Here is a 144,179-nt window from a genome sequence, read left to right as displayed (position 1 = left end):
GTTCTACAACACAACCCAATTCCCTCTCATTAATTGTATATGTCCTGCTCCTCTTTGTCATATCAAAATGCAATGCCTCGCGTATATCCAAATTGAACTCCATCCGCCATTTTTCAGTCCACTGACTCATTTGGTCAAGACCCAGAGTGAAAGAAAATCACTGTCTCTAACCACACTCACTGTGTTACTGTCCAATGTTACTGTCTACTGTTTGGTACTGAAAGTAAACTGCAAAGCCATTAACGTATCATTGCTTAATCCATTCTTCATTCCAGCCCTACCTGCCCCATTAGATATCTCCATTGCAAAAACAGAAATGGAGAGGAATTTCAGAACTGTACTTTCAATGTTTGCACTGAACATATGAAACTTTACGCTATCATATAAACCTATGCACAAAAGAATTATGTAAACAAAAGCAAAACCATTGTACTTTTTACACAGTTTCCACTAGTCATGCAATATGAAAAGGAGGAGAGAGAGAGAGAAACCTACTTTTCAGGATCAGGATTGTCAACTTTAGCCTGCTCCCAAATTATTGGATCAACACCTGCAATGGAAAATGGTACCAATAACTGTAACATTCACTCTGAGAATTTCTTTATGATCGACATTTTGTCAGAACAGATAAGTGAGTAATAGCTTTTTTCCTGGCAACATATTATTGTGAAGCACTTCAGATAGCTTTATTTAAATCAACATTCCACATGCTTCGCAATTGCAGAATGTGATTTTCTGATGTATAACTGAATTAAATACACATGTTAGGGCAACAGAGTGGCTCGGTGGCACTGCTATCTCATTGCACAGGGCCAAGGTTTGATTCCAGCCTCGGGTGACTGTCTGTATGCATAGTCTCCCAATGTCTGCTAAGGGTTTCTGCCAGGTGCTCCAGTTTCCTCCCAAAATCCAAAGATATGCAGGTTAGGTGGACTGGCTATGGGAAAATGCCCATTTTGTCTAGGGAGGTGCAAGCTTGGTGGATTAGAAATGGAAGGTTACAGGGATAGGGTGGTGTGGACTCAAATCAGCCAATGGGCCTGATTCCACAGTGTAGGGATTCTATGATTCTACATGAAAATAGAAGTTCAGACAAAAAAAAAATCAAATTTTTTAACTTGGAAATAAAACCCAGCAGGAAAGATCAAAGAACTTGCATACACCTACATTCTTCGGTAACTCTGAATTTTCAAAGTTAAAATTAGCTTTTGCCTCAGACCTCTGTGGGTGGTGTTCATGCTGCTCCCATGGTCTAAGAAGATGCTTTCTTTTCCTGCCCAATCCACTCCAGGACTTGGGCACAAACGAATCAAAGCTGACACTCCACTGCTGCACTGAGGGAGCTGCTGCCTTTCAGGTGTACATTAAACCAAGGATCTGTCTGTCTGTTTGGGTGGATGTTAACGATTCCATGGCATTACTTCTTATAAAGGGCAAGAGAGTTAAACTTAACCTGGACAATATCTATCCCTTGATTAGCATCACAAAAGATTACCCGGTCATGATCAGAATGCTGTTTACAGGACGTTGCTGCACAGAAATTGTCTGCTGTTTCCTACAACAGCATTAACACTTCAAATATACGTCACTGGCTGTAAAGTACTTTGAGATGCATGGTGGTCAGGTAGAACACCAGATAAATGCCAGTCTTTAATAAAGTTCACCATGAGATTGAATTTGATAGAGTTGGCCCTTTGTGGCAAGGTGGGGATGAGTCTTAGACTTGACAGGTTTATCCTGTACAGTGTGGTTCGAATCCAATTTTCACATGCAGAAGCTGCATTATCTAATACAGACAAAATACTGCAGAGACTGGAAATCTGAAACAAACAGAGAATGATGGAGAACCTGAGCAGTTCTGGCAGCATCTGCAGAAACAGAAAAAACATTAACGTCTGGAGTCCAATATGACTCTTCTTCAGAACTGATGATGCTGTTGCCAGACAGGAGTTTCCTCGAGAATTCTCTGTATTTGAGCCACATTATCTGTTCATTTCTATAAACAGGTAGAGTAACGGCTTTATATTTCACTACATACCAGCAGGAGGATTCTGTAGAAGTTGCTTCATCTGAGCTGGAGACAGTTCTGTCCTGGGCAATGTGACAATCACTCCTAACTGCATCAGATGACTCTTTACGGTAGCTTGCTCCAGCGAGCTGTAGAGGTTTGTCACTGAAACTCTTCTGGAATTCCCGTTTGGAAAACGTTCAACGACATAGATCACCATTTCTGTTCTGAAAATAAAAAAAAAATCTTTATAACCAAGATGCAATCTAGAGACAGAAGTAAAGCTCCAAATTCAAATCACAACTCAGCAGCTCGCAGAAACTGATTTTTAAAGAAAATCTTTATTTAAAAAGAGGCAGCACTGCGGCTCAGTGGTTAGCACTGCTGCCTCACAGCACCAGGGACAGGCTTAAATCCAGACTCAGGCGACTGTCTGTGTGGAATTTGCACATTCTCCTTAAAAAAAAAAGATCGGATGGTCATTAGTCACTAATGGAAGGAAACCTGCATCCTTACCTGGTCTGTCCTACATGTGACTCCAGGTCTATAACAATGCAGTTGACTCAGTCGTCCTTTGACTAGGTGCAGCAAGCCACTCAGTTACTTCAAACTGCTAAACAGTCTCAAAGGAATTAAACTGACAGACCACCAGGCATCAGAAACAATAATGACGTACTCAGCACTGTTGAGGCTGCAAAGTTCTCCCGATGAACATTCAAAGACAAGTGCTAACGTTGGAAGAGCTGACACAAAGTAGTCAAGAAAACAGCCCATTGATTGTAAAGTACAATTGCATGAGCATAATTATGTCCCAGACAACACCATCATCATCTCGAGGGGTAACTTCCTGTCCCAACAGCACAACAGGCCCAGCAGAGGTAATAGCATAGTGGCATTCAGTGAGTTTTCCAACCTGTGAAGTCTCATGTTATTGGGTCAAACAAAAGTAAGAAAATCTCCTGCTGATTAGCACATTACAGAGACTTGGCTGAAAGAGGGACAGCTGAATGCCCTCATGAGCAAAACCAATGTGGTTTACAAAATCCTATGCAAGGACTGCACAAAACACTACATAGGACAAACAGGAAGACAGCTAACAACCCGCATCCATGAACACCAACTGGCCACGAAACGACACGACCAGCTATCCCTAGTAGCCATACACTCAGATGACAAACAACATGAATTCGATTGGGACAACACCACCATTGTAGGACAGGCCAAACAGAGAACAGCCAGGGAATTCCTAGAAGCATGGCACTCATCCACGAATTCGATCAACAGACACATCAACATAGACCCTATATACCGACCACTGCAGTGGACAGCAACTGGCAACCGGAAGCAGCAGATTCAAACCAGTATAAATGCCGGAGGAATCAGCACAGAAGCGCTTCACAGGAGGCTCCCAAGCACTGAAGATGTCACCTAGAAAGGGGACGAAACGTTTGCAAGAAAAACTCCCAGCTCTGCGAACAGAACTACAACAATGCTTGTTTCATTGGAAGGGGCACGGAGTATAATGATAGGTAAGTTGTGCTGCAGCATAAAAGAACTTTACTTAGGCCACACTTGGAACACTGCATACAGTTCTGGTCACCACACTATCAGAAGGATGCTGATGCTTTGGACAAGGTACAGAAAAGGTTTACCAGGATGCTGCCTGGTATGGGGGATTTTAGCTATGAAGAAAGTCTGGACAGATTGGGTTCATTTTCACTGGAATGGAGGTTGAGGGGCTACCTAATCCAAGTTTAAAAGATTGTGAATGGCATGGACAGTGTGGAAAGTATGAGGCTTTTTCCCCAGGGTGGAGGGGTCAATTACAAGGGGACAGAGTTTCAAGGTTTGAGGTGGGAAGTCTAAAAGAGATGTGTGAGGCAAGTTCTCTCTCAAAGAGTGAGAAGGGCCTGTAACACATTGCCAAAGGAGGTGGTAGAAGCAGACACTAGCAGCATTCAAGCAGCAGCTGGATGAGTACATGAATAGAAAGGGAATAGAATATGGATCCTGTAAGTGAAGACAGTTTTAGCATGGAAGGGCAAAGAGGGCCGAAGGGCCTGTTCATGTGCTGTATTGTTCTTGTTCTTTTAAAGAGCCAATGACTTCAGCTGATGAATCATGCTCCTCCATATTGAACATCAACAGAGGGTGCACTGAACATGACGAGAGATCAGAACGTGCTCAGCTGGGGAATCTTCAAATGTCCACCATCAAGAGTGGATTGGCTTGGCAGCAAGACTACTGGCAAAGCTGGTAGAGCCCAAAAGCTGCTAGATTGAGTAAGGGAAACAAAAGATTAAAAAAGAAACAGCTTGATCTCAGTCTCCAGCAGTCTGCCTGCTGCAGAAGCATCTGTCCATGACAGTAAGAGTGCCCATTGGAGTACCTTCCATCAGGTTGGGAGACATTATTACCTAGCTGACTGCAATAGACATAGAACAGATCTAGGAACTCTGGATAGGGCATCCATGAGGTGCTGGGCCATCAGGAGCAGCAAAAGTTACACACCAACACCGTCTCTCCCTCACTGAGGTTGGACTGAGACCGAGCGGCAGACCGACTGTCAGACAATGAAAATTTTCAACAAGGAAAGAATCTGAACACTGGCTGTTATATCCTAAGATATTTCCATCACTGAATTTCCCATAATCAACATGCTGGAGATTACCATTGTTCAGGAACAGAATTGGAGTAGCCACCTTAATAGAGTGGGTACAAAAGCAGGTCAGACGTTGAAAATCTGAAGCAGGTAACTACCTGACCCCTCCATGTCTGTCCAATATGTACAAAGCACAGATCAAAAGTATGATCAGACAGTGCAGCGATAACACCACAAAAGAAAAAGCTCATCATCCAGGGCAAAGCAGTCCATGTGATTGGCAACACATCCACAAATATACACACTCTTCAAATGGTGCACACTTGCAGCATCTACAAGATGACTGGAGAAATTCACCTTAGACAGTACCTTCCAAATCCACAACCATTACCATCTAGAAGGACAAGAGCAATTGCTATCTGCCAATTCCCCTTCAAGACACTTATCATTCTGACTTGAAACTCTCACTGTTTCTTAGCTGTCGTTGGATCAAAATCCTGAAGCTGCCTCCCTAATGGCATGTGGGTCTACCTGCAACATATAAACAGCAACGGTTCAAGGCGGCAGCTCACCAACTGCCTTTTCAAAGCATAAATGGTTGGCCATCCATCCAAACCTAGCTTTCATTGTTCATATATGGGATAAAGTCAAAGTTTAAGCGTCAATCTTTGGAAAATTACAGATTAGTTATATCATGTCTGTTCATATTATTTTTAGAGTGAATAGCAATAAACTTTAAAATATTTTGACCTGGTTTGGTAATATACATAAATAACACAATGATGATCTAAAACTGAATGCACTGTTTTAAAAGCCTGAAGAAGCTTGCATAGACCAAAGACTCAAGCTCGCTTGCTGATTTGATTATATTTTCTTTATTCATTAATTAAACCTAACTATCAAGTTCTAGAAATATTTTAGTTAGTTATATTATTTTTTTATTTCAGCAAGTTCAAATTCAGCCTGGACTGATCGGAAAAAGTCTTATTTCTGATGATTGTAAAAAATTTATATGAAACACACCCTATAAGAAATTAATTTGGATAATTACAAGTTAAACTCCTAATAGTTATACATATTAAAACACAATGAACAGTAGATAACGAGGGTGGCTTCAAGAAAAGTTAGGTAAGAAGTGGGAAAATTTCACTGATGTAGTAAGCAAGGATGCTTCTAAAATAACACTAAAGAGCAATTAACCTCGCACTGCTCTCCAGATACTGCCTGACCTGCTGAGCGTTTCCAACATTTCCTGGCTTAGTTTCAGATATCTAAAAACTTTTTTGATTCTGCTTCTTTTAAAAAGGAATTGTTGGAAGGTGAAGAGACAGATCACCTCGCCACTAGCTGTACGCCAGCTGGCATAGGACAGTTCAATATTGAAAACGAACAACATATTATTGTCATTAACACTGTCCCTTCATTATAAACAAAGAAAAATGTAACATAATCAACTCGCGTACTTACTGGTCATCAGGCAGTGCTCGGATTCCTTCAACATTCACCATGATTTGTGGCAACCCTCCGAGAATTTTGTGCAAAGATTCTACGATCAATTGTTGCTGGTTTCGAATGTCTGCCTCTTTTTTGTTAAAAGCCAAAGCTACTAGACCATCCTCATCCTTATTACTGGGTATGCAGCTGAAACCAACAGTCTGTGACAAGATGCAAAACATTAATTAATCACTTTCACAGGTCTTCAACATGGGAGGGAGTCCTAGACTCTAGGAACGTAACAAGGCTACAACAACAACAACACAGCCAGAGAAACTGGTAACGTCAGCTGTGCACAAAGAAACAAACAAACAATGTCAAAATGCTGCAAAATTCACATGAAGAAAAGGGTTATTTCAGTATCACATTGCCGCTGATGTGCCAGATTATAAAAGTGCACTTTCAGATCAAATATAAGCTCCAAGCACCTTGCATGGGACAATACAAGCTGGCTGTTCCAATAACAACCGGGTCAAAAAGTGTTCTGGTCCCTTCACAGATTGGGTTAAAATCGGGGCTGCTGTTGAACCCTGGTTTTGAAGCCAATCAGAAACTTTAAAAAAAAATGTGGTGTGAAGTTAGATATGGAACAACAAAAATAAACAGAAGAAAATTTTAAAACTATTTTTTGGAATATGTAAACAGGAATTTAAGCACATTAAATATTTAAATGTTAACTAACTTTAGTACACTGTTGGAAAGTATTTCCTTTATTTTCTGCTACTCAAGTTAACGAAGGCAATCACTTGGGGCTTCTCAGATGAGCATTAATTAAACCATTTGAGCCTAAGAACATAAGGAATAGGAGGAGTTGGCCATCTGACCTGCCTGGCCTGCTCTGCCATTCAAAATAATAACGGCTGATCTTTTTGTGTATTCAGTGCCACTTAACCACCTGCTCATCGTAACCATTAATTCCTTTACTATTAAAAAATCTGCCTTTGCCTTAAAAACATTTAATGAGGACACTTCAACTGTTTCACTGGGCAGGGAATTCCACAGATTCACAACCCTTTGGGTGGAGAAGCTCCTCCTCAACTCAGTCCTGAACCTGCTCCCCCTTGTTTGAAGGCTGTGCCTCCTAGCTCTAGTTTCATCCTCCAGTGGAAACAACCCTCCTGCTTCTATCATATATGTTCCCTTCTTAATTTGATATGTTTCTATAAGATCCCCCTTCACATCTAAATTCCAGTATAGTCCCAGTCCACCCAATCTCTCTTCATAAGGCAACCCTCTCAACTCCAGAACCAACCTAATGAACATCCTCTGCATCCCCTCTAGTGCCATTACACCCTTTCTCAAGTAAATAGACCAAATCTGTACACAGTACTCCAGGTGTGGCCTCAGCAGCATCCTGTACAACTGCAATGCAACCTCCTTTTTTAAATTGTATCCTTCCACCAATGAAGGACAATATTCCATTTGCCATCTTAATTACCTGTTGCACCTGCAAGCCAACGCTCTGATTCACACACAAGGAACAGAGGTCCCTCTGCACGCTGTAGTTTTTCACCATTTAAGTAACAGCCCATTTTGCTCTTGTTATTCCTACCAAAATGGACAATCTCACCTCTACCAATATTGTACTCCATTCGCCAGATCCTTGCCCAATTATTTAATCTATATATATCCGTCTGCAGAATTTTAGTGTCTGCTACACACTTCGCTGTACCACTCATTTTTGTGTCATCTGCAACCTGACACACTACATTTGGTCTCCAACTCTAAATCATTTATATAAATTGTAAACATTTGTGGTCCCAATACCTGAGGCACACAACTAGCCACTGATTGCCAACCAGAAAAAACATTTATCCCCACACCCTGGTTAGCTAACAGAAAGCAATCTTGTAGCTATTCGCAGTGAGAGGAGCCATGTTGGTTTGCTATCTGTGTTAGCAATGCCTGTGGCCACCACAGGCAAAAACAGTTCTACCAGAGATCAACAATTAACTCATTAACAAAGCACACAACCTCCAAATCATACTATCGTTGAAATAACTGATCATCATCAATTTCAGGAGTGCAGTCAGCTGTAAATGTGCAATATATATCTTCATACACATCAATAATGTCACCATCTAATTGTAAACAACTTTCTATTCATCAGTGAATTGAGTGAAATCATTTAATGAATCGGATGTACCACAAGCTTTTCTTTGATGGGTAGATGAATAGGAAAGATTTGGAGGGATATGGGCCGGGTGCTGGCAGGTGGGATTGGTATGGGTTGGCATATCTGGTCGTCATGGATGGGTTGGACCAAAGGATCTGTTTCCATGCTGTACATCTCTATGACTATGTTTGGGATCACACACAGTTCACGCCTACCAGCCGCTGCATCAGGAATCTATGGAGGTTCTTACTCTGTTCCTTTCCTTTCTTAAATCTGACATTTGGATCAAAACGTTTGAAGTTGCTTCTACTTAAACATTCACCTTAAACCGACAGAAAGGGTTTTCTTGAGTGAACTCGACAGGAGCCAGATTATTATGGAAGTAACCTTTCCCAGTTCCCCAGAATGCCTGTAGCTGGTTCCACTTTGCCAATATAGCATCGCGCTCGTCCCCCAGTAGAGTTGGTGCAGAAAGTGCGCTTGCTGTGTTGATCAGTTGAGCTGACTGTGTGGGAGGCTGTATCGCCTGTCCAAGAAGTCCTCCAGCTTTAAAAGTAAAAGAGAAATCAAACAAAACTCCGAGCTGGTTTTACATATTTACTATTCACTGCTGAAACCGTATTTGAGTTTGATTTTACAAGTGTCTGAAAGCTAAAAAACCTACTTTGTCCCTTTGCCTTCCTGTGAACTTACCTTGCTGCTGTTGCTGAGTACCAAAGCCACCAAACCCTCCAAATGTGGAACCAGCTGCTAAGCCGGTTGTCAGACCTGTGCCAGTACCCGTGCTAAAACCACCAAACCCAAAGCCTTTATTCGGCGTGTTCTGGAATAGGCCTGAAAAACAAAGAAAACAACATGGCGTTACAAAAGCCAAAACAAAAAATGCAACACAGGCTCTCTTAGGATTGCCAATTTGTTAGTTTAGTTCAGGTTACTCGTCGGGGAAGTTTTTATTTAGGTGTAGTGTAAAAAAGAAAGTTTGAACAATTGCGAAGGATTTCTTACAAACCATACACATTTACGTGAAACAAAACAAAAGCTTGTTTACACAGCAGTTTATCATTGCTTCAGGATGTCTCAAAGTACATTCCAACCACTGGATACTTTTGAAGGGCAGACAATGCCATTGGGGAAAATCACCAACAGAGTGAAATCTGTGCATTACCAAGGTATCAGCCTGGATTTAACATCTCCTTTAAAAGACAGCACACAATGTGCTCAAGGCTGTAGTGGGACTGTAATCATCAGTTGGAGTGCCATTAATTGAGCCAAGCGGATAAGTGTGTTTTGTGCACGCGCGTGCCTGCACATAAATGAGATGTCATGAGCAATGTTCAGATCAACTCAGTGATGAATGACGTCTGTTTTATTCTATTCAAGGTCCCCCGCATAAATCTCTACTCGTTTTATTTTGCAGTCACAGCTTCCGACTACATCATAGAGGGATAGAACTGAGTGAAGGAAATACAGAGCTTCAACAATTTAAAGAATTGAACAAATGCTGAGACAACCACAAACATCAGTAAAATTTGACGATATAGATCAGCTCAAATCTGTCAGAGATATTGAGTTTGAAGCTTTTTCCCCTTAGAGACTTCAGTAATAATGTAAGGAATTATTTTCTCCTTTCCTATTAATTTCTCTCTTTGAAATGGCAAATTGTGATTGGTTATATATTTCACATCTGCCCTCTGTTACCTCACCCAATTCTCCATGAGTTGTGCTGGACAGGCTCTTTGACCAAGAGAGTTCTTACATTTCTTTTCACATGAAGTTCTAGAAAGAGGAAAAAACAAAGAACAAAGAAAGTTTACAGCCCAGGAACAGGCCCTTTGGCCTTCCAAGCCTGAGCCGATCCAAATCCACTGTCTAAACTGTCGCCCAGTTCTTAAGCACCTGTATCCCTCTGCTCCCTATCTACACATGCATCTGTCCAGATGTACCTTAAAAGAATCTACCGTGCCTGCCTCTACCGCCTCTGCTGGCAACGCATTCCAGGCACCAACCACTCTGTGTAAAGTACTTGCCACGTGTATCCCCCTTAAAAACTTTTCACCTCTCACCTTGAAGCGTAACCTCTCTTTATTGGATCCCTCACCCTGGGAAAAAACTTCTCTATCCACCCTGTCTATACCCTTCATGATTTTGTAGACCTCAAATCAGGTCCCCCCTCAAATTCCTTTTTTTCCCTAATGAAAACAATCCTGACCTACTCAACCCCTTCACAGAAAACACCTTCCATACCAGGCAACATTCTCAAACCTTCTCTGCACCTTCTCCACAGCGTCCACAAAGTCTTGCACAATTTTAACATTACCTGCAAGCATACTATCCACCTGTGCAACCACCTTCAGTACACAAAAGGACCTGAACTCCCAGATATCTCTGCTCATCAACCTTTCCTAAGGGTCTTCCATTTACAGTACAGTTCACTCTAGAATTAGACTTCCCAAAATGCATCATCTCACATTTACCTGGATTGAACTCCATCTGCCACTTCTCTGACCCACTCTCCAATCTATCTATATTCCCCTGTATATCTTTAACAGTCCCCTATGCTTTCTGCTACTCCACCAATCTTCATGTCATCTGCCTCAGCACTGATCCCAGTGGAACACCATTGGTCACCTTTCTCCATTTTGAGAGACTCCCTTCAACTATTACTTTCTACCTCCTGTTGCAGAAGTAGTTCTTTATCCACCTAGCTAGAACACCCTGCACACCATGTGACTTCACTTTCTCCATTAGTTTACCACGTGGAACCTTAAACACCTTACTAAAGTCCATGTATATGATGTGTACAGCCCTTCCTTCATCTATCAACTTGGTCACTTCCTCAAAAGAACTCTATTAAATTGGTAAGGCACGATCTACCCCACAGAAAACCCATCACTGATAAGCCCATTCTTTTCCAAATATAAATAGATTTTATCCCTCAGTACCTTTTCCTGCAACTTTCCCACCATTGACATCAGGCTCACTAGTCTGTAGCTACCCTGGAATATCCCTACTACCCTTCTTGTACAGGGGGACAACATGAGCAGTCCTCTGACACCTCACGTGGGTTGAAATGAAAGGTAACCTGTGGCAAATTGGCCAACTCTCATACTTGGATCCCAGAGTTAATTGCGACATATCCCTCTGAAACCCCATTAGCTATCACACTGACAGGTTACTCAACTCTCATGATATAAGCTGGATGTGGGACATGCCTCAAAGCCACACCAAGTAGTGTATTTAGATGAAAAGTAACCTGGACACCACATCATAGGATTCAAAGACAGATTGTTCACAGGCAAAGTTTTACTGTCACCTGCTGGCACATTGACAGATGGCAGAGACTGTAAAAGTTCCTGGGTGACCTCCCTGCCATCCTCGCCTCAGTTAAGGCCCTTCGATGGTCAATAATCAACCAATTAAAGAGAGGATCTGTTGAAAGCACATGACCAGTAAGCAGCGCACAGTCAGGAAGGAGAGATCACACAGAGTGGGACACAGCCCAAGTTACTATATAGATTGTGGAATCCGGAAGCAGTCTGGGAATTCGGGCAGAGCGAAGAAGTGCTTTTGCTTGCTTTTTTGGTTCATAATTTGCAAGGTATTCTTACGCAATAAACTTAAGCCCAGGATCTAGGACCCAGTGCAAAAGGAAGAGTGACAAAGGAAAACCACAAGTGCATTGGTTAGTAATAGTTACTAATTTGACTATCATAGATTACTTTCAGAATGAAGGTAAATAGAAGAAATATTTACAGGTTAAAAACTAAAAGACCAGGAGGAAATCTTTAAAAATCAAGAGTGAAGTAAATAAAATAGTGTTGCAGGACCAAGTGATGTGTTGTACCTGCATGATTGCCCATAGTGTTAGGTAAGGGGTAAATGTAGGGGTATGGGTGGGTTGCGCTTCGGCGGGTCGGTGTGGACTTGTTGGGCCGAAGGGCCTGTTTCCACACGTAAGTAATCTAAGATGTGGGAGCTAGTGGAATCCACTGTCGTTCAGAGTGACCACATCTGCAGCAAGTGTTGGTTCCTTGAGGAACTCTGGCTCAGAGTTAATGAGCTAGAGTCTCAGCTTTGAACGCTGCAGCACATCAGGAAGGAAGGAGGAGAGTTACCTGGATGATTTGCTCCAGGAGACATCACACTCCTTAGATTAACTACCTTAAATTTGATCAGTGGTCAGGGACAGGTAGGTGTGACTACGACCGAGGCAGGCAGAGGGATCCAGGAGGTAGTGCTGAAGGTGCCTCAGCCCCTGAGCGTGTCTAACAGGTTAGAGACTCTTGCTCCCAGTGTGGATGACAGCAGGGGAAGTAGGGAGGATGAGCAAACTGACCATAGCACCGTGGTACAGGAACCATTCAAGAGGAGGGGAGAAAAAGAGAAATGCAGTTATAAATCAGGGATAATACAGTCAGGGGAAATAGACACTGCTTTCTGTGGCCAGGATCAAGAGTCCTGAAGGCTGTGTTGCTTGCCTGGTGCCTTGGTTCAAGATCAGCTGGATCTTTCCCCTCCCACTTGAAAGTTCCTCTGCAGCCCAAAGATCCAGTTGTCACAGTCCACTAGGTACCAGTGATATAGATAGAAAAGAAGAAAGAGGTTCTGCGGAGGGTAAATGAGAGCCAAGGGCTAAATTAAACTGCAGAACCAAAAAAGGTAATAGGGGATCACTACCTGGGCCAGGAGCAAATTGGCAAAAAGGGTCAACAAAGATTAGAGAGAGGTAAACATGTGGCTCTAAGATTGGTGTGGGGAAAATGGGTTTGAATTCATGGGACATTGCCCATGAGTACTGGGGAAAGGAGGGAGCTGTTCCAATGGAACTGGCTCCACCTAAATCAAAATAGAGGGGCCTTTTGGGGAGGCAGGGAGTTGAACTGCATGGAAAATTACCCAGCAAGTTTACAGGGAGGGGAGAGGTCTCAGCAAAGGCTATTAAAAAAGCTTCCAGGATAAGTTGTAGAACAGAGAGCCTGGAAAGACTCACATCTAACTTCAGAAGGATAACAGCAGATAATGAGACAACTACGAATAGGGGCAATCAACACAGGACTGCACTTAAATATGCGCAGTATACAAAGATAAATGAGCTTGTAGTGCAGATTGAAATTGGCAGGTACCATGTTGTGGGTATCTCAGAGACATAGCTGCAAGGGGATCAGCGCTGGGAAATGACATATCCAAGGATGCACGTCCAACTGAAAACAGGCAGATGAACAGAGGGGAGCAGTGTTACCTTGTCAGTAAGAAATGAAATTAAATCAAGAGCAATAAGTGACATAAGCATGGGTAGAGTTGAGGAACCACAAAGAAAAAAAAAGACCTTGACAGGAGTTCCATACAGGCTTCCAAGCAGTAGTCAGGATGTGGGAAAGAAAATAAAGCAGGAGAGAGAAAAGGCATGTAGGAAAGGCACTATTACAATAACCACGGGGGATTTAAATATGCAGGTGGACTGGAAACATCAGGTTAGCAGCAGACCCGAAGAAAAGGAATATGTGGAATGTCTACAAAATGGCTTTTTTGGAAGCAATTAGTGGTAGAGCCCACAAGGAACAGACAATTCTGGATTTGGTGATGTTATATGTCAACAATCTGTACAAAGGAATGAGGGCATTGTTGCTAAGTTTGCAAATAACAAAGATAGTTGGAGGGGGAGGTAGTTCTGAGGAAAGGGTGGGGAGGCTGCAGAAGGACTTGGGCAGGCTAGGAGAGTGGGCAAAGAGGTGACAGATGGAATACAGCATAGGAAAGTGGGAGGTTATGCACTTTGGAAGGAAGAATACAGATGTAGACTATTTTCTAAAGGTGGAAAGGCTTCAGATATCTGAAGCACAAAATGGACTGAGGAATCCTAGCTCAGGATTCTCTTAAGGCTAAAATACAGGCAGATAGAAAATCTAATGAAATGTTAACATTCATCAAGGGCTCAAATACAAGAGCTGAGGTGTACTGCTGAGGCTTTAAAAGGCTCTGATCAGACCTCATCTGGAATATTTTGAGCAGTTTTGGACCCTGCATTTAAAGAAAGACTGTGCTAATGTTGGAAGGGGCCCAGAGGAGGTTTACAAAAACAGTCCCAGTGATGAAGGGCTAATAATAAGGAAAGTTTGAGGACTCTGGGTTTGTACTTGATGGCATTCAGAAGAATGGAAAAACCTCATTGAAACTTACAGAGTACTGAGGCCCGCAGAGAGTGGATGTGGAGAAGATGTTTCCACTAATAAGAATGCAGAGGACACAGCTTCAGAATGAAGGAATAACTCTTTAGAACAGAGCAGGAAGAGGAATTTCTTGAGCCAGAATCTATGGAACTCTCAGACTTGCTCTCTACACATTCTGCTGCATTGTGTGTATTTAACACATAGGATAGACAGTAGGAGAAAGTGAGGACTACAGATGCTGGAGATCAGAGCTGAAAATGTGTTGCTGGAAAAGCGCAGCAGGTCAGGCAGCATTCAAGGAGCAGGAGAATCGACGTTTCGGTTCCTGAAGAAGGGCTTATGCCCGAAACGTCGATTCTCCTGCTCCTTGAATGCTGCGCTTTTCCAGCAACACATTTTTCAGCTCATAGGATAGATAGTTCCTTGATTAGTAAGGGGTTCAAGGGCCACGGGGAGTAAACAGGAAAATGGAGTTGAGAAACATATCAGTCGAGATTGAATTGTGGAACAGACCCAGTTGGTGGACTGGCTTAGTTCTGCTCATATATCTTATGGTCAATAATGGGCTGCCATCACACCCTCAATTTCTAGGTTGCCGAGAGTAGTTCAGGGGTGGTGGAGAAAACCTGACAGGTCACCTTACTCAAATAGCTCCTTTCCACTTCATGTGCCCTTCCCACCCCTCTCCTTCCTCCCTGCCAGAGATCAGTACGCAACAAGTGTGTGCTCTCCAATGAAACCCTGGCTCCTCCACCTACAGCTGCCATCCCCAGTTCCCTTGGGCATCACCTCCACTGGAATTTTACAAAAGGCGATTACTTTTCTGGTCTTGGACTCAAGGAAACTGCTGAGTGGTCAGGGCCAGGACACTCAGCTGGAACTAAAAGCCATCAGCCAAATCACGGCAACAATCAGCCCGAATATTTAGAGAACTGCAATCCCTCTGGCACCACCCCTCACCCTCTGTCGAATTGCCTGCTGATATTCAATTAATGCTGATGCACAAACAATGACAAATCTGCCATGTTCGCCAAAGGCAGACCCTAGCCGTAAAACCATATTCCATCAAAACGTTAGCACCGCTGGAGGGGTCTGACTGCAAATTAATGATGTAATACATCGTACATTGTGGAAGTTTGCAGGAGATTCAATTGTCGGCGCATATGTATCAAAGCAAAAGGTGCATGATACTGCTAAGCGAGTGTTAGCATGGCAGAAGACCCTCCTTTTCAGGAGAGTTATCAAGGGATGCTTTCACTTAAAAGTTTGTGGATATTTTAGTCAACAAAACTTTTACTCTCCTTCTCAATTCTATGGTGTGCCACTAAAACAAAAAACCTCGAACAAACAGATTTTATAAACAGTATTATATTTCAAGCTTCACAATCTTCTCAGTGAAAAAGCAAGCTCAGCAAAACATGTTCAAACCATGAGCAGCAGCAGCAGCAATGGAACCAGTACATTCAGCTGGGACCAAAACAATCTAAGTTGTACAGAGAATCCCGAGTATAACTAGGATTTACGCAGACTCCTTCAGAGCCTTTCTCTGAAAATCCAAAAGGATTAATAGTCAACAAATCGAAATTTTCAAAGCATCTTGAGAGTTTGGTCCATCTATTCTGCATCTTCCCTGGCATTTTATTTTGCAGCATGCACTGTAAACTTAGCTGGAGTACCACCGGTAATTGAATTGCTGCTGTTTCAAATAAGATATCTACTGGTCCTTTATTTTGTTGCAAAGTCCATCAACAAGCAAACAATATGTAAGGAGGCTTTTTGCCTCAATGGCTTGATGCTTACAATGCAAAGCCACATTGCTTATGGATAGAGTCATTGTGCGAGGGGGAAGCAGTGGCATAGCAGTAATATCACCAGATGAGTAATCCAGAACCACAGGCCAATGTTATGGGGCATGGGTTCAAATCCAACTAGATACACAGTCAGAGTCATAGAGATGTACAGCACCCTTCGGTCCAACTCATCCATGCTGACCAGATATCCCAACCCAATCTAGTCCCACCTGTCAGCACCCGGCCCATATCCCTCCAAACGATTCCTATTTGTATATCCATCCGGATGCCTTTTAAATGTTGTAAGTGTACCAGTTTCCACCACATCCTCTGGCAGCTCACTTCATACACATACCACCCTCTGCATTACAAGGTTGCCCCTCAAGTCTCTTTTATATCTTTCCCCTCTCACCCTAAACCTATGCCCTCTAGTTCTGGACTCCTCCCACCCCAGGAAAGAGACTGTTTATTTATCCTATCCATGCCCCTCGTGATTTTATAAACTTCTGTAAGGTCACCCCACAGCCTCTGACGCTCCAGGGAAAATAGCCCCAGCCTGTTCAGCTTCTCCCTGTAGCTCAAATCCTCCAACCCTTGCAAGATCCTTGTAAATCTTTTCTGAACCCTTTCAAGTTTCACATCCTTCTGATAGGAAGGAGACCAGAATCACACTCAATATTCCAACAGTGGCCTAACCAATGTCATGCACCGCTGCAACATGACCTCCCAACTCCTGTACTCAATACTCCTGACCAATTAAAAGCATACCAAAAGCCTTCTTCACTATCCGGTCTACCTGCGACTCCACTTTCAAGGAGCTATGAACCTGCACTCCAAGGTCTCTTTGTTCAGCAACACTCCCTAGGACCTTACCATTAAGCGCATATGTCCTGCTAAGATTTTGCTTTCCTAAAATGCAGCACCTCAGATTTATCTAAATTAAACTCCATCTGCCACTGCTCAGCCCATTGGCCCATCTTGTCAAGATCCTGCTGTAATCTGAGGTAAGCTTCTTCACTGTCCACGACACCTCCAATTTTGGTGTCATCTGCTAACTTACCAACTATACCTTTTATGCTCATATCCAAATCATTGGTTATAAATAACAAAAAGCAGTGGAATCAGCTTGTGGCACTCCACTGGCCACAGGCCTCCAGTCTGAAAAACACCCATCCACCACCACCCTCTGTCTTCTACCTTCGCACCAGTTCTGCATCCAAATGGCCAGTTCTCCCTGTATTTCGTTAGATCTAACCTTACTAACCAGTCTCCCATGGGGAACCTTGTCAAACACCCTACCGAAGTCCATATAGACCACGTCCACCACTCTGCCCTCAACAATCCTCCTTGTTACTTCTTCAAAAAACTCAATCAAGTCTGCGAGACATGACCTCCCATGCTCAAAGCCATGTTGAATATCCCTAATCAGTCCTTGCCTTTTCAAATATGTGTAAATCCTGTCCCTCTGGATTCCTTCCAACAACTTGCCCACCACAGCTGCCAGGCTCACCGGTCTATAGTTCCCTGGCTTGTCCTTGCCACCCCTCTTAAACAGTGGCACCATGTGCACCAACATCCAGTCTTCCAGCACCTTACCAGTGACCATCAATGATACAAATATCTCAGCAAGGGGCCCAGATGTTGAAATTTTAATTCAAAACTAATAAGAAAACTTTTAAAAGCCTAACCTAAAGGTTAGCATTGTCGATTGTTGCAAAAATCCATTTGATTCATTGATGCCCTTTAGGGAAGGAATTCTGCGATCCTTACCTCATCCGGCTTTATGTGACTCCAGACCCACAGCTATGGGGTTGATTCCCCTCAATAAGAGGTGGTGGACGATGAATACTGGCCGAGCCAGCAATGCTCACATTCTAAATGAACAAACTGTTTTTTTAAAAAAAAAGTTCTTTGTTCCCTTGAACATCACCAGAATACCTTCCTCAAAAAAAAAGCACAGAATAAAATGTTGTGTTTTGCTAAAATAAAGTTTAATTGTTTATCTCTCTGGCAAGCGATTACCATTTTCTTTTTACCTGTTACCCCTGTATTGGCAGGTGTTGCTGAGAAATTGAAAGCAGGAGCAGCTGTCGTGGTTGTGCCAAACCCTCCAAAACCACCTATGTGGACATTTAAGAAAAATCAGAATTCAACAAAAAGTAAACTAATTCATTTCATACCTTTGCATTTGTGACCCACCATTATTTCAATACACCAAAGTATTCAGTTAGAAGATTTCCAGATTTAGTGAGCAACTTCTAACCATATAGCTTTAATAAAATGCCAATCCTTTCCTACCCATAAATGCATAATCACACTGTAGGGTGGCAGGTTATTTGACTACAATCAGGAAATGACTGTAGTTGTGTGAATTATACCATAATCTTATTGCATCACTGCAATGCAAGACTAGAAATACATTAGTTACTATCTTGCACACAGTCTTCAGAATGTTTCACAGCAGTTTTATATCAAATTGCACTGGTGAAGCAGCATTGTCAGACTTCCAATCTTCTTGGAGCTGTTAATTTATTCCATCATATTAAATCACAACTTTAGAAAACAAAGATCTCTTCACTAAAACCTTTTCCCTTCCTTTTAACCAGGAGCCTATAGCTATCAATATTTCTTATGCATTCATCTTCAATAGATTTTCCTCCTTCAAAATTAAACAAATCTCCAACATTCAGAGCTTTCTTAAAAAAAACTGGAAGACGGAACTTGAAAACTATCCAGAAGTGACGGAATGTGCTATCAAGTACCTCAGATTTTTTTTCCTGTCTGGGCATTTTACTTGTGATGCACAAAAAAAAATTTCATTGCACAGAGTTCAGTCCAACTAATTTCACCACTTGCATTTTACGTTTAAGACAGGAATTCAGAAAATCTCTTTCAACGTTTCATGACAAATAGTTTCGTTGGTGTTCTGATAGTAAGATGACCTCCTTTCAGCCATTGTCAGCAAGCTATTGAATATTTAACTACTTTCAAATGGATTATCAAAAGACCTTGGTCAACAGAACCTACGAAACTGACCATTCTGATGAAAAGACCTTTGACCTGAAACTGTTTCTGTTCCTCAACTGATGCAACCTGATTGATATATTGATTATTTCCAAAATTGTGTTTTTTTAAAGTTTCCTTGCAGGTTTCCAGAAACCACTGACATTTTTGGTTATTAAAACATCTGGATTCATTAGCTATATTACACAAAGAAATAGATTACAATAAAACAATTTACACACGCTTGCCAAAAGATCATAAAACACTCAGTATGATTGGATATTAGGAAAAGGCTAGTAAAAAACTATTCCTTGCCTGGTTTAAGTGTTGCAAAAACAGATAACCATAGAAATAATGACCAGGTAGTTGAGAAAACATTTTATCAGAAATTCTACAGGTTAAATCAAACACATTGCGATTTAAAAAAAAACATCTGGCCAGTAGAAGGATCTCAGTTTCCATCATCCCTGCCAGGATAATAAAGGCGACTTTTATATTTTAAATATAAAGCATGTTAAATATGGAAATGATGGGTCACAAATACTTACTAACCATTTGCAAACATACATCATTCTAGCTAGAAAGATTAACACACTAATGCTCCTTGTTAAGTGTATGAGTGCAAGATAGGAGAAATGGATCATTTCAAGGCTCATCAGATGACAACTTTAATGCAAGATAACAGAAATGTCATCACTGCTCCCGCAAAAACATAATTAGAAGAGAGAATGGCATTCTTGTAAAAAAAATAGTACTGGGACTCCCCCAAATCGCCATGCAAACATGGGGAGAATGAGAAGGGAAATTCATTCCATACTATGTGATGGAAATGAACCAAAAGCTTGTGGTGTTACATTTTATAAAAGTCATCTCAGAACTTGAAAAAGGTGAAATTTCGAGCATAACATAATGGCTCAAGACTGGGAAACTAAATTGATTATATGCAACTAGGCCAGACTCTTAAAAAAAAAATTACACACCTCATTGTCCTTCAAATGTGTTACATTTTGAATGGAGCCAATTCATCACAGGTTCAGAAAACTAAAGCACACAATAGAGAGAACAAAACAAAAAAAGGAACAGGAGATAGATACTGGCCTTGCAACAAGGTTTAACAAAACTTAAAAAATAAATTCCTTCCTCTCTTCTCGGATCAATTAACATTTAAAATAAATGGTTAATTCCTCCATTAATGGCTTAGGAATGAATTTCAATCAGAACATTCAATGCCCATATCCAAAAGAATAATTTCAAATGATCCTGACTTCAACATGGAACTATCATAACATTGCTGCAGTAACAAAAGGACTACAGGTTCGTCCATTCCAGATTAACTACTGATTGTAATTTCCAGCAAAAATATATGTTTACAGCTTTTAAAACATTGACTCATACAGATACAGGAGCAAGTGTATATGTCTAGCCTCAATTACAACTTTGCTTCAGTATTAGTTCTCCATGCATAACCCTGATCAGCAGACCCTCAAAAGCTCAGGTGTTGCATTTTGATCCTTTGCCCTAATAAAAAGTCTCAATCAAATGTCTCAGTCTTTGAATATCCTCAAACAGTTAAAAGGGAATGCCAACCAGAATTTTACATGTATGTTTGGAAACAAAAATAAAGTTTAATATGTAAGTCATAGTGAATAGCCTTTTGATGGAGTGGCTCATGCTGTACAATGATTTAAAATAAAAAAAAACATTGTTGACAATTGATCACAAACACAAATGAACCGAATCAGATCCAGCTAGGAAGCATTTTTTTTTTAAATTCAGGGTATTCCTCCTTAAACTAAGCAATAAACATTCTCTTCCCCCATGGTAACATTCATATTTCTTCAGAAATATGACAATGTTTAAAAATAGATTTCACATACAGGTTCCTACTTCTTAAGAAAAGAAATTTCACAAATTCACATTTATTGTAAAAGGAGACATGTTACCAAAACACCAAATAATATTCAGTTTCTAAACTCAAAATTTAAAAAGCTAACAAGAAACTGGTCAATGCCATGTATTGAGAACACATCTGACAACCCATTTCATGCTGAATGTAAGGCAGACTCATTGGTATAGAGACAGGATAGCAGTTTATGCCTGATCAGCAAAGGACCTATACCCAAAATTTACAACATTTGCACTTTTTCTTCCACTTTTTTTTAAAAAAAGCTACATGGTAACACTGTTCATGATTCAGATGTGGTGAAAGTGAGGACTGCAGATGCTGGAGATTAGAGTAGAGTAGAGTGTGGTACTGGAAAAGCACAGGTCAGGCAGCATCCAAGGAGCAGGAGAGTCGACATTTCGGGAAAAAGCCCTTCATCAGGAAGGGCTTTTACCTGAAACGTTGACTCTCCTGCTCCTCGGATGCTGCCTGACCTACTGTGCTTTTCCAGCAACACAGTCTCAACATGATTCAGATGTGCCTGCCTCTAAAACTAATTGACTACTTATATTTCACTCCTGCTTTTTTTTTTAAAAACTTCATACAGTTGCGTGGGAACCACAAGCATGTCTTTTGTCCCATCTCAAGCAATGACACTATACTCCAAGAACTGAGTTTTTCTTCTGCAAATGATGAGCAAGGAGAAACTGTGCCTTTGAACAAAAACGACAACAGTAGCGCTCTCCAGGACGTTATTCCAAATACTGGCACTTCAGAATTAAGTACACAAATAATCAGGAACAGTGAAACCAAACAATGGGAGAAGAGATTTTTAAAAAACAAATAAAAGGAAGTGGTCACTCAAATAAACATGCAAAAAGGTAGCTAACAAAAAATAACTTTCCAAATAGATATGCTGGATATGTTTCTTGTACTGTCACCACTCCAACTCAGAGTTTGAATAATGACCAAGTCACTTCTGGATATTGGAATTTTCTAGATTGTAGACAGGGGAGAGAAAACCTGACCACAGATGAATGACTGAAATACTCCACTGATAAAAAAAACTTTTACTGGAGACATAAAAGTGATAAAACATTTGTAAAATAATAATAAAAATGACCTCACTTAAGCAAACCCTGTATCATTCAGGTTCCAGTTCTAAAGCACCGTTCAAAAATCATATCAATGGCAACAGAAAAAGTTAGCGTGCAATGCTTTGGGACAAGCATACTAACACTCTACCAACTGATTTGAAAGATGCGGAGGTACTGGGGTCAGACTAGGGTGGACAAGGTCAGAAGTCATGACACCAGGTTATTGCCTAACAAGTTTATATGAAATCACAAGCTTTCGAAATGCTTCTCATTCATCAGGCGTCTTCATCATGACCTAATGGAGCAGTGTCCCAAAAGCTTGTGATTTCAAATAAACACGTTAGACTATAACCTGGTGTTGTGCGACGTCTGACACAGATTTGAATAGGCATGGTTATGCTTACTTGATTAACTGTGACAGTCGGGTAAGCTTCTACTCAAAATATTTCAGTACGTTTGCTGGGAACAATGAAGGAGTAATGGAGCTTTTCTGAATCACATGGTCTCTTCACCAGGTAGTTCCTGAATTTTCACAAACCTTATGTGTTCCAAAATCGACATCTTTAATTTCCATGTTAAATGGTAGTAAAATAAAGTTCCTCCTGATGGTGGTGATGTTGAGCCAGTGTACAGGGCTTCACATCAGCAGAAATATACGTGCAGTTTTGTCAAAGTAAAAAAAAAATTCAAGTAGTCAAAGTTTTCCACAGTATTATAAATGAACAGTGCAGAAAAGTGCATTCTGTTTATGGTCTGGAAGCTGTACATCCATGAAAGGGAGTGCTTTGAAGGTGAACCATGAATATTTACAAAGAAAGTCAAAATTCTCCTATAGAAGAGAAGCACCATAATTGCTGGGGTTCCATAATTCCTAAGGCAGACTTGGACTTTGACAATGTTTTTGGAAAATGCCCAAACCAGGTTTATGGAGAATAGAATATGGGAAGCCAACTAAGAGTGGATTGGAATAGTCAAGCCCAACAGCAAGAAAGGAAGGCGTGGAGGAGAGTTGTAGCAGCAGACGAGTTGAGGTGAAGCTAAGTTACTGGAGGTGGAAACAGACACAGTCTCAGCGATGTGTTTACAAGCTCAGTCTGGATTAACATAACACAGTCGAGAGCGTGGTGCTAGAAAAGCACGGCAGGTCAGACAGCATCCGAGGAGCAGGAGAATCGATGTGTCAGACATAAGCCCTTCATCAACATAACACAGACTGTTCAGTCTCGGACAGTGACCAAGGAGAGGGACAGAGACAGAGATGACAGTTAGACAGCGGTATTTGGAGCAAAGATTATAGATAATGGTTTCAGAATTCTCAAGTCACAATTGAAAAAAGGTCCGCTAAGCCAGTGCCAGAAGTCAAATAAGCAGTCGAAGAGTTTGGTGCTGGAAAAGCACAGCCGGTCAGGCAGCATCCGAGCAGCAGGAGAGTCAATGTTTCGAATACAACCTCTTCATGAGCTGGTGCTCAAAAATGTCGACTCTCCTGTTGCTCGGATGCTGCCTGACCGGCTGTGCTTTTCCAGCGCCACACTCTTCGACTCTGATCTACAGCATCTGCAGTCCTCACTTTCTCCTAGTCAAATAAGCAGTGACAATGTTAATTTTTATTTTCAATTTTCTTCCCTACCATCCCATTGGCATGGACTGTCAATGGAATTGAGCTCAAGAGGTAATAACAACTTTCTATCAGATGGCTGTTCCTCATATGATTATTACAATGTTAGACATTCTATTGCTCCGGATATCATCCTTTTTAAGAAGTGCAGATTATGAGAAATCAAGTCTGAAAACCATTGAAAATCCTTTTTCCCTCAATCAATATATTGAGATCACTGCCTGTATTCGCCTATTTATGATTCTTCCACCAACTACAACAAACACTAAACTTCATTCTCTCCCATCGAAGACAATTCATCAAATGTTAAGCCTGGGGCTTTTTAGAACTGCAAAACTAATCGAAATGCTGATTGGAAAAAACTCTGCTTTCAAATTTCAATTTCAACATAATGAAACATCCATCTATATCAGTGAAAATTTCAGATGAATTATTAAGCCAGTTGGTTATAAAAGTTACCAACAACTGACACATTCAAGCAGCAGTAAAGACTGAAAATGACAAGGAACAACATGCGACCACTACGCCAGTCAAGCTGATGCTTTTAAAGTTAAAATCCAGCAAAGATACAAAACTGATTGCAAGAAGGATTTAATTTGCAGGGCTGATAAAGAACAAACAATTTGGCAAATTGTTTTGAAACACAGATTATATCCAATACAAAGCAGGGTCGGCTTCCCGAATATATGACACAAGTTCTCCAAGTCAATTAGGAAACCAATTTGGAGCACAATACAATCCTGGAGAATTCTATGATCATCTTATGTTAAGCAAACTCTCATTACATGCTCGAATGGAGCTATCTCCCATGTGCAGGGAACAATGCACAATCCATGCAGTAGAACAGCCACATCTTTTAAGACAGGTGTGGATTGCAGAAAATAAGCTGACCTAATTACAGTATGCTCCCCTCAAACAACATTAATCATTTTACAAAACAAACAGACTAATTTAATGTTTAATAATCAAATCCATTGGGTTTTTAAGAAATATTTGCCCTATTTCATTTATAAAGACAAAGGGACAGAAACTTACCTTAAGTGGCTATTTGGAGTTCTAATAAATAGGTTATTAAGTACACATTAACACTACAAAGCTACTCGCTGTCCAACTAAGTCCATCCGTTTTACTGAATACATCACAAAGTTAAATTGCTGCTTATAACTAAATCTTTACGTTACATTTCACAAAACATTAGTATAACACTAGAATGGATACAACAACAAAGAAACGTTAGCATTGATACATGGTACCTCCTGGGGTGCTAGGACATGCATTCACACCCACAATCTACCAGTCTTGACCATGATGTTAAAGGGACCAGTAAACAAAAAGCACCTCCTCAAATAGAAGGACAGAAAGACTATGTCTGGGCCATGATCTCACACTTCAATGTCTAGTGTGAAAGCTTCACTTGAAGTGGCTGGTAACTTGGTTTCACAGAAGTGACCATACAAACTTATAAAAGGAGTTTGGAATATAATTATTAACATTGGGCACAATTCAAATCCTTGCTCTTTAACAGTTCTGTGGAAAAGCAGAGACTAAAGCACTTAAAGCAGAGATTAGGAGGAGGAGAGAATAACCAAATGATTTTCTGAAAAGTAGAGGAGGAAGAAATCTTTTCTATTACCAAAAGCATCAATAGTCAGAAGATAACTGGCAAATAAATCCAGTGGAAAAGAAAAGTTTGGGCGGCACGGTGGCACAGTGGTTAGCACTGCTGCCTCACAGCGCCAGAGGCCCAGGTTCAATTCCCATCCTCAGGCGACTGACTGTGTGGAGTTTGTACGTTCTCCCCGTGTCTGCGTGGGTTTCCTCCAGGTGCTCTGGTTTCCTCCCACAAGTCCAAAGATGTGCGGGTCAGGTGAATTGGCCATGCTAAATTGCCCGTAGTGTTAGGTAAGGGGTAAATGTAGGGGTATGGGTGGGTTGCACTTTGGCGGGTCGGTGTGGACTTGTTGGGCCGAAGGGCCTGTTTCCACACTGTAAGTAATCTAATCTAAAATGAAGCTTTTCTCCCCCCCTGAGTTCTGGTTGAGTTGGAACATACTGTATGAAAAAGTGCAGGAAGCAGATTCAACTGTAACTCAAAACAAAATCAAATACACACTTGCAATGTAATAAGCTGAATAGTGAGATTAAAGCGATGGTTCTTTCAAAGAACTGGCTTAAATAGGATGGGCCAAATACTCTTCCTTCCATTGTTAAATGCATAGTGCTTCCTTAAGTAGGGACAGCAAATTAACTGTATTATTCCAAACTGTTTCCATTATTTCAGGACTGATACTAACTACACAAAACCAGATACAAAGTGTATAAAGTCCAAGCTGCTGTAACCACGGTTTCAATACTGAAGGAAAGTACTACCTACAGCAATCAGAGATAACTGTTGAATGAAAACTGAAAAGGACCCAATGAAGAACTGCAGAATGTTTATTACTACAGTGCAGGGTTTCCAAATTTATGTACAGTATGTAACACTGAGCTACTCAGCTGTGGATCTGTTCGCTCATAGGCAACCATTGAAGATGTCAAACGTTGGTGAAACCAAAACTTAGATGAAATGAGGCATTGAAATGAATGAGTGTATTGAAAATAATCTGCCACTTTGCTTGCAGCGGCAGGAAACTACCTGTGCCAGCCAAGCCACCACTACCAAAACCAAAAGCTGTGGTTGTAGCTGCACCAAAACTTCCGATATTTAAGCCAATTGCAGTGTTAGCGTTTAGTCCGAAACCCCCAAAATTAAAGCTACTGGCTGTAGCAGCTCCAAGCCCACCAAAACCTGCAGAAAAGGAAGCACCGTAAAACCAATGCAAAAAATGGTTAGTTTAAAGCAAACAGCATTTTATTATGGTCCCAAAACAAACACCGTCAAATTTAGATTTCCCTAAAAGCTCATAGGAACATTTTTAGATTGGATTAAAATGGAAAACAGAAAGGACTCATTAAACAAATACAAACTAGCAATGCACACAGCTGCAGAATATAAAGTAACAAATTAAGAATACTCAATAATGAGGTAAATATTTAGTTCTGAAGTATTCAAGTGTTCGATTTGGACCATTAAAATAGTAAAGGGCCAAATCATTGACCTCAGAGTTTCCTGAAGTGGATGCTCAGGGGTCAGTGCAATATTCCATCAGAAAGACAACACCCTCCAGTTCAACCCCATTTTGGAGCAGACTCCGAGTCATGGAGATGTACAGCACGGATACAGATCCTTCAGTCCAACTTGTCCATGCTGACCAGATACCCTAACCTAATCTAGTCTCATTTGCTAGCACTTTGCCCATATCCCTCTAAACCCTTCCCATTCATATACCCATCCAGATGCCTTTTAAATGTTGCAACTGTACCAGCCTCCACCACTTCCACTAGCAGCTCATTCCATACACTCACCACCCTCTGGGTGAAAACATTGCTCCTTAGATCCCTTTTAAATCTTTCCCCTCACCCTGAACCTATGCCCTCTAGTTCTGGACTCCCTCACCCCACTGAAAAGACCTCGACTATTTACCCTATCCATACCCCTCATGATTTTCTAAACCTCTATAAGGTCACCCCTCAGCCTCCGACACTCCAGGGAAAGCAGACCTGGCCTATCCAGTCTCTTCCTGGAACAGCTCAATCCCTCCAACCCAGACAACATCCTTTTAAATCTTTTATGAACCCTTTCAAGTTTCAGAACATTCTTTCTAAAAAGGGAGACAGAATTGCACACAATATCCCAAAAGTGGTCTAACCAACGTCCTGGATGTAACATTGGAACTTCTGACTTAAACAGGAGGGTGCTACCACTGAACTAAAAGTTGGAACCACCTCAACACAAGTACCAATTGCAGGAATTGCTTTTGACATATGCTAACACAAGCCATTATCATGATTACTACACAAACATGCTCAATTTTGATCACAGGACAGAAAGAAATTGTATTTTGTTCCAGGACAAAAAAAAACTGTTTTACTTTAAAAAAAAGTTAATTCATTAGATCACGATGTTTTAAAGTAACCACAATAATTGTGACTGTAGTTAGGAGCTGAAATACGGCTCTAGTTTCCATTCATAAATATACATGGGGCAAGATTCCCTCTCGTTTTGACTTGATATAAAATAAAAGGAACTCAAATTTCATGAAAAAAAAATCAATGACCACTCCTTTTCCTCCAATCCTTCATAGCCTCTTTCTCTGCTATATTTGATCCATTGTAGTTTATTGAATAACAGGGGAAAGGATGCCAAAGTCATTCATATTCCCTACATCAAAAGAAATGTTTAATTCCTTTTTTGGGATACATTTATCAAAATAATGCTCATGCAAAGGTCCAAACAGAATAATGATGTTAAAATTATTGAAAACTACCCCTACTTAACAAGCCATTGAGAAAACTACACAATCTATTCACTGTATTAGTGCCCAAAACAGGTGATTTCAATAGTGTAGACCTTTTGGAGCAGTTGAGGGCAATCTTTCAAGGGGTAACGATAAACTAGAGACAGCATTACATAACTGCTACAAGGCGGAGCAACTTGGGAACCTTCACACTGCTAGCTGTTCAGTCTTTTGTTGAATATCAAGAAGTAAAATTGACATATTATTTTGAACACAAAACAAATACAGGGCACATCACAAGGTAGTGAAGAAGGAAAAATATGCCAACACAGAACGAAGTATGAAAAGCATTGGTAAAAAGCTTAGTTTTAAGACAAAACAGCTGCAGAGGCAAATCTGCTTAAGCATGATAATGGGGATTAGGGTGGGTGTCTAGGCAGCCAAAGACACAGATGGGGAAGAGAGGGTTTAAAGTGTGAAAGGAAGGGGCAGTGGCACAAAGGTATTCATTTCAGCACACCAACAGCAATTTTCAAATCGGAAACATTTAGGAATCAGAAGTCAACGTGAACATCACTGTGTCAAAGGGAGAGAAAGAACAAAAGTAAACTTTTCAACATCTGGTCCTTATTTCACTATTTAATTAGACAAATGGCTCTCTGTATTTCAAATCCATTTTTCCTATGTTTCAGTTTAGACACTAACACAAGAAAAATCTAGATCTCAATCTGAACAGCTTCAATTAATCCAGCATCTACAATCTTTATCAAGGATGAATGGCAAATTCCAAACACTTTCTATGAACAAGGGCTTCCCAATTTCATGCCTGAAAGGTTCAGCTGTAATAGGATTATAATTCCCCCACCAGAGATAACAATACAGAAATAATACATAGGACCTAAAGAATTTGTCTGTAAACTTAATTACTACATCATGTTTCACTTTATTTACTAACGAACAAAATCTGGAATGGATACACTATCTAATAACTGGTATTATTAATGAATACCAAGCTTCACTGATTGAGGTTGTATCTTTAATATGGGGATCATTTTCACAGATACACGTGACCACCAAGCTCACGGAATTGTGGGTAATGAAGGTCAAGATAGCTTTCAGTAACTATCTAGCAAAAAGAAAATACTGGCATTTCAAGGTGCAATATTTGCAAAAACTTATTTCACAGATAATTTGTTGATCAACGTTACCACACCTGTTGATGCTCCAAAAGGAAATCCTGCTGTTTGCCCACTTGTGGTGGTCGTGGTCCCAAATGTGCCAAAACCTGAAGAAATATATCACAGCTTACAAAATAGTATTTTAGAAGGCACTCATTTTATTAAATTTTAAACTCTAAAGATATTGGCTAATGAAAGGTGCTACTCAAAAGATTAACTTAATATTCTATTTACAAGTCCTCAACAACCTGTTCTTCAAGTCTGGCATTCTGGGAAGGGAAAGCACATCTAGTGGTAATAATTTTTTCAACGTTCTTATTTTTTGGAAAAAAAAAGAACGCGGTAGGTCATGGGAAAATGTGGATAGTATCGTTCAAATACCAATTGAACCTGAAAACAAACAAGTTCTGAAGAGTCACTGGACCTGAAACATTTGCTCTGCTTTCTCTCTACAGATGTTGCCACACTTGCTGAGCTTTTCCAGCAATTTCTGGGTTTTTTTTATTTCCAGCATCCACATTTCTTTTGTTTCTTTTTCTGGAAAAAGGTAGTATTGACTGCGATTTCTGAATTCCTAGGCTGTAATATGGTTTGTTGGAATGAACATTACTGGAGGATAATCGTTCAGTGGTACAAGTGTTGGAGTTTTGCTCAAACAGTCAATTTGCTGGAATTAACATTTCAACAAAGCTCAGTCATTATGTTATTAAGTGTATCCTCCAACCAATCAGCACTTATGGTGTAATGATGGTGTTCCTACCTCTAGGCCAGAAAAGACAGGTTCAAGTCTCACCTGCCTCACAGATAACGTCATAACATTTTTGATCAACTTGGTCAAAGGTATCTGAAAAGATTGTTTTCCCTTTATTTTGGTATTTATTGTGAATGACCCTGGTGAATGTAAGATGAAAGAAATTTGATAAAATGTATTTTTCTTCAGTAATTCACTTTCAGGGAACTTCTTGACCAATTAAAAACCAGTCTCCCCTCTATCCTGTTACCAACTGTACTGGTGACATCATTAGAACAGGCCAGTGAGGATGGGCATTCACCTCAACACTGACAAGAAATTTCAAAATTCTAATGGTTCCTATTTAACACTCCACAAAACATAGTTCCCTTGAATAAGGAGGGGTCTTCTCTCAAGACAATCCCTCCCTTTCAAACGTTAAAAATAAAAGTGCATGCTTGTGTGCAAGTAATGCATAACAAACAACAGAAAAAGGAAAGTGACATTCTTGGAGTAAGATACCGGTCATCTCACCTGTATAAGCAATATAGTGCAAGTAAATACCTAGAAAGGTTGTTAATATTAAAGACTGTATGGCACTATTCAAACAACAGTGGCATTCTCCCTAGTCTCCTAACCAATACACACCCAAAATCAAATAATTCAGTATTGCATGGCTGTTGTGGGACTCTACTATGCAAATCAACTGACATATCTCCTACAAAATAAAAGTTCTTGCATCGGCAGGAAGAATCAGAATCCCTGCAATATGGAAACAGGTCCTTTGGTCCAACAAGTCCACACTGACCCTCTGAAGAGTATCCCACCCAGACCCATTCCCCTACATTTACCCCTGACTAATGCAGCTAACCTGCACTATAGGCAATATAGCATGGCCAATTCACCTAAACTGCACATCTTTCGAATGCGGGAAAAAACCAGAGCACCCAGAGGAAACCCACATAGACACGGGCAGAATGTCTGTGTGGAGTTCGCACACAGTCGCCAGAGGCTAGAATCAAACCAGAATCCCTGGAGGTTATGAAGAAGCAGTGCTAACCACTGAGCCACCATGCCACCCAGTGTTTTGGTATATCACAAACCTGTGCTGTGTGCTATATAATACAAGTCTTCCTTTCTTTATCACAGAAGCAAGAAATTTTAAATTGAATTAAATGAATGACTTCTATTTACAAATAAGTTCCGATTATTGAACAATTTATTAAAGTTTTGGTGGCCAGACATCCAATTAGATGCCAGAATTAAATGATGGTAATTGGTTTTGTCAGATTTATATCTCACTTCTTTCAGCTACAGCTTCAAGGTGCTGGAAGTTTCTTATTGAATCAGTTGTTTGGCTTTGTTAAATAGTAGAGTACTTTTGGTTACATGTTCCATTTTCTGATGCTAATTTACTGAACTCTATTTCACAGGTTGTCATTATGAGATGGAAAGTCATAAGATCAGAATTGCCTAGTTCAATAAGCAATATACTAACACATCGGAGATTTGAGAGAAAGTTCGTAGCTCCAGATGTAAGCTTGCTCATTCAGCTGGTAGATTTGTTCTCACTATTTCATCACCATGTTAGATAACATCGTCAGTGAGCCTCCGGTGAAGCATCAGTGTTCTGTCCTGCTTACTATTTGTCTGGTTCGCTTTGTTGTGGCAGGTGATACCATTTCCGGTTCTGTTTGAGAGTTGGCATTAGGAGTCCAAAAACAGTATATTAATTGAGTTCCGGTTTGAATGCCAGGCCTCCAGGAATTCCCATGCTTGGTTTTGTTTAGCCTGTCCCATGATGGACGTGTTGTCCCAGTCGAACTGGTGTCCCTCTTTGTCTGGGTGTATGGTATCACTGAATTGTTAAATCAGTGATGGGCAACATGGTTTTGTGCAGGGAAAGTCATGTCTTACAAACCTAATAGAATTTTTTGAAGACGTGACCAAATTGTTTGGTGGGGGGGGGGGGCTGCATGTATTTGGACATTGGGACCGGTTCTGGGGGAGGAGGGACGATTACAAATTGGATGGTCTACTGGAACCAATATCCTTGGGGGTGCTTTTGCTAATGCTGTTGGGGAGGGCTTAAAACTAATATTGCAGGGGATGGGATAGGTGGTTAGTGGACAGTAAGGAGGTAGTAGCTAAAGCCTGGAAGGAACGAGATAATGAAGTCAGCGTGGCACAGGAGAGGAGTAGGCAGGAAGCAGATTATGAATGCAAAGGGACTGGTGGCCTGAGGTGCATTTGTTTAAACGCAAGAAGCATCGTACAGAAGGCAGATGAACTTAAGGCTTGGATTAGTACCTGGGAAGTAAGATGTTATTGCCATTACTGAAACTTGCTTGAGGGTACGGCATGATTGGCAACTAAATATCCCAGGATATTGATGCTTCAGGCAGGACAGAGGGAGGTTTAAGAGGTGGAGGCGCTGCTTTACTGGTCAGACAGGATATCACAGCTGTGCTGAAGGAGGGCACAAGCAATGAGGCTGTATGGGCAGAGCTAAGAACTAGGAAGGGTGCTGTCCTACATGCCTCCCAAAAGCAGAGGGGAGATAGTGGTACAAATATGTAAACATGTAGGAGCAACAGGGCGGTGGTGACAGGAGATTTTAATCCTACCAACATTGACTGGGATTCTCTTAGTGTTAGAGGTCTAGATGGAGCAGAATTTAAGGAGAATCTGGGAGGGCTTTCTAGAGCAGCATGCAAATAGTCCAACTCGGGAAGGGGCCATATTGTACCTAGTTTTGGGAAACGAGCCCGGCCCAGGTGGTTGAAGTTTTAGGAGGGGATTACTTTGGAAATAGTGATCACAATTCCATAAATTTTAGGATACCTCATGGACAAAAATCAAGTAATCCTAAAGGAAGGGTGCTAAATTTGGGCTAGGCCAACTATAACAAAACTCGGCAGAAGCTGGGGAATGTAGAATGGGAGCAGCTGTTTGTAGGTAAATCCACATTTTTTTTATGTGGGAGGTCTTTAAAGACAGGTTGATTAGAGTTCAGGAGAGACACATTCCTGTGAAAATGGGTGATACAAATGGCAAGATGAGGGAACCATGGGTGACAGGTGAGATTGTGAGACTGGCTAAGAGGAAAAAGGAAGAGTTCATAAGGTCTAGGTGACCGAAGACAGATGAAGCTTTGGAACAATATCGGGAATGTTGGACCAATCTGAAATGAGGAATTAATAGGGCTAAAAGGGGCCACAAGATATCTTTAGCAAACAGGGTTAAGGAAAATCCCAAAGCCTTTTACTTGTATATAGGGACCAAGAGGATAACTAGAGAAAGGGTTGGCCCACTCAAGGACAAAAGAGGAAAGTTACATTTGGAGTCAGAGAAAATGGGCGAGATTCTTAATGAGCACTTTGCATTGGTATTCACCGAGGAGAGGAACATGTCAGATGTTGAGGTTAAGGATAGATATTTGATTACTCTCGGTCACGTCTGCATAAGGAGGAAAGTTTGGGTATTCCAAAAGGCATTAAGGTGGACAAGTCCCCAGGTCCGGATGGGATCTATGCCAGGTTACTGAGGGAAGCGAGAGGAAATAGCTGGGGCTTTAACAGAAATCTTTGCAGCATCCTTGGACACACATGAGGTCCCAGAGGACTGAAGAATTGCTAATGTTGTCCCCTTATTTAAGAAGGTTAGCAGGACAATCCAGGTAATTATAGACTAGTCAACCTGACATCAGTGGTAGGGAAGTTGCTGGAGAAAATACTGAGGATAGGACCTATTCCCATCTGGAACAAAATGGGCTTATCAGTAAAAGGCAACATGGCTTTGTGCAGAGAAGGTCATGTCTTACAAACCTAATAGAATTCTTTGAAGAGCTAACCAAGCTGATTGATAAGGGAAGGGCTGTAGATGTCATACACGTGGACTTGAGTAAGGTGTTTGGTAAGGTTCCCCATGGTAGGCTGATGGAGAAGGTGAAGTTGCATGAAGTCCAGGATGTACTAGCTGGATGGATAGAGAACTGGCTAGGTAATAGGAAAGAGTAGGGGAAGAGAGTTTCTCAAAATGGAGACCTGTGTCCAGGGGTGTTCCACAGGTATCTGTGTTGGGACCACTGTTGACTGAGATATACATAAATGAGATGGAGGAAAGTACAGGTGGCCTGATTAGCAAGTTTGCAGATGACACTACGATTGGTGGAGTAGCAGCCAGTGAAGGGACTATCAGAGAATATAGATAGATTGGAGAGTTGGCAGAGAAATGGCGATGGAGTTCAATCTAGGCAACTGCAAGGAGATGTACTTTGGAAGATCCAATTCAACAGCGAACTATACAGTAAATGGAAAGGTCCTGGGGAAAATTGACATAAAGAGATCAGAGTGTTCAGGTCCATTGTTCCCGGAAGGTAGCAACGCAGGTCAGCAGAGTGCTTTGGATGGGGTATTGAGTACAAGAGTTGGCAGGTCATATTACAGTTGTAAGATTTTGGTTCTGCCACACTTAGAATACTGTGCACAGTTCTGTTGCCACTTTACCAAAAGGATGTGGATGCTTTGCAGAGGTACAGAGGAGGTTCACTAGGATGTTGCCTGGTATGGAGGGCACTAGCTATGAGGAGAGGTTGAGTAGATTAGGATTATTTTCATTAGAAAGACAGAGGTTGAGGGGGACCTGATTGAGGTCTACAAAATCATGAGAGGTATAGACAGGGTGGATAGCAAGAAGTTTTTCCCCAGACTGGGGGGCTCAGTTACTAAGGGTCACGAGTTCAAGGTGAGAAGGGAAAAGTTTCAGGCTGATTTGCGTGGAAAGTTCTTTACACAGAGGGTGGTGGGTCCCTGGAACCCATTGCCAGCGGAGGCGGTCAAGGCGGGCACAATAGCATCATTTAAGATGTATCTAAACAGTTACAGGAATGGGCAGGGAGCCAAGGGATACAGACCCTGAGTAAATAGGCGGCAGGTTTAGATAGAGGAACTGGATCGGCGCAGGCTTGGAGGGCCACAGGGCCTGTTCCCATGCTGTAAATTTTCTTTGTTCTTCCAAATCTACCAGCTCAACAAGCAAACTTACAACCCAATACTAACATACCCTCGAATATTACTTTGCAATAATGCAAACCTCTCTTAATCAGACCTTTCTTATTATCACACTTGTAGGACATGCTTTTGCATTGAATTCAGGCTTTTAGCTTATGCTTGCTTAGACATGGTTTCCTGATGTAGACACTGTCATTCAGATGGTTGAACAGACACACTTTTACTTGCACTGTTCGTGCAGATGCCTGAGCCCCTTGAAGGGATACCTTACTTAGGAAGCTCTCTAAACACGAGTTTCCATATAAAAAGAATTAAAAGCCTGTGGACAGCTGAAAGTTTAAATGAACGTTTGCAGTTATTTCGCTGCTGACCGCATATCCTGTGTCCATACCTCCAAGCATTTTACTTATAACAAACTGATTTATATCAACAACAAAATAAAAAAAATCAATTACATCAGTCCGGCACAAGTGCTTGATCAAGGTTGCCTAGTTTGAGAATTTGTCCAAGTTCAAGGTTAGAAGGTTTGCTGGTTTCCAAATTAAACACTAATTGTCTAAACCCACTAACCTTAAAAATTAGGAAACTATTTAGAACTGGAACTCAACATACATTCTGTGGAAATGGAGAATGATTTAAACACAAACATAATTTATTTTTAATAAAAGGGATTAAATTGTGACTTTTCCAAAACAATGTTCCAGATGCTACTGCAGCAGGACAAGTAATAGCTCTGACTATTACAATGATGTTTTAAATTTCTTTGCATTGTAATTTGCTAAACATAAGTGTTGATAACATGCAGTGAGGGAAATTGGTCACCAGAAATCAGGAAAGCATTGTATATATTAGCAAATGTAAGAATTTTTTAAAGAGTTTTTTTGGCTTTTAAAAGTCAAATTCAGAGGGACTTGAGTGAAACTGTACAAGGAACCTAAGTTAGTAAACAATTTGGAAAGTAAATGACATGTTGGTTTAACTTAAAAGGAGACCAGAACACAAGAACGAGGCAATCTCAATCTAAAAGGCACACCGTGAGGATTGTGCATTGTTTCGGTCTCCTTATGGAAGGATATTCTTGCATACAAAGTCTTATAAAATATAATCGCTCCTCCCTAATTGTCATTGAGAAGGTGGTGGTGGCTGCCTCCTAGGAGAGGTTAAATAGACTGGGGCTGTTTCCCCTGGAGCGGAGGTAGAGGGGTGACCTTTGAGGTTTATAAAATAGTGAGGGGCATGGATAGCGTAAATAGACAAGTTCTTATCCCCAGGGTAGGGGAGTTCCAAACTAGACAGAATAGGTTAAAAGATGAGGGGACAAATTTGAAAGGGACCTAAATGGCAACTTTTTCACCCATAGGTTGGTGTGTGTATGGAATGAGGTTCACTTCCAATTACAACATTTAAAAAGGCACCTGGATGGGTAGATGAATAGGAAAGGTTTAGAGGGATATAGGCCAAATGCTGGCAATTGGGACTAGGTTAAGAAAAGGATATCTGGTCGGCATGGATGAGTTGGACCAAAGGGTCCGTTTCTGTGCTGTGTATCTCTATGGCTCCAACACTATGGCCTGCTGTAAGAAAGGGAGTTATAGGACTTTGCTACAGCAACATTCTGGATGGCATGTGGCTTCAAGAAAGAGTATTTGCAGCATCTTCTGCCCTGCTGGGTGGTAGAAGTCACCATCCAAGTCACAAATGTTTGCTGCACATCGTGGAGATGGTACACACTGTCGTCACTGCTTATCGCTGGTGAACAGTGAATGCTGAAGCTGGTGGATGGAGTGCTACATAGGCAGGCTGCTACTTCTTTGATGGTGTCAAATTTCTTGAGTGTTGGAGCTGCATTTATTCAGGCAAGTGAGGAGCATCCCATTTCACTCCTGACTTGTGGAAAGTTGACAAGCTTTTGAGGACAAGGAGGAAAGATAGTCGCTGCTAAAACCCAAGCCCACAAGCTGATGTTAAAGCCGCAGCATTAATATGATAGTGGAGTTCAGCTCCTGGGCGACAACAACTCCAGGATGTCACTAGTTGGATTTTCATCAATGACAGATGGTTAGCTTCTTCCTGGTTAAAGATAGTCATTGCCTAATGGCTGTGTGTCATGGATGGAACTGGCCTTGATCAGCCAAGAATTGCTACACCAAGGACACCGACTAGTTCAGTCTCTATGAAATGGTGCTGAACAATGTGTAGTCATCAATAGCATCCTCAATTCCATCCTTATGATGGAGACAAGGAGACTGATGAAGCAGCTGAAGAAAGTTAGGTCAATGAAACTACCCTGACAAACTCTGAGCCAAGAAGCTCAGGTTCAAGTCCCAGCTGGTGGTATTCAATACCATCTCTGAACAGGCTGATCAGAGATAGTTACTCTGATGAATTTCAGCAGCGATAACCTGGGACTGAAATGATATTCCTCCAATAGCAGATATTGCTTTGAGCCAGGTGTGACTTCAATCAATCAATCGAGAGTTTCTCCCCTAATGTCCAAGGACTTCCAGGTTGTGAACCTCCTTTAATACGAATCCTAGTCAAATGCTAACAAACACAGATTGCTGGGGTTCTGTGAACTTTCTTCAGAACTCCAAAATGCTGGCTTTGCTTTTGTCTCCACAGATGCTGTCAAACCTGCTGCACTTCTCCACATTTACTTTCATGTTCCTTTTTTGTTGCTCTCACTACCTCTTGTATCTAGTTTTGCTCGCTGTCATTTCTTTGTGTCCCCTGAACTGTTTCATTTGCTGCAAAAGTTACTGAACCCAATACAAAGAGAGCTGAAAGGATAAGGTCACTGACACCCATTATACCCTTACCCAAGCTCATGAGATCAATATGCCACATCAGGCTTGATAAATTCCACTATGTTAGCAGTTTTCACTGTTCAAACAAAAGTATTCAACAGAAATTTATGGAAAAACAGGGATGTAAACATTAAATAGAATTCATTGCACTATAACTGTTTAATTTTTAAACGGGGTACTGACAGTGATCGTTCTCACCATTCAAATAACATTGAGGATGCCCAGCCAAGTTAATGTTTAATAGTCCAATGGAAAAAACCTAAAAGCCTGCTAAAAGGTTAATTTCATATTATAAAGAGGTTTATCAAATTACCAAAAAAAAACAAAAACAGAAAAGGCACTTCATAGGCACTTAGTTCATCATATACAAAACACCAATTAGTCAAAGCTAAATGGGTCTGGGTGGGTTGCTCTTCGGAAGGTCAGTGTGGGCCTGTTCCCCACAAGTAGAGAATTTAATCTAAACTAAAAAAAGCTAATGGAAGAAGAGTATTGCAAATGCATTCCTCAATACAATAAAATCAGAGCGTTTCCCCAAGTTATATTTCCCAAGTGGAACGTCAGTACAAGGGATAATTTCTGTACTTGGCCTACCCTTGAAAAGCAGGAGTGTACAGAAATATTTGCATTACCTCCAAATCCTGAAGCAGCTGTTGTGGTGGTGGTTCCGAAACCAAAAGTGGGCTGTGCCGTGGTTTTGGCACCAAAAGAACCAAAAGAAAATCCAGTGGTTCCTAAAAAGAACAGATTTATCACTAAGGATGGCACAGGTTTTCATTGTTGTGCATTTTAATTGTTGTTTATGGGTGTGTGTCACCAGAGACTTGGTAATACTGGAGATTTGATCATAATGGATTAAATAAATACTCACTCATCACACAACGGATGGCATGGAGTATTTTTTTCACCCATGTGATCCAAATTACGTAGAACATAGACTGTTGGAGCAAATGACTTTCTAATTGTCCTCAAGGTGAAAAGCAAAAACCTTTTCATTTCAAACCCAATCTTGATCACGTGGTATCAAATTGCTGGCCCCCTGTTAACAGGTGTAAGAAGAGCTTCACCAACAGAATTAAATAAAATTCTCTTTCAGATGTTATGAATTCCCAGCAGATTGTGCATTTGATTTAAACTCAACACGTGGTTCAAGACCAGGCCTCCGGAACAGGCTTGTACACATCTATCAAGCTCTGAGCAGAGGGTACTCCTTCTTCACAACATTGCTGCTGCAAGCTGAAAATTGATCTTTTGAATGAGCTCGTCACTTAGGAACAGGAGGCGGCCATTGGGCCCCTCAGACTCTCTGCCATTCATGAAGTTAATGATTGCTCCATATTTGTGCATCTCTACAAGAACCTTTCATCCCCTTGCTTGGCAAGAATCTTCCTACCTCTGGATTAAAAATATTCAGGGACTCTGCCTCCTATGCTCTTGGAGGGAAATTTTCTCAATATTTACGACTGAGAAAAAAATTCTTCTCATCTCTCCCTTAACTAGGTGACGTTTCTTTTAAGAACAGTGCACCCTATTTCTGGATTCGTGCCATCAAAGAAAATACCTATTTCATGTCCGCCCTGTCAAGATCCCTCAGCATCCTTGTATCAGGAGGCAGTCACACTTATGATGTGGGGGGATGGGGGGGTCGCCTGATTTGATCAGTGTTCAAGGTCAAGAGTGTATGACTCCAGGTAAGGAGAACTGGAGGGAAAATATGTCTCATACCCAAGATTCCTTCATCTTGTCTGGGTGAAAACAGGGCTGCGTGGTGGAGGATGAAGCCATTTAAATGAGAGGAGAAGAAAGGAACATAATGGCAGTTTGTGACACTATACTGAGGGAAGTTGAAAATGTTCTCTACAATAAAAAACAACGCAAGTCCAAATGGTTGTGCTGTCTGCCCAGCGGAAAAAGTTGAAGTCATTTGCTCAGGACTGGAGAGATACCGGCAGTGCAATATCTTCATGAAGGGAGAAATCACGCCTGACAAATTTACTAGAATTTGTTGAGGTAATAAGATAGAAAAATTGGAAACAGTGGATGTAACATTTGGATTTTCAGAAGGCATTTGATGAAGTACTACATGTTAGACTGCTTAAGATAAGGGCCCATGCTGTTGAAGGTAATATGTTTTTTTTTAAAGCATACTTAGAGGATTAGCTAACAAATAGAAGATAGAATTGAGGGGCTGTTGTGGTGCAGTGGTAGAGACCCTTGCTCTGAGCCAGGATGGCAGGTTCAAGACCTACTTCTGAACAGGTTGATTAGAAAATACCTAGAAGGGAAGATATGGGATTTGGGGTCATTTTCAAGATGGCAATTTGGAACTAGTGGAGTGCCACAAGGATCAGGCTGGGACCACAGTTATTTCCAATAATATTAATGACATGGATGTGAAAAGTTAAGATAGGTGGAATGGCAAATGCCGAGGATGACTGCACAAAGTTTATGGACAAGCACAAAGCAGCAAAATTCTGCAGTTTGAACAGTGCAGGAAAGTGTCAGGTACACTTTGATACTGTGGCAGGAAAAGTGGTGAAGCTGAATATTATTTAAATAGAGAAAGATAGCAGAATAATACAGAACAGAAGGATCTGGGAGACCTCACTCATGAATCACAAAAATGCTAGTATCCAAGTTCAGCGACTAATAGGAAAAACCAATGGAATGTTGACTAATGCAAAGGGAACGTAGCATAAAAGAAGGAAAGTTATGCTGAAACTGCACAAAGCACTGGTCAGAGCACAGCTGGAATACTGTGAACAGTTGTGGCCCCTTTATCTTAGGAAAGATATACTAGTACTGTAGGCAGTCCAGACAAGGTTCATTATGCTGAGTCCCTCCATAACTGGTATATCTATTGAGAGGTTGAGTAAGTTGGAATTTAGAAAAATGGCAGGTGACCTTAGGAAACCCGACAGGGTTGATGCGGAAAGATGCTTTCCACTTGTGTGTGAGTGTCAGACCAGAGGGCATAATCTCAGAAGGAGGGGTCACTTATTTCTGACAGATGTGGAGGAATTTCTTCTCAAAATGAATCTGTAGAATTCTTTACCACAGAGTTGGGTCATTAAACACATTCAAGGCAGAGATAGAAAGATTTCCAACTAGTAAGGGAATCTAAGGTTAGTGGGAAGTGGGATTTAGCATTATCAGATCAGCCATGATCTCACAATGGCAGAGCGGTCCCAATGGGCTGAATGACCTACCTCAGCTCTTACACCTTATTCTCACAACAGAGGAAGACTCCAGTCATCCTGATCCATGTAGGTATCAGAAAAGAAGGAGGTTCTTGTATGAAGAATTAAAAATTGGATCCTGAAAGGATTTCTGCCAAATACTTGAACCATGTGCTAATTGAGTCGGGGTAAATAAGATTAGGTATTTTTAAAACACCCTGCCCAGGAATTTTATTATACATCTCTGAATCAGGTGGGACTTGAACCAGAGGTAGGGACACCAGAGATGAATGCATGACTCAAAGATTGGTATGGGAGAATTTGGTCACAGTTTAGGGAACATTGATGCCAGTAACATGGAAAGCAGGATCTATACTGTCAGGACAGTCTCCACCTGAACCATGCTAGGACTGGCTTTCTTACAAGTCGCATATCTAGGGAAGTAGACAGGCTTTTAAGTTAAATATTGGGGTCAAAGAATCAAACCTGGGAAGGTGTGATAAATCAACTAGTACAACCAAGGCAAAAAGAAAGTAAGATGAGTAATTATAAACATACTGTGGGAGGAAGGGACAGAGACTATAATCCCAGGGTAAACCACAAAAATATGGTCAGAAGTTAGTGTCTTTAACCTTTTATTATTTCTGTATCTGAAAATATGTGGCTTTTGAAACAAATTAGGATGTATTGAGAATGGAAAAGAAATGAATAAGTACGACTCAGGAGTCACTGCAAAGGCACAGTTACAGGACGACAGATTGCAATCTGAATCTTGAAGGATTCATCACATTTAGGAAGGACACAGTACTAGCAAAAGGCGGAGTTTTACAAATGTTAATTAATGATAATAGCACATAGAAGGGGATGTACGCTGCCTCGTGCTCCCACGAGGAGGTTGAACAGTTCATCAACTTTACTAACACCTTCCATCCCGACCTCAAATTCACCTGGACTGTCTCAGACTCCTCCCTCCCCTTCCTAGACCTTTCCATTTCTATCTCGGGCGACCGACTCAACAGACATCTATTATAAACCGACTGACTCCCACAGCTACCTGGACTACACCTCCTCCCACCCTGCCCCCTGTAAAAACGCCATCCCATATTCCCAATTCCTTCGTCTCCGCCGCATCTGCTCCCAGGAGGACCAATTCCAACACCGCACAGCCCAGATGGCCTCCTTCTTCAAGGACCGCAGATTCCCCCCAGACGTGATCGACGATGCCCTCCACCGCATCTCCTCCACTTCCCGCTCCTCCGCCCTTGAGCCCCGCTCCTCCAACCGCCACCAAGACAGAACCCCACTGGTTCTCACCTACCACCCCACCAACCTCCGCATACAACGTATCATCCGCCGCCATTTCCGCCACCTCCAAACGGACCCCACCACCAAGGATATATTTCCCTCCCCTCCCCTATCAGCGTTCCGCAAGGACCACTCCCTTCGTGACTCCCTCGTCAGATCCACACCCCCCACCAACCCAACCTCCACCCCCGGCACCTTCCCCTGCAACCGCAGGAAATGTAAAACTTGCGCCCACACCTCCACACTCACTTCCCTCCAAGGCCCCAAGGGATCCTTCCATATCCACCACAAGTTCACCTGTACCTCCACACACATCATCTATTGCATCCGCTGCACCCGATGTGGCCTCCTCTATATTGGTGAGACAGGCCGCTTACTTGCGGAACGCTTCAGAGAACACCTCCGGGCCGCCCGAACCAACCAACCCAATCACCCCATGGCTCAACACTTTAACTCTCCCTCCCACTCCACCGAGGACATGCAGGTCCTTGGACTCCTCCACCGGCAGAACACAACTACACGACGGCTGGAGGAGGAGCGCCTCATCTTCCACTTGGGAATCCTCCAACCACAAGGGATGAATTCAGATTTCTCCAGTTTCCTCATTTCCCCTCCCCCCACCTTGTCTCAGTCGGTTCCCTCAACTCAGCACCGCCCTCCTAACCTGCAATCCTCTTCCTGACCTCTCCGCCCCCACCCCACTCCGGCCTATCACCCTCACCTTGACCTCCTTCCACCTATCCCACCTCCATCGCCCCTCCCCCTAGTCCCTCCTCCCTACCTTTTATCTTAGCCTGCTTGGCTCTCTCTCTCTTATTCCTGATGAAGGGCTTATGCTCGAAACATCGAATTCTCTATTCCTGGGATGCTGCCTGGCCTGCTGTGCTTTGACCAGCAACACATTTGCAGCATAGAAGGGGATGACCTAACTTTATGATATTAGGATGTAGAAACATTTGGGTAGAGATTGAAGTTAATAAAAGCAAAAGATCACCTTTGGGAGACATACATAGGCCTCCTAATAGAAACCAAACAGTAGCTTAGAGCACAAAGGAATAATGTGATATATAGAGCAGCAAGAGGACCACAATGGCAGTTGCTACTTAGAATGTTTAAGCCCAGAATTTCAGCTCATTACCCACTTGGAATTCTGAACCCCCAATTAGGGAAACTCTGCTCTAGCAAATACAAGCAGCATCCCAGAAAAAAGTGACAAATCAGGAAATTAAAGTGAAGAAGAAACTCAAGAAAATTACAATTACCGAGGAGGCACAGAGTAAATTTCTGGAGCTGTGGTTTGACAAAGGCCCTACTACTAAGGATTTGACCCCAGAGTCTCAAAAGAAATGGCTGGTGATGTGGTGGTTTCTGAAATCCTTCCGATTCAGGGAAATTCCTGTCAGAGAGTATGACAGCAAATGTTTAACTCTTTCATTCCAGAAGGAAACGAGAGAGAAAGCAGAAAACTATAGGCCATTTAGCTTGACATCGGTCATAGAGGAAATGTTAGAAGATAACATTAAAAAGGTACAGCAGAGCACTTATAAAAATTAAGGTAAGGCAAGGGGTTTACAGTAAAGGAACCCCAAGGGGGAAGTGGCCATAACAGAACAAACTGACCCTGCAGATTGAGAAGGAGAAGCTGGAAAGATTTAGTTGGTATTACAATTGAGTAAAAGGTAACTACAATTGAGGGAGGAGCTGGCCAGATTTAATTGGAAGGGGAGCCTGACAGGGAAGATAGTGCAGCAATAATGGCAAGATTTCTGGGAGTAATTCAGGAAGTGTAGTGAAGGCAGGCTCAATTAAGGCATTTAAGATGGCATTAGATTAATAAAGTAGGAACATTGTGCTGGGTCACAGCCAAATGACAGGAGATTGGCACTAACTCTCATGCTCAGACAGTTGGTGGAGATATAATCAGCCCAGTGGCCCTCCTCTGCCCCATAACGATGTATCTTCAAACTAATAAATTGCTGGGCCAGATGAAATGCGTCTAGGCTGCTCAGAAAAGCAAGGGAGTAAATGAGGTTCTGACAACAATTTGCCAACTCTGTCTGGTGACAGCTGTGCTGGCAAACTGGGGCCAAACATTGTAACGGTGTTTAGAGAAAAAAAAAGGAGGATAAGTTGGAATGAGAAACAACAGTTTTGAAGTTTGGCAAGTTATTGGCCTGTTTGTTTCCAACACTAATTTTCATTTTGAAAAGGTGAATAATCAAGGACAGTCAACATGGATTTACTAAGAGAAGATAATGACGGTCTAAACTGCTTGAATTTTTTTGATAATGTAACGAGGATAGTAGATGAGGCAAGTACATTTGGATTTAGTCTGTTTGTATTTCAGGAAAGCACTTGACAAGGTCCCACATGGTAAATTTGTCAGGTAATTAAGTGTCAACAGTTACCATGGCACAGTGGTAACATCCCTACCTGAGTCGAGTCACCCAGGTTCAACCTCCCACCAGCTCTGCAAATGTGTCATAACATTTCTAATAGGTTGATGAGGAAAGGTCTCCAAGGGAAAGTGGCAAGTTGGATCCAAGTGACAGGCAGCAATGCTAATGAAGACATAATTAACTGAAAGGATGTTTCAAATAGGATTTGTCAGGTGTCAGGTCTGGGTTCCTTCCTGTTCAAAGGATAAATCACTGATACAGAATTAAAGGTACAAGTCATGTAGTTGATAATGAGGACAGACACTGTAGTCTGCATGGAGACTCAAGACTGGGCTGTAGTGCCAGTGCCACTGCATCACCTCTGAACCAGAAGATCTGGGTTTGGGCCATGCCCCAGAGGTGTGTCACAGTTCAGAAATGCTGAGAACTGACAATGCTGATGGGCAGAAAAAGTGGCAACTTTAATTCAACCTGGTGATGTTCAAGGTATGTAATTTTGGAAGACAAACAACATGAGTAGTTGGACACCGAGAAATGTACAGGATTACAGATATACAGACATCTATTGATATTAGTTTGCTGTAGGTCTGCAGTTGACCAATATAACTTCAGTAAGAAAACCCCCATTTGGTCACTGGAGCTTCCTCCACCATTTAATAGAATCATGGTTGAGCTAATTATAACCTTAAATCCTCATTCTCATAAACTTTCACCACCTTAACAAGAATTTACTCATCCGTCTTAAAAATATTCAAAGACAAGAGCCAATGAGCAAAAAATGGCAGATGGGGTTCAGTCTGGATAAATGCGAGGTATTGCATTTTGGTGCAACAACAAGGGTAGGGCTTATACAATTATTGGTTGGACCGTGGGTGGTGTTGTAGAACAGAGGGACCGGGGGGGGGCGGGGAAACAGGTACATAATTACTTGAACTTTGCATCACATATAGACAGTGTGGTTAAAAAGGCATTTAGCACACTTGCCTTTATTGCTTAGTCCTTAGACTATAAGTATTGGGAAGCAGGTTGAGGTTGTACAGGACACTGGTGAAACCTCTTCTAGAATACACTGTATATAGTTCCGGTCACCCAATTAGAGGAAGGATATTATTAAGCTGGAGGGGATGCAGAAGAGATGTACCAGGATGTTGTGGATATGGATGGTTTGGGTTATAAACAAAGGCTGAACAAGCTGGGACTTTTTCACTGGAGTATAGGAGGTTGAGAAGCGACCTTTTAGAAGTTTATAAAATAATAAGGGGTATAGGTAGAGTTACTGGTTGTTCTCTTTTCCCTACGATGGGAGATTTCAAGACATGGGGACATATTTTTTAAGTGAGAGCAAAAAGAGATTTTAAGAAGACATGGGGGTAAAGCTTTTTTCCCCCCACAGAGAGTGGTTTGCTTCTGGAATGGACTTCCTGAGGAAGTGGTGGATGCAGATACAATTACATTGTTTAAAAGACATTTGGTTAAGTACATGAATAGGGAAGGGTCAGAGGGATATGGGCCAGGAGCAGGCAGGTGGAACCAGTTTAGTTTGCGATTATGCTCAGCGTGGACTCGTTGGACTGAAGGGTCTGTTTCCATACCATACGTTTACAGAAAGTGTTCCGAAACTTTACAATCCTCAGGGAATTATCTTGTCGTCACTTTTTTAAAAAAAAGATTGACTCCTTATTTTTAAACAGTGAACCCTAGTTCTTGCTTTCCCTGTAAAAGAAAACACTGTCTCCACATATACAGTGTCGAGACTTCTTGTCTATTACAGTATGAGTCTGTAAACCATCTCTCAAATGCTTTTAACATGTTTACATCCTTCTATAAATATGGAAACTAATTTTGGCCACAGAACTCCAGATGTGGTTTTTCAGTGGCCTGTATAACTGAAGCATAATTTCCCTACTTTCTTTATTCAACTCCTCTCGTAATAATCATTAACGTTCTATTAGTTATCAAACATAATAGAATATCCTTTATGGACGTGCTGGTCCTGCCTTTTGCGATTCTTACATTAGAACACCCAAATAAAACCATAGGCGCAGAGATTAGGCCATTCAGGTCATCAGGTTTGCTCCACCATTCAATCAGGACTGATAAGCTTCTCAACCCCATTCTCCCACCTTCTCCCGTTACCTTTGATAACTGTAGTAATTATCCTCAATGACCTGGCCTCCACAGCCTTCTGTGGCAGTGAATTCCATAAATTCACTGCTCTTTGATTGAAGATGTTTCCCCTTATCTCCCTACAAATGGTCTTCCCTTTACTCTAAGGCCGTGCCCTCAGGTCCTGGTCTTTCCTCCCAACGGAAAGATCTTCCCAACATCCACTCTGTCCAGGCCATTCGGTATTCGAAGTTTCAAATAGATTCCCCCCTCATCTTTCCAAACTCCATCGAGTGTAGACCCAGAGTCCTCAGACGTTTCTCATATGTTAAGCTTTTCATTCCTGGGATCATTCTCGTGAAGATCCTCTGAAGATGCTCCAGGCCCAGTACATCCTTCCTGAGATAAGGTGCCCAAAACTACACACAATATTCCAAATGTGGTCTGACCAGAGTCTTATCGATCCTCAGAAGTACATTCCTGCTTTTATATTCAAATCTGCACAAATGAAATGCCAACATTGCATTTGCCTTCCTAACTACTGACTCAAACTGCAAGGTTACCTTGAGAGAATCATGGCCTGAAACTCCCAAGTCTCTTTGCACTTCAGATTTCTGAATTTTCTCCCCACTTAGAAAATTGTCCATGCCTCTATTCTTCCTACCAAAGTGCATAACCTCTCTGCATCTCAGTGCTCCACTTTCACCATTTTCATAACACGCTTCTTTCATCTTTCTGCCAAAATGGACAATTTCACATTTTTCCAAATTATACTCCATTTGCCACATCTTTGTCCACTCACTCAATCTATAACATTTTCACCTCCTTATGTCCTATTCACAACTTAACATCCTACTTATCAGCATCATAAGCAAATCTGTCAATGTTCTGTTCCTTTATCCAGATCATTTATTTAAATTGCAAACAGTTGAGGTCCCAGCAATGATGCTTGCAGCACACCACTTATTACATTTTGTCAACCTGAAAAACAGCCATTTCCACACCACCCTCCCCCACCTAAAGGTAACCAGCGTACTGTATCCTGTGAGCAAGCCAATTGTCTGTCCAAGCCCATATACTCCCCCCCCCCCCCCCACCACAATAAGCTTTCTCTTATAATCCTTTACATGGCACTCTATCATGTGCTTTCTGGAAATCAAAGTACAGAACATCCCCTTTATTCAGAACACGTTACCACTTCAGGGAACTTCAGATTAGTCAAACATAATTTTCTCTTCCCGTAACAATCTGCATGATTACCAAAAGACAGGAGCAGCTTTATACCATTCGGATCAAGTCTGCCCTGCCATTCAAATCAGGGCTTACATATTTTTCAACCCCATTCTCCTGCCTTCTTCCCATAAGCCTTGATCCCCTTAAGATCAGAACCTCTCGGTCTTAAATACATTCAATTATTTGGCTGCCAAAGCCTTCTCCAGCACTCAGTTCCACAGATTAACCATTCTCCAGCTGACAAAATTCCTCTTAATCTCAGTAATAAAGGGTAATCCTTTCACTGAGGCCATGCTGTCAGGTCTAGTCTCTTCTGTCAAGTGGAAACATCTTCTCCATGTTCACCTTGTCCAGGTCTCTCAGTACCCTTAAAAAGTTTTAAATCAGATCTCTCTCACCCTTCAAAACCCCATCAAGTACAGGCCTAGAGTCCTCAACTGCTCCTCAAATGATAAGCCTTTCTTCCCTAGATCATTCTTTTAAACCTCCTCTAGAACCCCTCCAACTCCAGCACATCCTTCCTTAGGATATAATTAAGAATCACAACACCAGGTTAGAGTCCAACAGGTTTACTTGGAGTCCAGCTTCTTCATCAGATGGTGACAGCGCTCCAAAAGCTAGTGCCTCCAATTCAACCTTTTGGGCTATAACCTGGTGTTGTGCGATTTTTAGCTTTGTACACCCCAACCCAACACCAACACCTCCAATGTGAATAATTTGTGGTCCCAGCACTGACCCCTGCACAGCTCCACTAGTCACCAACTGTCATCCTGAAAAAGACCCTTTATCCTCACTCTCTGACAGTCAGCTAATCTTTGATCCAAGTCTGTACCTTGTTCCTAACACCATGGGTTCATACCTTATTCAAGAACGATAGGGCTTGTTAAAGGGTTTCCAAACATATGACATCCACTGGCTCTCTTTTGTATAACTTATCAAACTTGTTCACGAAAATAGTCGCAGGAATGAAAAGCTTAACATGTAAGAAATGTTTGAGGACCCTGGGTCTGTACTCAAAGACATTTAGAAGGATGAGAGGGGATCGAGATGAAACTTACAGAATCTTGACTGGCCTGAACAGAGTGGATGTTAGGAAGCGGTTTCCACTGGTAGAAGAGACTAGGACCTGAAGACACAGACTTAGATAAAGGGAAAATGAGGAGAAATTTCTTCAGCCGGAGAGAAGTGAATCTATGTAATTCACTGAAAGGTTGCAGAGTCCAGGTCATTGAGTATATTCAAGACTGAAAATGTGTTGCTGGAAAAGCGCAGCAGGTCAGGCAGCATCCAAGGAACAGGAAATTCGACGTTTCGGGCATAAGCCCTTCATCAGGAATGAGGAAAGTGTGTCCAGCAGGCTAAGATAAAAGGTAGGGAGGAGGGACTTAGGGGAGGGGCGATGGAGATGCGATAGGTGGAAGGAGGCCAAGGTGAGGGTGATAGGCCGGAGTGGGGTGGGGGCGGAGAGGTCAGGAAGAAGATTGCAGGTAAGAAAGGCGGTGCTGAGTTCGAGGGAATCGACTGAGACAAGGTGGGGGGAGGGGAAATGAGGAAACTGGAGAAATCTGAGTTCATCCCTTGTGGTTGGAGGGTTCCCAAGCCGAAGATGAGGCGATCTTCCTCCAACCGTCATGTTATGATGTTCTGGCGATGGAAGAGTCCAAGGATCTGCATGTCCTTGGTGGAGTGGGAGGAGGAGTTGAAGTGTTGAGCCATGGGGTGGTTAGGTTGGTTGGTCCGGGTGTCCCAGAGGTGTTCTCTGAAGCGTTCCGCAAGTAGGCGGCCTGTCTCCCCAATATAGAGGAGGCCACATCGGGTGCAGTGGATGCAATAGATGATGTGTGTGGAGGCGCAGGTGAATTTGTGGCGGATATGAAAGGATCCCTTGGGGCCTTGGAGAGAAGTAAGGGAGGAGGTGTGGGCGCAAGTTTTGCATTTCTTGCAGTTGCAGGGGAAGATGCCGGGAGTGGAGGTTGGGTTGGTGGGGGTGTGTGGACCTGACGAGGGAGTCACGGAGGGAGTGGTCTTTTCGGAACGCTGATAGGGGAGGGGAGGGAAATATATCCCTGGTGGTGGGGTCCATTTGGAGGTGACGGAAATGACGGCGGATGATACGCTGTATACGGAGGTTGGTGGGGTGGTAGGCAAGAACCAGTGGGGTTCTGTCTTGGTGGCAGTTGGAGGAGCGGGGCTCAAGGGCGGAGGAGCGGGAAGTGGAGGAGATGTGGTGGAGGGCATCGTCGATCACGTCTGGGGGGGAGTCTGCGGTCCTTGAAGAAGGAGGCCATCTGGGCTGTAAGGTATTGGAACCGGTCCTCCTGGGCGCAGATGCGGCGGAGACGAAGGAATTGGGAATATTCAAGACGGAGATAGATCAGCTCTTGAGTATCAAGGAGATCAAGGATTATGGGGAGAACGCAGGAGAATGGGGATGAGAAACTTATAAGCCATGATTGAATGGGAGAGCAGACTTGATAGGTTGAATGATCTAATTTCTGCTCCTGTGTCTTATTACCACCACAAAAGAATTGTAATAGATTTGTCAGACATTATCTTCCCCCAATCCACCCCCCCCCGTAGATTTAGCACCATTTATTTTTCATCTACATTTAACTTACATATATCCCCTCAAACTTCTCCACATTGAAATTCATTCTCCATGCATCCAGTGACTCTACAGATTTATCAATGTCCTTTTGAAGTTGCCATATTGTTTGTACTCAGTTTCAATACATCCCCAAGTTTTCTATCAGCTGCAAATTTGAAATTATCCCTCATGCACCTAGATCTAGATTAGATTAGATTACTTACAGTGTGGAAACAGGCCCTTCGGCCCAACAAGTCCACACCGACTTGCCAAAGCGCAACCCACTACATTTACCCCTTTTACCAAACACTACGGTTCGTATTTAGCATGGCCAATTCACCTATCCTCCACATCTTTGGACTGTAGGAGGAAACCAGAGCACCCGGAGGAAACCCATACAGACACGGGGAGAATGTGCAAACTCCACACAGTCAGTCGCCTGAGTCGGGAATTGAACCCGGGTTCTAGCGCTGTGAGGCAGCAGTGCTAACCACTGTGCCGCCTACAAATCTAGATCATTTCTATGTCTCAAAGCAAGTGTCCTAATACCAACCACAACAAAACTTCTTTCAACTTGAAAATTACTCAATTCAATTTTACACTCATTGCAAAACTCCTACCTACAGCTGAAGAAGCATGTTAAATTTATTGATCAGATGCACCCCTCCATCTGCTAAACTCTAGAAAATACAAGCTGAAAATGCACAGCAGGTCAGGCAGCATCCAAGGAACAGGAGAATCATTCCTGAAGGGCTCATGCCCGAAACATCGATTCTCCTGTTCCTTGGATGCTGCCTGACCTGCTGCGCTTTTCCAGCAACACACTTTCAGCTCTGATCTCCAGCATCTGCAGACCTCACTTTCTCCTCTAGAAAGTGCATGCCAACCTTTCAGCTGCCTGTCCTCAAATTCACGCGGTGACTTTGCCAGGCATGGTCTGCATACTCCTCCCGAGATGGGGAGGTTGGGAGCCTGACCTCCCTTTGCAGCCCTGTTAACCAATGTCCTGTACCGTGTACAGTGTGCTCTCCTCCCCCACCCACCCACTCCACTCCTCCTCCGGTCAGGCTGCAGCCCTCACGCGGTGCCATTGTTCCCAGATCCGGGCCACATTCGAAATCCCCGGCAACTCCGCGCGCCGCCGGGACAGGCGGCCCGAGGACAACACTTGAGGCGGGCAACCACTTGCTGCGGCTTAAACCCAAATGTGATGTCCGCCCCCTCCGGCTCGCAAACTCACCGGAGCTCCCACCGCCCAAACTGAACGCCATAGTGCAGAGCAGCGCGCCGCTCCCTCACGGCATTCTGAGCCGGGTGGAGTGCAAACATCCCCATTTAAACGTTCCGCCGGTCATGTTGCACCCGGAACTTTTTGATCAGGTCACTAAAGTTGTTGTTGAATCATTTCGTTTTGCTGGTGGGATTCGAAAGGGCTGCAGTGAATCAGCAAGCGAGAACCTTGCATCCGCACAGCCCATTGCTTCCTCCTACATTACTGAGTGGGAGATATTGTCACAAAGAAGTCTGGCGTGAGGCGTTTGTATACCTACATCAAGCTTCAGGAGAAACCCATACAGATTTACACTTCCATTGGAAGCAATGGACAGTTATTTCTAAATATATCAAAGTCTTTTGATTTTTATTTACAGGATGGTGAAAGAATAAAAATGCAACCTTCAGCAACTAATCAATTCAGATCACAGTCACGTAAACCTGGCATCACTGTTTCAACAACTGCTGCAACCAACAGGGTACCCCCCCCCCCCCTTCATTGTTCAGTACTTCCCAGGGGCTGAAAAATTACACCATGCTCTTTGTGATCTGCAACACATTATCAATGAGGATGAGCACCTCGCCAAGACCTTCCCCACACCTCCACTACTTGCCTTTAAACAACCGCCAAACCTCAAACAGATCGTTGTTCGTAGCAAACTGCCCGGCTTTCAGGACAACTCCGTACATACCTGTCACGGTGGACACTATAAGACGTGTCAGATTGTGGACATAGATACCACTATTATGTGTGGGAACACCTCCCACCTTGTACATGGCAGGTACTCTTGTGATTCAGCCAACGTTGTCTATCTTATACATTGCAGGCAAGGATGCCCGGAAGCATGGTACATTGGGGAAACCGAGCAAAGGCTATGACAACGGATGAATGGGCACCGCACAACAATCAACTGACAAGAGGGTTCCCTCCCAGTTGGGAACACTTCAGTGAGTAAAAAATGAGGTCTGCAGATGCTGGAGATCACAGCTGCAAATGTGTTGCTGGTCAAAGCACAGCAGGTTAGGCAGCATCTCAGGAATAGAGTGGTCCAGGACATTCAGCCTCAGACCTTCGGGTGACCATCCTCCAAGGTGGACTTCGGGACAGGCAACAGAGAAAAGTGGCAAAGCAGAGGCTAATAGCTAAGTTTGGTACCCAGAGGGAGGGCTTCAACCGGGACCTTGGGTTCATATCACATTACAGGTGATCACAATTGCACTACACACACACACACACACACACACACACATACACACGGACACAGGTACACACAGACGCGCACACAGACACCCACACACACCCTTATAGACACACACACTCCCACACACACTTCCTCACGGACTGAAGACACTCTGCACTCACTACACACACACACACACACTTTCTCACATTCACAACCCCCACCCCAGACAGACACACACACACACACACACACACACACAGACAAAGACCCACATGCACAGATATATTTTGTGGGGTGAATTTGTACTTGCAGAGTTACATTGCACTCTGCTCAAAAACTGCATATATTCATGTAGAACTCTGAGCTCAAAAACTGCATGAATTTATGTAAAACTCTGTATTCTCAAAAGTCTCGTTGAAGATTTGTAGCTCGGGTGTCCGTTGTTGTGGTTCTGTTCGCCGAGCTGGAAGTTTTTGCTGCAAACGTTTCGTTCCCTGGCTAGGGAACATCATCAGTGCTATTGGAGCCTCCTGTGAAGCGCTGCTTTGATGTTTCTTCCGGTATTTATAGTGGTTTGTTCTTGCCGCTTCTGGGTGTCAGTTTCAGCTGTAGTAGTTTATATGTGGGGTCCAGGTCGATGTGTCTGTTGATGGATGTTCTTGCCGCTTCCGGGTGTCCGTTTCAGCTGTAGTGGTTTGTATATGGGGTCCAGGTCCATGTGTCTGTTAATGGAGTTTGTGGATGAATGCCATGCCTCTAGGAATTCCCTGGCTGTTCTCTGTCTGGCTTGTCCTATGATGGTAGTATTTTCCCAGTCAAATTCATGTTCCTGGTTGTCTGAGTGTATGGCTACTAGGGATAGCTGGTCGTGTCGTTTTGTGGCTAGCTGATGTTCATGGATGCGGATTGTTAGCTGTCTTCCTGTTTGTCCTAAATAGTGTTTTGTGCAGTCCTTGCATGGTATTTTGTAAACTACGTTAGTTTGGCTCGTGCTGGCTATTGGGTCCTTTGTTCTAGTGAGTTGTTGTCTGAGTGTGGAAGTTGGCTTGTGTGCTGTTATGATTCCTAAGGGTCGCAGTAGTCTGGCTGTCAGTTCTGAGACGCTCCTGACGTATGGTAGTGTTGCTAGTCCTTTTGGTTGTGGCATGTCCTCGTTCCGTGGTCTATCTCTTAGGCATCTGGTGATAAAGTTGCGTGGGTATCCGTTTTTGGCGAATACCTTGTATAGGTGTTCCTCTTCCTCTTTTCGCAGTTCTGGTGTACTACAGTGTGTTGTGGCTGTTTTGAATAGTGTCCTGATGCAGCTTCGTTTGTGTGTGTTGGGGTGGTTACTTTCATAGTTTAGGACTTGGTCTGTGTTTGTTGGTTTCCTGTGTACCCTTGTGGTGAATTCTCCGTTGGGTGCTCTCTCTACTAACACGTCTAGGAATGGGAGTTGGTTATCCTTTTCCTCTTCTCTCGTGAATCGTATTCCTGTGAGTGTGGCGTTGATGATTCGGTGTGTTTTTTTTCTATTTCTGTGTTTTTGATGATTACAAAGGTGTCATCGACGTATCTGATCCAGAGTTTGGGTTGGATTTGTGGTAGGGCTGTATGTTCTAACCTTTGCATAACTGCCTCTGCTATGAGTCCCGAGATTGGTGATCCCATGGGTGTTCCGTTGATTTGTTCGTATATCTGATTGTTGAATGTAAAGTGTGTGGTGAGGCACAGGTCTAGTAGTTTAAAGTATGCCATCCTTGTTGATGGGTTCGGCCTCCTGTGTTCTGTTATGTATGTCCAGTAGGTTGGCTATTGTTTCTCTGGCTAGGGTTTTGTCAATCGATGTGAACAGTGCCGTCACGTCGAATGATACCATGGTTTCTTCTTTGTCTATGTGTGTATTCCTGATGATGTCCAAGAATTCCTGTGTTGATTGTATGGAGTGTTTGGATCCGCTGACTAGGTGGTACTACCAGGGACACCAGCATACAAACTGGCCAAAGAACTACAACCAAAACTGAAACACCTAGTCAGCGGATCCAAACACTCCATACAATCAACACAGGAATTCTTGGACATCATCAGGAATACACACATAGACAAAGAAGAAACCATGGTATCATTCGACGTGACGGCACTGTTCACATCGATTGACAAAACCCTAGCCAGAGAAACAATAGCCAACCTACTGGACATACATAACAGAACACAGGAGGCCGAACCCATCAACAAGGATGGCATACTTAAACTACTAGACCTGTGCCTCACCACACACTTTACATTCAACAATCAGATATACGAACAAATCAACGGAACACCAATGGGATCACCAATCTCGGGACTCATAGCAGAGGCAGTTATGCAAAGGTTAGAACATACAGCCCTACCACAAATCCAACCCAAACTCTGGATCAGATACGTCGATGACACCTTTGTAATCATCAAAAACACAGAAATAGAAAAAAAACACACCGAATCATCAACGCCACACTCACAGGAATACGATTCACGAGAGAAGAGGAAAAGGATAACCAACTCCCATTCCTAGACGTGTTAGTAGAGAGAACACCGAACAGAGAATTCACCACAAGGGTACACAGGAAACCAACACACACAGACCAAGTCCTAAACTATGAAAGTAACCACCCCAACACACACAAACGAAGCTGCATCAGGACACTATTCAAAACAGCCACAACACACTGCAGTACACCAGAACTGCGAAAAGAGGAAGAGGAACACCTATACAAGGTATTCGCCAAAAACGGATACCCACGCAACTTTATCACCAGATGCCTAAGAGATAGACCACGGAACGAGGACATGCCACAACCAAAAGGACTAGCAACACTACCATACGTCAGGAGCGTCTCAGAACTGACAGCCAGACTACTGCGACCCTTAGGAATCATAACAGCACACAAGCCAACTTCCACACTCAGACAACAACTCACTAGAACAAAGGACCCAATAGCCAGCACGAGCCAAACTAACGTAGTTTACAAAATACCATGCAAGGACTGCACAAAACACTATTTAGGACAAACAGGAAGACAGCTAACAATCCGCATCCATGAACATCAGCTAGCCACAAAACGACACGACCAGCTATCCCTAGTAGCCATACACTCAGACAACCAGGAACATGAATTTGACTGGGAAAATACTACCATCATAGGACAAGCCAGACAGAGAACAGCCAGGGAATTCCTAGAGGCATGGCATTCATCCACAAACTCCATTAACAGACACATGGACCTGGACCCCATATACAAACCACTACAGCTGAAACGGACACCTGGAAGCGGCAAGAACATCCATCAACAGACACATCGACCTGGACCCCACATACAAACTACTACAGCTGAAACTGACACCCGGAAGCGGCAAGAACAAACCACTATAAATACCGGAAGAAACATCAAAGCAGCGCTTCACAGGAGGCTCCAATAGCACTGATGATGTTCCCTAGCCAGGGAACGAAACGTTTGCAGCAAAAACTTCCAGCTCGGCGAACAGAACCATCTGTATTCTCACTTTTTAGATTAGAATCAATCTAAACATCAGGTCATAGACAGAGAACACAGGGGGCTAACACTTTCAACATATTGTCTAGCTATCACCATTGTTAACAGCTAACCCGAGAATGCAACTTTTAAAAAAAAGTTTTGTGATTTACACATGAAAGTGAAACTATCACTGTATTCTAACAGATGAAAGGCTTAACAGACAATCAGTTTTTCAATGTATAATTTCAGTTACATCACACTGCAAATTTTTGCTATAAATTCTGTGTTACGATCGAGCCCTCTACTATCACCTGATGAAGGAACGTTGCTCCGAAAGCTAGTGTGCTTCCAATTAAACTTGTTGGACTATAACCTGGTGTTGTGTGATTTTTAACTTGGTTTCAACAAACGCTGCCTCACAGCACCAGGGTCCCAGGTTCGATTCCAGCCTCAGGCAACTGGCAGTGTGGAGTTTGCACATTCTCCCTGTGTCTGCGTGGGTTTCCTCCGGGTGCTCCGGTTTCCTCTCACAGTCCAAAGATGTGCAAGTTGGGTGAATTGGTCGTGCTAAATTGCCCAGTGTTCAGGGATGTGTAGGTTGGGTGCAGTAGTCAGAGGAATGTAGATGAAAAGGATCGAGGAATGGGTCCGGCTAGGTTACTCCTCGGAGGGTCAGTTTGGACGTTGGGCCAAATGGCCAGTTTCCACACTGTAGGGATTCTAGGATTCCGTCCAACTCATGGCAAGCATCTTCTGAAATATCACCGCGTTGTTTACAAACATGAAGTGGAGAAGCAAGTGTGGACAAAGTCAAGAATCACACAACACCAGGTTATAGTCCAACAGGTTTATTTGGAAGCTCTAGTTTTCGTAGCACTGCTCCTTCATTTAGTAGCCAATGAAGGAGCAGGCTTACGAAAGCTAGTGCTTCCAAATAAACTTGCTGAACTATCGTGGCGTTGTCTGATTTTTAACTTGGTTACAAATTAAATTTTGTAAACGAAGTCCTAGTTAATTGGAATTTTAAGGTTTGTAGAGTTACTCATGATGAAGCTGTAAGATTCTTGTTTAGAATCATAATCAGTCTCACGTTGTAGTTGTGACCATTTTCAAGAAGGGAAATACAATTGATTGCAGGAACTACAGAGGGATCTCCCATCTGTCTGACACAGTCAAGGTATGTCAAAAATCCTCTTTGAACACCTCTTCCCAAGGTTTGAAAAGCTCCTAGCAGAGTCCATCCATCAAGAGACAAGGTGGACATGATCTTCGGGGCAAGGCAAGACCAGGCTAATTGCAAAGATACATAGCTTTCTTAAACCTCACAATGGCCTTTTGACTCTGCCAAGCAGGACAGACTGATGAATGTGCTCCACAAGTTTTGTTGCCTGCCGAAATTCATCACCATCATCCACTTCCGCAGGACAACACCCAAGCTGTGAACCTGACCAATGGATCCAACAATGCGTATGCAACTGAGGCCAAGGAAGGCAGTGTTATCACACCAATGTTTTTCTCCATCTTCCTTACCACAATACTTCTCCACATCTTCATGAAACTTTCGACAGGAGTAGAACAAATGTATAGGCCAAAACAGGAAAACTGTTCAACCTATATCATCTTCAATTCAGAACCAACCCTAGCTCAACCTCTGCCATCAAGCTGCAGAATACTTGAATGTGTGCAAGAACCATTGATGTATTCATAAGTGTTATGAAGATGTAGGTGTGTACTGTACCTTTGAGAGAGAGAGGAAACTAGCAAGAACTGACTGAAAGCGTAGAGTGTGCTCAACAATTTAGAAATGTAACATTTGGTTGAAGAAAATAGCTGGAGTTGCATTGGTATGGAACAGAAACAACTTCAAATTTGGCCAGTTTAAATTATGCCCCAGATACCAAAATCCAATCGAATTTGAATTTTACTGTGTGGGATGACATCAAACCAATGAAATTCTCCGATGTTTTGGGGTAGAAAATCGGACATTTTGAACAGTTAGGGGGAAGAACTGCAAAATGCACCAACAAAAACAGACTACTAGCCAAATAGCTCTGTGAAATGTTCCTGTCCATAAGAAAGTTGTGTAGCAGAAGACCAAAGAAAAGATGATCCAGGAAAATCTAAAAAGGGAGAATCAATGGCTGGTTTTGAAATGTGATTATGTTTTGTAACTCTTAATTGGGGTTTTTATTTTTATTGGACCAGTATTGTGGAGTGGGAGGTAAAAGATAGGTTTAAGAGAAAGGAGTTGTAAATGGCGGTTTTAATGTTCTCTGTTGAACTTAAAGAATAAAATTGTTAATTTTTACTTTAAATAGTGACATCTGGGATAGTTTTTTGCCTCTCGAAATTTAAAGGATGATGGTGCAAGGGGAGCTTCTCTGTGTGATGGGTTTAAATGAGCAGGTGGGTGTACCTTGTGTCGTAATATTGAGGCATATAGGAAAATGGAGCTTAGGCTAAATATCTTTAAGATAAAGCTCCACACAACACTGCCCCTGGCCCTTGACCTCCCCCCCACCCAAGAATGACTATCTCACTGCTCTTGTAGAGACTATGTCCTGTCTTCACATTAAGAATAATCTGCACCATGTTGTGTGGCACTATCACCGTGCTAGGCAGACTAGGCAGATTTAGCAATGCAAGACTGGGCATCAATGAGGTGCTGTGGGTCATCAACAGTAACAGCATTGTACTCCCAATACAATCTGCAACCTCATGGCCTGATATAGGCCCCATTCCACCATTACCATCAAGCCAGGGATCAACCCTGGTTCAGTGAAGAGTGCAGGAGGGCATGCCAGGAACAGCATGAGGCATTCCTAAAAATTAGGTGTCAATCTGGTGAAGGACTACTTGTGTGCCAAACAACCTAAGCAGCAAGTGAGCTAAGCGTGGAAGCAATCAACGGGTCAGATCCAAGCTCTACAGTCCTGCAACATCCAGTTGTGAATGTTGGTGGAGAATTAAGTAACTCACTGGAGGAGGAGGCTGCACAAGTATCCCAATCTCAATAATGGAATAGTCCAGCAAACCTGTGCAAAAGATAAGGCTGAAGTATTCGCAGCAATCTTCAGCCAGAAATGTCGAGTGGATGATCCATCTCGGCCTCTTCCGGTATTCCCCAGCATCACAGATACCAATCTTCAGCCAATTTAGTTCAGTCAGTGTGAACTCAAGAAATGGTTGGAAACACTGAAAACTGCACAGGCTGTGGACCCGAACGATGTTCTAGCAATACTGCTGAAAACTTATTCGCTAGAACTTGCCACTCCCCTAGCCAAGCTCCTCTATTAAGTTACAACAATTGCATCTATCCAATGTGGACAATTGCTCAGTTGTGTCTTGCATGTAAAAAGCAAGACAAATCCATTTAACGTGGCCTATTACTGCCTCATCAATCTACTCTCAATCATCAGTAAAGTGATGGAAGGTGTCATCAATCGAGCTATCAGCACGTGGTTCTGATCTCATTACAGCTTCGGTTCAGTCATGGACAAAAAGCTGAATACCAGAGGTGAGGTTAGAGTGACAGCCTTTGACATCAAATTGGCACTCAATTGAGTGTGGCATCAAGGAGCCTTATCAAACTAGAATGAGTGAGTATTAGAGGGGCAAACTCTGTAATGTTTGGAGTCACACCTGACACATAGGAAGATGGTTTAGTTGTTGGAAGTCAGTCATGTCAGCTCCAGGATATCTTTGCAGGAGTTTATCAGATAGTATCCTAAGCTCAACCATCTTCGGCTGCTTCATCAATGACCTTCCGTCCATTATAAGGTCTGAAGTGGGGATGTTTGCAGATGATTGCACAATGTTCATCTCATCAGATATTGAAGCAGTCAAGGTTCAAATATATCAAATATGGATCATATCCAAGCTTGGGCTGATGAGTCAAAGAGTGTGGTGCTGGAAAAGCACATCCAGTCAGGCAGCATCAGAGGCATCAGGAAGCTTGCAAATGCTAAGCTATGACCAGCACCAATAAAAAACAATCTAATCACCACAGCTTGAAATTCAAAGATATTACCATCACTGAATCCCCTACTATCCATTGACCAGAAACCCATCTGGCCTCGCCACATAAACATAGTGACCACAAGAGCAGTTCAGAGCCTAGGAGTATGCTGGTTAGTAATTCATCTCGTGAATCCCTTCTCCATTATCTACAAGTCAGAAGTCTGTTGGAATATTCTCCACCAACAACACTCAGTCGCAGCAGGTTGTACTATCTAAAGATGCATTATCCCCAGCATTCCGTAGGAATCTCACATCTAAGATAGAACAATTTGGAGCGGTAGCATCCAATTAGGAGCATAAATTACATTTGGAGCATCTTCAACAGGGCTAGATGAAGAACAAGTAAAAAACAATGGAAAATGTGTGAAAACTCAAGCGTCCCACCCAGCCAGTTCAGCAAACGCAATGTACCCTAATTGGAACCATGTTTGAAGATCCTGTATTAAACTGTTTAGACACCTCAGTACTCACATGACTGGAAAATAAGTAAATCAAGGGACTGCCTAAGAGGAAACAGACATTTTCAAAATGGGTTCCTGTGGCCCAACAATGAAAGAGAATACATTTTTTTTTGTTTTTAAATGTAATTTGCACTTTTGAGGAAATAATGAGATGCCCTTTGACAGACATTCTATGAAATAGACTGGATGGGTCAAACCAGAACACTGTTTGCTTACCCACTTAAGGTAAACTTGTATTTCAAGCTCTGTTTGGCTGTCACTGTCAGTTTGGCTTGGTGATAGTCCTCTGTCCTATAAATCAGAAATCTACAGATTCAAGCCTATTCCAGTTTTTAAACAAAATCTTTAGTGCCGTAAATACCTGTTAGCTCCCCTTCAAGCCATTCACCATTCTGACTTGGAAAAAGATCGTGTTTGTTCTGTTCCACTGGGTCAAAATCCTGGAACTTCCTCCCTAATGACGTTTTGGCCAAATGGGTTACAGCAGTTTGAGAAGACAGTGTCCTGTCATCTTCACTTAGGGCTGAACATAATTTAACAAAAATAGTAGTGAGGGACTGTCCTTCTATTAGAGGTGCTTTCCTTTACCCAGAGCTTGAGATGAGGGCTCTCTCCACTCATGTCAAAGTGGAAGTTTCCATTTGAAGAAACTCACCCCCAATAATTTAATTGGTCATTCGTTTAATTTGCTGTATGTCTGATTTGGCGGCTGAACTTGTGTAAAATCAATTGAGGATGAGTTAATTTCCGTGAGGTGAAAGGGACTGGCCTCAGAGCTATTATCAAAGATTGGAGAAGAACACAGCAATGCTTGTTTTTTTTTTGAAGAAATGTTTCAGGCACAGGTAAAGCAGACAAGAAAGGCATCCAGAACCATAGATGGGGAATAGGCAGATTGGAACTAGGAAACAGAACCGGTGCTGGTACAATGGGCCGAATGGCCTGCCCTGTTACTATTCTGTGCAATCTCGGGTCACATAGTCCTGGGAGAGTGCAGGTGCCGCTCCGTCTTTCAAACTCGAGCTCTTCGAGTAACATGCCTGAACCAGAATCCAGAATAAGGTCTTTTCCCGGACAAAGTTAAAAATCACACAACACCAGGCTATAGTCCAACAGGTTTAATTGGAAGCACACTCGCTTTTGGAGCGACGCTCCTTCATCAGGTGGTAGTGGAGGGCTCGATCCTAGCACACACAGAATTTATAGCAAAAATTTAGTGTGATGAAACTGAAATTATAGATTGAAAAAAATGTGTTGCCCTTTGCACAGCTCCTGTTCACGGAGAGCCTGCCTTCCTTCGTGCCGATCAGGTGACAGGATAATAAACAATAAATAGTTGAGCAGTTCAGATCCCTGACAACTTGCACTGGGAGTAGGAGACAGCATGAAGGCTCAGCTGAACAAAGTGCTTGCAGTCACAGGGATGTTCCTATTAATTTCCAGCATGACGGTAAGGAACTACTTTTAAAATAAAGTACGACTCGCTTCATTTCATTTCAACCCTTTAAAACAACAGGCGGGAAAATGAGCACCCATTCGACCGAGTAGGATGGCAAACTGTAGTTCAACAAGGGTTTACGTCCGGTCAGATAGGAAGCCTCGAACTGCGTCCCAGAAAGTTGCACTTGCAGTTCGACGGAATATCTGATCATGGAGATCAGAGTCAAAGACTGTGGCGCTGGAAAAGTATAGCAGGTCTAAGGAGCCTGATCAAGAAGTTTGCAGATGACAAGACGCTTGGTAGTGTAACAGTGAGGAGGAAAACTATAGACTACAGGATGGATGTAGAGGGTGCTGGTCTGGTGCCACATGGAATTTAATTCTGGAAAATGAGACGTGATGCACTTTGGGAGGATGAACAAGGGCAAGGGAGTACACTATGAATGGTATGACCCTAGGAAATGCAGACGATCAGAGGGTCCAGGTTTACATATCCACAAATCTCGGAAGGCAACCGAACAAATAAAACAATAAGATGGTATATTGGAAATTAACCTTTCATCAGGCAAGGTATTGAATACAGAGTTTTAAAAAAAACTATAATGGCACTGTACAGAAACACTGGGTGATCCAGCTGTGTGCAGCTCTGGTCACTACCTATAAGGATGTAGTTGTGCTAATAAAGAGTGCAGAGGAGATTTATCAAGTGGTGCCTCAGCTGGAGTGTTTCACCTATGAAGACAAACTGTAAAGGGCTGAGGTTATTTAACTTAGAGCAGAGAAAGTCGAGTGTGGGTGTTGGGGCTGCTTGAGGTGAACAGAATTGGGGGGGGGGAAGAAACTTTTCTTCCCTTGAAGTAGAGAGATCAATAAACAGGGACATGGACTTAAGGTAAAAGGACAGGATGTTTAGAGGGGATTTAAGGAGAATTCTTTTCACTCAAAGGGTGGTGCAAATTGGAAACCCCCCTGCCTGAAAGTGTAGATAAGGAACCAATCACAACACTTAAGTATTGAGATTACTAAGCATGGCGTAGCAGGAAAGCATTGAATGTTCCAGCAGCCCAAAAGGTTGAAACATCACAGTAGGAATGAAGTTAAGGCTATAGTCTTCCCTGTGTTTGACCATAGTGTCATAGAGCTATACAGCATGCAAACAGACCCTTTGGTCCAACTTATCTATGCTGATGTGATATCCTACATAAATCTAGTGCCATTTATCAGCATTTGGCCTATTTCCCTTTGAACCCTTCCTTTTCCTATACATATCAGATGCCTTTTAAATATGGTAATTGTACCAGCCTCCGCCACTTCCCCGGTTAGAAATAAAAAAAAACAGCTGATGGTGGAATCCATGGTAGCCAAGCAAGAGGCTGGAAGAACACAGCAAGCCACGTAGCAGGAGGTAGAGGGGTCCTGAAGAAGGGTTACACATGAAACATTGACCTCTCCACTTCCTAACACTGCATGAAAGTGTTGGGCAAGCAGAAGGCTGAAAGAACACAGCAAGCCAGGCAGAGGGTGGTGAGTGTATGGAATGAGCTGCCAGAGGAAAAGTTGCCCTTTAGGTCTTTTTAAAAAATCTTTCCTCTTCACTTCAAACCTTTAGGTTTGGACTCAACTTACCTCAGAGAAAAATACCTTGGCTATTCTCCCTCATGATTTTACAAAACTCTAAAGGTCATCCCTCAGTCTCTGATGCTCCAGAGAAAATAGTCCCAACCTCTCCCTATAGCTCAAACCACCCAATCCTGGCAACATCCTTGTAAATCATTTCTGAACCCTTGCAAGTTTCAGAGGAATAAGTTTCCAGAAATTGATAAAAGCAAATAGTTAGATCAGAGTTACTGGATGTCTGGGCTTGACATGAACATGTACAATTAAGCATGTAGGTTTGCTTGCTGAGCTGGAAGGTTCATTTTCAGATGTTTCATCACCATACTAGGTAACCTCTTCAGTGAGCCTCCGGATGAAGCACTGCTGATGATTCCTGCTTTCTATTTATGTTTGGGTTTCTTTGGTTTGCTGATGTCATTTCCTATGGTCAATTTCTGTTCTTTTCTCAGAGGGTGGTAATTTGGGTCCAAGTTAATGTGTTTGTTGATATTGGAATGCCATGCTTCTAGGAATTCTCCTGTGTGTCTCTGTTTGGCTTGTTCTAGGATGTATGTGTTGTCCCAGTCGAAGTGGTGTTCCTTCTTAGCTGTATGTAAAGGATACTAGTGAGTGTCTTGGACCTGATTTACCACCCACTGAGAAAAAGGACATGACATCACCATAGGAAATGACCACCACAGGAAATGAGATCACCAATCCAAACATATAAATAGAAAACAGGAATCATCAGCAATGCTTTAGCTGGAGGCTCACTGAAGATGTTACCTAGTACGGTGACGAAATGTCTGAACATGAATCTTCCAGCTCATACAGCAAATGAACATGGCTATTGAACACTTACCTCATCTACCTCCATAGCCCTGTATGCCACTAATGATCAAAAATTAACCTCTACTTTAAACATATCAAAGATTGAGCTTCCAAAGATTCACCATTGTCTGATTAAAATATTCTCAATCCCAGGCCAGACTCACAAGCAGAGTTAAAAGAAAAATCCTACCTTCAACTGTCTGAAATATCCTTTTAAGTATTGTAAGTTTCAATGAGAACACCTCTGTCTTCAGAATCTGAAACACAGGCATAGACTCACTTCACAGGATATGCCTGCTATCATGGGACCAAGTCTGGTGCATCTTGCTTTCTGTCTATGGCAATAATATCCTTTCTGTTAGAGACCAAAACTGCACACAGTACACCCCAGAGGCTGTCTAAGCAAACTTCCACACAGTTTAAAATGGAGAAGGAGAGAAAAAAAAGGATGGATGTTTAACAGAACCAAGAGTTGAGGAAGTAAGGTCAAAGAGGTGGAGAAGTTTTAGAAACAGAATTCATGGGACATGTACAATTGAAATCCTAGCCTTCTTTTAAAAAGGAATTTAAGTACCTCGTCCCTTCATGAAGTTTTTCTCCCCCTTTATTTACCATGCCCAGATTGATTAAATCACCAGGGTTAATAGACAAGTTAACCTTGTTAAGTGCTTTGGAGGAGTTGAGGCAAAGCAACATTACTTTATATACAAAGTCTTATGATGGCCCAAAGACCAACCAGATGAAGACAATTCTCAAACTGGTTTAAAATAAAATGAACTTTGGATGTTGGAAATAAGAAATCTGAAAAAAATTGTTGGAGTCACTGGACTTAAAACATTTACTGTTTTCCCCTCTATAGATGGTGCTACACCTGAGTTTCTCAAACTGGTCCTTTGGATGGAAAGTAAACAGTCTGCTGGGTTGCCAAATTTATTAGTTGCATGAACTCAGTGATATGATTTATTATTTCGACTAGTCAAAATATTGAAAGCTTTCAAGCATGTTCATATGGAAAATGTTAACCAGAAATCAATATCTGCCAACCAGGAACGTAATATTAAAATCTGATAAATGGTCATAATCTGTTGAATAATTTCCATGATTTCTCAACAAAATTAATGCAATTACTTGACAGAAAATTAACTTGTAAACAGACAAATTTGCAAATCTCAAAAGGATTAAAAAGTTTATAGTGAAAAAGTTTCTCATGTAGAGTTCATTTGAATAGAATTGAGTGTTGACACTAAAATATGTAAAACACAATTATTTTTAGGTCCAGTTGGTTCCAATTTCTGACAACCACAAACCATTAGTTCAGCGGATTAAGAGGTCAATGCTTTGGCGCTGGATTACTCAGAGACCCATTGGTGCAACTTGCAGGGTGGACTCTGAATGCATCACCAATTACTGTGAAATTCAGGATACGTATGTATTCAAGTATTATTCCCACACTTACTAAATTTTGTTTAGATTAAAAAATTTGTAAAATTCCAAGAAATTGATTTTAACACATTAAGTCTACAAAGCATAACTTCAGTCGTATTAACAATGGCAGTTTTGCCAGTAAATTAATTTTAACATCATGGCAGAAGGTTTAGAGCATGTTTTTAAACTTGGCATCCTCAAGAAAATACAACATGGGAGAAACAAAGAAAATCTTGGGTTACAAAATCTATTTTGTTTGTGGCAGATAGGAAAACCAAAGATCAAAAACCAATGGACCAACTGGTCTTGTTGATCTCTAGATGTTAATAAGTCACATACTGAAATGTTCAGGCTATACTGTATACGGTTTTATACTTTTTCATATCTCTCAGCATGGAAGCTTAATATTGATTTGATATTGATTAACTACCAAAATTTAAAATGGAGTATGAAATCTATCCTTCAAAATCTTACATGCTGGAGTAGTTTAAGGGTTCCAGGGATTAGTTTGTTTATATAGAGGGGTATTCCTGGATAGTCAAGACTTTGTTTCTCCCTGCCCCCACACAATTTTGACCAATGACCATGAAGGAAAATACTGTATTTCTGCTCAGCTGAGGCACAGTACGTTACATTTTTCCACTTCAGGCACACTCAGGGCAATGGAATAATATACATTGAAAGTGAATTGATGGCGTTTGTTAAATTGTATACATTTGCATATTCCAATTTTACATTGTCTTGCAGCAGATGTAGTACAGCCAAACAGCCTGGTAGCACCAAATTTAAAGATGAAGGAAAAAATTGGTCCTATTGGAATTCTACGAGCACAGTCAATACTCTATTTGTTGTCACCATCTGAAAGGACAGTGTGATTTGATCCAATTATTGGGATATACAGTGACTCTAATTCATACTCTTCACTCCAGACAGCTGGATTTACCTGCAGTAGTACACCTGCCAGCTAACTTCAGGCAATAGATAACACAAATTCCTACAGCATCATGTGATACAAGATTGGCTTTAACATCAATCTCCTAAGTAGGGCTTGAGCTATTTGCTGGTCATGCAGGCTTGATGCCAAAATAGGACACAAAGCTAGCTTATGGGATAAGGGTGACCCCAAACAAGTCATTGCTTGCTGTATATCATGCAAACTTATAAAATACCTTCAGGCCACCACTTTCCATCTAAATACAGGTGAAATTAACTGAATAATCAAGAGTATGAAAAGAATTGCATGAACAGCTAATTTAAGATAGAACTCACAACATGACTCACTGAAATATTTTAGAATATGCAGGCAATCGAGCACGGGGCACAGTCCCTTGCAGGCAAAATAAATCTATTAGTACCCAATTATTTTTATCATAGAATCTCTACACTGAGTGGAAGCAGGCCATTTGACTCAGTCCACACTGCCCCTCCAAAGAGCAGCCGTCCACCCAGGCACACCCCCTACCCTAACCTAGTAGCCCTGCATTTCCCTGGCTAACCCACCTAGCCTGCACATCCCTGGACAACATGGACAATTTAGCTTGGCCAGTCCACCTAACCTGCAGATCTTTGGATTGTGGGAAGAAACCAGAGAATGCAGAGGAAACCCACATAGACACAGGGAGAATGTGCAAACTCCACACCAACAGTCGCCCAAGACTGGAATCAAACCCATATCTCTGGGACTGAGGTGCGCCACACAATTCAGATTATTGTCCCCTTTGAAATTTGGTATGACATCCATCCACCAAGTTTGTTTTCATGAATACCATCAACTGTTCCATACTATCAAATATTTGTACCTCTCCCTTCTCTCAGTCCTTTCGATTAATAACTTTTCTCATGTTTCCTTCCTGGATTAGTATACAAGTGTTCCAATGAAAAGATATTTGAGATATATACTGAAGCACTGATAACCAACCCTGAGAATATATGGTCGAATAGAGTTGGTTAAAATGTGAACCAATACAATATGAATATTTCTTCCCTTGCAGGATTTCCCTATGTTCATTACAAACAGTCTCGGCCTAACCCAGTGGACACGAGGCTCCAATCATCGCTATTTAGAAGTAATCATGTTTTGGAAACTACTCATTTTCACTCTCCTAAAAATGATCTGTGGATGCAAAACCACTTCACTTCCCTGACAGTCAATGAAATCTCTAGCCACAGAAAATGAATACTGGTGTAATAAAGTCACTTGAGGCCACTACAACTAAGCGATTCTAACACATCCCATGGATATTGCTGATTTGCCACAACTCACTGGATGATCTTATACAGCAAAATTGTACAGACATATTTTTGTGATTAAAGTACCACAAATTGAATAGCATTCTTTATTAATATCTTGGAAACATTACAATTACACACATTCTGCAATGCCAAACATGGGTCAGTAGGTCACAAAATGCTTGAATGAAGTGTTTGTGTTGTGCTTATTTTTAAAAAAACAAAATTATCTAAAACATTTCAATCCATACAAAAATATATACAAAGTACACTACTTGGCATACAGTGTGAAGCAGAGTAAGACGTATTCTAAACAGACAATTATGGTTACTTCCTTGAAAATTTAGATCATGTTTTGGACAGTGCTTAGCATCACATTATTGACCTGAACGCAGATTTAAGAAATCTAACCATAACTATTGGTAAGTACAGTTGCTGGGGTGGAGTCAATAGTGGTTGTTAACTTGATTATTAACCAAGCTAGTAAACAAACTAACATGTCATACAAAATATTAATTTGACACAGTGTAACTTGGATCCTTAGATTGCTTTATTAAATACACAAATATTTAATAATGAATTGTGGCAAACCAAATCACTCTACGTTACACTGAATATGCAAGTGATAATGTGAATAGTAAACTGTCCTGAATCCTGAGTGGATTCGCCAGAATACAAAACACAGGAAGAGGAGGGAGGAGTGTGTAAGTAACAATATGTCCTTCCTCATACCTTTTCTATTACATTCTGAATAAAATCTTAAACAGCTGAGCTGATGACAATGTCTGGAGCGCATTGAAAGGCAAAGAGTACACAGAGAAACCAACCAAGTCCAAATTCAGATGTAGAGATGGAATATTGTTTGGCACTGACATTCTTCATTAATTTGACTACCTTCTTTCTTCCCCCAAATGAGCAAAATATGAATAAAATCATTTTTCCACAGAATTTCATAAATACTTTGATTTTCTTGACTGCAGCAACATAACTTTTTGCCATAATCACAAGAGGTGTATTTACAAAATTCTTAGCAGTCCATTTGGCAAGTGCAGAATTAAATATAAATGCAGCAAAGGGATGGGAGAGAAAGAAAGTGTAGGGGGTAAGAGTTCTCATCTAAACAAACTAGATCTCTCTAAACAGAAGAAAGGACCCAGCCTGTGACTGTTCTCATTAAAGTCAAAATGAGCTAAATTACATATACTTCAATATATACACAAGTAAACTTATTCAAAACCTCAGAGTACCAAATTCAAAATTGTTATAGCAGTATACTTCATCATAACACACGCAGATCTTAAGCAAAGGCTTGGTTACAAAAGTTCGCCTTTACAAACTGAAGTCATAGCGGTCAACACTGCAGAACTGCAATGGGTAGTTCATTTAAAAATCATAATCGTTACTCAATTTTTTAAAAGCTGCATTTGATACATGAAGTAGTGTTATATACTGAAGTATAATTTTGCAAGCTCAACTTGAACGGTTGTTATTCACATCAGTAGACTTTAAAATTGTAGGTAACAGATAGTGCTCTGAGACTTTGAAACCGATGGTAATTCCAAAAAATGGGGAAGAAAACCAACATGTATCCTTTGCATAGTTTCACTCAACGAGGCTGCAGAAATACTGGCATGAAGTTTCAAGATGGTTTCAAAAGGGGTGTCCTTTCTGCCTCGGATGCCTGTTTATGAAAAGAATACATTATAAAAACACAGGAATAAAAAAAAAGTGCACATCACTGACCATTCCAACAAATACCTGAAGATAAATGCTTCCTCACTGACATGTCTGCTCTCTTTTCTTTCCAAAACTCATGCATTAAAGATAAATCACAGTAATTTACATCTTCAACACAACTCACCTCTTAGTTCAGTTCCTTCCCAAGTGATCTCTCTTCCTGCCATCACACATGATCACTTTGCCATCCCAGGTGGCCTCTCTAATCTTCAGACTTGGATCATAAGGTCATACCTAATTTCATCCTTGCATTTCATACCATTCACACCCCCTTTCTGCATCTCTTCCTGAATAAGCTGTTCAGCAAGTTATTGGCCAATACACTTTAAAACTCCTGTCTGGACTTGTGTTACGCATTCCGCTGTCACTTTAAATCTGTCAATTTGCTCTATCACTCCCTTACCTTCACATTTGAAGTACAGAGATTTATAAAATCATGAGGGCATGGATAGGGTAAATAGATATGGTCTTTTCCCTTGGGTGGGGGAGTCCAGAACTAGAGGGCATAGGTTTAAGGCAAAAGGGGAAAAAGATTTTAAAAATGACCAAAGGCACAATCTCTTCAGAGGATGGTGCGCATCTGGAATGAACTGCCAGAAGTGGTGGAGGCTGATACAATACAACATTTAAAAGGCATCTGGATGGGTACATGAATAGGAAGGGTTTAGAGGGATATGGGCCAAATGCTGACAAATGGGACTAGATTTAATATAATTAGGCAACATGGATGAGTTGGACCAAAGGCTCTGTTTCCATGCTGTGCATCTGCATAACTCTCCAGGAAAACACTTAGTTTCTCCGATTCTGTTTGATCCTCTGAAAGGTCTTATCTTTACTTGTCAGGTTTAAGGCATGCAATGGATTTTCCCCATCTCTAACCAGATCTGGCTGGAATCCATCAAACAAAATCAGATGATAAACTGGATATGCCAATATGACTGGAAAAATAAATATAACTTTCTTTTATCCAGCACAAATTGCAAACTTTCCCAACTACAATGAACTCCGATTTCTGTCACCAAAATTCAGTCTGTTCATTTAGCCTGCACCCACACCACCCCCTCACCTCCATCCAAGGCCCCAAAGGATCATTCCAAATTCAGAGATGTATTTGCACACCCTCTAACTTCATTTACTGCATCTATTGCTCTCCTCGATGTCAGAGAGGTAGAGTGCAAACTCATGGAATGGTTCAGGGAACATCTCTGGTCCATAGGCAGCAACCAACCCCACCTTTTGGTGGCCAACCATTCCAACTCCACCTCCCACTCCTCCGAAGACATGTCCATTCTGGGCCTCCTCTGCCACCTACACATTAGAGAAAGAACACCTCATCTTCTGCCTCAGGATCCTAAAATCACACTACTTCAACATTGAACTCACCAGTTTCCAAATCCCTGGCTCCATCCCAGATACCGCCCTATCTATCCATGTTCCTTTCCACCGACCTATCACAATCACTTCTACCTGCATCCCCCTATCACCATCCCAGCTAGCTTTCCCCCAGCCCCATCTCCCTTTCCCCTCCCATCCTGAAGGAGGTCCCACCTGAAACGGACTCTCCTTTTCCTCGGATGCTACCTGAATTGCTGTGCTTTTTCCAGTGCCACACTACCAACTCCCTTTACCTTTCCCACCAGGTCAATTTTCACTAGCCTTGCTCCTGCTTAGGCACTGAACCCATTTTCTCAGTCTGGATGTTCAGGAGAACCTTGGTGGATTTCACAAGGGAAGTTAATCATTGACAGGAAGTTCATCTGATATCTGACCAATATTTTAACGAAGTAGCAAAGAACGCTTGTTGCGATTTTAGATTAATAGTTAACCATTAGCTTAGAGGTAACCATGATCTTAATCCTCAATTGATGAGCAAGAAACATTCCTCAAAGAACTTGAAAATAATGGGAATATATAAAATGCTTCCAGTGCATGAGAAACATTATTTGCTTCCTTACAATGTGATCTCAAGATTGTTTATTTTCCTCTGTTGGATTGTATCCAAAATATATACAGTCATGCTGATGATAGTTTCTTTTGCAACAATGTTACCTCTACTCATTTGCATCTCAGTCACAGATGCACAGCACGGATACAGACCCTTCGGTCCAACTCGTCCATGCTGACCAGATAATCCCAACCCAATCTAGTCCAACCTGCCAGCACCCAGCCCATATCCCTCCAAATCCTTCCTATTCATATGCCCATCCAATGCCTTTTAAATATTGCAGTTGTACTAGTCTCCACTACTTTCTCTAGTAGCTCATTTCATACACATACCACCCTCGGAGTGAAAATGTTGACCCTTAGGTCTCTTTTACATCTTGCCCCTCTCACTCTAAATCATGCCCTCTCATTCTGGACTTCCCCCATCCCTTGTCTATTTATCCTATCCATGCCCCTCATGATCTTATAAACCTCTATAAAGGTCACCCTTCAGCCTCCGACGCTCCAGGGAAAATAGCCCCAGCCAATTCAACCTCTCCTTAGAGCTCAAATCCTCCAACCCAGGCAACATCCTTGTAAATTTTTTCTGAACTCTTTCAACTTTCACAACATCTTTCCGATAGGAAGGAGACAGAATTACACGCAATATTCCAACAGTGGCCTAACTGACATCCTCTACAGCCGCAACATGACCTTCCGACTCCTGTATTCAATACTCTGACCTATAAAGGAAAGCATACCGAATGCCTTCTTCACTATCCTATCCACCTACGACACCACTTTCAAGGAGCTATGAGCCTGCACTCCAAGGTCTCTTTGTTCAGCAACACTCCCCAGGATCTTACCATTAAGTGTATAAGTCCTGCTAAGATTTGCTTTCCCAAAATGCAGCACTTCGCATTTATTTAAAGTAAACTCCACCATCCACTTCTCAGCCCATTGGCCCATCTGATCAAGATCCCATTGTAATCTGAGATAATCCTCTTTGCTGTGCACTACACCTCCAATTTTAGTGTAATCTGCAAACTTGCTAACTATACTACTTATGCTTACATCTAAATCACTTATATAAATGATAAAAAGTAGTGGACCCAGCACCGATCCTTGTGGCACTCCACTGGTCACAGGCCTCCAGTCTGAAAAACAACCCTCCACCACTACCCTCTGTCTTCTACCTTTGAGCCAGTTCTGGGTCCAAATGGCTAGTTCTCCCTGTATTCCATGAGATCTAACCTTGCTAACCAGTCTCCCATGGGGAACCCTGTCAAACACCTTACCGAAGTCCATATAGATCACGTCCACTGCTCTGCCATCATCAATCCTCTTTGTTACTTCTTCAAAAACTCAATCAAGTTTGTTAGACATGATTTCCCACGCACAAAGCCATGTTGACGATCCCTAGTGAGTCCTGGTCTTTCCAAATACATGTACACCCTGTTCCTCAGGACTCCCTCCAACAACTTGCCCACCACTGACATCAGGCTCACTGGCCTATGGTTCCCTGGCTTGTCTTTACCGCCCTTCATAAACAGTGGCACCACGTTAGCCAACCTCCAGTCTTCCAGCACCTCACCTGTGACAATCGATGATACAATTATCTCAGCAAGAGGCCCAGCAATCACTTCTCTAGCTTCCCACAGACTTCTAGGGTACACCTGATCAGGTCCTGGGGATTTATCCACTTTTCTGTGTTTCAAGACATCCTGCACTTCCTCCTCTGTAATATGGTCATTTTTCAAGACGTCATCATCTATTTCCCTACATTCTATATCTTCCATGTTCATTTCCACAGGAAACACTGATGCAAAATACTCATTCTCTTAAGTAACAAAGCAGCAGCCACAAGCTCTGGGAACGAGTTGCTTTGTTGGTCTGGTGTTCACAAAGTTTCCTTTAATTCTATCCTTTCCATTGCCTTCCTGTTTCCACAGGTAGTGATTAACGTTGGGGTCCAGTTCCATAACTGCCTCAGACACAGTGCCTGAATGGCCTGGCCGTGTTAATTGGAATCAGAGAAATAACAAAATCAAATCAGGAACTTCTGGTTCATCATGCAGTCCATTCACAGCTGAGTGCCACACTGGGCACTGCATTCACACTACTAGATGTCATTTGCAACAGTGTTTGGTCCCATTGAGCAAAATAGCATATTGAAAATCTAGCTCATCCATCATGTTGGGGCCTATGTTTAAATGCTACAGATTTATGGCTTTAATTACACCTTCAGACAATGCATCAACATGTGCATTCAAAACTGAATGGAGCCATTTCAGTTAGGAGTAGGTTTAACAGATTATTGAGATGGATTTTTACAGTCACAGTAGTCATGAATACCACATTGACACCTCAGTCTCGTTAAATTCCCATCGATATCACCTTTTTCCCAGCTCACTAGTCCAACCATCTGCATTGTCCTCACATCCAGTATTGAAAAATAGACATAATGGAATAAAATCAGAGTTAGGCAGAACAATCCACTGTTTCTGTTCCCTCTGCATCTGATCCCTTTGCTAATGAAAACTGGTGCTTTGTCACCTCATAATAGCCAACTGGTCAGGGCAATTTTTGAATCTTCCTCAATAACTTCCTAATACTCAAATTTTTGACAATTTTGTTCATTCAAGGTATCTGGGAATCACTGGAACAGCCAGCATGTATTACCCATTCTGAAATTTAGTTCATTTTAACTCCTGGCCCTTATCCTAATTTTACCTTTGGTCAATTGAGCTTGTGAATCATACAAAGTTGCACAATGCAGATTCTTAAAAAGTACTGGTGCTCAAATGGCAAAGAACTTCAAAATTTTTTTTACACTCTTTCAAAATAAATGCAAAAAAATTCATTAAACTTCAAATCCATGGAAGAAGCTACTTGTTTTGTAAATTAAAAACTGCAAACATTAAATAGAAATTCAATAAGTTTGCATTCTGGAATGTTTGGCTAAATCTCCTGTGAAAGTTAAATGTTATCCTATCTTTTCAGAGCATATTTAGCAAGATACGTTATAAATTGGATAAAAGGACAAAATGTTCAAGTCGTAAAAAAAAATGACAAATAACAGTTACAATAACAGTTAAATCAAAAATTTTAAAAAGATGTTATCAATAAGATGGCTCTGTCACCAAACTTCTGCACAAATCCTCCTCCACCATTACATTCTGCACACTAAAAATAGGCCTGACTCGTATGTGTTTTTTTAAAAACAAATTGCAACACTGTTCTGAAGTTTATGACTGGGACCTAGGACAAAGGTAAAGTAAAGTCAAATATGTGGGGATAAGATGCAACACCCAAAATACATTATTCTCAAATTCTTGAGCTGCTATGGCAGATTTGAAAATGTGCACACTGAAAATTGGCCTGTAGCATCATCAGTAACAATGCCTGAAATCTAAACAATCAATGTTTATTGAATTGGGTCTATTAAGAAATCTAGTGTGTCTTAATACTGTTGTGCCTAGGTGAAATCCTTTTTTTTGTATTCCCATTACACCATCACATACAGAGCTTTCATTTGGAGAGGGATGTTTGATAACGTCACAGGCAAGTTGGCTGACAAATTCCCTATTTCTCAATAGCTGATTAGATTAGATTACTTACAGTAGTGGAAACAGGCCCTTCGGCTCAACAAGTCCACACCGACCCGACGAAGCGCAACCCACCCATACCCCTACATTTACCCCTTACCTAACACTACGGGCAATTTAGCATGGCCAATTCACCTGACCTGCACATCTTTGGACTGTGGGAGGAAACCGGAGCACCCGGAGGAAACCCACGCAGACATGGGGAGAATGTGCAAACTCCACACAGTCAGTCGCCCGAGTCGGGAATTGAACCCAGGTCTCAGGTGCTGTGAGACAGCAGTGCTAACCACTGTGCCGCCCACGATGTTGAGAAATTCACTACTGGGATGAGGAAAAGAACATGCCCTTCATCAAAATGCCATCCAAGTTCTGACACCTCAAATTGATATGAGCAACACTGCTTTTTTTTCCTCCAACTTTAAGGAATAGTGTAATGCAATCAGTCTTTGCTCTGAAAGAGCGCTTTATCAGGCAAGATGAGAATACAAACTATAATCTTTTCACACAAAAACTGGTGTCAACATAATGGTGCCACAATTAATGCAGATGCGGACATATTAAAAATAGGCATGTGTCTATTTTCTTACATCTGAACAGGTTTTGGATTTTTTATTTTAAATTAGCCACTGAATGGATGGGGGAGGTGTTTGATTGGTTCATTGAATTTTCAGTTAAATTTGCACAAGTTGTGTTTGTTGGGGTTACAATAAAATACTATGTGCAACAAATAGTATGTCATCCATCAGTGGAAATTTAGGCCAGAGCAATCAGGTACTGCATTATGAAACTGTGCAAGTACTCACTGATGTTACAGGACCTGCGGTTTTGGCTCAATAATTCAATAGTTACAAAAGGTGGCAATTTGTACAATGCAGATGCCACCAGATCTGACATTAGCAAATAGCACAAGCCAGCAGACTGAAGCAGAAACTCAACTAAAATTAAGAGAAATAATTCAAATCAAGTTAATAAAGACCCTATGTACCAAAGATTCATTTTGAATGGAATGCAACCAAGGGATAGCAAAATCAGAGCACATTTCATCTACATCATGAACACGTACCTCATTAACCTCATTAACCTCATTGCGACTAGTGCATACAAGTATGACGAAGATCAAACCAAAGAGAATCCCCAGACCCATTATCATAAATGGAATCACAGTTATTACTTCAGACTGCAGGAGCATTGCGTTCAACTTAGCAGCTGATACATTATCAATCAAAACACTCTGGAACAAGAGAAAATAACACAAAGCAAAAAGTGAAACAGAAGCAAACAGGAAATAATCATATAATGAACAATGTAACCACAATACAAATATTATCATTCCGAAAAGATCAAAATCACTACTATTCACTGCTACGAACTCAATGTGGATTTGCAGGAAACCTTAATAATAGAAAGAAAAACAGGGCAAGTTAGAAGAGGGAAGTCACAAGAAAGATAAACTTGGTGGATAAACTCTTCAGAATGGACAGGAAGGGACAACATTGTTAATGTACATGTGCTACCAGTCCTGCAGCTTTGGGGGCTTCACCCTCCACGCGCCGTGGGTGGCACAGTGGTTAGCACTGCTGCCTCACAGCGCTAGAGACCTGGGTTCAATTTCCGACTCAGGCGACTGACTGTGTGGAGTTTGCACATTCTCCCTGTGTCTGCGTGGGTGTCCTCCGGGTGCTCCGGTTTCCTCCCACAGTCCAAAGATGTGCGGGTCAGGTGAATTGGCCATGCTAAATTGCCCGTAGTGTTAGGTGAAGGGATAAATGTGGGGGAAATGGGTGGATTGCGCTTCGGCGGGTCGGTGTGGACTTGTTGGGCTGAAGGGCCTGTTTCCACACTGTATGTAATCTAATCTAATCTAATCCAATTTACATAGCAATGTCTGCAGGGATCAAAATGTGCCCCAACAACAGTCTGGGGTGTTTGGAACACAGGTGGGATAAGAGTTAGCAAATGGCCATTTAAAAACAGGCTTAGCAGAAAAGGTGAATCAGTGTGAAATTAATCCTGACAGTCTGCACCATCTGGGCCTAACCTCAATCAATTTCCCCCCAAAACTTAAATGGGTTGGTAACCCACAGCTTACAAAGTGCTGTTTCTATGGCATTGCCTTGCTTTGTCATTGGAGAAAAAGTATTCTATATTGTCTGTAATTTCAGTGTATAAACCACGTCAATTCTTGATGAACAGATTCAATACTCAACATGGCAGTTAGACTGGTGTCTTGTCCTCAGAATGGGAGCAATCAAGATTAAATGATGCATGTTGCAATTTTGAATGCCCTTCCACTTCGCTCAGTGAAATAATAAATGTGACCTGGGTCAGAAGTGATTGCAGAGGTGCAAAAGGAAAATCCATTGGAAAACAATTTGTTGAGTTAGAAACGTTAGTAGTTACAGAAAGGCACTTGGTTCGGACCAAGGTAAACAGGTATAGTTTCCTTTGTTAAAGGGAAAATCATATTTGACCAATCTATTTGAATTATGTGAAGGAGTATATGCTGTATTAAAGCAGAACTGAATGAGACACTGTACTTAGTGTTCCAAAAGATAAAATGAAAAATTGCATCAAATGCGTTTTGTATGTTCACAAAGGTTACGGAGGCAAATAAAAGCTCATAGTATTGGAGTTAGCATTTTGGCATGGATAGATTGATTGGTTGGGCTGAAAGGAAGTAATTAGTAGACATGAATTGGCCTTTTTCTGGTTGCCAAGGTGTTACCAGTGGTATGCCACAAGCTTCAACTGTTTATAATTTATACAGATGACTTGGATGAAAGGACAGAAGGCTGCCAAATTTCCTGATGATAAAGATAGGTAGGAAAGTTAATTGTGAAAAGGTCTTAAGGAGGCTACAATAATAGAGACAGATGAAGGAAAAGGGTAAACATGTGGCAAATAGAGAAAATGGGAAATTGTTACTTTTGGTAGGTCAGATGAAAAGAAATCATCTAAATGTTGTGAAACCGCAGAGCTCAGGAGATGCAGAGGGAATTGGCTGCTCTTGTGCATGAATTGCATAGGGTTAATATGCAGAAATGACAAGTAACAAGGAAAAAATTACCACAATAGAATTTAATACAAAAATAGGAAGGGTATGCTTGGGCTCAAGGAAGGATGGTGTGAATTTACAGTCAGAAATGGTTTACTTGACTAATACATCAAATCCTGGGGGGGAGGGGGGGGGGGTGGAGGGCGGGGAAGGAGGTGGTATAGGGGCGAAGTGAGGCTGGATAGTTGAGAAGAGGAAAAGATTGGAGAGGTTATGCTTGTATTTTTTTACAGTTCTGAAAGAGTGAATGGTGTCATGAATCATGCAAGGTCCTGTGTGGTCTTGTCCAGGTAGATGTGGAGCAGCTGTTTATCACTATATTAGTGTTACTCTTTAATACAGATTTTCTCTCCTCAAGAGGGTTAAGTGCTTTTGCAACTCTCTCCACGTAATAACAATAGAAACAGAGTCTTTGAACATCTTACAGTCCTCAAAGATCTTTAAGGCAGAGGGAGACAGATTCTTGTTAAGCAAGGGTGAGTGTGGTCATCAAGGAAAGGCAGGAATGTAGGTTGGAGGTTACAATCAGATCAGTCATTATCTTATTAAATGGCATTCCTGATGAAGGGCTTTTGCCCAAAATGTCGATTTTACTGCTCCTCAGATGCTGCCTGAACTGCTGTGCTTTTCCAGCACCACTAATCCAGAATCTGGTTTCCAGCATCTGCAGTCATTGTTTTTACCTTATTAAATGGCATGTCAGGCTCATGGACCTGAAAGGTCTGCAGGTTCGTAGCTCCTTGAAAGTGGAGTCACAGGTAGATAGGACAGTGAAGGCGGCGTTTGGTATACTTTCCTTTATTGGTCAGAGTATTGAGTACAGGGGTTGGGAGGTCATGTTGTGCATGTACAGGTCATTGGTTAGGCCACTTTTGGAATATTGCGTGCAGTCCTGGTCTCCTTCTATTGTAAACTTGAAAGGGTTCAGAAAAGATTTACAAGGATGTTGCCAGGGCTGGAGGATTTGAGCTATAGGGAGAGGCTGAACAGGCTGGGGCTGTTTTCCCTGGAGCGTCGGAGGCTGAGGGGTGACCTTATAGAGGTTTACAAAATTATGAGGGACATGGATAGGATAAACAGACAACGTCTATTACTTGGGGTGAGGGAGTCCGGAACTAGAGGGCATAGGTTTAGGATGAGAGGGGAAAGATATGAAAGAGACCTACGAGGCAACATTTTCACACAGAGGGTGGTATGTGTATGGAATGAGCTGCCAGAGGAAGTAGTGGAGGCTGGTACAATTGCAACACTTAAAAGGCATTTGGATGGGTATATGAATAGGAAGGGTTTGGAGGGATATGGGCCGGGTCCTGGCAAGTGGGACTAGATTGGGTTGGGATACCTGGTCGGCATGGACAGGTTGGACCGAAGGATCTGTTTCCATGCTGTACATCTCTATGACTTTATGACCTAGTCTTTGTAAGAAATATATTAGTGCCTTCACATACTAGCAATGATATTTATATCAACCTGAACATTGAGTTTTAAGTTGAGCATTAGCCTTACCTCGTTGAGGTACATCACAGGAAATACAAGTGTTTTGACTTTATCAGTCTCACTGCAAAAGCAAAGTAGAAAATTTTAGCAATAAACTAGCAGATATTCCTCTCAATTTCTGTTCTCTCAAGCTTTACAAAGTTAACTTTCTTTCTCTTACTTCTCTCCATTGAGGACAAATGACTGAGAATAGTGTTAATGCACAGTTTAGCAGATTTTGCAGGACAGGAGTGGATGGATGGGACATACTGAGGAAGTAAGGGGAATGAGGAGAATTGCTCAACTGCCAATCCTCAACCAGTGCTACTCTATCAGAGTAGGCTGGATAGTGGTGAGAAGGAATCCATTCTTGCATTCCACCTCGCCTGTTGTCCAAGACAAAGGCACTGGAGACCATCGAAGCATCCATCATTCTGAATGATAGCTAATGCATTTCAAGGATGACATCAGGCTATAACATAAATCACTATATTAATACATGTACTGAACAGAGTCAGCTTCAGCAGTAATGCCAAAACAATGTACATTTAAAACAAAGCTTCATCATAGAAAAAACTACCCCGCTTCCAAGTGCAAGTATTTGAAATGGTACAAATCCAACAACGTGCAGTCTTTTTTTTAACATCTTACACACTTGTACTCATGTATACGCCAATGAACCCAGAACAGCACCTACATCCTCACTTTAAGGTTAACGATTGTTACAATCTTTGTCGGGACCAGCTCTCTCAGGGTCTCTTCTCTCTACTTTCCCAGGGTGAATCTTCCAGTGCCCTTTTAAAAGCTGCCTCCGTCACTCAATCTTCGGATCATAATTGAATGGATGTCTCATTGGCAGGGACCCTCTGGTGATTCTGTGCAAATTTAACCATTGCTTGGCAGTTAACCTGCAGCACCCACTTGTGGATTTTCATCCTCTAAAAGTATTAGTCTGATAGCCTCTGGGCTGTGCAAGTATGCAATAGCCTTCACCTGTGTGCCCTGATGTTAAAGCATGGGCCACAATATCCACACATTATTGAATGCTGGAAAGATTTAGTACAGCTTTGACAGTGCAGTCTTAAGAGCCCCTTCTGTACAACTGCGTTTGACCTGGGCTTCTACTCTTCTGGTAATCAGGTGACATGGATTTCTCCCTATGCAGACTTTGTATAAAAGTCACATGCTTCTCTTCACTATTACATCTTGAATTCAGTTTAAAACACAAATCACAGCGTACAAGCTGTGCTACTGAGAATATTTCCATGCAAGAGATGAACATATAACTCCTCTATAATGTCCTGTCGTCATTACAATTTGCCAATTCTTCAGCATGATTCAATTGAGATACATTACAGTTTCATATTACCACCATGAATGACATTACATATCTTTTAGATAACAAAAAAATGTTGAGAAATCTTAGAACCTATATCTACTATATAAAGAGAATATAATGACAATGAATAGTTAAATAATAAAAGACCAAATTGTCATGATCCACCATAAAATTCTTTTTTGGAAATGAAATAATTTGGAATAATGTAAAGTATCATACTGATTTAATCTTAACATTAATTTGTGAACGATAACCAATGCAGTAGTATATTGTTCATGTGGTTGGGCACTGAAATACAATCTTCCTCTGTTGCTAAATAATGTGATTCTTGCCTTTTAAATGATTGAATGGGAATATACACCACTTTTCAACAATTTGCCTGTCTGTGAGATCACAGTGCACTATAAAAATTGCCTTGGATCACAGACAAAAACCAACCATGCACATTACATTTTCTTTTAAAAAATATATTCTTGGGAAATCAATTAACTTCTTTGCATTATGCAGAGAGGCAAGGTTTATACCAGTGCTCCCAAACTTGTACCTCAGATGAAAGGTGAGAAATTTGGATCTCAACTCTGGCTTGCTTAGGCAGCTTTATCTGGATTACTAGTCAACTTGTTCCATTTATCATCCTTCTTCAGTTTATAAGTTAATAAAGCAAAACAAATTTATATTTTCAAATAGAAGTCTTTACAAACATAAATGGAGAACTGGCTATAAATACCAACATAAACGGAATCCAGGACACAAAAAAGGTGCACAATGTGTACTGAAATACTTAAGAAAGAGTTATAACTGAGAGAAAAGTATTGAGAAAATAAAATGGGGAAGGTAAAGAATAATGTGGTAAGCAAAAGTGAAGCAATGAAAATGTCATTTTTAGTAGCAAGATGTAACAACACAAACTACTCTTGCAGTTTTAGTAACTTATTAAAATTGGCACCTTCACTGTACACAAGCTGAAAACATAAAAATCAACTGGTCCAAAAAGGCTAAAATTTTATTGACTCACTGCAGGTGAAGGGGTTTGATCAGTTGCTCTGATCGCTGGACTTAAAGATTAAATTCAAAATGTCTGCACATCTGCCATGCAATTTACAATGTGATGCAACTGAAATTTCTGGTGCATTAGTTAAAAATTAAATGCAATACAAGGCTGAAGTAAAAATGCTAACTGTACAAAAGCAGACTAATTGCTTACACAATTACAATGCTCAGTCACATTAGTCAGATGTATTCAACTGGATGAAATTGTCCTTTTGTAGATCAGTTTCTGAAAAACTGCTCAAATAAAATTAGAAAAAACACACAAAAAGGGTAATAGATGTTTTAAGACACCGATGCAAGGAACAACCCATTTCCATGATGCCTTTTGGCAATATCTGCTAACTAGACTGCACTTTATAACTTACTTCAGTTGCATCAACTAACGGTCATTGCACTGGACTGTAAAATTGATTACAGGTCATTGTACAAAATGGACTTACATAAGTACATAACTATTATATAATGGATAATTATTTAGTCAGTACCATAACAATAAACCTTTAGTAACAGAAAACTACTTAAAACATGATCAGATAAAAAAAAATTGACATTAGCTAAGAAAAGAGATCTCAAGAGAAATGACCACGATCTTGGCTAGGCCTGGCAGTTTTTAAATTTGGGTCTTTAAAAGGAGGAGAGAGAGATTTGAGTGTTATGGTCAAGAATTCAAAAGGGAACTCATGTCACTGCTACCAGACAGTCACAAACATGCGAGATGCCTCACTGAGAGCGCTTCAATTATTGCACTCAAATCTGGAGTAGGACTTAAGCTCATAGTCTTTTGACTTGGAGACCAGAGTAATAATTGATACTCCAGAAGGGTGCACAGGTTTTCAATATAGAATAAGAGAAGGAAGACTGCATCATCTAAAAAGGCAGGAATATGGCAAAGTGGTTCCATCATTCTGATCGAATAGGTCACTGATACCTGAATACTGACTCATCAAGAATATGCGAATAATGACGGTGCCTCTCCAGGTTCTCACTTTAAGCCAAGTCTCACATAGATTTCCATCTAGGTTCATTTGCCAAGTTCGGGTGATGGGGAATTAGGCTATGAACCTGGGAGTCCTCAGACAAGGATCCTCTCACAGGCACCAGATCTATAAAGGTCATTGTCTGAATGACTGAATATCATCTGAATACTGTATCCTCTTTTCTGAACTCTCAGATAACTAATGTTCCAGGGTACAACTGATGAAATGTATCCTTAATGACTGTAAGGAGCTCACAACTAATATCTTCAATGATAAAAATTTGTCCATCAAGCAGCATCATGGTTAGAGTCTAAAAGCCTTAATGGTGAGACACAAAGGGGAAGAAAAGAAAGCAAATCCTTTACTCTGGTTCTCAAATCTTGGCTCACCCAGCTCTAAAAGCCCAAAGATCGGTGGGTCTTTGGTTAGAAATCACAGAATCCCTCCAGTGTGAAAGCAGAACATCAGGCCCATTGAGTCCACACCACTCCTATGAAGAGCATCCACACAGACCCACCTGCCACCCCATCCATGTAACCCCACATTTCCCGTGGTCAATCCACCTAACCTGCACGTCCTTGGACTGTGGAAGGAAACCTGAAACACGTGGAAGAAGCCCATGAAGACACAGGGAGAATACGCAAATGCCGCACACAGTTGCCTGAGGGTGGAATTGAGCCCGGCTTCCTGGTACGGTGAGGTAGCAGTGCTAACCACTCAGCTACCATGCTGCCCCACGCACTTGTCAACATGCACAAATATAAACAGAATTCTCAACACTAACGCTTGATTAAATAGACAGGAAAATAATGTACTGACCATATGGAATTAAACTTTTATGCATGAAAATGTGTACACTTACAACAAAATAATGTAGCAGTGGCCATTATTAAAAGAGTGGAAGGATACATTTGCAGTGTTATTAAAAAGTATTGACTAACATCTTCAGATTTATGATCTGCACTTCACTTGCCAAGTCAGCCATGAATAAACAGATTTCCCCCAAATGGATGGAAACCTAAAAAGCATTGACTTATTAAAAGATGCACATGTACAAGTCACAACAATTATAGCAGCATTCCCAAATGCTAACTGATTGGGAACTGTGGGAGAAGCCTCCACTTATTCATTCATGGGATGTGGGCATTGCCAGCTCAGCCAGCATTCATTGCCCACCAAGCAGCTAACCATGAACTACATTACTATGGGTAAAAAGTGAGGTCTGCAGATGCTGGAGATCAGAGCTGAAAATGTGTTGCTGGTTAAAGCACAGCAGGTCAGGCAGCATCCAAGGAACAGGAAATTCGACGTTTCGGGCCAGAGCCCTTCATCAGGATGATGAATTCCTGATGAAGGGCTCTGGCCCGAAACATCGAATTTCCTGTTCCTTGGATGCTGCCTGACCTGCTGTGCTTTAACCAGCAACACATTTTCAGCTACATTACTATGGGTCAGGAACCACGCATAGCCCAGATCAGGTAAGGACAGTAGTTTCTAAAGAATATCAGGGAACCACATGGGTCTTCAGAGTGGACTTCAAATCATGCAAGAACAGAACTGGGCGGGGTAGACTTGAAGCAAGATTGGTAGTAGAATCCCAAATTCATTAATAGGCACATCAATGGTAAAGAGTGGTAAGAGGAGGAATAGTGGGCGGCACGGTGGCACAGTGGTTAGCACTGCTGCCTCACAGCGCCTGGAGACCCGGGTTCAATTCCCGACTCAGGCGACTGACTGTGTGGAGTTTGCACGTTCTCCCCGTGTCTGTGTGGGTTTCCTCCGGGTGCTCCGGTTTCCTCCCACAGTCCAAAGATGTGCGGGTCAGGTGAATTGGCCATTCTAAATTGCCCATAGGGGTAAGGGATAATGTAGGGGTAGGGGTATGGGTGGGTTGCGCTTCGGCGGGTCGGTGTGGACTTGTTGGGCCGAAGGGCCTGTTTCCACTGTAAGTAATCTAATCTAAAGTACCAATTAGAGATTATAAATGGAAGCAGGACACCTCCACGTGCAACACCCTCCACATATTAAACAAATAATTTTCTTCTGTCGGCTGCACAGGACAGGGGAGGAATCTCATCACTAGAATGATTGGGAATTGGGAAAGGGGGTATTGGATAAACTATTTGAAATCAAAGTTGACACGGCATAAGAATCAAATGAGAGGTTTCAAAAGATTTAAGGAAACGACAGTGGAAATTGCAGACGCACTGGCAATGATCTTTCCATCTTCCCTAAATTTGGGGGTGGTTCTAGGCGACTGGAGAATTGCTAATATTACATCTTTGTTGTGTTGGTTAGGAATTGCTCAGACATTGAAACTGCAGCTTGTGAACTGAAGTAACCAGAGCCCCATCCACTGGCTGGAACCAATTCATCTCAGAGGAAAACAAAGGAAGTGACATAACATACAAAACTTCATTTGATGGAAGAGTAATGAGGCCAGAGCCTATAACGAAAGGCCATAGCCTTGGCAGATGAGCCACAGCCAACAAAAGCAAGACACCACAGTTCGGAAAGATAAGGATGAAGGATAAAAGTGAAGAGTTTCGTGCGAGCAGCCAGCAAAATCTCCAGAGATCAACCTTCACAGAAGGGGATGATCTTATGTTCGAAGTGTGGAGACGATATCAAGGACCCAAGGGATCACCTGGTCAGCGTGAACTCCTATTCTCAGATATTAGCCTTTGTATTCTGTATTCAGGTAGCCTCATGGGTGCACCATAGGTTTTAGTCTTATATGAAGTGCATGCTTGCTTTTCACTCTTTCTCACCCAAACAGTGTGAACTGTATGTGTGTTTTAACTTGAGTAATAAAGTCAGCTGTTAGCTGATAGAGATGTGACTCTCTTCTTGGTACCAAGCCAATAACTTAAGGGCGGTAACCGGGCAAACTAATTGGTGTCCCTGAGTGGGCATCGACAAGAAGCTCCAATGCCAAACCTACATCCAGCTCCAAAAAATGAAAACATCCAGCCTTAGGCCCTGAAGGAGTGCCAGAAGGGAGGAGGAACTAAAATAAACAACTGAGTGAATCCTGAAGAACACAAGAGCTTTTAAGTTGAAGTGTGCTCTGTGTCTTCTATACCAACTTCCACTGAGCTTAACTGGTGTCTCAGACAGACACAGTGGGTAGACTCAAGATTAAATCCCTTCAGTGGGAGACTCGAGTCAGACTCCACTGTGACAGTACAGAGAGAACTAGAGTCTGGGATAAAGTATACGAAGCAAAGGGAATCTCTAGGTCCTGGGGACGGGGTGCGTTTTGATTAGAGGGGATTCCATTACGTGCGTAATGGGCAAGTGACCGCAACTCGGAGAATGCTAGCCAAGACAACAAAGAGGGAGAAACTGCTGGGAAAACTATTAGGAAGACTGCCCAAAGGAAATTGCCAGAAAGGGAATTTAAAACGTTGCAGAAGGTTGCAGCAGTCAGCTGCGAGTGGAAAGATTGGGCAGCCTGGATCGAGTAGTATTGGTTAGAGATTTTATTTCCACTGTATTGACTGGGCCAGAGTGTAAAAGGCCTGGACAGGGTGGAATTTATCAAATGTGCCCAAGAAAGTTTCTTAAAAAAAATCAATAAATATGTACAGGGCCCTACTTGGGACAGTGCAACACTGGATCACCTTTTAGGAGAGGAGATAGGAGAAATTACTGAAATGTCAGATGGAGAGCATTCTGGGTCCTGTACCAGAGTCTAATGTCTTAGTTCTAACATAATTATGGATTGAGATAGAACTGGTCTACAGGTAAAGGTGCTAAACTGGGGCAAGGCCAAGTTTGGGGCCATTAGGCAGGATCTAGCAGAGGTCAACTGGGTGAGTCTGTATGAAGGGGAAAGAATGACTGGCAACTGGGAGGCTTTTAGGAGTGTGAATCCAGGATAGTATGTCCCTATTAGGGTGAAGGGAAAAGCTTGGCAGGTTTAGGGATCCCTGGCTGACGAGAGATACCAAGGCTCTTGACAGGAAAAAGGCTGCGGCATACACTAGGGTTAAGTTAAGTTATCAGGCTCGCGTGAATTCCTTGATGCCTATAAAGTGTGTACGAGCATAATCAAAGGGAAATCAGAAGAACAAAGAGAGGGTACGAGATGGATCTGACAAATAAGGTTAAAGATAATCCCAAGAGGTTTTATAGCTACACTAAGAGTAAAATGGTTAAAATCAACTAGGAGATGGTGAGGACTGTAGAAGCTGGAGATCAGAGTTGAAGAGTGTGGTGCTGGAAAAGCACATCTGGTCAGGCAGCATCCGAGGAGCAGGAGAAACAAAGAACAAAGAAAATTTACAGCCCAGCAACAGGCCATTCAGCCCTCCAAGCCTGAGCCAATCCAAATCTACTGTCTAAACTGGTTTCCCAATTCCTAAGCATCTGTAACGCTCTGCTCCCCACCTAATCATGCATCTGTCCAGATGCATCTTAAATGAATCTACCCTGCCTGCCTCTATCACCTCTGGTAAAGCGTTCCAGACACCCACCACCCTCTGTGTGAAATGCTTGCTGCGTGCATCCCCCTTAAAACTTTTCACCTCTCGTTATTGAATCCTTCACCCTGGGAAAAAGCTTGTCTCTATCCACCCTGTCTATACCCTTCATGATTTTGTAAACCTCAATCAGGTCCCCCTCAATCTCCTTTTTTCTAGTGAAAACAAACCTAACCTACTCAATCTCTCTTCATAGCTAGCACCTTCCATACCAGGCAACATCCTCGTAAACCTTCTCGGCACCCTCTCCAAAGCATCCACATCCTTTTGGTAATGTGACGACCAGAACTGTGCACAGTATTCTAAATGCAGCTGAACCAACATCCTGTACAATTTTAACATGACCTGCCAGCTCTTATACTCAATACCTCGTCCGATGAAGGCAAGCATACCATATGCCTTCTTGACCACTCTATCCACCTGTGCAGCAACCTTCAGGGTACAATGGACCTGCACGCCCAGATCTCTCTGCTCATCAACTTTTTCCAAGGCTCAGTAATATTTCTTCTGTTTACAGATGAGAGAATCATGGATGGTAAGGAAACAAGGAAAACTAGTGGAAATGTTTTGGACCTCATACATATAACCAGAGAGGCGTTTGCTGTCTTAAATCGCATTAAGGTGGATAAATCCCCTGGGCCTAATCAAGTCCATCCTTGGATATTGTGGGAATCCAGGAAAGAAATTGCTGAGGGTCTTGCAGAGACTTTTACTTCATCTTTAGCCACTGGTGAAATTCCGCAAGATTGGAAGGTGGCTAATGTTGTTCCATTGTTTAGGAAAAGTAGCAAAGATAAAACAAGGAACTATAGGCCACTTAGCCTGACATCAGTGGTATACAAGTTGTTGGAGAGGATAGGATAGGAAGGGATGGGATCAACCGATATTTGGATAATCAAGGTCCAACTAAGAATAATCAGCATGGATTTGTGCCAGGGACGTGCTGTCTAACAAATGTGGCACAGTGGTTAGCACTGCTGCCTCACAGGTTCCCGGGTTAAATTCTCACCTCAGGTGACTTAATGTGTGGAGTTTACACATTCTCCCTGTATCTGCGTGGGTTTCCTCCGGGTGCTCCGGTTTCCTGCCACAGTCCAAAAATGGGCAGGTTAGGTGAATTGGTCACGCTAAATTGTCCATAGTGTTAGATGAAGGGGTAAATGTAGGAGAATGGGTTGCGCTTCAGCAGGTCAGTGTGCACTTGTTGGGCCGAAGGGCCTGTTTCCACACTGTAACTAACCTAAACTAAATCTTTTTAATTTTATCAAAGGGGTAACTAAGAGGATAGGAGGGTAGGCATTGGATGTTGTCTGTATGGACTTTAGTAAGGCCTTTGACACGTTCCAGCACAGGTGGCTAATCATGAAGGTTAGGTCATATGGGATCCAGGGATAGCTAGCTAATTTGATTCAAAATTGGCAAAATGGTAGGAAGCAGAGAGTGACGGTTGAAGTTTGATTCTCAGACTGGAGGCCTGTGAATAGGGGTCGGTGCTGGTACCTTTGTTACACATCCAAGTCATGTATGTAAGTATGTACAAGGCATGATTAGTAAGTTTGCGGGTGGTTTAAGGTGAAAAGGGAAAGATTGGGGGAGGACCTTAGGGGCAACATCTTCATGCAGAGAGTGGAGAGTATATGGAATGGGCTGGCAGAAAAAGTTGTGGACGCAGGTACAATAGCAACATTGAAACATTTGGATAGGTACATGGATGGGAAGGGTTTGGAAGAATATAGACTAAATGTGGGGAATTGGAACTAGCACAAGTGGGCATGTGATCAGCACGGACCAGTTCAGGCCAAGGGCTTGTTTCCATGCTATATTCCTTTATGACTGACTAAAACCAGTTCAAACTGCAAATCACGGAAAATGACATTTGAAAGATTATCAGGCTTACAGAGAAAACTGAGAATTATTTCACCCACATGAAACAGTATAAGAGAGTACAAGAAATTAGTGGGAGAAATAAACATGACGTGGCATTTAAACAAGATCAGGAGGAGAAAGAGGCATTGAAAAAGCAATGTAATAGTTTGAAGACTGCTATGAATGTCGTACATAAAACAGCTCGGGGGAAGAGCAATACTACAGGAGATCAGACCAAGTGCTTAGAGAGATTAAAAATTCAGGAGTCACATCTCAGCTCAGGGAGGCATAAATGGGTAAGAGAGAGGTGGAACTGGAGAAATGTAGAAAGATGGTCTGTGCCCAGGAACCCCTCCCCAACCACCATACCAAATTGGTGGACAAGGGCAGGGGAAGAGGAACCTCAACCTGATGCCAGCGGCAACAGACGAAACCTGGGAAATGCTAACTTGTCTTGTGTCTGTGGAGGAGTGGGACACTACGCTAAAGACGGTCTTGACCCCTCAGAAGGGTGAGAAAAATCACGCACAACTCCAATCCTTACCACTAGAGGGACCCCAGCCCATGCTACAAAATAATGTACAACCAAGTGAGGCAATAAGGGTTGTACCCACAGCTCACAATGACAATTTCAGGCCTCTCCAACAGAGGGGTGGAATGGGAAGACCTTGGAAGATGGCTGGGATGGAGGTCACCCTGCCACTTTTCTTTGGGACACAGGGAATCCTGAACCACCCTAAGCACATCCTGTTTACATCAACTTTCTTGGTAAATTGAAGCAGAAATTATTCCAACTTGGTTGACCGGGCATTCATAAGTATGACAGGTAACTCCTTTAAGCCTGTGGATTGGATCTGGGGTCTTAAGCTGACTACAACTACCCCAGCAACAGGAACATATTTTGGGAACAACCTACTTGGTATGAGCCAGTCTTTGTTTTGATCTGGTCAGCTGTATGACCTGTCACTGCAGTATCAGATGGTCAATACAGGGAACAGGTTTGCACAGGGGGAGAAATTTGAATAAACTCTATATAAGATGAGTTTGGATCCAATGGTCCAGACCATACTAACAGTGAACCAAAATGCTTTTGCCAAAAGCAAACATGATTGTGAGAAGATGCAGAGGGTGGTTTGCATCCAAGGACCAGACCCTGAGCCACAGAAACAATATAGATTTCCCAAACAAGCATAAAGAGACAGAGAAAGTAATCCAGCGTCTAGTAACTTGAGTACTACGACCTCTCGCCTCCATTAATCTCCTCTAATTTGGCAGTTCAAAAGCCAGACAGGAGCTGGCAATCAACTACAAGGAACTAAATAAAGTCACACCTATAACAGCTCCGACGGTGGCTACTAGTCCTGAAATTATGATTAAACAAAGTGAGTTAGTGCTATGGTTTTCAGTTTTAGATATCAACGGATTTTGGTCAATCCCTTTGACTCAGGAGTGTCCATATAAATTTGCATTTACCTTTAAAGGACAGCAATATATGTGGATAGCTTTATCACAGGGATTTGACAGTTTTCCATCAAAGGGTAAGCAATGGATTAGGGCATTTTTCTAGGCCAGACTGTCTGATACAATATGTTGATGACTTGCTTTTGCAAACAGGAACCGAATGGGATCATTACTTGTTCCTAAAAGAGTTTCTGCAACTATTAAAAGCAGTTCGGGTTGAAAGTGAACCCAAAAAAAAATGAGGCATGAGGTGAGTTACTTAGGAGTGATGTTAACATCAGGAGAAAGATAGACAAACAAATTGAAACAGCAGACAGACTTCCCATCCCTACAAACATGAAGGGATGAAGATGGTTTTTGGGCTTAATTAAGTATTGTAGAGACTTAATTAATAGTTTTGCCACAAATATAACACCATTAATGACGTTATTAAATAAAGATGCCCCATGGAAACGGAAACAATAATAGTTTTGAAACAAGGCTTAGCAAATATTCCTGTCCTGTAAACCCCAAACTCCACTGGACCATCCTCCCGAGAGGTGGCTGCAACATATTCCACAAAATCGGTGGTCTTATTGCAAGAGGTGTATGGTTAGATAAGACCTAAACCTCATGTATACTCACACCAGTACAACATGGGGTACATGGCATGAAAGGCATTTGTTAGCAGTTTTCTGGGTGGTACAACACTTCACCTACATTGTCAGGTTGAACCCATTGACAATTTTGACAGAACATATATTCATTGAGATGCTGCTGGATGGACATACTAACAATGGCACGGTAAGCCAGATGAACACTGTAGTTACAGGGGAGAAATATAATTATAGAGGTGAAAACCACCATTATGTTAGCCAATAACTTAGTGGATCAAGGAGAAAAACATGAGTGCCAAGTTATGATAGCAAATGATCCCAAGGGGCCATTTTTATCAAAACAAAAAAGGAATACTGGGAGAGAGAACAAAACTCTTAAAAATGTTTTTTTGACTGTTTATCATCTGTGAAGATAGGCAATAAAAGAAACAGGCCACTCCTTTATCCCACCACAAGAAGAAATTAGTCAAGAAAAACAGAGTCCAAAGAAAATTGGGAACAGGACTTGGATGGACTACTAGGGAAAATTGAAAATTTGGACTTAAATGTAAGAAACAAGCTGGAAATAATATGCAGATTTTACACTTGTGTATTACATGTCTAGTCCAAGATGACAGGAATAATACTTCTCGTTGAGACCAGGTTATTAGCGACTGGGGCCACCGTTAGACTCGCTCCAGGACCCTTGAACTTTCGTTCTTATTTTTCTAATTTATACTACGAATAATTAAGAGTAATGTAAACTTTATCTATTTTGTATCTAAGATTGCGCCATCGTAAATGTTTCATTTTAATCCTGTACTTGAGTACACACGACAATAAATTAACTCTAGTTCTTCATCACGGCTGACGAACAGACCAGTCAGTATTGACATTTGAAGAATACCCAGGTGATCAACAATAACTTTACTCAAAAGATCAAGATACTCCAGATTAATAGAGGGGAAGTAGAGGAGTCAAGTATGCATTATGCAGGGGTGGATGGTTTGGCACACACAGGTAAGGCTGAGTATCTGGGAACGTTCAGGCATTTGGTTCTCAACAAAATTCTAGGAAGTGAAATTATCCATCATCCCAGATGGAAAAATTATTAGCCAGTTTGTCAGCTCATTACTGAGCGATGATTGGATAATGATGGCCACAGTAAAAGTGTGGTTCACTGGTATCAGTACTTACCAACACTGTTCATTGTCTGCTTGCCTGTAAAAAATCATTTTTTCTTGTGCGATATGCATGTGCAGTACAGACATACGACATAATAGTATGCAGTTGCTGGAAAGAGGACTTCAGACCTGGTCATTGTGGGGGAATGAAACATCCCACGGCCAGTAATAAAAGCGGTAATGAAGGAAAACCTCATGATTCAATGCATTGATCAGGTTCTGTGGGGATAGGTGTCACCACATTGCCACCAATTCCAGACCTAACAGCAGGTTGTACATAAATTGTGAAGGAGGCAAAGAAGATAATCCATCAATGGATTAAACATACTGAAACAATTAGAATAAATGCTGATAAGGCAAATAAGGTGTTGAGTGTCCCCAGTTTTTGGAGTAAGCTTTGGAATTGGGGATCTAATGTTCAAATACATCTTTGGGGGAGAATATTATCAAGTGCGGCTGCAATACTGATTTTCTGTCCATGTTGAGTACTATGATTACTAATGTATCAGGGTCAGAAGGTAGAAAAATAAAATATGAAAATTAGAAGTTGAAGCTCTGCCAAAACAGAACGGATGATTTATTATAATGGAGATTGTTTTTAAGGAGTTAGATGTACTTTTATATTTAAAATGCACATGTAACACATCTACTGGGGTCAATAGTAATCCCATGAGCAGTTAGCAAAAAGAAAGGAAAATGATCCTAAGATCAAAAAGGAGGGGCGGTGAGGGAAGAACATGTTGGCCAGGAACTGCTCACTCAGAAAATCAGCAGCTTGGTGAACTTAAGTAATCAGAGTCCTAACCACTGGCTTGTGTTGGCTGGAACTGGCTCAATAAAGTTCAATGCACAAATCTTGAAGCTGATGCACTGTGGTACAAGAGAGCGTAAAGAGTAGTATGGAAAGTGCTACTATTCCAAAGGGTATAGAGGATCAAAGATACTTGGGTTTATATATGCACAGTCATCACAAGGTGGTAGTACAGGGAGACAGAGCTGTTAATAAAGCCTAAAGTATGCTAAGCTTCATTAATAGAGATATACAGTACAAAGCGGGTAGGTTATGCTGGATCTATACAGAACTAATTAAACCTCAGCTGGAATGGAGTGTGCAGTGCTAGTTGCCACACTCTAGAAAGGACCTGAATGCAAGCATCGATTACAGAAGAGGTTTTTGAGAATGGTTCCAGGAATAAGAAACATCAGTTATGAGAAATGATTGAAGAAATAGGTACAGATTTCCTTGTACAGGAGAATATAAAGATGAGATCTGATGAAAGTTTTCTCAATTGAGGGGTGGCTGGACAAAGTAGATAGGGAGAAATTGCTCATGCTTGTAAGATGATAGATATAAAAGTGTTCTGCACAAGAAATAAGTATAAAAAGAAACATTTCATCGTACAGACAAGAGTCAGGTATGGACTGGAAGTGATAATGCACTGCCCTGAAGTATCTGGAGGAGGTTCAACTAAAGATTTAAGAGGGCATTGGATGATTAAGTAGAAACAACGTGCAAGGTTATGGGGAAAAACAGATATTTGGCACTAAGCCCAAATGCTGAGAGTCAGTACAGTATAATGGACCAAATGGCCTTCCTTTGCAAGTAGCAATTTTGTGACTCAACAATCTCTTTGGTGCGATTTCTGAACTGTCCCCATCACTACACAGAAACAAGGAGCATTTGCGCCTGTTATATACAGATGCTTCATCTATCCACTTCAGTTTCAGAGCACTTATATCTTTGCCGAACAAAACTTCTCAACCTTAGTTACAAAATTTGCAACTGAATTACTGTTAACAATTTTTTGGAAGAGACATCTTGACATTCATTACCCAGAGTGCCCAGCTCTCTCTGATGTACTCAATTTTTATTTTAAAATTAGATTTATATAAAGCTGTAAATCCATCTAGGATAGACCAGAATCTGGGGTCAATATGGAATAGTGCTCATCAAAACAGAGCAAGCAGGAATGAGTAGCTGATAGAAAGGAAACAGGCAGAAGTCTGTGCGCTGGGAGGCTGCCAGCCCACTTTACAATGGAGACAATGAATGCCATGCATTGAGCAACTATCAATAACATGTCAAAAACTCAAAAATACTCTGACCAGCCAAATCTAGTGAAGAAGCAAAGTCTGAAAAGAAAATTCTCTCAAAAGCTGATTGTTTAAAATACTGTGATTAAATCAAGGAAAAAAAAAATCTTAAAAACTGACGATAAAGCTTGATACGATGAAGTTATTTTGACTTTTAAGGAAACAAGAACAAGAGGCCATACGCTAAAAGTGATATGCAAATGAAGCAAGGATGATGGGAGGAAAACAAAATGAGTGTACGGAATGCTCAGGCGGAGACAGGTTCAATTGAGGCCTTCAAGAGACATTAGATATTTATTTGTGTAGTAATAGCGTGTAGAGATGTGGGGGAAAGGCAGGCGATTGGCATCAGATAACAGAGCACGTGCAGGCATGAGGATCACTGGCCTCTTTCTCCACCGTAATAATTCTGGCCTTTTCCCCCAGCTTTATTGAGGAAAAAAAAATTGATGGGAAGAAACAATGCATTCAGAACTGCTTCTAAAGTCTTAAGAGTCAAATCAAACAGTTTTTAAACTGAACTTCAAATTTCGCTTTTCTACCATTTTTGACACAAGCTAAAAATAGGTACAATGCGAACAATATCGATAAATAGCAAGTGCATCCCCAAAACCTCCAAGCACTGGCGTTGAATAATATTTGAAAATCTACTCACATAAATCCTGCTATTGGTTCAATGTAAACATTGACCTGAACTCGCTTTGCTGCCCTCACGAGGAGTCCTGTAAGCTAAATAGCACCACAAGTCAGCACAGACAGACATTCACTCATGTATTCATACACAAAAAAAAGTTATTTTCTTGTAGGTGTTCACCATCCTGTAATAAAACTTCTTTCAACTGTTTGCACCCATGCACATTATTTTAGAAATGAGCAATTCTGATTGTCTGCTTAAATTCAATGTACTTTACCTTTCAAGCTGCCCCACATTAAGTGGCACTGTGACTATTCACATGTATTTGCCTATCGTGAATTATTGTCATGTTTTAAAATATTCAAATTTACAAACTAAGAAAAATGCATTTGCCTTAACATTTACTTCACCCACTCCTTAATTTTAATCTCCCTTCCCACTTTTTTTGGGTGAACATCACAGTCACACTAATCATGAAAAGGCTCTGCTCCATGTCCTCTCTCCAGTCAAAACTGCCCTGGCTTGGCATAGTTTTCACTCATAGTATTTTCCCAGATAATGACTGCTGGTATGTGATATTGTGATGGGATATTTGCCACGTCTACTACAGAGGTACAGAGTAAAAATTATTGGTGGTAACTCTGCCACAACTCCTTTATCTTTGCTGCATCTTGGGCCTTAGGATTAGGGATGCACCATTGTAGATTATCAACAGAAGAGGCGCTGTTTTTAAAAAGAGATCACATTATTAGTTGATAGCATTACACACTGTATCTGGTCAGGCATAATTACTAGGATCTTGTGAAACAAATACAAACACACTGGCTCCCTCCCAAAGCTAGAGTAGAACCTATTGACCACACCCACAGACAGAGATATTAACATAATGGTTGGAGCTAATGTAACACAAAGGTTAATCCTTGCAGAACCATTGTTTCAGACAACACCCTTCATTCCTAATATCAGAAATTCCAGTCACGGTGAAATGTGAATCCACAATAACTTAAGAGAGAGAGAAAAAATCAAACATTTTATAAAAATGACTTTGGTGCACCATAGGCATCTGCTTTGTTTCAGTGGCATCAGTCACCATTTTAAGCAGTTTGTTAAATTGTTGCTACGTAGTAACATCAACTAGGTCATCCCTAAATCATGAGACCATTCCTCAAATAGGAATATACATAGACAAATTAGTTTATAAACTAGTTATTTAATTTCTAATAGATGTGAAGCTATATTTGGGTAATTCCAAAGGCTAATTAAACATTGGAACAATTTCCTTCCTTGTACCAAACTTTGACATTGGTTAATTTTTGGTCTTGAAGAATGAGCTGTTATTGACTACCTTGTGCTTGAACTATCCCCAAATCCTGTCAGCTGATTTTAGGTTGAGATTTTTTTGTTGAAATACAGTATCAGCCTTTCCAGCAGAAACACAGCAGAAGTCGAGGTGCACATCATTCTTGGATAAAAAGTGCTACCAAGCACCAGATTCAAAGCATGCTTGTAGCAAGTAGTGACAAGTGACAGGAAAGCTTAATAAGGCTAGATTGCCTGTTTAGAGTCTCTGGAGTATCTTAATTTTATTGACCCGTACTACCAATGGCATTTCATCCACATCAACAGCAATCATCCAATGAGCAGAAAACTATATTCTTAAACAGAATTTGTTTTCTGAAGTGCACATTTCAGGTTTAATTTCATAACATAGTAAAAGAGATGAGTTTAGCTCAAAAATCCATAAACACTCCCACAGCCAGAACTTTCATCATTTTATCCACTACATTTGAAAAATAATTGCTTCTGATTGGTGGGTTAGAGCTGTCCATTGGAATCCAGATGCTATCCTTATACTATCTGACAGAAAGAAGACATTATAATGAGCATGATCTGGATTGAGAATTAGGCATGGATAGTTAGCATTATGTCCTTTATGCAAACGTTGGGAGTGGGACAACTTAGACTGTGCAGTACTTGTAAGGTTGCAATTGTTTGTTGGATTACTGAGTGTTCTGCCTTAAACAATATCAGGATACTTCCTTTGATCTTTACAAATGATGATAGCTGTTTTGAAGGAAGCCATTGGACAGTTGAGCACAATACATAAAACCGACCTTCTAGAGTACTCTCTGTAACAAATTCACTTATCAGCAGAGATCCAGCAACCCAGTCTTGAACCTGCTTTCCAAGCAGCAATAATAAAGGAGCTGGAATTAAGCTACTGGCCTGCTTACATTTGAATTGTATCTTTGAGGTGGCTACCCTAAGCTTTAATACATTCCTTAGCACATGGTTCTGTACCTTGCAATGTACCAACCTGTAACACTCAGTCAAGGACAACTCTTTATACTGCAAGACCAGAACGTTTCAGGCAAAATAGAGCCTTTAATCAGGGTGACAATCCTCCAGGTACAGCTGACATTTGTCTTGGTGCACATCCCTGGGAGTAGCTTGTCCAGCACAAAGTCTTGCATCACAATGCTGTTAGGGGTGAACAACAGCAAAAACTCCTGCCTCTAGGCAAAGGGAGACAGGTGCTCTTTTTTTACCACTGCAGCTGGTTCAAGGGTAAATTTATGGTATCAGAGAGGCATCTCACACACAAAAAGATCAAGACAGGGTGCACCCTTGTCACCACTGGCCAAGTTTGTTTGAAAGTTCTGGTGGTAAGGCATTCTGCCAAATGTCTCCAGAACCACTTAAGGATATGATATGCTGATTACTGCCTGATGACAAAGGGGTTTCTCCATACAGTTTTTTTTCCAGAAGGACCGAATAATATAGTACAGTCCAACTACTTGGAATATTCTGTAGCAATGTGGCCAGATCCAGTCTATGCAACACCAGGGCAGGTAGAAGGTCCGAGACAGCTGCCAGGGGAAAGTATATTCTTTAGTCCTCTAAAGTAGAGGAAACATGTGGCAGCACATAATTGATTTCCAGCAAACCATAAGAGGCCATTGTTCAACTGTTGTCACATATGAAGTTGAGCTAGTCACAGGGCAGATAAGTGCATAGTAATAAGGTGTGTTTCTGCAAATGGTCACTAATTCTGAATACAAAGCAAGCATTAATTGACATTAAACCAATGTTGAGACCAATAACAAAGATTACAACTTGTACGTTTAGTAAATGGCCATCCCAAACCGGGATATTGCCCGGGTCTTGTTGAGTTTGCATATTAACTGCTTCAGTATCCGAGTCGTCGTGAATCGTGCTAAACATGGTACAATCAGCAGCCATTATTCCTACTTCTGCCCTTACTATGGAGGGAAAGTCATTGATGAAGCAGACGAAGATGGTTTGGCTAGCATGCTGTCCTTAAGAACTCCTGCAAGGTGGCCTGGAGCGGAGATGATGGACGGCTCCAACCACTCAAGAGTTTTCCAGATTCTCAATTAGGTGTTGGTTATAATGACCAAGTGCATGATTCACAAATGGTTAGTATGCAAGTACAGCAAATATTAGAAATGTTAACAGAATGTTATTAATTGCAAGAGAATTAAAAGTAGGGAGATTATGCTTCAGTTAGATAGAGCACTGGCGAGACTGTATTGAAGTACTATGTACAGCACTGGTCACCTTAGTTATGGATGGATGTAATTTTGTTGGAAGCAGTTCAGAGAAAAGTTTTAAGAGACTAATACTGGACTAATTTTGTTAGGAGAAATGGCTGGACAGGCTGGGCTTGTATCTGCAGAAGTTTTGAACAATGACAGACAATTTGATTGAAATAAGGAGGGTATTGAGAGGTAGATGAGGAGAATTATAGGACAATCTACAATTGTGGGTGACTGCTTAACAATATGGGACTGAACATCTAAAACACTGGAGGCAAAGCTTTTACGGTCAGAGCATCCAGATGTTTTGATACTCTGCTTCCATCACGTTTTTGGAGAAGACAGTCCTTGAATACATTTTTGTCAAGCAAGGCGCAGGGGGATGATGGTGAAAAGTTACCATGTGCAGGCACAAAAAGGGATTAGTGCTTACAGTCAGACCAATCACGACCTATAAAGTGACAGAGCAGGCTCAAGGAGCTGCATGATCTACTCCTGCACATTGTTAACATTTTCATACATCACTTTGAAAGTTACAATTTTTAGATTACAACCCACACATCGTGCACTGTATTGCAAATTGTCAGTGACCAAGAACAGTTGGATGATCCGCAATGATCATAATGAATGCCAGAGTAGGCTTGAAGGACCAGTGGCACTCTGCTGCTCCTTTTCTTTTATATAATGTTGCTCGGTTCTATTTTTTTATGAAGTTAACCACGTTTACTTACAGGATTTATGTCCAGAAATGTTTCATGATTCGCCTTGTTTGGATGCATTCCTTCAATATCATCAATAAATTTTTGATCTGCCTGGTAGAAGTGTGGAGATGAAAGAATGATAGGGGCCCCTATTGTAGCCAAGGAGAGAAAAATAAAGCATTAATTGATCGAGTGTGCCTATATAGTATTGTCTTTTGTAAATAAGGTGTCTTTTCATTTATAGTGTAACTACTACATATTTAGTGACTGCACAAATTAAACTCACACTTTACTCAAATTAAAAGAGGAAGATTAGCTTAGTTGATTTGTATAGCAGCTCACCATATGCACTGAACCTAGTTAGGTTTCCAGGAACAGAGAAACATGCACTCTCAATACAAGCGGTGACATTATCGACAGGCTGGCCTGGTTGTAACATGCTGACCTGAGTCAGCTGAGACCATTTCAAGTGCTAAATACCCTCAGGCAGTCAATTTGCAAAATTCCATTGACCTTTTCAGTGGGACTTAGCCTAAGTTGCAATATCTTATAAACACAATTGTTAAAGGTGAGTTCTGCAAGTGCAACCACAGGTTGCAATACTTGCCAGTTTGAACTCCCACACAAATTGCACTCTGACCTACTATTGGTAACATCACAACTTCTTCATAATAAATGCTTCCCAGATGACAAATCTTAACACACTGGAACTGTAATACCTTTCTTCTTCAGGTACTACACGATTATTTATGCTAACTTAACCAAGCCTAACACCATCATCGTGCTAAAGGGCGGGATAAAGGAAGAGGTCCTAAACCTACCTCAGCAAAGACAGGAATGCACGGTTGGCATCATGCTCAACCACACCCTCGCTGTCTGGCAGTGGAGCTAACCAGCCTCCTTTTGTACTGTTAGTCCACAAAATCTTTAACTTTATCTTGAAGGATCCAGAACTTCCCTTCAAATAGAACTCTGTTCCTTCCAACAGGGAACATGGGACTTTAATCAGTTACCTTGCTTGCAAGTGCTGATGTTCAATACACCTGATCCCAGGCAGTTTCCAGCTGGAACACAGAAACCTGCATTTTCTGGGTTGACTGTAACATTGGCAAAAACCTCATTTGGCGGCACAAATCGCATAACTGGTATCCCTTTGACACGAAGCTCCTGCTCAAAATTGGCATAGAGAGACCTATTAAGAAAAATTTTCAAAAAAGCATAATTAGTCAAACTCCTCTTACTTTCAAAAAGATTGACAAGACAGTACAGAATGAGTTGCGTTCTGCGCCAGTGTTATCGAACACAAACTTTGAACCAGAAGTTGCTTCGTAATATTTAGAGAGACTAACAGTATACACGAGGGTGTTACCTGCTTAAAATGGTCAATTTTAAAAAGCAGACAATGGTGATTTGCTTATTTTACAATGACAACTTCATATTGACACAGCAGTTCAGTGTAAACTGAAGCGTAACCTGGATGTCATTTGCTAAAAAGCATTTTACAATGCAAGTGCCCAAAACATTACAGCCATTATATTTGTTGCCTGTTCCCCTGAGGTTCTTGTGGTGAAGTTCCACAGGCATCCAGTGGCTCAAACTGATGGAGGTTTTTCACTGTCACCTGATGTACAGGATCAAGAAATGGACGTCCTCCTCCTGGTCCACTACACTTCCCACAAGGTAAGGCAGCTCCACACAAGTTGGGTTTGAACTAGGATGGGTTGGCATGCTCAAGGCAACAATTATTTGAGAGAATGGGAGCCAAACAATAATATATTTAATTAGATTAGTTACAGTGTGGAAACAGGCCCTTCGGCTCAACAAGTCCACACCGACCCAGTGAAGCGGAACCCACCCAGACCCATTCCCCTACATTTACCCCTTCACCTAACACTACGGACAATTCAGCATGGCCAATTCACCTGACCTGCACACTTTTGGACTGTGGGAGGAAACCGGAGCACCCGGAGGAAACCCACTCAGACATGGGGAGAATATGCAAACTCCACAGAGTCAGTTGCCTGAGGCGGAAATTGAACCCAGGTCCCTGGCGCTGTGAGGCAGCAGTGCTAGCCACTGTGTCACCGCGCCGCCTAGGTCAAACTGCAATTCAGTGCCAAAGGACCTGAAACAAGCCATATCAATGTGTCAGACTCTTGCCATTCCCAACAGTTTGGGAATTGCATGGAATTCCAAAGACACACAAAAAACTGTGGCTTTCAAAGGGGATTGCAGAGTGTTCTTATCTGCTCCCCTTGCACCATCCCAAAAAGATATGCTCCTCTTTAAAGTGGTTAAAGTGTGTGGAGGATGGGAGGAGAACGTCCAATGTTTGTTTGTTCATATGCTACTGTACAGAACTGAACTGCTTTAGTGACTATGTATATGAAGATCCTGGTCATGGATATTATCTATTTTTGAAATAGAGAAGTTCAGAAAGTTAACAATTTGCATAATAAAGTAGCTTTAAGATAATAAATATTTCAAGGCACCACATTGGCATATTATTGAATCAATTTACTAAAATGTTTCTTGAAAAATGTCCAAGAAGAAATAATTGAACATATTCTGAAGAGAATGCAGACAGATACAGTAAAGCAACAAGGTCAGGTTGCACAGGTCTCCTCCTAGGGGGACACAGGCTATAAATAAATATAAAGCAAGGAAGTAAGGACTTTACATTGAAGGAGAAACTTCCCAGAATTTCTTTCCAATGGCTGTCATTTGAAAATTACCTTGGTATTATTTTATTTTTAAACTGCTGCATGAATTATTGATCCATAAGATCATTTAGATCAGCAAAATGATGAATACCAGTGTCAGGAAATTAGAGATGGTCCTCAGTGTATCGTGTATTCCTGCATCATGGACATTATTCATAATAACATACAAAGTGAGCAGCAAACTGAGTGCATTCTACTCTAGCGCGTGTCAGATAGATTCAGAGGTTTAGGGTTATTCAGGCTCAGCTTTGTGCTTGGAGCACCATGTGGAGCTTGTGTTGTGGTTCTGGGATAGAAGCCAGTTTCCTGGAACTGGAAGAAAAGGTGGCTTCGGCTTCAGCTCCAGCCTTATTTTCTTCAGTGTTTTACTGCGGTATTCACAAAACAAAACATTAAAACTTGAGGTGGCAATGGGAAAAAAAAAGAGCAGGAAAGGGATAAAAAGAAAGAATTAAAAGATATCCAAGAGTTTAAAGAAAAGGTGTCCACATGCCTTTGTGACCATGTTCTCCCTGCCTTTCTAACTTGTTCACTCCTAAAAACCACCATGATCTACCTGCGCTCCACAATTCTGGCCACTTGCATATCCCACATTTCTGTCACTCCCAGTATTAGGTACCTTTCTTTCTATATCCTAAGATCAGGCATTTCCTTTCCAATTCTCTTGTTTCAGTATCTCTCCTTCCTCCTTTAACTCACCCCTTAAAACACTTCTCTTTGGCAAAGCTTTTAGATGTCCTTTGGTTTGGTGCCAATATGTGTCCGATTACTTGAAAGTATCACTTTTATTTTTTAAAAAAATCTCAGTTTTTCCAAATTATTTTGCCGTCGATGTTTATATTTTAGTTTCTCGGTGTGTTGCAATGTTCCAACAAAGCACGACATCAAGAAATAAGAGCTTCAGAAATTGGCCGCATGATGATTGTCCTCCCACTTTCTTGCATTTCCTTCTCCCTACAGCCCCAACACCACCCTCGTGGCTTGTTTATTTGCTCATAGAGGACCCATTCACTCCTTTTCACATTTACACCCATTTTGCATCTCTCTTTCTCTTTGACTACCATTAACTAGGAAACACGAGCATGTGCTACTACATTAGAAGTCACTCTATAAATGCAAGTTCCTGCTACTATCAGCTTTGCACATTAGCTGAATTTTAAAAGAAAACCAAAAGAAAATGGAAGAAATAGCTTACCGGCAAAGGTCTGAAGAAAAGAAGCGCAGCGTTTCATTTTTGGTTATCAATGGGTGGAAAGAGGTTCCATCAGTCCCATTGATCATATTGCATGCACCTGTTGTCCACCAGTCCAATGACCTAAACATTTTATAAAAATTGAGGGAGGGGTAGGAGAAACACAAAACCAGCCCGAAAAAAAGACTTGCATTAGAACAGCACAAAAAAGGAACAGCAACCATCAATTTGCACCATGCACTACAATTGATGCTTTCACAAAACAGATCTGTGCGTTACATTGTCAAAACATTTAATGGATAGTTCTGTACATGTTCCCGTAAAATGCCAGCATTAACAGTACACCAGAAATTGATTGACAGGAATCTAGCCAGAGTTTAAAGCTGCCAGATCAGCAACACTTTGTTCGGGTTTGCACGTTGTCAAATTCGGTAGATTATTAATCCTCAATTGGAAACAAAAAGAAAAAAAAACACTTACTTGTTACCTCTCCATTCAACAATGGTCGTAAAATTTTTATAACTTTTTTGCCCAGTGAGAAAAACATATTCACCATCATCTGTCCCATTCATCTGAAAAGTACAAGAACACATTACAACCAATGACTGCCAGGCAAACAGATACACAAAGTAAATCACTTGACCATCCAGGTCAGAAACCTTTCCAAACGCAATTCTAATCATTTAAATTAACCCGTGCTTCCACACAAAATTAGTTCAAGAATCAAAAATGAAACATAATAGTGTACAGACTCATCCAGTCAGTCCATAAAAAGAGCACACAACTTAAAAATATACTGTACAACAAATAAAGACTGTTGGAGAAACTCAAGTCTGGCAGCATCCGTGGAGAGAAAAACAACATTCTTCAGAACTGAAAGGTGTTGGAAAATGGTGATTTTATAATAGTTTTCATAGAGGCGGAGGAGGATCAAGGAGCAGATGGCACAGATCCACAGTGCAGAAGACAAAGAGGTAGTTAATGGTGGTCAAAGAGAAAGAGAGATGCAAAATGGGTGTAAATGTGAAAAGGAGTGAATGGGTCCTCTATGAGCAAATAAACAAGCCAAGAGTGTGGTATTGGGGCTGTAGGGAGAAGAAAATGCAAGAAAGAAAGTGGGAGGACAATCATAATGCGGCCAATTTCTGAAGCTCTTATTTCTTGATGTCGTGCTTTGTTGGAACATTGCAACACACCGAGAAACTAAAATATAAACATCGACGGCAAAATAATTTGGAAAAACTGAGATTTTTTAAAAATAAAAGTGATACTTTCAAGTGCATACATCTGATTTCATGCAGTCAGGCTAACTTTCTACAAGAACAAACTGAGAAGGCAGAGAATCTTTTTCTCTTCCTGACCCCCGTTTCTACACACAACTGTGGGAACTCCACAACTGTTGATCGTTCCCTGTGCCCCCAGTTCAGCTGAAAAAAAATGCTCTTTTCATAAAGAACAAAATTCCAGGTCACCGCTGAAATCGTGAATGCAACCTCATGCGTGCATTTTTCTTTGAGTAGAGGGCTCCATGGCTTCAAGATCTAATTACAACTTGCAGGGTAGCTTCCTAAAGTATCACTCAAATCAGCAGTACCAAGCAACAAGCCACCCACACACAAAATGATTAGGGGGTGGATCAGACTATCATGATCTGAAGGTTAAGGAGGTCAGCACTGACTTGCACACTATCATCAAAACCAGACTTTTAAAGTTTCCAGTCTTTCTTCAAAACGTTAGCAGAATTGCTGTGCATTTTCAACTTTGCAAATTCTTCACCAATAAAAAACTTGAGAAATGACATACCTTATAATAGAGCCCAAATTCATTATCAATGTCCTTTTTGAAGAAGTGGATGGCTGAAAGTACTGGATCTTTGTAACCCCAAAGGAGCTCGTGTACTGTTCTTGTTGTAAAAATGCCAGCCCTTTCAGCAATCAGCAGACCATTTAACAGTAAAATCTGGAGACTGGAATACCTTACCATATTCATTACAGTCTATTTACAAAAAGAAACAAAAAGATAAATTAATTCAAGTACAAACAGAATTGAAAATAAAATCAAACTTTCCTACACAGCTGATTGGGAAGAGGATTTTATCTCTATGGTTGAACCTTCTGGTAGATGGCAAGGGGCATGGAGTATTTCCAAGAGGCAGTGCTGAAAAAAACCAAAACTTACCAACCAGTTATATTAGACCCCCTGTACCCCTCTGACCTCCTTAAATGGTGAACAGCTGGGAATGGTGGAGATCTAAAGAACATTGGGAGCCCAGCTATATAAATTGTTTAAATGTCACAAACAAGTACAATATGTCAGCTGAAAGTGGATGAGTACAACTTTATATCGAGAGAAGATGGCAGTAGCAAAGCCCTGCTTTACCATGATTGAGTAAATAGGGATCCCTCACTTAAAGGTGCGATTGTGTTCCTGAGAATTATGACTTTAAACAAAACAACTAAGCAAAGCATGGATCAACGTCAAAGCCAGTGCTCGGTACTTGCAGAACTTTTGACCTGGAAAAAAACTGTACAGATGAAAATACTGTGCTGTGTGTGACTTACCGTGTATTTCAAATTGAAGTAACTTTAAAAAATACAAATCACAAAATGTGGATAAATACCACACACCGTGCAATACATTAGTGTTTTAAAAGGATTACTCGCTTACAGTACACTACACTACAGTTAGGCTGACCAGGTGCCATCTAGGGGCAGACATTTAGGAAGTCTGCAGGTATCAGCTGGTAGGATTACCTACATTGAGCAACTCTGAGATTAGATGGAAATGTGGTGGATGCAGGTTCAACTGAGGCATTCAAGACTGGATTGGAAAGTTATGTAAGCTGAATAATTGGGCAGGATTATGGGAAAAGGACAGCATAAAGTTAAAATGCTCAGAAAAAATATGTAGATAGATGATGATGAATTGTCTCCTTCTACACCGTAAGTATTCTTCAAAATAAATACATATGCACTAATTATCTCCTTTCAAGGTCAACAATGTTAAGCGAGTTGATTTTAAATGAAATTTTTACTTCATAAAAGTTAATAATTTGCACTGGCTTGATGTTTAGTTCTTGTATGTCCAACCACTACAAGCTGCTAACGATATTCATATAATAACAAATGGTGAGGAAATTCAGAAAAGCAGCAATACGTGCGATGAAAAAGCCCAGCAGCAGCATCAGTAGGTGGTGGACTGCAAGGCCAGCCAAACAATTGACGAAGGAAAGGAAAACTGCAACAACAGTCCAGGGACAAGTACAAACAGCACCAGAGGGGACACGACATCAGCTCAAGTTGAGTAATGAACTCTGTCCAGGGAGTTTCCAGAATGTACAGGGCTTGAAACAGAATCAACAAGAGCATAGCAGGTGTAAGCCATTCCAAGTCACTCACCTGAGAAGGTGCAGAACCAAGACAGCACCACTGCAGTAAGCAGGGAAGTGTGTCAAAAAAGGCACCGACCACCCATATCCCTGCAGTGGCTGTGTCAAAAGCTTATGACTGTTGTGAACCACAATGGTTACAAACCTTTGCATCACTTTGCTCAACTAAATACACCTCAATGACAATTTTGAAGAGAGAGATCAGGCTTGATGCTGACTGAATATCAACAATCATAATTTGACCAAATTAAAAAGATGCACATACCTTCAAGAGGTCGGAACTTCTTCCTACTGTAATGGCAGATGCATTGTCCACAAATCTGTGAGCAATTTCACTCCAAATTCAAGGGATAATATGACACTGCAAAGGTACTGACTGAAACAAAATGGCTACATTCAACAGGAAAGAAAGAACTACTTGCTACAACCTGGGCATGAAAGAAAACTGACTCTGCCTTAAGACTACCATTTACAATGGAAACTGACCATAAATTTTTATTAACTACTGAATGCAAAATAAATCACAAAGATGCTACCCAGGATCCAAAGTCACACATCTACATCAGGGATCAGCGCTTGCTCCAAGATGAGCGTTTGCTGATCCCATGATGTCTGCATCTGGATATCATCCTGAAGATTGCCCAGGGTCATCTTGATATCTTCAAATATTTGGCCAGGACACAGTAATACACACGTAGTCAGTGGCTCAGCTTCTCTCAAGAACACGGTCACCAATTGTTCCATTCACAGATAGTAGCAGAAAGAAATACCTCCCTGACAGTGGAGTATTGCAATGATTTAAGCTTATGTTATTACTGGACAATTCAGATCCCAGACTAAAATCTAGCTTCATGGATTATATTTTGATTTTCTTTGAAAAAAGCAAAGTGGCCTTTCACCAAACCACAAGTGTGCAATGCTGCAGATCGGACTTAGATTACACAAAATAAGTGATAAGTAAATGAAAGATTGTGAAACAGCAAAAAACACCATTATCTAATAGCAATCCTCTACAGTACTGAGAACTCCCAACACTATGACATCTGCATGCTCGACTTAGCTGTTTCTCTCATTTCCTAGTCATGAGAGTTTGATTCCCTCTTCCCCTGAAGACAGAAACAGGGGAATATATTACGGGGAACAAAGAAATGGCAGAAGAATTAAATGGGTACTTCAGATCTGTGTTCACTGGGGAAGACACGAGCAATCTCCCTGAGGTAACAGTGGCTGAAGGACCTGAACTTAAGGGAATCTATATTTACCAGGATTTGGTGTTGGAGAGACTGTTAGGTCTGAAGGTTGATAAGTCTCCAGGGCCTGATGGACTACATCCGGGGTACTGAAGGTGGTGGCTCGGGAAATCGTGGATGCGTTGGTGATTATTTTCCAGAGTTCGATAGATTCGGGGTCGGTTCCTGAGGATTGGACAGTGGCTAATGTTATACCACTTTTTAAGAAAGGTGGGAGAGAGAAAGCAGGAAATTATAGACCTCAGTGTGGGAAAGATGCTGGAGTCGATTATAAAGGAGGAAATTACGGCACATCTGGATAGTAGTAACAGGATAGGACAGAGTCAGTATGGATTTATGAAGGGGAAATCATGCTTGACTAATCTTCTTGAATGTTTTGAGGATGTAACTCTGAAGATGGACGAGGGAGATCCAGTAGATGTAGTGTACCTGGACTTTCAGAAAGCTTTTGATAAAGTCCCACACAGGAGGTTAGTGAGTAAAATTAGGACACATGGTTTTGGGGGCAAAGTACTAGATTGGATTGAAAATTGGTTGGCTGATAGGAAACAAAGGGTAGTGATAAACGGCTCCATTTCGGAACGGCAGGCAGTGACCAATGGGATACCGCAGGGATCCGTGCTGGGACCGCAGCTTTTTACAATATATGTAAATGATATAGAAGATGATATCAGCAATAACATGAGCAAATTTGCTGATGATACAAAGCTGGGTGGCAGGGTGAAATGTGATGAGGATGTTAGGATATTACAGGGTGACCTGAACAAGTTAGGTGAGTGGGCAGATGCATGGCAGATGCAGTTTAATGTGGATAAATGTATGGTTATCCACTTTGGTGGCAAGAACAGGAAGGCAGATTACCTAAATTGATTCCATTGAGGTAGTAAAGGGGCAGTACAGAGAGATCTGGGTGTTCTTGTACACCAGTCAATGAAAGCAAGCATGCAGGTACAGCAGGTAGTGAAGAAGGCTAATAGCATGCTGGCCTTCGTAACAAGAGGAATTGAATATAGAAGCAAAGAGGTGCTTCTGCAGCTGTACAGGGCCCTGGTGAGACCACACCTGGAGTACTGTGTGCAGTTCTGGTCTCCAAATTTGAGTAAAGACATTCTGGCTATTGAGGGAGTGCAGCGTAGGTTCACAAGGTCAATTCCTGGAATGGTGGGATTACCTTACACTGAAAGACTGGAGCGACTGGGTTTGTATAACATTGAGTTTAGAAGACTGAGAGGCGATCTGATTGAGACATAAGATTATGAAAGAATTGGACACTCTGGCAGCAGGAAACATATTTCCGCTGATGGGTGAGTGCCAAACCAGAGGACACAGCTTAAAAATATGGGGTAGAGATGAGGAGAAACTTCTTCACCCAGAGAGTGGTGGCTGTGTGGAATGCTCTGCCCAAGAGGGCAGTGGAGGCCCAGTCTCTGGATTCATTTAAGAAAGAGTTGGATAGAGCTCTTAAAGACAGTGGAATCAAGGGTTATGGAGATAAGGCAGGAAGAGGATACTAATTAGGAATGATCAGCCATTGAATGGCAGTGCAGGCTCGAAGGGCTGAATGGCCTACTCCTGCACCTATTGACTATTGTCCTTGAATATTCTCTCACACAACTGAGACTAGAAACACCTTCAGAGTTCAAGCCAAATACTCTGGACTGGAACTTCCAAAGCACAAAACTCTTGAATGGCATTAACATATTGTCCAACTTTTGAGCTTCTTCCTTTAGAGGAAACTATTTCAACCAGGACTTGCACCCATTAAAACCAAAAGCCCTTCCGAGTGATGCACCTTTCCTCTAATAAAAATAAACCAGGTCCTGAATTATCTAAATGAAAGCAAGCTAGGACTCTCCAAGATTTACTCTGTCCACTTGTAAAACACTTGCCAACGTGAACAAATTCCCATTACCTCTCCAAAAAATTTCTCTCACATAAGTTTCAAAAAATGTGGCTCTAAAACTTCTGACAGGTTAATAGCTAAACCTCATGAGGAAGGATATTTTCCATGTAGGAAAACACAGCTTATATCATCTCTGACAATGTACCATAATTCACTGTTTCCAGTGCTTTGCATGTAGATTGGTCAGAAGTTCACCAAGGTGCTACACTGTAATTAATACATTGCAGTAACCAAGCTCATACCCTGTCTAAACAAACTAGCATCACTTAAAATAACAGGAGTGCCATGATTTTGCTGAAATGGCCAGCAGCCAGAAGGTCTAAACACGCTTATCCCCAGGAGGTAAACAAGACAACACTGCTAATAATGACAGAGGCAAGGAATGAAGGACCTCAGAGGATGTGTTTGGAATAATCAAATCCTTAATTACCTCAAAAATAACTCAGTACCTGGTTGGACAGAATGGTGAAACCATCCCAGAGATTACCCCAACACAAAAAAAAAATCCCTGTAAATAGTAGGAAGGGCTCAAGATTTGGAAATGTGGAATAAAGAATAAAATTGCATCAATACTCTAACAATAGTGACTGAGCATGTGTAGAAACATCAGATCACATGGGACAGAGACTCAATGGAATAAAGCACTTGTAGAGCCCTGCTCTGCTACACCTTTGGATGTTTTATAATGTTATAGAGTCATAGAGATGTACAGTATGGAAACAGACCCTTCGGTCCATTCTGTCCACGCCGACCAGATATCCCAACCCAATCTAGTCCCACCTGCCAGCATCCGGCCCATATCCTCCAAACCCTTCCTATTCATATACCCATCCAAATGCCTCTTCAATGTTGCAATTGCACCAGCCTCCACCACTTCCTCTGGCAGCTCATTCCACACATGCACCACCCTCTGCATGAAAAATTTGCCCCTGAGCTCTCTTTTATATCTTTCCCCTCTCAACATAAACCTATGCCCTCTAGTTCTGGATTCCCCCACACCAGGGAAAAGACTTGGTCTATTTACCCTATCCATGCCCCTCATAATTTTGTAAACCTGTATAAGGTCACCCCGCAGCCTCCGACGCTCCAGGGAAAACAGCCCCAGCCTGTTCAGTCTCTCCCTGTAGCTCAAATCCTCCAACCCTGGCAACATCCTTGTAATTCTTCTCTGAACCCTTTCAAGTTTTACAACATCTTTCCGATAGGAAGGAGACCAGAATTGCATGAATTATTCCAACAATGGCCTAACCAATGTCCTGTACAGCTGCAACATGACCTCCCAATTCCTCTACTCAATACTCTGACCAATAAAGGTAAGCATACCAAACACTGCCTTCACTAGCCCACCTACCTGCGACTCCACTTTCAAGGTGCTATGAACCTGCACTCCAAGGTCTCTTTGTTCAGCAACACTCCCTAGGTCCTTACCATTAAGTGTATAAGTCCTGCTAAGATTTGCTTTCACAAAATGCAGCACCTCGCATTTATCAAACTTAAACTCCATCTGTCACTTCGCCCATTGCCCATCTGGTCCAGATCCTGTTGTAATCTGAGGTAACCCTCTTCGCTGTCCACTACACCTCCATTTTTGGTGTCATCTGTAAACTTACTAACTGTACCTCTTATGCTCGCATCCAAATCATTTATGTAAATGACAAAAAGTAGAGGGCCCAGCACCAATCCTTGTGGCGCTCCACTGGTCACAGGCCTCCAGTCTGAAAAACAACCCTCCACCACCACCTCTGTCTTCTACCTTTGAGTCAGTTCTGTATCCAAATGGCTAGTTCTCCCTTTATTCCATTTGATCTAACCTTGCTAATCAGTCTCCCATGGGGAACCTTGTCGAATGCCTTACTGAAGTCCATATGGATCACATCTACTGCTCTACCCTCATTAATCTTCTTTGTTACTTCTTCAAAAAACTCAATCAATATTTCCCACGCACAAAGCCATGTTGACTATCCCTAATCAGTTCTTGCCTTTCCAAATACATGTACATCCTGTCCCTCAGGATTTCCTCCAACAACTTGCCCACCACCGAGGTCAGGCTTACCGGTCTATAGTTCCCTGGCTTGTCTTTACCACCCTTCTTAAACAGTGACACCACATTTGCCAACCTCCAGTCTTTTGGCACCTCACCTGTGACTATCGATGATACAAATATCTCAGAAAGAGGCCCAGCAATCAATTCTCTTGCTTCCCACAGCATTATTGGGTACACCTGATCAGGTCCTGGGGATTTATCCACCTTTATGCGTTTCAAGACATCCATCACCTCCTCCTCTGTATTCTGGACATTTTGCAAGATGTCACCATCTATTTCCTGACAGTCTATATCTTCCATATCCTTTTCCACAGTAAATACTGATGCAAGATATTCATTTAGTATCTCCCCCTTTTTCTGTGGCTCCACACAAAGGCCGCCTTGCTGATCTTTGAGGGGTAAAACGAACGCCTCATCTTCCGCCTCAGAACACTTCAACCCCAGGGCATCAATGTGGACTTCAACAGTTTCCTCGTTTCCCCTTCCCTCACCTCACCCTAGTTCCAACATTCCGCTCAGCACTGTCCGAGCAAGTCATGGGGACTTGTCCTACCTGCCTATCTCCTTTTCCACCTATCCACTCCACCCTCTCCTCCCTGACCTATCACCTTCATCCCCTCCCCCACTCACCCACTGTACTCGATGCGACTTTCTCCCCACCCCCCACCCTCCTCTAGCTTATCTCTCCACGCTTCAGGCTCTCTGCCTTTATTCCTGATGAAGGGAGTTTTCCCAAAACGTCGATTTCGCTGCACTTTGGATACTGCACTCTTCCAGGACCACTAATCCAGAATATGATCTTTGAGGGGCCCTATTCCCTCCCTAGTTACCCTTTTGTCCTTAATATATTTGTAAAACCCTTTGGATTCTCCTTAATTCTATTTGCCAACGCTTTCTCATGTCCCCTTTTTGCCCTCCTGATTTCCCTCTTAAATATACTCCGACTTCCTTTATACGCTTCTAAGGATTCACTCGATCCATCCTGTCTATACCTGACATATGCTTCCTTCTTTTTCTTAACCAAACCCTCAATTTCTTTAATCATCCAGCATTCCATATACCTACCAGCCTTCCCTTTCACCCTGACAGGAATATACTTTCTCTGGATTCTTGATATCTCATTTCTGAAGGCTTCCCATTTTCCAGCCGTCTGCCTCCAATCAGCTTTTGAAAGTTCTTGCCTAATACCATCAAAATTGGTCTTTCTCCAATTTAGAACTTCAACTTTTAGATCTGGTCAATCCTTTTCCATCACTATTTAAAAACGAATAGAATTATGGTCGCTGGCCCCAAAGTGCTCCCCCACTGACACCTCAGTCACCTGCCCTGCCTTATTTCCCAAGAGTAGGTCAAGTTTTGCACATTCTCTAGTAGGTACATCCATATACTGAATCAGAAAATTGTCTTGTACGCACTTAACAAATTCCTCTCCATCTAAACCTTTAACACTATGGCAGTCCCAGTCGATGTTTGGAAAGTTAAAATCCCCTACCATAACCACCCTATTATTCTTACAGATAGCTGAGATCTCCTTACAAGTTTGTTTCTCAATTTCCTTCTGATTATTAGGCTATCTATAATACAATCCCAATAAGGTGATCATCCCTTTCTTATTTCTCAGTTCCACCCAAATAACTTCCCTGGATTTATTTCCGGGAATATCCTCCCTCAGCACAGCTGTAATGCTATCCCTTATCAAAAATGCCACTCCCCCTCCTCTCTTGCCTCCCTTTCTATCCTTCCTGTAGCATTTGTATCCTGGAACATTAAGCTGCCAGTCCTGCCCATCCCTGAGCCATGTTTCTGTAATTGCTATAATATCCCAGTCCCATGTTCCTAACCATGCCCTGAGTTCATCTGCCTTCCCTGTTAGTCCCCTTGCATTTGAAATAAATGCAGTTTAATTTATTAGTCCTACCTTGTCCCTGCCTGCCCTGACAGTTTGATTCACTTCTGTTCTCAGCTGTACCCGTCTCAGATCGATCTCTTTCCTCACTATCTCCCTGGGTCCCATCGCCCTCACCTTACTAGTTTAAATCCTCCCAAGCAGTTCTTGCAAATTTCCCTGCCAGTATATTAGTCCCCTTCCAGTTTAGGTGCAATCCGTCCTTCTTGTACAGGTCACTTCTTCCCCAAAAGAGATTCCAATGATCCAAACATGCGAATCCTTCTCCCATACACCAACTCCTCAGCCATGCATTCATCTGCTCTATCCTCCTTTTCCTGCCCTCACTAACTCATATCACTGGAAGTAATCCAGATATTACTACCCTTGAGGACCGCTTTTTTAAATTTCTGCCTATCTGTAATCTCCCTTCAGAGTCTCAACCTTTTCCCTTCCTATGTCATTGGTTCCAATGTGGACAATGACCTCCTGCTGGCCCCTGTCCCCCGTGAGAACATTCTGCACCCTCTCTGAGACATCCTTGATCCTGGCACCAGGGAAACAACACACCATTCTGCTTTTTCTCTGTTGGCCACAGAAACGTCTGTCTGTACCTCTGACCACAGAATCCGCTTACACAATTGATCTCTTGGAAGCTGACGTACCCCTCGTTGCATTAGAGCCAGTCTCAATACCAGAAACTTGGCTGTTCGTGCTACGTTCCCCTGAGAATCCATCACCCCCTACATTTTCCAAAACAGCATACCTGTTTGAAATGGGTATATCCACAAAAGATTCCTGCCCTAGGTGCTGACCTCTCTCACCCTTCCTGGAATTAACCCATCTATGTGACTGTATGTGAGACTTTTTCCCCTTCCATCACATACTGTTGCAAATTCCTCATCGCTTCTATCTGTCTCTCCAACTGATCCACTCGATCTGATAAGATTCGCATCCAACAGCATTTATGGCAGATATAATCTGCAATAACCCTTGAACTCTCTTTAAACTCCCACATCTGACAAGAAGTACATATCACTGCAAAGGCCATTTTTGCTCCTTCACAATCTACAGACCCAGAAAATAACACCATCTTATTCCTCTACAAACACTGCCCCAGGTTATTTTAAGAGCTATGGCTTATATTTTAAGTTTAATCAAGAGACTTATCTCCAAAAACATAGGAGAAAGTGAGGACTGCAGATGCTGGAGATCAAAGCTTAAAAGTGTGTTGCTGGAAAAGCGCAGTAGGTCAGGCAGCATCAAAGGAACAGGAGTGTTGACGTTTTGGGCATAAGCCATTCTTCAGGAATGAAGAATTGCCCGAAACATCGACTCTCCTGTTCCTTTGATGCTGCCTGACCTGCTGCGCTTTTCCAGCAACACATTTTTAAGCTCCAAAAACATATAATCAAGAAAGAACCCACTGTACACATTAACACAGCCTCTCTCTTGGACAGACTTAAAACAACAATTAACTTATCTGATTCTGTGCTGTGAACTTTGCCCCATATCAGTTCCTCCAAGATGAGTTGTGACATTCACTGTTTGTTCATTTTCCCAGATGAACTCTAATGTCCAGCGACACATGAATTCAAAAACAGCAAAGGCAGTAACTGTGCAGGTTCTCTCTCTCCTGCACTGTCCTCACCATGTGCTTCCTTTGTCTGCTCTTCCCCCTTTTAAAACTGCTGTTGTTTTGACTTTTTTTTCCCCAAAGTTCCAAAACAATGCAACAGTACTTGCTGCTCCTGGAACTCGAGGGAATCCCCTCCAGCACCTAAAATATCTCAAACAAAAAAAAAGGAGCAGCTCTTACAGCCAGAAATTTTTCCCGTCCTCCATCTTGGATTACCCAGAATCCTATGAATAAACATTCATAGTTTGCTCTAGCCTGGTATTTAGTTCTAGTTTGTCCAAAGCTCCTAGGCGCTGCTAATGATATCTGTGCAAAGTTGACAAGTTTTCGTAAGTTTAAAGTTACTGAAAGTGAAAGGGACAAAGGCAGGTTTATGGAGTTAAGTTGCAGATGAGCCATGATCTCACTGGATAGCAGAGCAAGCTTCAGGAGTAAGTGGCATATGCCTTTTCCTATGATGGTTGGGCCAGGCACCTTAATTTCAAATGCCTTGCTGCCTAATTGACCTGAACTTGATTAGAAAGTCTCAATATCAAAGGTTTAAGTGCACAGGTCACACGTCCCAATTTTCACTCTAACGCAAACACAGATCCAATGTGGAACATCAGAGTTATCCAGGGTATCTACCCCTTATGGAGTTGTGCCCCTCAGAAAAACAAAATTTCTTTTCAATAATCTAAAAATCCATCACCAAAATTTGGAGCTAACGTCTGAAGTTTAAATTCCAATGAAGATCAGAGGCAGTTCAAATTTATAAGTTAATCTCTAATACACAAGTTAATTTGACAGTACCTTGAGATGTCTATTGCAAAGGGAATTTAAAAAAGCCAGCAACTCACCACAACTGGAATATTCACAGTTCTAATCAGGTCCGTCTCAGGATCTCCATTACTCAACTCAGGAACAAACACATAGGTCTTAGTGGTGATAGCAGACACCTTCCGTCCATCATCCAGAAAAGTCACATTTTCTTTCGGTTTATGTTCTCTGAAAGAATATGCCAAAACTGGTTGCTATTCAAGGTACATTATTAAGGCACAAAATACTGTATAATTATTTAAGTGCGTACATATTCCCCTCTGCGCTGCAGGCCCACACTACCTTTTGTCAATACTTCAGTGGGTTTAGGCAGCTGACTGCTCAAGCCCTACTGACCAATAAAACAGGAAAGAGACAGCTTACAATGTCTTTCATTAATGCCATACATTACAAAGTGCATCAGTGGCAATTAATTACCTCCAAAGTTTAAGTCACTGTTTTGCAGGGAAGCATAGCTGCTAATTTGAACCAGCTATCTCACAGACTCTAGAATAAAGGAATAAATGTTAGCCCAGAACATTAGAAATCCATCTGTGATACAAAATACTATAAAAGCTTTATAGCCAGCTAGACAGGAAGACAAAGTCACAGTTTAGTGCCCTGTATCACTTACTTCTGCACCTAGACCAGAACACTGTGTGAACCCACTAATTTGGGATTCAGGAGAGTATTAGCAACTTACAAAATTGACACTTCAAACTCTGGTCAATGCTAAAGTGGCCAATCTCATTGTTGGCAGCAGCAAAAGAATTGAAATCGGCCTGGATTAGGGAAGAGAGGGATGAAAGTAGATTTATCCTCCCCTCTAATAATAGTGACTGGGCTTGAGGCAAAAAAGGCTCAGAGACAAGAGAACAGTTTTTCAGAGAGGAATTTTAGAGCTGAAAAGAAGTTGGGGAGGAGTGAAAAAAAAGGCCATGCAGAACAAGTATTGAAGACAGAGGGTAAGGAACAGTCAGAGCTTTAAGCAGCAGAGTTTTGGGTCAACTGGACTTAGGATTGGTGGGGAGGGGTCCGGACGGGGAAAATGTATTAAACTAATAAAGTCTGGAAGCAATGTACTTAAGAGGGTCTCAGTACTGGACTGGTTGAGACAGGCAGGTACACAGGTAGCATAATGGAGGAGTGAAGCTGTGGAATTGGAGGAATTAGGAGTTAGCTCATGGGCTGGACCAACCAAAAACTGATTCCATTTTCCTCCTGCCTTCAATGGGGAACCTGAATCCCTCATTAGCCCCCTAAAGCTCCATCCCTTTCAGTCAGATTTAGCTGCAGGACAAACAATGAACAAACCAGCACACGGACAGGCCCTTCGGCCCTCCAAGCCCATGACTTCACTTTTTTGCCCGTCCATACTAACTGTCTTCATTTACAAGATCCGTATCCCTCTACTCCCTTCTTATTCATGTACTCATCCAGATACTTCTTGAAATCTGCTATGGTGTCTGCTTCCAACAACTCCTCAGGCAATGCGTTCCAAGCCCTCAACACCCTTTGTGCGAAAAATGTGTCTTGCACATCTTTTGTGAATTTTACCCCTCACACCTTAAACCTGTCCCCTACTAACTGACCCCTCTAAACTGGGAAGATGACTCAATCTATCCTCTAGCCATCCCATTCACAATCTTGTATACATCTGCTAGGAGGCTGAGGAGTGACTTGCATCCCAGATAAAACAAACCCAGCCTTTCTTCATAGAAGCATCCTGGTAAGCCTTTTCTGTACCCTCTCCAAAGCAGTCACATCTTTCTGGTAGTATGGTGACCAGAATTGTATGCAATATTTCAAATGTGGCCTAAGTAAAATTCTTTAAAGCTGCAGCATTACTGACCTATCCTTATAGAGTCTAGATTAGAGTGGTGCTAGAAAAGTACAGCAGGTCACAGCACCCGAGGAGCAAGAAAATCGACATTTCGGGCAAAAGCCCTGACCAATTATTATACTCAATGCACCTTCCAATGAAGGCAAGCATGCCCCAAAGCCTCTTTCCACTATCTTATCTACCTGCACTGCCACCTTCAGTGATTGAAGGACATGAAATCACATCCCTCTGCACATTTATACTCCTAAGAGTTGGCCATTTACTGTACAATTTCCACCTGTACTTGACCTTCCAAAGTGTATTACCTCTTATTGGTCTGCATTAAATCCATCTGCCATTTTTCTGCCCATGCCTCCAACTGATCTGTACCCTCTGACAATCCTCCTTGCTACCTGTTACCTCAATCTTTGTAATGTCCACAAACTTACTAATTAGACCAGCTATGTTTTCCTCCAATTCATTTATGTAGCTCACAGAGGTCCCAGCACGGATCCCTGTGGAACACTAGTCACAGCCCTCCATTCCAAGAAGCATCCTTCTGTCTCCTATGAGAGAGTCAGTTCTGTACCCATCTTGCCAGGTCACCTTTGATACTATGTGACTTCAACTTTTGAACTAGTCTGCCATAAGGGACCTTGTTAAAGACATCACTGAAGTCCACGTTGACAACATGAACCGATTTTTCCCTCGATCATCTTTATCACCTCCTCAAAAAAACTCGATCAAGATAATGAGGCACAACCACCCCTCAAAATCAGTTAGTCTATCATTAATAAGTCAATTTGCTATGAAACATGCATAGATCTTATCAAAGAAGCCTTTCCAATAATTTCTCTACCATCAACGTGAAGGTCACAGGCCTGCAATTTCCTGGATCATCCCTGTCCTTCTTAAACAGTGGAACAACATTGGCCATTCTCCAGTCCTCCAAGACCTCACTTATTGCCAAAGGGGATACAAAGATGTATGTCAATGCTCCAGCAACTTATTCTCTTGCCCCCCCTCAGTATTATGGATAGATCCCATCAGGGCCTAGGGGCTTATCTACCTCAATACATTTTAAGACGGACCACACCACTTCCTTTCTAATAGCAACTTGGCATAGAAGCTTGACACTCCCTTCCCAGAGATCATCCTCGATCAATTCTCGCTCTTGATAGAACACAATAGAATAAGAACAAAGTATTCATTTAGGACCTCGGCTACCTCATCTGGCTCCACACATTCATTTCCTCTTTGTGTAGGCCAACCCTTTCCTGGATACCCTCTTGTTGACTGAAAATGGAAGTCTCAGACCACACAAATTTCAACGTTAAACTTAAGTTTATTTTGAATAAGCCAGAGAGAGATCAATAGTCTACAGTCCAGAGTGTCAATTAAAATATCCCTGGATGGACTAATGAAAAATTTCTGATTTTTAGCAAAAAGGGCAGCATATTTTATAGCCTGTGTAACATTTTTTCATTTCCCACACAACATAATTTTTCTATCTCTAAGTTCTCAGTTAAAAATTAGATGATTAATACCTTTTTTTAAAATCTTGTTTGCATAGATCAAAACAAAACTATTTCTACATCTGGTGTCATTCTCTTGCATCAAAACAGATAAAGCTAAATATTTATCAGTATTTTATTCATTGAAAGTGACCAAACTTCTGTCCGAGAAAGAACAGCTACAAGATTATGCTAAAAGTCTTACATTTCTTGATTCATTCTCATGGTCACTATGACTGCCATTTTAAACTTGTAAGACAAATTATTATTGCAAGATGGAGACTTAAAATGGAGGCTTTTAACCATTGATTCCCCAATACTTTACCACTCTGACTTTATGTATAAGCAACCTTGGGATTCGCCTTCTTCCTGTTTGCTAAAGACTTTTCATGACCCCCTTTTAGCCCTTTTAATTCTTTGCTTAAGTTCTTTCCTACTTTTTCTTATATCCTTCAAGGGCTTCATCAATTCCCATCCTCCTAGACCTTATGTACACTTCCTTTTTGTCCAAGGTCATAACATCCCTGGTCATCCAAGGTTCAAGTAACTTGCCATACCTATCCTTCATTTCGCAGGAATATGCCACTCCTGAACTCTGATCAAGCCCCGTTTGAAATATTCCCACATGTCCAATATGGAGTTACCCTCCAACAGACGCCTCCAATCAACATTCTCCAGTTCCTACCTGATATTGTAGTTTACCTTCCCTCAGTTTAAACACCTTCACCCAAGGACTGCTGTTAACCCTATCCATGAGTATCTTAAAACTCATGATATTATGGTCACTAGTTCCAAAATGCTCCCCTATTAAAACTTCAGTCACCCGGCCAGGCTCATTTCTCAAAACCAGGTTCAATGTAACCCCTCCCCTGGTTGGATTGTTTACATAGTGTTTCAAGAATCGCTCCTGCATTGAAAATAAATCACCAATTGTCAGACAGTTTAACAGCAGAGAGCTGTGGAAAGGTCTCTGCCTGGAGGTCACTGCAAGCAACTTCCTGTTACTTCTTGATACAGTTGACATTACCCAATGTGGCAGATAGCCATTCCAACCTCAAACTTGGAATTTAACTTCGACTGCCAAGAAGGATTCCAATGTCATTATAAGGGAAACTGTGTGAAATGTCCAAGTCAGTTTTTTAAAAAAAATTAAGCATGTACCAGGAGAAACAATAATACAGAAGGAACTGAAGAGACTTAACAGTCGACAAGAAAGTTTTCACTCACAGTTAAGGTCAATGCAAACACAGAATGTATAAATCGTCACAGTAAGCACTTCCTCCTTAGCAAATTCCACGAGATGAGAGGAGATTTGCAAAGTAGGCTTTGGTTCAGGGTCAAGGTCATGAAACACAGGCTCAGGTCATTAGAAACAAAAACCAACCACAAATCAGGTGACCAACGTTATTTTGATTTAGATTAAAACATTCACTTTACTAAACGAAAATCATGAAGTACAATATCCAGGTTAGTTTATTTCCACATCTGCCATGTATTTGACTTGATTAAGTCTAAATGCTAGAATTTCCAGAATCTGAAGAAAAATTGGAAGCACTTTGAAAAATTAGAGAGAACTAAGCAAAATTACTTGCCAAGAGGATCAATGCAAAAGTTCAGATACAAAGGATGAGAGTGTTATTCAGATGTAAATAAAATTTCAATAAAGATGCAGACTTAGGGGTTTGCACTATTTGACTTTGAGGAAGAGAGAAATTTAAATAATGTGTGCATCATTTTTGCTGATAGCTAGTATTGAAAGGTCACTGCCTATCCATGACATCCCCTAACATTGGTGGGTCGCACTCCTCAGTATCACGACTAAAGGAGGAAGTTCCAGTAACTGCAATACAATGACTGAGAACTTTCCCCAAGAATTAGAGTACTTGTTTACACCGCATCCTATTGCCAAAATCATTTTCCCTTCGCTGTACTAAGGGCAAGAGGAGCCTGAACGTGGTCTCAGCATTGCGAGCAGATGAGTTGGAATGCCGCCAAGTAGGTTGTGGAAAAGAAGCCTTTCTAAACCAAAACCTTTTTGCCTCTAATTGGTCCATACCCCTCTGTGCCCTACCTATTTATGAAGATGACTCTTAAAACACTACTGTTATATTCATCTCTATCACCACCTCTGACAGCACAATCCAAGCATTTACCACATTGTGTGTAAAAAACTTACCACTCACAGCTCCTTTAAACTTGAACTAATGTCCATCAGAAATGGACACGTCCACCCTGGGAACTATCCATTCTATCCACGTCGCTCAGAAGTTTCAAGATTTATCAATTCATTGTGCTTCTAAATGCACAATATTCAGACCTTATTACTTGCCGAATTTAAAAGGAAATATACAAGGGACATTAGAAAAGAGAAGAGAAAGATGTCCAAAGTTGCTTTAGATTTTTGGTGAAGAGTTTAAAAAAAATCTAAAATATCTGTCTTAGCTTTAAAAACGTTTACTGAAGTAGCGTCAACTACTTCACTGGGCAAGACATTCTGTGGCATTACAACCCTCTGGGTAGGCATGATTTGGAGATGCCGGTGTTGGACTGGAGTGTACAAAGTTAAAAATCACACCACACCAAGTTACAGTCCAATAGGTTTAATTGAAAGCACTAGCTTTCGGAGTGCTGCTCCTTCATCAGGAGGCTGTGGAGTTAAGATTGTAATACACAGAATTTAGAGCAAAAGTTTACAGTGTAATGTAACTGAAATTATATATTGAAAAAGACCTGAATTGTTTGTTAATTCTGTCATCTTTTAGAATGACTATGTTGGTTTCAGTTCTTTCACACATAAATTGCAAACTTTTTTTAAAAAGTTACATATTCTAATGAACTTTAACAACAGGGCGGCACGGTGGCACAGTGGTTAGCACTGCCGCCTCACAGCGCCAGAGACCCGGGTTCAATTCCTGCTCAGGCAACTGACCGTGTGGAGTTTGCACATTCTCCCAGTGTCTGCGTGGGTTTCCTCCGGGTGCTCCGGTTTCATCCCACAGTCCAAAAAAATGTGCAGGTTAGGTGAATTGGTCATGCTAAATTGCCCGTAGTGTTAGGTGAAGGGGTAAATGTAGAGGAATGGGTGGGTTGCGCTTCAGGGGTCAGTGTGCATTTGTTGGGCCGAAGGGCCTATTTCCACACTAAGTAATCTAATCTAGGTAATCATCACTTATCTCAAATGAGAATAATGTGAACTGGTCATAGAAATGTACAGCACTGAAACAAATCGTTCAGTCCGACTAGTCCATGCAAACCAGATCACCTAACCTAATCTTGTCCAACCTGCCAGCATTTGGCCTGTCCTATTCATATAACCATCCAGATGACTTTTAAATGCTGTATTTGTGCCAGCCGCCACCATTTCCTCTGGCAGCTCGTTCCATACACACGACACCCGCTGCGTGAAAAAGGTGTCCCTTAGGTCCCTTTCATATCTTTCCCCTCTCACCCTAAACATATGCCCTCTAGCTCTGGACTCCCCCACTGTAGGGAAAAGATCTTGTCTACTTACCCTATCCATGCCCCTCATGATTTTATAAACCTCTGTAAAGTCATCCCTCAGCCTCCGACGCTCCAAGGAAAACAGCCCCAGCCTGTTCAGCCCCTCCCTGTAGCTCAAATCCTCCAACCCTGGCAACATCCTTGTAAATCTTTTCTGAACCCTTTCAAGTTTCACAACATCCTTCTGATAGGAGAGAGACCAGGACTGCACAAAATATTCCAAAAGTGGCCTAACCAATGTCCTGTACAGCTGCAATATGACCTCCCAACTCCTGTACTCAATACTCTGACCAATAAGGGAAAGCAAACAAAACACCTTCTTCCTTATCCTATCTACTTGTGACTCCACTTTCAAGAAGCTATGAACCTGCACTCCAAGGTCTCTTTGTTCAGCAACACTCCCTTGGACCTTCCATTAAGTGTATATGTCCTGCTAAGATTTGCTTTTCCAAAATGTAGCACCTCGCATTTATCTGAATTAAACTCCATCTGCCACTTCTCAGCCCATTGGCCCATCTGATCAAGATCCTGTTGTAATCAGAGGTAACCTTCTTCGCTGTCCACTCCAATTTTGGTGTCATCTGTAAACTTGCTAACTATGCCTCCTATGTTCATATCCAAATCATTTATATAAATGATGATAACTGGTGGGCCCAGCACTGATCCTTGTGCACCCCACTGGTCACAGGCCTCCAGTCTGAAAAGCAACCCTCCACCACCCTCTGCCTTCTACCTTCAAGCCAGTTCTGTTTTGCTGGTTGTTGGTATCGGGTCCTTTGGGTTCACCAGTAGCTGTTTCGTTGTGTTGCGTTCACCAGACAGCACCAACATCATCAGCAAGGACAACATCCTCATGCCTGTAGACCTGTGCCTCACTACCAACCTCACTTTCAAAACAAGACCTACAAACAAATCAATGGAACATCCTGGGATCACCAGTGTTGGGCTTCTTAGCAGAAGCAGTACTGCAGAGACACCAATGAGCAACCTGCCCCACCTACAACCCAAACTTTGGGTTCACTGCATGGACAACACCTTTGCCATCACAAAATGGAACAAATTAGAGGAAATGTAGATCATCATCATCATCATCATCATCTTTACTGGTACACATTTCACAAAAGAGAACAACTAACTCCCCTTCCTAGATGTCACAGTAGAACGAACAGTCAGTGGAGAACTGCAGACCAGTGTCTACAGAAAGCAAAACACCCAGAACAGATACTAAACTACATAAGCAATTGCAACACTCACAAACAGAGCCACATCAGGACATTTAACAGGACCACATCACACTGGAGCACTCAGGAACTATGAGCAGAAGAAAAATACCTATACAGCATATTCAAGAAGGGGGCACCCAAATAAATACTGTCTGCTGATTCTTAAACAATAAAATCAAACAAGTAGGACGTAACACACACCGAAACTCTAGCCACACTACCATAAAAAGACATTGCAGAGATAACTACCAGACTATTCCGACCCTGTGGCATCATGGTAGCCCACAAACCTACCAACACACAAACAGCAGCTCATGAACATGAAGGACCCTATATCAATGATATGAAAAACAATGTCATTTACAAAACACCATGCAAGGACTGTAATAAACACCATATTGGACAGACAGGCAGAAAACTAGTCATCAGGATACACAAACACCAACTAGCCACCAAAAGACATGACCCATTCTCACTAGTACTCTTACATACAGATGAAGAACACCACTTCGACTGGGACAAGAGATACACACGGGAATTCCTAGAGGCGTGGCATTCAAACCAGAGCTCCATCAGTAAACACACAGATTTGGACCCCATTTACCATCCTCAAAAACAAAACCTGAAATGATATCACTCACCTTAAGAGATGAAGACACAAACAGAAAGTGGGACAGAACACCAAGCGCTTCACCGGAGCTTCATTGCTGATGTTACCTCGCACGGTGAGGAAACATGTGAAAACAAACCTGCCAGCTCAGTGGGCAAACTTACAACCCAATCTATATGGTCTAGCAACGGAAGAGACTTCAGCAACAAAATTATCCCTCACTCCATATTTTATTTTGCTTTAAATATAGTGAGAGACTCTCCAAACCTACATAAGTTACAAAATGGTCTAAAAAGCATTTTGAAATAGTTTCAGTTAAACAGATCAGAATTTCATTCGTCATACCTGTAAGTGTAGGGGCCTTTTTCTTCAAGAAAGGGCTTTCCTCCATTTAGTACCTCTTCCGGATTTGTAACATTAAAGAAGTAAAACTGCATGTAAATTGGTGGAGGGGGATTTTTCCAAGTCTCAAAAGCAACTGTATCATTCTTCAGTTGCACTTCCTGCCAAAAGATGCGAACAAAAAGAGAATGACCAAAGTTAGGAGCAGCTAAAGAATTCTTTAAATTGATATGCATTATATCCACATTCTGTTGTGAAAGCAAATCATAGACTTAGTAGTGCTGCACAATTAGATCACAAGTTTGCAACAGGACTTTTAAAAAGTCCCTGGTTAGTACAATGTTCTCTTCACGAAATGAAATATGAACTTCTATCTTCCTCAGTGAAATCCTTGAAAGGACTTCTGGAAATTCAAAGTAGCAGACTCAGAAAGAAAGTGAACCCACCAGTGGGAGGAAGCTTGAATCTTGGTCAAGCATGTAGTAATTGTTTAGTTGTTCAAAATACTGATGGGGCTTAGATTGGGGAAGATTGGTGTGTTCAGCAAGATCATCTTTGAAAATTTAATGAATACACCATGTTAAAACGTTTTATTAAAATAAGATTTCTTCTAATATACACAGTGAATTGACTTGTATGAGCACAAAACCACATTTCTAAGTTTTGTTTACATTGCACAGAATTAGCCAAACAAAGCCACCACAAACTCAATGCTTCTGCACAAGTGTTGAACTGAATTGACTGATATCCACATAATGTTAAAGAGTTAATCAATGCACAATACACAGCAAAGGCTGACCTGGCAAAATCCTGGCTGAAATGCTGAGGATCTAATTCCCTCCCAATCAAACTGTTTGCGTTACACCAGGACTGTACCTTCAACCAAAAATTTGCAGCTGCTCAGGTAGATCGTCTCACTAACGAGTAGATAAGAGTATATATCATCCAGCCAACTTCCAGCTTTCCCCATTCAACAACGCAAAGATCAAAGGTAAAGATGGAATATTTAAGAGGGAAATCTCAAACATCACTGATTTAAAGGTTTCAGATACACTTGGCTTCATACTTCATCTCTGGCCATTGGACAACCATCAGCCCACCGACTGAGGTTCAGAGTGGTGGCATGTGTCGATTTGCTTGAAAGGCACCAAAATTGGTGGTATACTGGATACTGACGGTCATCCAAGATTACAAAGAGATCACGAATGATTGGGTCAATGGGCTGAGGAATGGCAGACAGAGTTTAATTTGTATAAATGTGAGGTATTGCATTTTGATAAAACAAACAAGAGCAGGACTTATACACTTAATGCTTGGACCCTGAGTAACTCACAGCACCAGGGTCCCAGGTTTGATTCCAGCCTCAGGAAACTGTGTGTGGAGTTTGCACTTTCTCCCAGTGTCTGCGTGGGTTTCCTCCAGGTGCTAAAGATGTGCTGGGCAGGTGAATTGGCCACGTTAAATTGTCCACAGTATTAGGTGCGTTAGTCAGAGGGGGGTGGGTTATTCTTCGGAGGGTTGGTGTGGACTTGTTGGGCCAACGGGCCTGTTCCACACTGTAGGGAATCTAACCTAATCTAAGTGTTGCAGAACAGAGACCCCTAGAGGTTCAGACACAATTCTTTTAAATGTGCGTCACCGGTAGACAGGATGGTCAGAAAGGTGTTTAGCACACTTGCATTCATTGCTTAGACCTTTGAGTATAGGAGTTGTGACATTGCACAGAATGTTGGTGAGACCTCTCTGGAGTACTGTGTGCAGTTTTGGTCACCCTGTTATATGAGGGAAGCTATTAAACTGGAGAAGATTCAGAAAAGATTCATTAGGATAGTGCTGGGACTGGAGGATTTGAATGATAAAGAGAGGCTGCGACCTTTTTCCCTTACAGCAGAGGAGATAGAGGGATGACCTAATATAGATTTATAAAATTGAGAGGCGCACAGATTAAATAGCAAAAAAAAAGTATTTTCCCTATTCTGGGGTTCAAAAAAAAATATGCCCCTAGTTAAGGTGAGAAGAAATATTTAAAAAGGACACGAGGGGAAAGTTTTGTTTTAACAGAGGGTGATTTGTGTGTGGAATGGACTGCCAGAGGAAGTGTTGGAAGGATGCAGGTCCAGTTACAACATTTAAGATATCTGGATAAGTATGGGAATAGGAAAGGTTTGGAGGAATACGGGCAAAATGCAGGGAGGTGGGACTAGAGTAGTTTGGGAACATGGTCAGCATGGACTAGTTGACCCTTGCCTGTTTCCATACTGTACAATTCTATGACTCCATCAATTCCATAATTGACAGATTACAGCATCAAGGGGTTCAAGAACAAGAGGTCGGGGGGGAAAGCCATCCAGCAACTGCAGCCATGCTCAGTATGCAATACCGTGATTATCACAAGCTAACCATCACAGACCTAAAACATTACTTTATGAGATCACTATAGGAAGATCCATGAACTATTTTACTTCCACAACAAAGATCAAGTGTGAGGCTACTCATGGACATCTATGTAGCAGCTAATGTAGCCAGTAGATGACAGACATCATTCAATTTGACAAATAACAGACAACGCCCATCTGCAGGAAGACAGACTTGCAATCATATCTCATTGACCTCTAATACTCAATACATCAACCACAATCAACACCACTGATTTCAACTAGAATGAACTTATCAATAAGATTAAAAAGAACAAGGCAGCAGAGCCCAACACGATCACATGTCTCATCTCATCATTAACACAGATCTTAACCTCTGATCAAACTACAAGGTTCATATCAGGAACTTGATAAAGTACTCACTTCTTCCTTAAATACAGCAGCCACAAAATTTAAACACAGAGACAAAGCAAACCTCTTAATCAGCACTGGACTTATTAGTCATATCTCAAACTACAGATGTTCCATCATGAGGACGCTCTTCAACACATTGAGCCACCGTGCTGCCCCAATGGTTAGCACTGTTGCCTCACAGCGCCAGGGACCTGGGTTCGATTCCAGCCTCAGTGATTGTGTGTGGAGTTTGCATATTCTCCCAGTGACTGCGTGGGTTTCTTCTGGGTGCACCAGTTCCCTTCGACAGTCACAAAGATGCGCAGATTAGGTGAATTGGCCATGCTAAATTGCCTGTAGTGTTCAGAGATGTTTAGGTTAGGTGCATTAATGAAGGGTAAATGTACAGTAATAGGAATGGATCTGGGTGGGTTCTGCTTTGGATGGTCTGTGTGGACTTGTTGGGCCAAATGGCCCTTTTCCACACTGGTCGGGATTCTTTGGGAAAGACATGGTGTTGGTACAACAACACCCAAACCATGAATTAACCAGAGGGAAATGATCATCACTGGAACCACCTTGGAAGTTGCTGTCCAAGCCAAGGACATGCACCCTCATTGGTGCAGGTTCAATTCCTCACCCGATATTATGGGGGGAGCACTGCAGGAATGAATAGTTCAAGATAGCCAATCATTAACTGAAGGGCAGCTGGGGAAGTGTAAATGGAGTCTTGGCAACACCATGCCTATTCTGTGACAAAAACATCCTTTGGTACTGGAAACCCTCCAAGATTATACTCAGTAGCTATTCTTCAGAATAGATCAGATGGCAAGTTATTTCATATGAAGAGCACCACAACCTGTTTGGGAGACATGTCCGCTTACAAAACCAAACAAATACGAGCTAGTTTTTTTTTCCAATTGCCTGACCTGGGGAGACAGACTGTATGTAGTCAGGCAGTTGAAAACTGGGATACAGCTTTGGGTTAAAAAAACACACTGATGAAACAAAAAAAAGGGGAGAGGACCAAACAAAACTTGCAAAAAAAAACAAACAAAATTGCAAATTAAATTTGCTACAAAACTGAAATTTCGTCCAGTGTAACAATGGGAATACCTTACGCCCTGTGCATCACACATTTTAAAAGCAAAGAGAATATTTGTGTCTCTGCTGTGTCAGGAAATGGCAGCATGTGGCTTTGAATAGAAATGCCAATTGCAGTCGGGAGGCAAGGCAAGCTCAGTTCCTGCCAATAAAGCAAACTTTATAGTTGAGACATCTCTCACAGAAGTCTCACAGTATATTATCAAGTGTTTGTTGCAAATATATGGGGCTAATCTTCTAGCAAACAAAATGTCCAATCGCCCATCTTCCTGCCTGTCAGAGAAGATGTATTTTGTTATATCATGGGTTTTAATTCCAGAATTTCAAAATTCTAAATAAAATCTTCCTACACACTTGAAACAGCTCATTCGCCTATGTATCCTCCTTTTAGCTATCCATGTTTCCAATTGTACACAAAGTGGTTAGCACTGCTGCCTCACAGCATCAGGGACCCAGGTTTGATTCCACCCTCGGGCAACTGTCTGTGTGGAGTTTGCACGTTCTCCCCGTGTCTGCATGGGTTTCCTCCGGGTGCTCAGGTTCCTTCCCACAGTCCAAAGATATGCAGGTTAGGTGAATTGGTCATAGTAAATTGTCCCATAGTGTTAGGTGCATTAGTCAGAGGGAAATGGGTCTGGCTGGGTTATTCTTCGGAGGATAGGTGTGGATGTGTTGGGTCGAAAGGCCTGTTTCCACACTGTAGGGAATCTAATCTAATCTAAAAATTTCACAACACCTCCACTTTATACACCAAAGTAATGGGCTTAATGCAAATACAAGGCTCCAACACCCCCTCAATACTGGAGTTTTAAATACAAAGGAAAAGTGGATACACTTCCAATCATAAGATGGACAAAAACCAACTTGTAGGTCAATAAGTTTACATCTAGACAATTCTGACACGGGATCATCAACAGCACGTACTGCATACCCTGTTGAGTAATTTCTGGTTTACTTACAATTTCCAGCGCCCACGGTTGTATTGTTTTAAGAAAACAAAGAGAACACTTAGTTCATGAGCAGAGATCACAACTCTTCAACACGTGGATTGATAGAAGGATTGAAACAACGAGCATTTGTTTGGCATGAGGAGCGCCTACTCTTTTAAAATTTTTAAATTCTGTCACTAATACCTATCAGCAAAATGTACACAAAAATCAAATACCTCAAATTACCAAACCTTGGAAAGGGCATGATTTCCGTGAAGGAATCAATTTCACATTCATTAGGTAGCAAATTGCCAAAAAAATGTGTTTTGTCTCTTCCAAAACCACTAATGTGCACGTATCCACACACTTCATTCGCCAAATCCACAATAGCCTTTCTGAACTGGACAACAGCACACTGATTCACAAACACATTTAAATAGCACTACTTCATCAGCCGTTTAAACTGCGAAGACTATTTCAATCTGACACATGCTACAATGGCTTAAGGCAGTGTATTTTGTCCTGCTTTATTTTGAAGAGAGGTATTTAAGATACAGGTGATGCACTGTCTATTCGAAGCCAATAAACTAAACAGGTTGAGAGGCCTTGCGTTTTTTTTAAAAAGGTTGTACAATGGAAGCAGCATGAATGGGTCAATTCAGGATCTAACAGAACAATTTAGTTTCAGTTTAGCTTTCAGCAATTATTGGGGTTTTGAAGTTGGCTGTGGAAGCTGTTACATCTCTATTAGCCACAGCAAAAAGCTAGAGTTCTCTGTGCAGCCAGAATTGCATATGAAACTATTTTACTGAATTTGCATTTACCAAGGATGTTTTTATGGGGTGTTACTACATTGAAATAGCTGTTTAGTAGTTAAATAATCTGCTGTTCTGTTAACTCTTCCCAATTGTTCTTTCTTTTGTTTGTATTTTAACTGGGGGTAAAACTAAGTGTGCTTTGCTTAAAGCAGTGTAGTGAGACCTATTGAATTAGATCTGGAACATAGCATGTTTCAGTTGCTTTTAAATAAAAGTTAGGGTCCAAGCTATCTCTAACACATCTACAGGATGAGGGTTGTTCTGGTCCATAGCACTGTTATTTAATGACCAAATGTATGATGGGCCCTCATTTCTACCATTTCCACATTAAATTCTGACAAAAAAAAATGAAGATAAGGACACAGGAAATAGCAAAAGAACAAAAACAATAATGGAAACAAAGGAAGAATACTGACAGAAATCCAAGTTGTGAGAAACGGCTTCAAGAGTTACTAAAAACAACCTTACGACCCAATTGCCTGTGCCCAGTAGAATTGGAACATGCTGTCTCTTCTCACGGTGTTGAGTTTGGTCGGAATAACCCAAAGTTGAAGGCTGAGACTAAAATGGGTATCAAGCAATCAAGTTTACAGTTGCACAAGCAGACAAGAGCAGAGAAAATGGCACAGCAATTCCCTAACTTGATGTGGGTTTGCTAGTATCGAGGATTCAGCACTGTGACTAACTAATTAAGTGTACTCGGTGGAAGCAGTACATCTATGTATTTGTCATACCTATCAGATGAATTTTAGGCCTGGACAGTGGATATTTCTCCACCACCCCTCACCCCTCCCCCATCCTCAGGGCAATGGTAAAGGCCCCAACATTCCATGCCAACAAACTCCATATTTGGCAAATCAACAAGTGCCATTTCACAACCTCAAAGTGATGCCATGAATCAGACAGATTACTTCTTCCCAGTAATATTTTGTATGCACTAATCCCTTCTTAATATCCCAGTCATTTTCACCATCGCTGCCATCACCAGCTCATCTTCCCCAGGCACTTTGCTGTGTAAGCCCTAGGAATGACAACTGTACTTTCTCATTCACCTCCACATTGTCAAAGTGAAATGGGTGCTAGTGAAGTAGGCTCAATCCACTCTTCCGTCCTCAGAGTCCTCAGCCATTAAAACTGCTCCAATTTATCAGATTTTAATATTTCCTATTCTACTTACCAATCAATCTTCAGCAAAACTCATATCTTACATGCATTTTTAAGTCCTCATTATACCTTCATTCATTCCTGTACACATTACTTCTACTTTGCCTATTTCCTGAACCTCAATAATAACATTTTATAGATATTTCTTTCTGCATTCGCCACCCCATTCCCTTCCTCTCTATTTCTTCCCTCTTATCATAGATATTGTTAATTACTAAATCCTACAGTACTGAGGAGAGGACTGTAGTTGAAATAATCAATGTCTCGTGTTTTCTCCACAGATGATCCCCCGGTTCTAACATCCTCAGATTTGGTTTGATTTCTAACATCTGCAGTATTTTACTTACAAATCACATTTAGAATAATCCTTTCCTGTCACTGGAAGCATTGCAAAACAAGCATTGATAAAACAAAATAAAAGCGTGTTCTTCAGAGCAAGTAATTATCTGCAAATTTGGCATCATATCCAACACAAAAACCATCAGATTAAATCAAAATACGATCAAACTAAAACAGGTTTGCTCCCATGATGCTTTTCAAATTTAATATCTAATTAAGAGAAAGGAACTTAGAGATTGGATAAATTGTTATCAGAGATGGAAAATCACACTACTGAAGTACTTAAAATACATATTATGTTCTGAAGGAACTTTTATCTTCAAACATTTTCAAGATCCAATGAAAAATTAAGAAAGTGATCCAATCAAGATAAACTAAAAAAGATAGATTAACTTGGCAATTTTGATAAATTACTCCCTCTGCAAGAGATCAAATTCTAAACTTGTGTTGATAATAAACTAAACTATTAATGCTGAATAGATATTACAAAACAGCTTGGGCAGCTGTAAATACAGTTTACTTGTTGATCTCAATAAAAATTCTCACAATGGATGATTAATCCTGGCTCAAGGAACAGGAACAGCTCGTCAGAGAGCGCACATGGAACAGAATCATTAAATTAATACTGTATAATATCTTGAGAGCTGATTACCTAACACATTACATCATGATTCAGTTTGAAGTTATATGATGGCTCACTTTGGAATAAAGTTTCACATGAATAAACATCATCTTCCAAATTTGAGATGAGAAAAACATCAGAGTCACTTTGAACAGTGCTACTTCCTGCAACTTGGTATTCCCCAAATAGACTTCCAACAGCATTAAATCATTTCAAAGTATTTGGTATCTTGAACACCAGGTGTCTTGTAGCATCTCACCCAGGTGAGATGTTATACACATCCAGTCTTTAATGAAAAGCATTGGTAGGTTAGTCAATCATGGGAGACATGATTACTGAACCCAATTATTTTCCTTAGACTGATAATCATTGATCAGATGTGTATGACTGGCTATGATTAGAAACCAAAACTTACTTCAACTTACTTCCCCAGGACAATTGCAGTGACACTATTGTTGTCCCTACACAAATTTGAGGATTACGTGACTTCTATAGCTCTAACTCCTTAGGTGAGATCTTGCTATGCAACCATGAACCCAGCTGAGTTTCCTTATTTTCACACTGTAAAAGAAAATCCTTTCAAGACTAGTTATTGTACTTACCCAAGTAGTTTAAGCTTTTATTAGAGATAATCAGCCAAACAAAAACGTTCCAGTGAAACAGCTTAATTTGGAGACTGAATTAAACCATAAATCAACTTTAAAGCAGGCAATTTTAATTACTTTGCTGCTTTTGCTTGTCAAACTGAGTCCCGTTTGCTGTAAAGATTAGCTTCAGAGGTTTGCTGAGCGTGGTGTGTAACATGACACGATGTGCAGTATCAAACATGCTTCTTCCAAGACATGTTCCTTCACAAGCAGAGGTAGCTACTGCAACTTCTTAAAATTATGTTTCACACACCTAAATGATATTAAACATGTGATCACATCACTTGACAAAAAAAGGGTAATGACAAATAGCTCAGATAAATTCCACAAGTTTATAATCCTATTTAATGAGATAACTGGCATACAACAAAAACGCAATCTCATAACTGTCTGCGTGGAGTTTGCACATTCTCCCCATGTCTGCGTGGGTTTCCTCCCACAGTCCAAAGATGTGTACGTCAGGTGAATTGGCCATGATAAATTGTCCATAGTGTTAGGTGCATTAGTCAGAGGGGAATAGGTTTGGGTGGGTTGCTCTTCGGAGGGTCGGTGTGGACTGGTTGGGCCGGAGGGCCTGTTTCCACACCGTAGGGAATCTAATTTTTAAAAAAACTTACAATGAAATTATAGTGTAGTAACAGGCTCTGACCTACCTGTTCCATGCTAACATTTTACGCTCCACACAAGCTTACTTCTACTCTATTTGATCTGAAACCATCAACATATCTTCCTATTCCTTTCTCCCTCAAGTACTTAAGCAGATTATTGTTAAATATTTTCTTCTTCAGCTTCTAGATGTGATGATAGGTTTGCACCCACTAAACACTCTGGACAAGTATGAGTTTCTGCTAAAGTTCTCACTGGATTTATTAATGACTGTTTAAATACAGTAAAGTGCACTTTTCTGGTCTCAAAAACTCTTCTGCTCATGTCCTAATTTGCACCAAATGCCATTCATCCAACACTTCTATATTGGCTCCTGGTTAAGTAACACAATGACTTTAAAAATTCTTAAATTTTATAAATCTTTCCTTGACCTTTCTTGCCCGTCATGCCCAAGCTCTTCCCCTATCACAAGCCTCAGACACATCCCAGCCTCACTTTTTCTGGTCTTTAGCATTGCCAGTTTTAATCACTTCATTATTAAAAACATTTTGACAACTAAAGACTTGCCTTGGTTTACCTATCAGTGACTTTCCTCCTCAAAGATACTCCTCAACATCTCTCTCTGGCCAAGACTTCAGTCATGTGCCCTAACATTTCCATGATTCAGTGATAATTCTGTTTAGTGACACTTCTCAGCAGCATCTTAAGATATTTCCTTATATTTAGGAATTCAACATGAATGCAAGTGTTGTGATGTCATTTAGCTTTAGAGCCTATTTTAAACCACAAAATATTACCTTATAATCGCATTTCTAGAATTTTGGGAAACTAAGAGTCTCATCTTTAGATGCTCAGAAGCTGCTGCCACTATGCGTGAATACTTTGCACCTCCTCTTCAGTACAAAAAATGACATTTCCTCTGATCACCAATAATCAAACTATTCTGACTTACGTCAGGCAGATTCCAGCGTTCCCACGTAGACTACATTTCAAACCAAAAGTACCGAGAATAATTCAATCAAGAGAAATGAGTCTCAACTTCACAATTGTGACATATCCTTGCCTGACAAAATTCTAATCTAATTTCTGAAATTTTCAACTAATTTCACCTCAACAGTTTTATGGCAAGCAAATTAAGTTCCATTTTGGCATACCATCACCATCAAGGATAATTAGGAATGGGCAAAAATGTTGACTTTGGCAGTGGCACTCAGCTCACTCAATTCAATATAAAAATCACTATCCATTAGCAATTCCTGACATTGTGCCTAAATGACACACAGTAAGTTTTGGAAATGCCCACAGCACAATTTCTTGCCATGTACCCCACCAATACCTTAAAGAGTTTTATTGAAAAGTCCCTTTTATCAAAATCCATCAGTGCAGAAAATTATTTAAAAAGTAAAAACAGCGGTAAAGAAAATTTAAGAGAATATATATTGCTTAAAATATACTTAAGTAGAGGATTTAGAATTAACATTAAGTACACATAGTGCACAACAGCTCAGCAGTTAGTATTGCTGCCTCATAGCACCAGGGATCTAGGCTCAATTCCATACTCAGGTGGCTGTGTGTGGAGCCACCACAATCTCCCAGTGTTTGCATGGGTTTCCTCCCACAGTATAAAATTGTGCAAGCTAGGTGAATTGGCTAGGCTATATTGCCCATAGTGTCCAGGGATGTGCAGGCTAGGTGGATTAATCATGGGAAATGTAGAATTACAGGGGTAGGGTAAGTGAGGTTACAGGAATAGGGTTGGTGGATGGGTCCAGGTGGAATGCTCTTTTAAGGTTGTAGACTCGATGCGCCAAATGAGCTGCTTCCACACTGTAGGGATTTTATGACGATCTATGATTAAACATCTATACAACAAAAAGGATACAATTAGCAAAACAGCAATATTTGTCCACAAAAAAATGTAACCTTTGAGAGCCAAGTGCTGAGATACCTGAAGGATATAGATGTATGTAGGAAGCCCACAAACCAGCCATGATTTCATTGAACTGAAGTATGGAGGGGCTGAAATGCCTACTCCTGCTGCTATTTTTATTAAAACAGAGCTCTTTACATTAAAAGAGGGAGAGAGTGTTGTATGCGATTACCTGCAAAAGGTCATTTGAAGTCATAAAATCTTAGTTATTCTTTCCTAGGTTCTCTCCTCTGCATCCAAAGGATTTAAAAATCTCCTTTAACAGCATGTCTGCTAATTAACTCAACTGGATGCTCGCATGCCACAATATCAAATCGTACAGAGAGAAACAATTTTGGCAAAAACAAAATTTGTACACTTCCATCTTCCTCCCACTTCAAATTTGGTAGCTGCTTTTAGCTGTATTCAAACACCTATCCTTCTCTTCCTATATTCCCCTCATTCAAACTTTCTTCATCAATATCCCCGCCCCCAACTCCTTTCTCACGTTTTCTTACTAAAACGCTGCATATTCACCTAACATTTTCGGGCTCTTGACAAATGAACTATGAATATGGACTGCTGTGCAGAAGTCATGTGTCATCCTCAATCATGACTCAACACTCCAGTATGTTCCAATTACGCAAACCTTGCAAGCTGCACTTATTCCCCCATGTACAAGAATCGGGGAATTGAGGTATTTGGGCCACCTAACTAAATTACACGCTGTTTTTCAACACTAAGGATCTACAGTTTCAGGGCTTTGTCACCAACTCTGCAAATGCTTTCAATTCCAGACTTTTTGTGCAACATGTTTAATTGGTAACAAACAACAGCAATGTTTATGTGACGGCTTTTATTTAAGCTTGGAACAAAGCCAAAAGTATCCTTGTACACAACATTGAGTAGTTCATTGATGTGGCGGCCCCTATTGTGAATTTCTTCGCCTCAATATCAACCAAAAACAACTGCTGTTACATCACCAGGGACATCCAAAACATGAAACAGGTGAAAAGGAGGATAAGCAAAACAGAATGCATTCGAAGACTCTTTCCACCCCAGATGCAACACAATTAACTTGAACACAAACGCCAGGCCTTACCTTTTTAACGTAGTTATCGACAATATCAACGAAGACGTTAGTAACTAGGAGTGCAATGCTCGCTATTAAGAGAATAATACAAAGAATGCCGATTGTGTAAGTGACTGCAGGCCGCACCCCCATTGTAGAGCCCCAGCAGCAGCAGCAGACTGAGTGACAAGCAGCTGGTGCAGCAGCAGATCACTGAGTGACAAGCAGCTGAGAGCGATCCCCGGAACCTGCGCGCTCACAGGGAATACGCATGCGCAGTTACGCTTTTCCCCCAGGGCAGGGCAAAGCTGCAGCTCCTGCGGGAAAGCTGCCTCTGAAAGGGAAGCCCATACTGGTTTCAGGAACAGGCAGTCCAACCTCCTTTCACAAATGCGTCGACTGATGGGCGGTGCGTTTGCAACACTTTGAGTTTTCACTTCGGATCTGTATCGTTCGCGCTATTTTTCTTTTAAAAGTCACAGATCCGAAGATGCCAAGCCTCTGTATTTCAGTCTTCCCCTGGACTATGACCCCATCATGGAACATCAGACCATTGAGTCTCCTACAGTCACTGACCTCATTTCATCTGGCTATCTGCCCACCACTGCTTCCAAGCTGATAGTCCACCAGCTTTGTACAGGTCGACTCTACCCCCTTGCAAAAATCCACAATGGGCAGACCCATTGTTTTTGCATGCTCCTGTACCATAAAACTAATCTCCTCCTACCTTGACTCAGTCTTTTCTCCCCAATCCAGTCCCTGCCCACGTACATCTGCAATTCCTCTGATGTTTTGCACCAGTTTCGGAATATCCAGTTTGCAGGCTCCAGCTGCCTACTCAGGAAAAAAATCCCTTTACACGTCCATCTCCCACCAGGATAGTCTCAGGCTTTCCACATCTTTCTGGAGCAAAGGCCTGAACCGTACCTACCCACCACCACTCTCCTCTGGCTGGCTGAGTTCAACAACTTTTTAAACTCCTCTCATTTTCTTTAGGTCAGGGGTTGGCCATTGGTATTCGCATGGGTCCCAGTTATGACTATATCTTCATGGGATACATGGAACATTTCACATCTTATTCTGGCCTCTAGCCACAATTCTTTCTCCGATATATCAATGATCTAATCGGTACTCCTTGCCTCTTTTGTCTCAAATTGGAAAAGTTCACTGATTTTGCTTCTAATTCCATCCCACTTTCACTTGGTCTATCTCTGACTTCTCTCTCCACTTGCTCGACGTTTCTGTTTCCATTTCTGGGGATAGACTTGCCACATATCCACTATAAACCAACTGGCTCCCACAGCTACCTGAACTATACATCCGAGCACCCTGCTTCCTGTAAAGCCTCCATTCCATTCTCCCTGTTCCTCCCTCTCTTTCGCATATGTTCCAATGAGTCGAGAGTGTGGTGCTGGAAAAGCATAGCAGGTCAGGCAGCATCCAAGGAGCAGGCAAATCAACATTTCGGGCAATAGGGTTTTTGCCTGAAACGTCGATTTTTCTGCTCCTCAGATGCTGCCTGACTTGTGCTTTTCTAGCACCACACTCTCAACTCTAATCTTCAGCATCTGCAGTCCTCACTTTTGCCTATGCTCCAATGAGGCCAATTTTAAGAAGGGAGCCTCCAAAATGTCCACCTTCTTCCTCAACCTGAGGATTCTCCAACTCTGTTGTCAACAGGGCCCTCAACCAGGTCAGACCCATCTCCTGCCCTAACCCCCCTCTCTCTTCCCACAACAGTGCAAGGGCTCCCCTGTCCTTACCTACCATTGCGCTAACATCCACATCCAGAAGATCATCAGCCACCAGTTGTACCATTTCCAGCAAGATGCCATCAGCAGAGACATACTCCCTTCCCCTCCCTTGTCCACCTTCCGCAGGGACCATTCCCTTTGGGACACCCTGGTCCACTCTTACTTCATTCCCAACACCACACCCACCTACCCAATATTCCCCTAACACAGCCTCATGGCACCTTCCCCTGTAACATGCACTTCACACAATCCATTCTCCTGCATTCACTGTTCACAATGTGGTCTCCATTGGGGAAATGAGGAGACTGGGTGACCACTTCGCAGAACATCTACGTTCTTCCCACAGAAATGACCCCGAGCTTCCAGTTGCCTGCTACTTTAACACACCACTCCTGTTCTCTGGCCAGCAGCTCTGTCTCAGGCTTGCTGCAGTGCTCCAGCGAAGCTCAGCGCAAGTTGGAAGAATATCACCTCATTTTCTGGTTGAGGACTCTGCAGTCCTCTGGCCTCAATATCAATTTCAATAACTTTAGGGCCTAAACTCTCCCACGTCACAGCTTCCTACCCCACATACCAAGCCCTGTTTCCTGCCATTACACACTACCTATTATTAGTCACTAACAGTTTCTATTAATAACTATTTACCCTCCTCGCCAGATCATTATCATCTCCCTTGTCTGTCCAACTGTTTTCTCTGTTTGGGCTCTATCCCCACCTATCGATTACGCCTCACCACCCTCCCCATATCAATTGCGTATAAGCTGACATTTTCCTAGCTACCATCAGATCTGAGGATGACAATACCTGAAAAGTTCACTTTGATTTCTGTTCACAGATGCTGCCAGACCTGCTGAGCTTTTCCAGCAACTTCTCTTTTTGTTTCTGATTTACAGCATCTGCAGTTCTTTCCATCTTTACTCTCTGTTTCAATATTTACTTGAGAAGAAATCAAATCAGATTTGTCTCGCAATTGCGAATCCAGGAGGATTGTCCCGGAGATTCCAGGAATTAAAAATTAATCTCCCGGACTTGATTGTGAGCAGCCCAAAATATGTTATTTATAGGGATGTTTGGAAAGATTTTATCATTGTCCTTGTGTAGCTTCATTTAGTGCTTGGTTATACAGATTTTGGGAATTGGATATGGGATTGTTTGTTGAGGAGAGAAATGTTTTGACGAAGGCTAGGCCACCAGATTAGATACTTTCAATTTGTTCCTTCTCCAATCTGGCAGGAATGGAGCAAGACTTGGAGGAATAAGATTTGGAGGTTGAGGAATCCCAGCATCTGGGCTCATCAAGACAACTGAATAGAGGGTGCTGCATCCTGGACAACATATCCGACACATACGGGAATTGAGCCATGGTCTTGGACCTTTCTGAGATTCAATGGCAGAAGGGGTTGCCCTTCAGATGGATCACCGCAATTTCTTGCAATAGAACTTGTTGCCTGTGAGACCAGTTGAGATAAATATGCCCTACCAATGGTCCTCAAAGTCATGTCTACTTTGAATTTTGCTCTTCTGGGTACTTTAAGTTAGCTACAGTTAGCTTCAGTTAGCTTATTAATCACTTCTGCCAGTTTGCAGTTCACAGCTGTAGTAGGTAGATAACCAATGTCCTCTGTGCCAAATGAAATGGATCATGATCCCCATTGGCTCCAACATTCAATAGAAAAGATACGCTGTTCTGGAGCCTGTGTGATACTGGTGTCCATTGAGCACCATAATAAAAGCTCATTTTAGCAATAGTTTTAAATTTGTGGACTGTCAAGGTCAGAAGTATGCTTCAAAACCATTTCCCCAGATCAGATGTCATACATCAACATGATCAGCAGAGTATTGTTCCACTTTGTCTTGAAGAAGGATGGTAAAGACAAGCCAGGAACCTATAGACCAGTGAGCCTGACCTCGGTGGTGGGCAACTTGTTGGAGGGAATCCAAAGGAACAGGAAGTACATGTATTTGGAAACGCAAGGACTGATTAGGGATAGTCAATGTGGCTTTGTTTGTGGGAAATCATGTCTAACAAACTTGATTGAGTTTTTTGAAGAAGTAACAAAGAGGATTGATAAGGGAGAGCGGTAGATGTGATCTATATGGACTTCAGTAAGGCGTTCAACAAGGTTCCCCATGGGAGACTGGTTTGCAAGGTTAGATCTCATGGAATACAGGGAGAATTAGCCATTTGGATAAAGAACTGGCTCAAAGGTAGAAAACAGAAGGTGATGGTGGAGGGTTGTTTTTCAGACTGGAGGCCTGTGACCAGTGGAGTGCCACAAGGATCGGTGCTGGGTCCTCTACTTTTTGTCATTTACATAAATGATTTGGATGCGAGCATAAGAGGTACAGTTCGTAAGTTTGCAGATGACACCAAAATTAGAGGTGTAGTGGACAGTGAAGAAGGTTACGTCTGATTACAACAGGATCTTGATCAGATGGGCCAATGGGCTGAGAGGAAGTAGATGGAGTTTAATTTAGATAAATGTGAGGTGCTGCATTTTGTGAAAGCAAATCTTAGCAGGACTTATACCGTTAATGGTAAGGTCCTAGGGAGTGTTGCTGAACAAAGAGACCTTGAAGTGCAGGTTCATAGCTCCTTGAAAGTAGAGTTGCAGGTAGATAGGATAGTGAAGAAGGCATTTGGTATGCTTTCCTTTATTGGTCAGAGTATTGAATACAGGAGTCAGGAGGTTAGGTTGCGGCTGAACAGGACATTGGTTAGACCACTGTTGGAATATTGTGTGCAATTCTGATCTCCTTCCTGTTGGAAAGATGTTGTGAAACTTGAAAGGGTTCAGAAAAGATTTACAAGGATGTTGCCAGGGTTGGAGAATTTGTGCTATAGGGAGAGGTTGAACAGGCTGGGGCTGTTTTCCCTGGAGCGTCGGAGGCTGAAGGGTGACCTTACAGAGGTTCATAAAATCATGAGGGGCATGGATAGGTTAAATAGACAAAGTCTTTTCCCTGGGGTGGGGGAATCCAGAACTAGAGGGCGTAGGTTTAGGATGGGAGCGAAAAAATACAAAAGAGAGGGTGGTGCGTGTATGGAATGAACTGCCAGAGGAAGTTGTGGAGGCTGGTACAATTGCAATGTATAAAAGGCATTTGGATGGGTATATGAATGGGAAGGGTTTGGAGGGAAATGGGCCGGGTGCTGGCAGGTGGAACTAGGTTGCGTTAGGATATCTAGTCAACGTGGACAAGTTGGAGCAAGGGGTCTGTTTCCATGCTGTACATCTCTATGACTCTATAAGAGGAACCACCATCAAACGATGAAAACCTATGAGAAAGAAGAAGTCACTGAGCGAAAAGGGCACTCTGCACAATTAGCATATTGTTGCAACAGATGTAAAAGGCCACACATTTAGCAGTGAGTCCCTTGTGATTCTTATATCCCTGCCCTGAGAACGTAGGCAGAGCCCACCTGCATATCAATTCTTGTCAAATGCTTCATTTTGCCTCGAACATTTAAAACATGCTATACTTCCTATAAATAAGACATTCCGACAGTGTCTTTCCTGATGAAGGGCTCATGCCCTAAGCATCGACTCTCCTGCTCCTCGGATGCTGCTGACCAGCTGTGCTTTTCCAGTGCCGCACTTCTCAATTCTGACAATTTTGACTCAGAAGTAACTCTGAAACTCTGTTGAAGGCCAAGGTGGCTGAATATGATCGAGTTGGTTCATTTAATGTCAAAAATAATGAATGTCTTTTATTTCTCTCATCCAGATGTAGTGTTTCTCTTTAGAGAATGTTTCCTAACTCCTGTGAGGTTCTCCTTAGTGAGCTGAGCAAAGCTCGTATAAGCTGGGATCGTCTTGGTGTTCCTGAGTGCTCAAGCCCATTTGGATCCGATTTCAGGTTACTGCAACTCAGTTGCTGCCAGTGTGGTCTGTCCTAGCTGGCGTGTTGGCACTGTGGCAGATATTAGTTGTTCAGGTACGCTGACATTTTGTTCCCATTTCACTACTGCCTCCCTTCAGATTTGGGTCTCTTCCACTGATCTGTCTAAATGAAGACAGCAGAAGATGCCAGGATCAAGGATATCTCAGAGAGGGTGCAGAATGTTCTCAAAGGGGAGAGGGACTACCAGGAGGTCATTGTAAACATTTGAACTGATGACATAGGAAGGGAAAAGGATAAGATTCTGAAGGGAGAATATAGAAAGTTAGGCAGGAATTTAAAAAGGTGATCCTCAAGGGCAGTGATATCTGGATTACTTCCGTGCTATGAGCTGGTGAGGGTAGGAATAGGAGGATAGAGCAGCTGAATGCATAGCCAAGG

The 144,179-nt window shown here is 41.7% G+C and overlaps 2 protein-coding genes across 4 annotated transcripts in view; both read right to left on the bottom strand.

Moving 5' to 3' along the window:
* Positions 1 to 51,966, bottom strand: part of nup54 (nucleoporin 54) — a 67,966-nt gene extending 16,000 nt beyond the window's left edge. Inside the window, exons 1-9 of one of the 3 annotated variants that reach the window (XM_060831951.1) lie at positions 51,894 to 51,958; positions 38,477 to 38,578; positions 29,331 to 29,402; positions 18,214 to 18,297; positions 8,914 to 9,054; positions 8,543 to 8,766; positions 6,078 to 6,265; positions 2,039 to 2,235; positions 496 to 550 (exon numbers count right to left, since the gene is read on the bottom strand). In XM_060831951.1, the coding sequence (XP_060687934.1) occupies positions 496 to 550; positions 2,039 to 2,235; positions 6,078 to 6,265; positions 8,543 to 8,766; positions 8,914 to 9,054; positions 18,214 to 18,297; positions 29,331 to 29,402; positions 38,477 to 38,578; positions 51,894 to 51,924 (1,094 nt within the window). In that variant the 5' untranslated portion in view covers positions 51,925 to 51,958. Of the gene's footprint in view, positions 1 to 495; positions 551 to 2,038; positions 2,236 to 6,077; positions 6,266 to 8,542; positions 8,767 to 8,913; positions 9,055 to 18,213; positions 18,298 to 29,330; positions 29,403 to 38,476; positions 38,579 to 51,893 lie in introns of all 3 variants that reach the window. The other 2 variants (XM_060831963.1, XM_060831956.1) reach the window with 2 other exon arrangements.
* A 16,729-nt stretch (positions 51,967 to 68,695) lies between these two features.
* Positions 68,696 to 138,484, bottom strand: LOC132816372 (lysosome membrane protein 2-like). Its single transcript, XM_060825846.1, has 12 exons — positions 138,172 to 138,484; positions 126,167 to 126,324; positions 117,193 to 117,340; positions 106,048 to 106,239; positions 104,725 to 104,816; positions 104,248 to 104,367; positions 101,343 to 101,521; positions 100,360 to 100,478; positions 96,090 to 96,163; positions 80,432 to 80,483; positions 76,934 to 77,101; positions 68,696 to 70,283 (listed from the first exon to the last, which is right to left on the bottom strand). Exons 1-12 carry the CDS (start codon positions 138,292 to 138,294, stop codon positions 70,242 to 70,244), a joined length of 1,467 nt encoding a protein of 488 aa, XP_060681829.1. The 5' UTR covers positions 138,295 to 138,484; the 3' UTR covers positions 68,696 to 70,241.
* Positions 138,485 to 144,179: the final 5,695 nt, after the last annotated feature.

Source organism: Hemiscyllium ocellatum, chromosome 1 (assembly GCF_020745735.1).
Source record: "Hemiscyllium ocellatum isolate sHemOce1 chromosome 1, sHemOce1.pat.X.cur, whole genome shotgun sequence".
NCBI lineage: Eukaryota > Metazoa > Chordata > Chondrichthyes > Orectolobiformes > Hemiscylliidae > Hemiscyllium > Hemiscyllium ocellatum.
The sequence above is the reverse complement of the archived record's forward strand: the minus strand, read 5'-3'. Positions and strand labels throughout refer to the sequence as shown.

Coding starts and splice junctions, on each gene's coding strand:
- LOC132816372 (XM_060825846.1), bottom strand. CDS start 138,294: ATGGGGGTGCGGCCTGCAGTCACTTACACAATCGGCATTCTTTGTATT. Junction 100,479..101,342: donor CATCAGCACTTGCAAGCAAG/GTAACTGATTAA, acceptor TGGCTACAATAG/GGGCCCCTATCATTCTTTCA. Junction 70,284..76,933: donor AGGTTAATGAGGTTAATGAG/GTACGTGTTCAT, acceptor TTTCATAAACAG/GCATCCGAGGCAGAAAGGAC.